Consider the following 144,179-nt stretch of genomic DNA (forward strand, 5'->3'; position numbering starts at 1 on the left):
AACATGTCAGGTAACAAACTGACATGTTGAGCCATACAACACAGTATGGCATCCCCCTATAGTACCCCCCCCCCCCCCCCCCCCCTTCACATTCTGTAGATCCTGTGATCTTTTGTGGCCAGATGTAATTTCCTGGGGTCTAGTAGGACTATAGTAAATAATAAATAAAATAAATCACTATAAAATTGTGTAAAAAAAATTAATACATATTATGTTCGAATGCCCCCGCCCCCCCTGTCAAGAATAGCTAAAACGCTAAAACGAAAGAAAGCAGCAAATGAGAAAAAAATAAATGGGTACTCTCTTCTGATTGGCTGAAATTGGCAAACTGCTTGAAAATGTGTTTAGTTTATTAAAGAGCTGCTAGAGAGTCCACTGTTACTGAACAAACTCTCTAGTCTATAGCAACGGTTACTATCAAAATACAGTGCTTTGATATTTTTTTATAATAATTACAAAGAAAAACAAAAAATTATGCATTTTCAGGTATCTTAATCTACAGGATAAACAAGGACACAGTGTGAAACTGGAACACTGTCAAATGTAATCTGATAAACGGGTACTCTCTCCCGATTGGCTATAATTGGCAACCTACCTGCCGATGTATTTTCTGTTAAAACCGATTCTAGGCCCAGGCCGTGGCGTAACGGTCTGGGCACCGGACTGGTAATCCAGTCGCAGTGTGCCGCGGGTTCGACTCCCGAGCCCGACACGGCCTTTACTGCATGTCTTCCCCCATCTCTCTCCCGTTTCCTGTCAGCCTACTGTCTGTCCCTTCAAAAATCAATAAAAAGGCGTAAGCCGCAAAAAAAAAAAAAAAAAAAAAAAAAAAAAAAAAAAAAAAACGATTCTGAACGGGAACCCATTTTGGTGTTAGCATCATGTCTTGCTTTAGCTATTGAAAAATAGCAGATCTACAAGCTCATAGCGCGCCACCGAGTGGCGCGCTACGAGCTTGTAGATCTGCTATTTTTGAAAAATCGAAGGGCGAGTGACATAGAAGACATTTTTAGAATCTGATCTCAGGTCAGAATGGGTTAAAGAGATGTAGTGACATCATGGAGACCCCTAGCTGTTACTCTATGTTAGGTATAGCAATGATTAGCCCGTTAAGTGCTGTGTTTTGGGCCACTGCTTTTGACAGCCCCTGCCATTAGAGGGCAGTGTTGCTGTGGCTATGATGATGTCCTGCCTAATTCCACAGAAGTGAACGGTGAACATCCTATAATACAGTGACTGGTTTTCAACCTTTTTTCCTATAAAGGTCCGTTATTGTCTCCACCAGGCCGAAGGCATGTGGGGAGACTATGTTTTGCACTCCGTCCGTCCGTGTGTCCGTCCGTCCGTCCGTCCGTGAGCAGCTAATCTCGGCCACCGTTAACCCGGTCGAGGCCAAATTTTGCACACACACTCCCTGGATGCCAACGATGAACCTCTGCCCCAAACTTTCCAGAACGGCCTGTTATAGCGCCACCAGGAGGCCGCTTTGTGCAAAACAAGTTTTTGCACAGTACACCTACAGATTTTGTCCAAACATCACGCAAATTGGTACACAGTCTCTCTAGAGCCATTCAACAATTTCTCACACTCCATCCTGATTGGTTAAGATTGCCTTCCAAAGTTCACAGGAGTGCTCAGTTTCAAACAAAATGCTGCAAATCATGAACACATCGCGTGATTTCCGTGAAATTGTGCACCCACATTCCCACTAGGCCGAGGACCAAATGCCACATGAACAATTTCAACTCAGACTCAAGGTGGCGCTATAACTGGCCGAAAAGTGTTTTTACCTCTAACTGCACGGATCTGTGGATAACTTTGTATGCCAACTCCCTAGAGGCCAAGGAAAAACCTTTGCCTGGAATTTTTCACATCTGCTCTTTATAGCGCCACCAGGAGGCCGACATATGTAAAACACATTTTCTATTATTACTCCTTCAGATTTTATCCAAATTTTACGCAAATCGGTATACACTATCTCCATAGTCATGTGATCAACACGGAGCGGCACCATTTCCCATCTTCCATCCTGATTGGCTAAGATTGGCTTCCAAAGCTCACACGATTCGTCCATTTCGAAAAAAGGCCACAAATCACAAACACAGTGTGCAATTTCCGTTAAATTATACACGCACATTTTCACTAGGCCGAGGACGACATGCCACAATTTTTTCCTCAAAATCAGCCTCACGGTGGCGCTATAACAGGCCAATTCCTGTTTTTAGCTATAACTGCATCGATCTGTATACAACTTATGTATGCACACATGGAAAAACATTGTACCTGCATCCCTCCAACACGAACCTCCGGCCCAAATCTTCCTCAACAGCCTGTTATAGCGCCACCATGAGGCCACAACCTGACCTGCCCTGGTGGAGACCTGTGCCGATTGGCACTTTGTCTAGTTTATTCTGCATTTGAGTCATGGACCACCATATGATGACATTTAGCCTCCCAGATTCTGCTTCAGATTCAGATACCTTTATTTCCCATTGTGTAAAACACATGTTTTGACATTGTGTGTGTGCATTTCTTATTCCTTTTTTCCCCACATATAACAAAAATAACAACAACACAAATACAACACCGTGCAGTAAGTATAAATATAAAGTGCAGAGTTTATGGAACATAGTACAAAACATGTCCGGTGACACTCCCTAGGGGGCGGGGTGTTGAGGGAAACCAGAGTCATTTAGCAGCCTGGCGGCTGAGGGGAAAAAAGCTCAGTCTGTGGCAGACTTTTGTAGCCTTCGGCAGCCGCAACCATCTCCCAGAGGGGAGCAGGGTGAGGAGGCCGAGGCCAGGGTGGGAGGGGTCGGCCATGATCTTTCTCCCTCTCCTCAATGCCCTTGCTTTGTTCTATAGATGTGTTATCCCGATTGATCCCAGGAGCACCTTTTTACTATTTTTACATTTTGTATACCTGCACACCTCATGAGCAGATATAAAGATATAAATAATGCATTATTGTGAGGTATAGGGAGGAAGAGTTGCATTGACAACTTATCATTTTTGACTCATTTGTATGCATATGTTTAATGTGTCAAATATATGTACTATATATATATATACATTATTTGATATAATATAATATAAAATACAGAATAGAATACATTATGTAGTATGATTGATGATTTTGTTCAACCCATTTTGGACGGGAACCACTTTTGGTGTTTGCAGCATTATGTTATACTTTAGCTATTGAAAAACAGCAGATCTACAAGCTCGTATAGCGCGGCACCGAGTGCCACGCTATACGAGCTTGTAGATCTGCTTGTAGGTGCCAGGAGCTGATAGGCTGAGGCTGCGGCACACAAACTGGGGGTTAACCCATTCTGACCTGAGATCAGATTCTATAAATGTCTTCTACATCCTGACGGTTTTCTGAAAAAGCTATGTTTCTATGTCAGTCATTTTTTGATTTTTTGAAAATAGCAGACCTACAAGCTCGTAGCGCGCCACTCGGTGGATAGCATAGCATAATGCTAACACCAAAAGGGGTTCCCGCCCAAAATGGGTTTTAAACACAAACATTGTTTTGCTACCGTTCCATATGACTATTTCTGAGTGTTTGTGCACTTTATGGACAATGGACAACTTTGAGTGTTTGTGTAAACACAAACATCGAAGACGAAGGTTAGGACGCAGATTTTGATTGGCCGCAATGCAATGACGTATTTGATTTGATTTGATTTGATTTGATTTGATTTATTTGATATATTCATGATACAATTCATAGAAGAGCAGTACAGAATTATCAGGATTGCACAAAAAGTCAGAGGACAAATAAATAAATAAATAGTTACAGCATATGATAAGAAGAACATGTGTACTAACATTACAATACTAATGACATTTACAACCGGCCATCATAGATCAATAAACAAAAGACAATAAATAGATATTATATTATGATAAGAGTGCCGCCCCTCACTTCACACGGGGTGTAATTGTCTTTCTTTTTTTTTGTTGCCATGCTAGGGTTTGACCTGGGCGGCCAGGTGGCCATCGGTATCTCCCACTGGAAGAGCCCGTTCCCCTCCTCGGGGGCCAACGGCGGCCAGACGCTGTCCACCCCGGACTGCGTCCAGTCGGAGGCCTCGTCGGCCATGTGTCTGGCCATCGGCGGCGATGGCAGGACACCGGAGCCTCCGGTGTCCTGCCCGGCCTCTCTGTCCATCACCCCGCTGCCCTCCTGCAACGCCAGCCAGGAGACCATCAACGACAACAGCACCAGTATGTACTATTATATGCTTTTTTTCTTTTTATCTTTTTTTTTATCCCACGATTTTGTAACCCATTTTTCACCCCTGTCAATTATCTATAATATTAATAATAATAAATACGATTTATATAGTGCTTTTCTAGGTACCCAGAGTCGATTTACAGAACAAAAGTAAAAACAATTTTATTGGGGGAAAGCCAGTCTGAAAAGGTGGGTTTTTACTTTCGAGTGTGCTTTTGAACATGTCAAAGGTGTGGGGCAGCTCTGATGTGAGTTCCACAGTGACCACTGCAAAGGCCCTGTCACCCCAGGTTCTCTTGTTCGACTTGTGGGGTTCCAGTAGGTTGGCAGTGCTTGAGGGAGCGGGTGGGGGCATGGCGATTGGATGAGTTCAGAGAGGTAGAGGGGGGCCTGGTTGTTGAGGGCTTTGTATGTGGTGGTGAGTATTTTGAAGTCTATTCTGAATTTGACTGTGAGCCAGTGCAGTTCACGGAGGACAGGTGTGATGTGGTCCCTGGATCTATAAGCATGTAGAGAATGAAGAGGAGGGGACCAAGTACTGAGCCTTGGGGGACGCCGTGGGTGACAGGTGATGTGAGTGCTTGGCAGTACGTTAATATAAATAAAATGTCTGTCAGTGAGGTATGATTGGAACCAGGAGAGGGCAGTGCCAGTGATTCCAAGGGTGGATTTGAGGCGTGAGATGAGTATGGAGGGGTGAATGATGTTAAGTGAACCGGTATCGGCAGATAACAGGAGGTCGTTTGTGACTCTGAGGAGGGCGGTTTCGGTGCTGTGTTTAGTTGCGAAAGCCGTATTGAAATTGTTCATAGAGGTGGTTTGTTTCCAGGTACTGTATGCAGTGATTTGGCTGACAATCTAATGTGACCCTGGGCTCTACACACCCTCTACTCCGCTAGCCTGGGGAGAGCAACGGACTTGAAGACTTGAGTGTCCAGGTTGCTCCTTTACACCTGACAGGGGGGAGTTTCCCTGGTTGGACGTAGCGCGTGGAAGGAACACGTTATTCCAACCAGTTCCTTTCCCCTCCATCAGGCGCCCCGGCTGGCCAGGGGGAGACCAGGCACTTCTGCTCGCCTGCAGCAACGCAGGCGTGCCATTAATGACTGTAAAGCGCACCCTCTTGTGTAATATTGCTTAATTTGAACATTTGCTTTTGCAGTGTAGGCCAAACGTTGTATAATTACCCCCCAAATAAATAATTAAATAAAGGTCACCACAACAGCACAATAACTTTATTTTCATTACTGAGCAGTTGAGACGAATAACCGTCTAAGTCCATAATTTATTCTGACCACTCCCTGAAACGAATCTGCCCTGACCCCTTATCCTGCATGATTTATACATTATAGATAATTATTATGGACATACAGTATATGGTTATTCGTCTCAACTGCTCACACAGATGAACTCCAGCTGAGGCAGACCCTGCTACCTTCCACACACTGTGCACACTGCTGTGGCCCCCTGCCTATTCTAGTCGAATACCCCTGCTCTACATGGTGGATATCAAGTGTTTCTGACGTTGTTGAAATTCAATATCTTGTAATGTGTAACTGCATACACTCTACAACGTATTTCTTTCTTTCTTTTACTCAGCGTTGGATCAAACGGGTCCATGTGTTTGGTCCGACGGAGCATTGGTCCGAACGACAACCTACCTCAAACCCTCACCCTAACCCTATCCTCCCCCGGGGCAGCACACCTAAACCTAACCCCAACCCTCCCCCGACCCCCAGCGCACCTCGGACCAATGCTCCTTCCAACCAATGCTCCGTCGGATCATAGGATGCCTCCCGGATCAAACGTCGCCGCAATGTTTGGCCAAAAAAGGAATGACGTGTCAACATTTTGACAGTTAAAATAGACATGGTCGTTTCTTCATCTTGTTAGAAGCACGGTTCCCACGGTCATGAAATTCCTGGAAATATTTTGAAATTAGAAAAGAAAACTATAACTAGAAAAGTCGCAATTTTTGAAAAATTGCAAAGTGTGGTTGCCGCAGTCGCTTACATAGACCCCTCCCTAATTTGAATATTTCTATAACACTTGAATAGTTTGGTCTTCTACCCCGCAATGGAATTTATGTCTTTATAAACGATTGTAAAACATAGATTGGTTACGTAACCAACAACAGCCATAGCTACTACAAACGTTATGCAAAGCTGCCAGCAGGTCTGCACAGAACTGCTGTCAGTGAAGTGCCAGTACTATACTCGTTTGTATTACAACAATTTCAGTGATGTACCATTAAAGTGTTACTGTAGCTTATGGTGGGAATGTTTGCCTTTATTGATGGATTCACAGTAAGTTGACAGAAAACGGGGAGAGAGATGGGTGGGGGGGGGGGGATACACACAGTTAAGTTCGTCGGTGTTGTAATCTGATCGCCCATGGCTGTGTACTTGTACGTGAGAGCACTTGTACGTGAGAGCACAGTGTACTTGTTATGTATTGTGTACTGCCTGAACTGTATCATACTTTATAGTTAGCTACGGTCGGAGACATCTCAGACAGCAAGGTCAGCTTGCTGCAGTTAGCGGTTGTTATGTCTCAAGTGTTGTTGTCACGTCCAGCTATATATTTATGCTATGTTGTTAGGATCCAGCTCTATATATTTCCTGTATGTGTGTAATAAACTTTGTGAACCTTTAGCGTGATACTGTCTCGTGCCGCGTTATTGTTCTCCCGGGCCCGTCGCCGCTGCCGCCGTACCAAGGTATACTTCAACCGGATTGTCACACACCACCCAGCCGGCACACACTACCTCGTCTGTCAAACCAGACGAGGGTTCAGTACTTGGAGTTTTAAAACAGTCGGGATCAGGACTCGAATCCGAGACATGCTTGGATTATAGATGCCTGGACCGTTAGGACGGCGGGAACGACCCTTAACAGGAGGGATGATTACGTGCATTTTGTTTATCCCCAAGTAAAGGTGTCGGCTCCACTGATAAATGAAACATGTGACGTCAGACCAGAGCTTGGTCTGCATATATAAGGTGTTGTAGACGGAAATATCCTCAGTTGTAGAAACACCAAGATAATTAGGAATTTGTGAATTCTCTCGACTGGAAATAGTCAACTATTGATAGATTTATTCTGATTCTGATCCTGATTCTGACCCTGAACAGAATGTCAGACGTGGAAACTCTAGCGGCCCATATGGCCAGAATGAACCTCAGGGGAATGACGGCCGAGGACGAATACCCAGATCTAAGCAAGCACAACAACCACATGGCCAAGGTCCTCACCAAGGACATGTACAAGACACTGCGGGAGCGCGTCACCCCCAGCGGATACACCGTCGACGATGTCATTCAAACGGGGGTTGACAATCCCGGCCATCCGTTCATTATGACGGTGGGCTGTGTGGCCGGAGACGAGGAGACGTACGAGGTCTTCAAGGAGCTGCTGGACCCCGTGATCGAGGACAGGCACGGAGGCTACAAAACCACGGACAAACACAAGACCGACATCAACCCTGACAACCTGAAGGGTGGAGATGACCTCGATCCGGCCTATGTCCTGAGCTCCCGTGTCCGAACTGGCAGGAGCATTCGTGGGCTCTCCCTGCCGCCACACTGCACCCGTGGAGAGAGGCGGAGTGTGGAGAAACTTTCCATTGAGGCTCTGGCGTCTCTGACAGGTGATCTGAAGGGGAAGTACTACGCACTGAAGGACATGACTGATGCCGAGCAACAGCAGCTCATTGACGACCACTTCCTTTTCGACAAGCCAGTCTCTCCTCTGCTGCTGTCCGCCGGGATGGGCCGCGACTGGCCCGACGCCAGGGGCATCTGGCATAACGACAACAAGACGTTCCTGGTGTGGGTCAACGAGGAGGACCACCTGCGCGTCATCTCCATGGAGAATGGAGGAAACATGAAGGTGGTCTTCAACCGCTTCTGCACCGGCCTCACCAAGATCGAAGAGCTGTTCAAAGCAAAAGGAAATGAATTCATGTGGAACGAGCATCTGGGCTACGTGTTGACCTGCCCCTCTAACCTGGGAACCGGCCTGCGTGCAGGAGTGCACGTCAAGCTGCCCAAAATGAGCGAACATTGCAAATTTGAGGAGGTTCTCACGAACCTGCGGCTACAGAAACGCGGAACCGGCGGTGTGGACACGGCTGCTACGGGCGGTGTGTTCGACATCTCCAATGCTGACAGACTGGGCTTCTCTGAGGTGGAGCTGGTGCAGACGGTGATAGACGGAGTCAAGATGCTGGTTGAAATGGAGAAGAAGCTGGAGGCAGGGGGGTGCATCGACGACATGATACCGGCCCCGAAATAAGTCCTCTGACTATTAGTCATATAGGGTGGGAGAGGTCATGCAAGTGCCCGAGGATGACGCAGAAGACAGAACCAGATAGAAACGGATGATCTGCTGATCCCCCGATTGGAATTTGCTGAGAAAGAAGAAAATAAATAAGTATTAAACATAGGGTGCTATATGGGACACAAGACTTTTGATTTACTGGATCTGTTGCAGAGTGTAACGAAGTGGTCCTCCGTTGCTGATATTTGGCTGCCTTTTACATCCTGACTGTGCTCATTTCCAGCTGCTTATCTGGCAAACACTACACAGAGTAGCATCAGTCTGAAGCCAAAGGCCTTCTATCCTCCCTGCCCTGGTCAAGGGGATTTCCTCTTGACCTAGTGGTAGACGTTTTCTTTCTCATGATGGGAGTCCAGGTTTGAATCTACATATCGAGTCATCAGAGGTCCGGAATGGCTTAATTTGATTGAGGTCACCCATGATTTGTAAAATGTGACCTCGGCTGTGTAATTTATTAATTTCTGCTTGTGTGCAATTTTTGTTTCGTTTTTTTTTATTTGTTAGAAGATAGCTTGAAATGCATTGTTATACGATTGTTCATCTACCAAGTAATTTTCTTCCTTAAATCTCTATTTTTTTCCAAGAACCAGTGGTTCCGCAGCTTTATTGTTCAGGACTTTTATTATACTGGAAACTAGGGGGTTGATTTACATAGAAGCACTAATACTCATTCTTTTTTTGAGGGGCGAAGGGGGGCTAGCCCCTCCAATGTTGTCATGTGTGTGTGGCCTAGTCAATGCACTTTTTAGGAACTTTCAGGCCAAGCCAAGCTCCTTGCTTTCATCGTGGAGCTGTATGGGATGTAATTAATACTAATTAGTACTGTAATTCCTAATTCCACAATAATATTTTGTCAACACAACATGGTGGTTTTGTTTGTTCATACCGCATGTGCATAATGTGTATGTGAACAAACACATTGTGTAAGAATTAAGAGGAAGAACAAGTTATTTTCCATGTCTTCTTCAACAGGATGTGGCCTTTATGCTGCAGATCTGCAGGGGGTTGGGGTTGTTTGGTATGTTTTCTGGCCTATGGATGAATTTTGGGGGTCAAGTATAGTAGACTTGAATGCATAGAATTAAGTCGAATGAATGAATTAATGAATGAATTAACCCATTCTGACCTGAGATCAGATTCTAAAAATGTCTTCTACATCCTGACAGTTTTCATTCTGACCCGAGATCAGATTAAAAAAAGATCTTCTATGTCAGTCGCTCTTTGATTTAAAAAAAAAATAGCAGACCTACAAGCTCGCAGTGCGCCACTCGGTGGCGCGCTATGAGCTTGTACATCTGCTATTTTTCAATAGCTAAAGCACAACATGATGCTAACACCAAAACGGGTTCCCGCCTAAAATGGGTTAATTAATTAATGAATGAATGAATGAACGGACAAAGGGACGGACATAATAGCCAGTCTGTTGTCTCCGTCCTAAAGGCTACAGTATAGCAATGCAATGCAAAGTGACGTGTTGTGAGCTTGTAGATCTTTTATTTTCACTAGTTTGGGTCTCGGGGCAAACATCTCATTTCTCTTTAATAACGTCACACAGGCTAAAAGGTTTGGGAACCCCTGCTCTAATAGTATACTGTTTGCAGCCTCAACCTCCACCCCATAATGGAGGAAGCATGCAGGCGTATTGCCGTGGATTGTCCACTGAAACAGAGTCATTCCCTTGATGCAAAAGCATGCGTACAGAACAGATTCAACATTGAATGTGGTGATACCATGGTGATACCATGAGTTGTACTGTATATTGTATGAGAATGTAATTAATTTAGTTGACATTGCAGTCAGTGGTATAGGCCAGGGGTTTTCAACTGATCATGAACCAGGGACCCCCTGACTGAGAATCAACCCGGGGACCACTGTTGTGTTGGGAGGAGGGGGATATGGGTGTGGGGGGAAATTAACCCATTCTGACCTGAGATCAGATTCTAAAAATGTCTTCTACATCCTGACAGTTTTCCATTCTGACCTGAGATCAGATTCTAAAAAATGTCTTCTATGTCAGTCGCTTTTCGATTTTTCAAAAATAGCAGACCTACAAGCTCGTAGCTCGTGAGCTTGTAGATCTGCTATTTTTCAATAGCTAAAGCATAACGTAATGCTACAGTAACACCAAAATGGGTTCCCGCCCAAAATGGGTTTACCATTTAGGCCTAAGGCCGATTCTAAAAACGCCTCTAAATCCTGACCTAAGGTTTCTGAAAAACGTCAAATATTTATATAGCAGAATAATAAAAAAATCATTTTTGAATACTGTACAGAACCCAAATATGGGTTCCCGGCCTGAGGGGGTAAGATACCAATATGGGTTCCCGCCCAGAATGGGTTAAACTCATGATGCTGTTCATTGCAACTTATGCATGACGAGCAGTGAGCAGACATCACATTGAGTATGGGCATATTTCTTTATAATGGTGACTCAACCTGCAGGCAATCCGGTATACCTATGTACTTTCCCTTGACATTCTAACTCCCTTTTCTGTGGAAGTAATTCTTGGCGTCCGACTTCCCAGTAACTGACAACATTGACGTGTCATCGTACACGTATGATTTTGTGTCCGTAAAGATGAATACAAAATGAATATCAACATCTTTATGTTGTCCAATAATTAGATAGGGAGGGGGGTGAAATTATGACAGGCAGTTGCTGCTGTCAAAAAACACTTGAAATAGACACTCGTGCTTTCTAAGGTGTGATTTGGGGCCCTAAAGATGAATACAAAATTAATATAAACATCTTAATATTGTCCAATACTTCAATACGGAGGGGGGTGAAATGATGATGACCTTATGACTAAGGTGTACTTTGGGGCCCTAAAGATGAATACAAATGTAGGTAACACTTGCTATGCATCCCAAATAAGCTTTATAATGTGTTTTGATAAAGTTCATGATTATTTATAAGTAACCTACTTATATTATTATATTATAAATGTGGGACCTGATCTAGATGGTCGGGTCCGAACCTATAGTTATATTTATAATTAACCAACAACATGCGATTGCGATATACAGTATATACCATATTCCCTGGTATAGTATGACTTTTCTATACATTGTTGCAACAGAGTATTTTGAAACGTTTATCTGATCAAATTAGAGGAAGAAGAGAGGCCCGTAGAGCGATAAAAGAACGGCCACTTCCCTTTTGTTCAGTGTGTTGAAGAGCCTAAGAGGTGATAGTAATATCAAACTAGTAATTACTAAAGTAATTAAAGTCATAAACGTATAAATGGCTGTGGCTTTTCATCCTGGACGAATTGAGGTCCTAGAGGAAGATATTTATGCTAAAGTTGAGACGAAGACTAGGCCTACAGCTGAGCAGAAACATCCTGCATGGAAGATTACCAAATTTACCAAATTTACCAAAAGTAAGTGTTCCGTTTCACAAATCATCATATATATATATATATATATATATATATATATATATATATATATATATATGATTTTGTGAAACGGGACACTTAAATTTGGTAATCTTCCAATTATCTTATCTTCCAATTATTTGATAGTAGTGTATGTATATATATATATATATATATATATACAGTATATATATATATATATATATATATATATACATATATACATACAAAACATACATACACTACTATCAAAAAATTGGTCTCTGAGCCTAGTGGAGCAGAAGCAAAAGTAGAGGAAATTGGAAATACTCCTCCCGTAAGGTAAAAAGAAGTAGTCAGAATAAATAATTAAGCAATAATGATAAAGTTGCAACCAAACTAATAATAATCCAGTCCTGGTTTGGAATATATCAAGGGTACTACAATTTATAAGTAAGTAAAATAAATAAATAAAATAATCCTGTCTTTGGGCATTGCATGCATACAGTAGTAAGAACAGATCTACAAGCTCACAACGTGCTGCAACATGATAATCCTGTCTGGGCAGTGCATGCATACAGTAGTAACTTAGTAAGAACAGATCTACAAGCTCACAACGTGCTGCAACATGATAATCCTGTCTGGGCAGTGCATGCATACAGTAGTAAGAACAGATCTACAAGCTCACAACGTGCTGCAACATGATAATCCTGTCTGGGCAGTGCATGCATACAGTAGTAAGAACAGATCTACAAGCTCACAACGTGCTGCAACATGATAATCCTGTCATTGGGCATTGACGTATTTATTTAAAGACCTTTTAAGCGTTGTATGAAGCCAACTCTTGTCGTGACAAATCATTCATCACACAATATTTTGGACCAAACAAATGATTACAAAGAAGAAAAACAACAAAAAACGTTTTTTTCTACTTTCCAATTCTTTGTTTGCCCCGAAAAATTGTGTTTGTTGTCATGATTTGTCACGACAAGAGTTGACGGCGTAAACGTCTTTAAATAAATACTTTCTGAAAAGTCTGAGGAAAATGAACGGGATTTCTTTTCCGGGTCTCTCAAGGGGGCGGGACTGCGACACTCTATTGGGTTATTTATTTTCTGCAGAATTCTGGAAACGTGTTTGAAATTCATTGGTAAAAATGTGTGGGCAGTCAACCCTGTGCGTTCTGGGGACCCCCAGGGGTCCTTGAGGGAGTCCCAGGAGTTACATGCTCTATTTAGTTAGTTCCAGGGGGTCCCCAGCTAAATTATAGTTTGGAACCCAATTGATCCTTATGGGTCTGTAACTCTGACCGTGTAGAAATGGTAACAGGTCCATTTGCATTTGGTTCCATTTTGTACACATTTGTTAAATTGACATTGGTTTTACAATATAAATTGGGGGTCCCAGAGATATAAATGTCATTAAATGGGGGGTCCGTAGACTCATGCATGTCAAACTGGGGGGTCCTTGAAATTAAACGGGTTGAGAATCACTATAGAGCCGTAAAAAGTCTTCTCTTATGAGGGTCCCTGGCATGTTTTCAAATGGGGGTGGGGGGGGGGGGTCCGCGGCCTAATTGGTGTCAATTTTGGGGGTCCTTGACATGAAAAAGTGTGGGAATCACTGCTGTAGGAGGCATGTGGAAAGCCATGTCTCTCCAAATGTCACCTTCTCTGGGGATGCTAAAGTTCCTGCTTTGAGTTCCGAGGGTGCAGTCAGACAGTACACACAAATACTGTTGCCAACCGTGTGGCAGTAATATGTGTACGTGCATGATTTAATTAATTTAATCAATGCATTTCAAATTCTTCTGAAGGTCATTTCATAATTGAACTAATTTGACATTCATTAATTATACCAATGTTCTTTGACCTAATGAATAGCAGGATTTCTCTAAAACAATTTCGCCAACCTTTCTGGGGAATATTTATCTGTGTGATTTGATTATATACCACTTATTTCATTAAACAGACGGATCGAGTCCTCGGTCCCAGTTGGATGGGAAAGTTCCCTAATAGAACAATTATAATCATAAGATAAGACTCTCCATAGCCTTAGATATAGATATGTCTCTCCATTTATATTTCGTAATATATATAAAACACAATACACACAACAAAACAAAAAAACAAAAAATCTTCCTCTGTCATCTTAGTTCTCATAAGGGAGCCTTAAATAGCCGTTTGCGACTATAATGTAATTGTGTTTATGTTATTCATACCTGGCACGTGTGTGTGCGTCTGTGCATGTGTGTGTGTGACTGCGTGTGTGTGTGTGTGTGTGTGTTCTGTGGATTTACTGCATCAAAGGCACATTGACTGTGGACTACACACTACAGCAACACCGATACAGCCAAGCTTTTTTCTCATTGGCCGTCGTAGGAGCCGCACAGCCTGCGATTGGCTGACAGGGAAGACAGCCTGAGAATGCTGATGAGTACCATCATGCAGCGCTCCTCACCCCCCCCCCTCTCTCCCTCTCTCTCTCTCTCTCTCTCTACCTCCGTATATTGCTCCCTCCCTCCCTCTCTTTCTCTCCCCCTCGCCCTCCCTCTCCCTCTCCCTCCCTCCCTCTCCCTCTCTCTCTCTCCCTCGCCCTCCCTCTCTCCCTCCCCCCTCTCTCCCTCCCCCCCCCTCCCCCCCCCTCTCCCTCTCCGTCTCCCTCTCCCTCTCCCTCTCCCCCTCTCTCTCCCTCTCTCTCTCTCTCTCTCTCTCTCTCTCTCTCTCTCTCTCTCTCCCCCTCTCACTGTAAACATTCAGCCCGTGCCAGCAGCCACCAGTCAGTGTGTTTTCTGTTTTCGTCTCCCCGTGTTGAACTGAAAAGATCCCTGTCAGTGTCAGTGTTTGCATATATTTCGGAGCAGCTCTCCCTCCTCCTGTTACTCCTGCAGCTCAGCAGCTTTTCTCTGAATGCATCCTCCGTATCTCTCCAAACATCCAGCAGACAGCGTGGTGGTCGACGTGGTTCTCATTATGACAGCCGTGGCTCCGTTGTTGTCGAGCAGCGTTGTGTCAACGGGAGGACGTCGGGAAGGGTCAACGTTGTCGCGGTGATCGTTATACGGAGGAGTAGAGCGAGGAGGAGGAGCGGGCATGCGGGTCCCCCCCCCGCCGGCCACCGCCGCTGCGGGAAAAGCGAACGCACGACCTCCTGCGGAGGTGAACTCTTCCAGCACGCTTTTTTAAGTGGGGAGGAAGAGGAAGGGGGAGGGAAGGTGTCCCGCTGACCTGGCCGTGCCGTCCTGTCCTGGTTTTGCCCCCTAGCTCGCTCCCTCCTTCCTCCCCCCCTCCACTCCCCACTTACCCCGGCTCCCCCCCACACCTCTCTCTCTCTCTCTCTTGCTCTCTGGGTGCTCGAGCTTCTGTCCCTTCTGCTGTCATCTGGGGAGGAAGAGGAGGAGGAGGAGGAGGAGAGAGGGGGGAGGGGGGAGGGCGAGCGCTGAAGTGCAGATCTCTGTCTCTCTCCACCTTCGCTTCGGTGAGTGTTGTCAAGTTGTCTTTAAAAGAAGCACAGGCAGACTCTGTGCTCTCTCTCCGTCCGTAGTGGGTTAGGATTCTTTTGCTGCAGTGATCTCTCTTTCTCTCTCTCATACCTTCGTCCTCTTTAGTTGCTCCGTGCCTCTCTCTCCTTTTGCTCTCTACTTTTTGGGGTTCTTTTTTCCACCCCTGTCTCGCCATATTGTCCAGCCATTCATCTGTGCATTCGGCGCAACGTGCACATGTAGTCTTCACCTCCTCACCTTACACCACCTCCTGTCGCAAATTATGACATTTAGCATGATCACCACAATCGTTTCCACGTTGAAAAATGTCCATACATTCCCCCCCCCCCCCCAAAACAATAGCAGAAATGGCCGATCTACAAACTTACAACACGTCACTTTTGTTACCAATCTCTGAGAGTCCCATCGGCAAATAACGTGAAAACAGCGACCCCTGTTGTTCTGACGTGAGTCAACAGTCGGTCTTGAGACTACTTTGTCACTGACGTGTTGTAGATCCAACGATTTCTGCTATTTTGCAAATTATTCGGAAAGAAAAATATGTATAAAACATTCTTCAATGTGTCAGTGATTTCTTTGTGTCGCCCAGTGGTTCCCAAACTGTGGTGCGTTCACCCCTTGTGGTGCGCGAGCGCCTTCTAGGGGGCGCGTGACATTTTAAATATGTTAACATATTATGCCAATATATGGCAAGTATATGCAGAATATAGCCTATGCTTCACATATATTCCATATTCAGGCTCATATGTGCATATATGTGGATATATAGAGAATATACTGTATGTCTCTATATAGCTTATGCAATTATTATTTCCTTGTGTGGGGGGGGGGGGGGGGTACGTCAGCTAGGTCTAGAGGTAACGGGGGGTGCATGGCAAATGTGCATTTCTGTCTGAAAGGCAGACAGAAATACAAATTGGTTAAAAAATAAATAAAACATTATAATCGTTAACCGCAATCATTTGCGTGACAATCGATCGTCAACTCAAATGTGTGATGGTGACAACACTACCTATACCTCAGTGTTTTCATGACCTTCACGCAACCCCATCCATAGCTGCGGTCACTTCCCGCGTTCGCGCGTCTTACTTGTGGTATATGGTGTCGCGCTGTAGCCTCTGTTGTGAATGTTATGGTATATGGTGCAGTGTTTTCATTTTGTCTAGTATTAGTCGACTGAATATCATAAGATTTTAGTCGACTAAATCTACAGTTGATTTAGTCGACAAATTATTTTTGGCGGGCCTTGATGCCGTCGTAATAACTGATTTTACACTTGCTGAAAATAGCAGATCTACAACCTCACGACGCGTCACAGCATGTTGTAGAGCTTGTAGATCTGCTATTTTCAGCATGCATAAAAGTGTAAAATGACTTGTACTGGATATCTTGTCCACTAGTCCCTTCCTAACGTTTTAGTCTAGTTTTTATTTGTTGACGAAATTGTCAGTATATTTAGTCTTAGTTTTAGTCATCATAGCTTAGTTTTCATGTAGTTTTCGTCAGTGAAAAAACGTAGTCGACGAAAAATAATTGTCTTCGTTTTAGTCGACGAAAACAACACTGATATGGTGTCGCCCTGTAGCCTCTGTTGTGAAGGTTATGGTGTCGCCCTGTAGCCTCTGTTGTGAAGGTTATGGTGTCGCCCTGTAGCCTCTGTTGTGAAGGTTATGGTGTCGCCCTGTAGCCTCTGTTGTGAAGGTTATGGTGTCGCCCTGTAGCCTTTGTTGTGAATGTTATGGTATTATGGTGTCGCCCTGTAGCCTCTGTTGTGAAGGTTATGGTGTCGCCCTGTAGCCTCTGTTGTGAAGGTTATGGTGTCGCCCTGTAGCCTTTGTTGTGAATGTTATGGTGTCGCCCTGTAGCCTCTGTTGTGAAGTTTATGGTGTCGCCCTGTAGCCTTTGTTGTGAATGTTATGGTATTATGGTGTCGCCCTGTAGCCTCTGTTGTGAAGGTTATGGTGTCGCCCTGTAGCCTCTGTTGTGAATGTTATGGTGTCGCCCTGTAGCCTCTGTTGTGAATGTTATGGTGTCCTGTAGCCTCTGTTGTGAATGTTATGGTGTCCTGTAGCCTCTGTTGTGAATGGTATGGTATTATGGTGTCCTGTAGCCTGTGTTATTTATGCATGCGTGGGTTCTGCGATAGAGAGATGCCTCACTAGGCCCATTACAGCCGGGTTGTCCAGCTACTTCTACAACCCGGCACGCACGCACGCAAAACATCTGCAGAGTTACAGTATGAACAACCCAACAAAAACCTTCAAGACGGCTGTCGACTGTTGCGTTCCACTCTGCCAAACCCTGGCCATAATGACTGGAGCAGACGTGAGTAAAGTGGTGTTTTATAGGTAAATTGTTGTTCACTCCCTGAATTTACAGTCAGTGGTTGCCTGAATTTATTGCACCCATTGTATAATTCAGTGGGTGTCAACTGTCAAGTTTATTATCCCCTTGTCCATCTGGCATTCATGTGAAGAGGGTAAATCCACCATTGAAAAGGTCTTAATGCAGTTGGTTTTCAACCCTTTTCATATCAAGGTCCATTATTTATTTGGCATTTTCAGGTGTGTGTGTGTGTGTGTGTGTGTGTGTGTGTGTGTGTGTGTGTGTGTGTGTGTGTGTGTGTGTGTGTGTGTGTGTGTGTGTGTGTGTGTGTGTGTGTGTGTGTGTGTGTGTGTGTGTGTGTGTGTGTGTGTGTGTGTGTGTGTGTGTGTGTGTGTGTGTGTGTGTGTGTACAACAACTGTAGCCCATTCGGCAGCTCAACAGTGCCACTTTAGGTCACCCAGCGGTATTGCAGCTGTCCCTATACTCCAACAGACGGACATACAGACAGACAGCGGTTAGTCACTGCTCAAACAAAGTGGTCAGATGGTTAGTCACTCAGCCGGCCATGCTAACATATTCCCATTGATATTGAGGTTTATGGCGTGAGACGTCGGTGTGATATCAATTATTCAAACTTTTAATCCTGAGCAATTTGTGGTTCCCAGCGTGGTCACGCCTTTGAGTGTTGCTTGCTGTTAAAGCATTTTCCTTCGCTCAGCGTGGAAAACAATTATTCGCGCTCGCAAAAAGTATGCCATTTTTGGCATATATATATATATATATATATATACATCATGATTTATAACCCATTCAGCACTTGAACCCCTTTTGGTGTTTTAAGCATTATGATATACTTCATAGCGATTGAAAAATAACAGATCCACAAGCTTATAGCGCGGAACCGAGTGCCGCACTACAAGCTTGTCTGCTATTTTTGAAAACTCGTGAAAATGTGGCGCAAATCTTGAATATAATATTCTTTCAGAACAAAAACTCAAATCTTAGCTTCTGGGGAACTACATATTTTCAGATGGGGGTCCACGGCCACATACAGATAATTCTGGGGGTCGTTGACATGAGAAAGGTTGAGCACCATTGACATATGGGGCTGTATTTTGCGTGTCTTAAGTACCAGGTCTTATTCCCTAACTTGAGTCAACTAAAGACCTGGAGGCGTGATCAATGCCATTTGGCTATTCTGAGTGGCCAAAGAGCATTGATCACGCCTCCAGGTCTTTAGTTTACTCAAGTTAGGGAATAAGACCTGGTACTTAAGACACACAAAATACAGCCCATAGAATCATAGGTTTTTTTCTTCAGAAAACTGTTTTTTGGATTTAGAAGCATTCTGTTTTAGAATCGACCTCGGGTCTAAATGGGTGAATTCGCACTGTGAAAATATGTAATTATTCACCTGACAGTTTGAATTATAGCCTCCTCTCTTTTCACTTTGTCCCTCTTTCTCTACAGCAACAATATTGCGAGTTTACTTCGTGTTTCCTCCCCTTCATCGGAGCCCTCGTTAGTTGTTGAAGGAGCGCTCCATTCGTCACGGCGGTGACCTGCTTTCGTTGTGCGGTTTACATACGAGCGACGCGATGAATCTTAGAAAGTCCAACTGGGGCACAGCGGTGGCTTTTTCAAACAACGTGGTGATCATTGAAAGTGCAACGCTAGTTAACTTTGAATTGAATGCCAGATTTATTTATCGCTGTGTTTATTAACTTCTGCCACGTTTTTCGTTTGTCTTACCTTTTTTTTTTTTTTTTCGCGTTTATTTTTATATATTTGTTTCCGCTCCCCCGGTTGATCGCCGACCGGTGTAGTTTTTTGGCAGCAAATTACAACAACTAATAAAGTAGATCAAAATTAGACCTTTATAGCATCCTCTCAGATTGAGAGGGGGGGAAACAAACAAAACAAGAAACATTTAGTTCTATCCACCATTTACTATTAGTAAATTAGTTCACTTCATTAAGTTTAAACATAATAATGTGTAGGCCGCGGCCTCCCTCATTAAACAGACAGAGAGGTTCTGACTGACTGGGGGCACCTGTAGACATTCCCCAGTTAATAGGAGTAAGTAGCCTATAGTGAGGATAGGGGATCCAAATTGATCTCTGTTGCACCTAGCCAAAAATAAAACAGAGATAACCAGACCAAAAAAGAAAAAAGGGGGGGGGGGGGGGGGGACACAAAAACAAAAGCAACAACAGATCACTGCAGTCTCATGATTCATGCGTGTTAGACGGACGTCGATTGACAGACAGCCACGCATCCGTGATATGCACATTATAGACATGAACACAGCCGTCTAGGCGTCTACGAACCAAACCCACTAACTCATGCTTGACATAGACATCTCAAGGTTAACATAATGATCAGGTAGACAAATCAGGAAAGGGCGCACACCAGTGTTGGTGAGGTGCTGGCCTAAGGCAGTAAATAAGTAAAAATTAGAAAAAACATAATGATCAGCATGTCTTGCCGCGATAAAAAACCCCAAAAGCAAACGGTAGACCTACATACTGTATAAAACAAACAGAAAGACATGTATAATCAAACAGAAGAGACACGCAATGTAGCCTATACCTATACATATTACACATCCTGGGTTAGTGGGTTTGGTTTGTAGACGGCTGTGTTCATGTCTATATGTGCATATCGCGGATGCGTGGCTGTCTGTCTGTCAATCAATGTCAGTTCTCCCGTCCGTGTGTGCATGTGTTTGACTGCGTGTGTTTTACGTGTGTGCGCGAAAGAAAAAGAGAGCAGAACACAAAACGGTCTCATTATAATTCATGTGCCAAACCTTTACGAGGTTGACACATTATCAAAGTCTTGCAAGCTGGTAAATTAAATGACGTGTAACCAAATCGAGCAGGCCTAGCCGCTGCATATAATACATACTGTGGGGAGATAACAACAGACAATACAATTAAAAAAAAAATATATATATATATATATATATATAATATATATATATGGTATGGTATTCCTGGTTTGACCACTGTAGTAGTTTATGTGCATGTCGTGGTTGCCTGTTTGTGCACGAATGTTCATGTCAGTCGGCAAACGTACACTGTGTGTGCGTGTGTGTGTGTGTGTGTGTGTGTGTGTGTGTGTGTGTGTGCTTGCGTGCGCGCATGTGTGTGTGCTCGGTGCAGCTTGGCTCTTAAGTCAATAAGCTTCTTTGACATACCTTATAGCTTGCGTGTAAAGTTCCGGAGTCCGGTAAAGGTATGCCGATGCTGCGCAGCCTGGCTTGAGTATAGAGTCCCAGTCCCGCCGTCCCCGCGCCCGGGACTTCTGTCCCAAATACAGAGAAGGTAAACGAGGGATCCGAAAGGGGCCAGATAGAGCTCGCTCCGTTAAACAAAATTCAGAGTGTGGAAAGGCAAGGCACACACCACACCACGCTGTGATCGTGTGTGTGCCGCTGTGCGCTCTGTGCGTAAAGGTGCATTCCAAGGTGGCCAAGGTTTAATCCGTATAGCCGATGGGTCCTCAGATTGATCCTCCGAGAAGTGTAGATCGTAGAATGACTGGGCCTCGTCAGGGGTATGGAAGACACTTCTCTGTCCGTCGAGGACCACCCCCGGATGGCTGCCGTCATCTTGTGTGATCATCTTGACTTTTTTTTTTCCAGAGGGAATGTTTCACATCCGCAAACGAGGCAATCGTTTTAGCAACGCTGGTTGGTACGTCGGGGAACAAGAGAATATTATGATCAACGGAACTTGTTTTGTTCTCTTCTGCGCTTCAGGGCACGCTCTTTATCCTGGGGGCCTCCAGGCCCTGGGGAAACAGAATCTATATAATATGTCTCCTCTCCTGATTGTCAAGCAGATCGGTTATTTATTTTTGGAGAGCAGCACATTATAGGCTTCAGAACGTTTGGGTGATGCTGTATGGCAATGAATATTGGTTTCATATGTTTTCTTTTTAGTTTTCTTAGTTTATTTTTTATTTTTAGGTCTATGCATTTTATTATATTCGTTTTTATTAGGTTTTTAAGTGGTGCAACCACTCTCTTACGGAGCTATGTGTGTGGGTGGGTGGCTGGGTGCGTCTGAGCACGAAAACAGCATTGTTTTTTTCACCACCTGTGCGCAACCTAACACACACACGCACATATTAACTGTATATATGGTGTTTTCGGGTGTGCCAGCACAGTACAGTACAGTAGAGGGACCCCCATGCGCGGTAACTCTGTCATTTCTCAACCGTTTCGGACGCGTGGCGTCGCGGGGCGACTTGTCTTGGCCGTTGCAACGCAGCCTCTTCAAGTGTATCAGCGACACACATTTGTTAAGTCATTTGTACACTCTCAGAGTTAAATTAACATTGATTTCGCAATTTAAATTGGGGTCTCAGAAATTGAAATGCCATTAACCCATTTTGACCTGGGAACGATTCTGCAAATGTCTTCTAAATCCTGACTGTTTTCTTGAAAAATGTATGTTTTTCTATGTCAGTTGTTCTCAAACACTTTCATGTCACTTTTCACGATTCTTCAAAAATAGCAGACCTACAAGCTCGTAGGGCGCCACTCGGTGGCGCTATGAGCTTGTAGATCTGCTATTTTTCAATAGCTAAAGCATGACATGATGCTAACACCAAATGCTAACACCAAAATTGGTTGAACTGGACAAGTTTGCAATCTGGCATTGACTGAACCAGTGAGTGGATCCTCCACCTCAACCCCTCGCTCCAGATCTCATCGGTACAGGTTTCATTTATGTTTACAGTGAAATTCAGTTCCCTCTCAGTTTTCGCCTCGCCTGACCTCATCGTCCAATGTAGCATGTACACTTGGGGCTATAGTGAAACAAGCCGCCTGCCACCAAAATAGTGCTATATCAGTTCACTGTCAAGGTCATCTGAGGGAAAGGCTGAGCGATCGATTTTTATAGAACTCATGGCGGTTGTTTTTTTTATTAGCGGTGGTGGTATGCTCCATTTGTACCGACACTTCACTGGCTGATTAAGGGCCGAGAAACACTCTCTCCTATCTCTGTCTCCAGTAGTAATGGTTCAGCAGAAAATGAATCTGCTGAGTCGCCTCTGCCTGTCACAAACGGGAATTCAGCATGCAGACCTGTCGTCCCCCCTCCCCTCCCCCCCAACGACAGTTCTCTGCCGTCTCTCAGGACTGATGGAAGATGGAGCAGTAGACCTATTTGTGTGTTCCCGGGAGTTGATTTAACACCATCAGCTATAAGCCTTGAATATTTTCCCTTTGTACAGCAAACTTAACTGCAGCTGCCAGACTTTTTTTGAAGGTCCTTTAAAGCTTGAGCAGTATGAACGAACGTGTACAGAATTGTGTCTCCCAATTAGCCCTTCACTAAGTCCCTCCCCAACCCATCCTTTTCCAATAGGCACGTTAGCAGCGAAGAAAGCTTGACCTGCATAGCAACCGTTGCTAAACTATTTGGATTGGCATTAATAATTATAATATCTGGGATTTATATAGCGCTTTTCTTAACACTCAAAGACGCTTTACATGTGTTGGGGCCAGGGGGGGAACAAGAAAAAGGACAACTTTATTAGAATAAAAAACAATTAAAATAATAAAACCAATAAAACAGTGCATATGACAAGTTTTAAAACACATCACGCATTGGACAATCGCTTTTTGGGGTGGGATTTAGGGCTAATTGGCCTGCCTGGGGTGCAGTCTCACGTTTAAATGCCTATGTACACACACGCAGTCGCCCCAAAAAAGAAGAAAAAAGACAAAAGTGGAATGAAATATTCATATTACTACAGGTAGTTCTTCTGACGAGGCAATTGGTTGAATATATACGCTATCCAGCCGTGCTGAAATGAGCATGATGGCACACCTAGCCGTTTAATAGAAGATTTGATAACGGATTAGAAATAGTATCACATTAGAAATAGTATCAGATGTGCTGATTAGTGATTAGACAGAGTTTTGTCAGAGCAGCAGCATTGTTGGCTTATAGGAATGGAACATAAAGGGCAGGTATACGTTCCTGTATTTTAACTAACTAAATAATACAGGTTATTATGGTGGTTGGGAACCAATGGGCTACTGTCAGGGGACACGAGTTGAAAGAAACGCTCTCGCATGAAGTCTCATGCATTGCATGCTTCGTCATAACGTCGCGTGGTGGCGGCGGCGCATGCTTAAAATAAACAGATCTACAAGCTTACATCGTGTACCATACTCCGTGTCGATAACTTGTACATCTGTTTTTTGTGCGCATGCATGTGAACCTCGTACGCTGCCATTACATTTGCGCTGTGCCTCCTTAGTCTACCATAGACTGTAAAAAATATGAACAAAGCGTTCCCCGGGTCTAACATGGAAGTAAAATGAAGCCTGTAATTCCTTGCACTGTAAGTCGCCATATTTCTAGATCCGTTTGGGCCCAGCTGGCCATTGGCTGGCTCAGTTTGGGCCCAGCTGGCCATTGGCTGGCCCAGACAACGAGGCGGGACTTCCCCCCCCTTACTCTTCGTTGGTTTTTATTTTGACTGAACGGGGGGTGGCTCCCGTTCATAGACTGTAACGGTAGCCACGCCCCTCAGAACATGACTTTATGGTCATTTTTTAAATAAATGGGACTATAATTTTCCAAAAAGAATATTATGACATGAGAAATGAGACTTTAAACTAGTGACTGGAAGCAGAAAGTATTCATGACCATGTTTATTAAGGTAATACAGTCTAGGTGAAGTTGGGCCCAAATACATGGATCTCTATGGGTTTTTTTGGGCCCAATGACAGCGCCACAACAGGAACTTTCAGGAAGTCCCGATTTCCTTAGTGGCTTCACAAAATATCTGTCTGACTGCCCACCTGGGGTCTACTCATAGACATATACAGTATGCGTCTACTATTAAAATCAGCTGACAGCTGTCATATCAATAGTGATCCCCGTGAAAAAGACATGCTTTTATAGAACTAATTATTAATGCAGGCTCACAACTGCCGACGCCCGACGGCTACTTTGCCTATCGTCCTGTATTTGGTCCTCTATAAAGTCCGAATGCGTTCACACCAGTAACGAATCGCACCGTGGTTACATCATTAGGCCTATATTTGCTGTATATATGCGTGTGTACGTACAGTACAATTCAAACTGTAAGATTGGTTATTGTCACAGACGTATGATTCTTTCCTTTTCCATGTCATGTCGTTGGGGAGTGCTGCAGTCAAAGGAGCCAAATTAGCAACTCTGTACAACCTTTGATGTGCACGGCCGGTTCGCTGATCACTCAGCTGCGTGCTATTGTCTCACTGATTGACTGGCTGAAGCGCAACCATTATCCCCAAATGATCCCCCCCCTGCCCCCACCCCCCACGTCCCCCGTCAATGCTGCAGAGAGAGAGAGAGAGAGAGAGAGAGAGAGAGACGCTCGCAGTTACTCTACTCCTTACTTACAACAGCGTTTCACCGGATTTTGCTGTTAAATAAATAAATAATTAACGTGTGACTGCGCACGTCTGTAGGAACCGATTAGTTAGAACCCAAATTTAATTATTATAATGGGTAGCCACTAGCCGGGAACCCTTCTCCCTTCTGGCTCGTAGTCTCTTGAATGGCTTCCATTTAGTTTTAGTCACATTTTAGTCATACCCCAAATGTTTTAGTATTAGTCTAGTTTCAGTCGACTAAATATCATAAGATTTTAGTCAACTAAATCTACAGTTGATTTAGTCGACTAAAATTTATTTTGGCGGGCCTTGATCCCGTCGTAATGGCTGATTTTATACACTTGCTGAAAATAGCCGTTCTACAAGCCCACAACACGTCGCAGCGCGACACGTTGTGGGCTTGTAGATCTGCTATTTTCAGCATGCAACCAAGTATAAAATAACTTATACTGAAACTCTTGTCCACTAGTCTCTTCCTAACATTTTGGCCTAGTTTTTATCTGTTGACGAAATTGTCAATATATTTACAGTAGTCTTAGTTTTAGTCATCATGGCTTAGTTTTTATTTTAGTTTTTATGTAGTTCTTGTCAGTGAAAAAAGGTAGTCGACGAACATTTTTAGTCATAGTTTCATAGTGTGGGTATTGGGTAATCTACAGTTATGCACAGACAGTATAAGAGCCTATTCAGGCAGACAGCCTATATGCAAATGACCATGAATACAGCATACCTAGAATGCTGAGAGGGGCAGCAGTGGAGCCGTGTGTGTCCTCACCTAACCCTCAGCAGTGCTGTTCTGTGCTGCTGGATATATACAAATCCACAGAGGGTTGCCTGGGTGCGGCCATTACTGAGGTGTACCATTAAGCACAGCGGCACTGATTAGCCACACCTGGCCTACGGAGCACCTGCTCCATGTATTACACCTCAGTAATGGCCGCGCCCAGGGCACCCTTCTGTGGATTTGTCTATATACAGAGAAACACATCCACGCGCTGCTGTCTGTCTGGCTGCAGCGTTCGTTGTCTGGCTCCGGTTCTGGTGGGTCAGGGTCTATTTAATTCACCTGGCTGGAATCGGACTCATGTTGTCTCGATACTGCTGGCTTAATTAACCCATTTTGACCTGGGATCAGATTCTAAAAATGTCTTCTACATCCTGACAGTTTTCTGAAAAAGCTATGTTTCTATGTCAGTCGTTCTTTTCAAAAATAGCAGACCTACAAGCTCGTAGCGCACCACTCGGTGGCGCGCTATGAGCTTGTAGATCTGCTATTTTTCAATAGCTAAAGCATGACATGATGCTAACACCAAAAGGGGTTCCCGCCAAAAATGGGCTGGCTTTTGCTAAGATATTTCTGGCTTTAATAAAAAACTTTTTTGATGATGATTTGAATTATACATACAGAACATAATTCATATGTACTATAGACCGGTGAGGGCACTAGCTAGCCGCACTCTCTGTGGGGGTGTGGAACGCGTGTGTCGAATTTAAAGTCGAAGGTGGGGCGAACGGTTCTCGAGTTGGAGTGCATTACCAGTTTACGCACGTACGTACGTACATACGTACGCACTGTACATACAGACAGACTTACAGAGACATGGTGAATTTATAGATAGATGTTCTGTCTGTCTGTCTGTCTATAATCCAGTATTTGTTGTAACATTGTTGTATTTTGTATTCTCGCAAAACACGTCACACCAATATTTCATTGCTGGTACCTGTATGCATTCTTGGCAGTCTGTATCGGCTCATAATAAGCCAGTCAATAAATGGAGACTGTCCAGACTGTCTCTTCCATTTTATGAAACGCCTTACAGAGCAGCTCTCAGCAGTATACTCTATAGCTAAGTGGTGCGCTTAAAACATTTTAGACCTGAGGACGATTCTACAAATGTCTTCTAAATCCTGAAAAGTTTTCTGAAAACCCCATGTTTCTATGTCGGTGGTTCCCAAACATTTTCATGCCAAGGACCCCCAAAAATGTATGTAATTGGCCGCCGACCCACGTCCGAAAAATATGTTTTTCCAGGGAAGCACATATATATATTTTTTTAAAAGATATTTTTTTGCGGCTTACGCCTTTTATTGATTTTTTAAGGGACAGATAGTAGGCTGACAGGAAACGGGAGAGAGATGGGGGGATGACATGCGGTAAAGGCCGTGTCGGGTTCGGGAGTCGAACCCGCGGCACACCGCGACTGGATCACCAGTCCGGTGCCCAGACCGTTACGCTACGGCCTGGGCCGGGAAGCACATATTTGAGTTAAAAATGTTCGCTCCGAAAGAATATGTACTGTATTCAAAGATCTGCGCCGCATTTTCACGATTTTTCAAAAAAAAAGCAGACCTACAAGCTCATAGCGCGGCACTCGGTGCCACGCTATGATCTGCTATTTTTCAATAGCTAAAGAAATTAAAGAATAACATAATGCTTAATACACCAAAAGGGGTTCGTGCCGAAAATGGGTTAAAACTATTTAAGCCTAAACATTCCCAAAACCGAGGAGATGCCAGGCTAGACTAGACTTCTGCATGAATAAGAATGACATCAACATGTCCGTACACGGACAAAATGTGTCCGTGGCAAAGACTTGGTCTTGTCCGTGTGGCAAATGTTTTTGTTTAGTTTTTCATGTTTTTTTTAAGATTCCCTCTTCAGATTTTCTGTTTTACACACCATTATAATGTTCTTATTTTGATCATAAGACCCAATTACTGAATGCCAGTCTCCAGGATTTGGTCAGAATATGTTTGACACTGATTTACTATGACACTATGGCGCATTATGAGTCCACTAGGACAGCGCTTCTCTAACTCACTCTCAGAGTTACAAATCTGTTAAGGTCATTTAAGGCTGCAGCTCTTCATGTGTTTCTGAGTTCTGAGCTTGTATATCTGCTATTTTTGCTACGATAGTATGCAATGTGGCCCTCTGGAGTGAGTGTGGAACTATAGTGGCCCTCTGGAGTGAGTGTGGAACTGTAGTGGCCCTCTGGAGTGAGTGTGGAACTATAGTGGCCCTCTGGAGTGAGTGTGGAACTATAGTGGCCCTCTGGAGTGAGTGTGGAACTATAGTGGCCCTCTGGAGTGAGTGCATGTGGAACTATAGTGGCCCTCTGGAGTGAGTGTGGAACTATAATGGCCCTCTGGAGTGAGTGTGGAACTATAGTGGCCCTCTGGAGTGAGTGTGGAACTATAGTGGCCCTCTGGAGTGAGTGTGGAACTATAGTGGCCCTCTGGAGTGAGTGTGGAACTATAGTGGCCCTCTGGAGTGAGTGTGGAACTATAGTGGCCCTCTCCATCTTCAAAGTTGCCCATCCCCGCTCTATGCAGGTGTGAGTTTATCTCTACATGGGTCTGAGCTCCAGTGGCACAGCAGCGCTCACCGACGACGCAGTGTTCCACCGGCCTCCGGCCGCCACCAGGGGGCAGACGCGGCGGTCAAGGTCCCGGCAGACAACATGGTGGAGTCCTCCGAAGGACCTCCGAACTCCACCAGCACTCAGGACAACACTCCTCCCCTCGGTGAGAGAGCCGTTACCTGGCCTCCAGGTAACCACATGATGCTGACAAAATCTGAATAGTATTCAACAAACTCAGTCTAATTCTGTAATAATAATACTAATAATAATAGTTCTTCTTTTCTGGTTGATGCTGTCCACTGTAGCTGTGAAGGATGTCAAGGTGCTCATGGAGAATGGGAGATCGGACGGTTTGAGCAGCCCTGACCAGGAGGACGACGACACCTTACTGCACCTGGGAACGCACAGTAGCATCCTGGACGACCACAGCCGCACCGACTCTGCACTGCCCGAGGTGAGTGACCACAGCCCTGTTGGTCAGGACAGGACAGGACAGGGGAGGGGAGGGGAGGTCAATCTGAAATTCTTCCCAGGAGAAGAATGATCTATGCATCGTGCATAGATTTGACACAGGGGGCCACTCGATGTATAATATTTCACGTGATGATAAACGGCTTCTGATGTCTAAAATAGTTCCTCTTAACACATTCCGTTCGTAAAACGCCTCAGGACGTCTTAAGGATTAAAACCGAGCTGAGCCTTAGACGTCGGTGGACGTCCTAGCGCTTCCTCAATGATACCGGGCGAGATAAGAATATTCAGATTTTTTCCTATTTTCTTTTTGGCCCGTTCGCCTTTCGGCTGCCTTATGCTACGCTCTGGGCTCATATTAGCTTACCGTTGACTTGCATGTTAGCGCGGCGGAAAGAATGACTCGTATCTCCTAATCCAGGGCGCTCTCCGTGGTTATGAACGGATCGATATGCTGCCGCTTCATTTCTGCTCCTTATCCGTCTCCCCCGCAAAATATGAACGCTTTTTGGATCATATATCGTATAAATTAAAATGATCGCAATGTAAGCTAGCAATGTAAAGTCAACTTTTTTTAGTAGATTGTTTCCGGGTCATGGCTTTCAGAGTAAAAGCGCTGAGACAATCCCGGCCACCCAGAGCTCCTATTTTGAAGCACTTCCGGCACTGATAGTGTTTAATAAGCTGAATGAACTGCTCTCTCAGGTAAGGAGTAAATCCTCTCCTTTACTTCTGTGAAATAAAGATGATTGTGATTGGTCCCTGGGCTCTCTCAGGTGAGGAGTATGTATTGTGATTGGTCCCTGGCCTCTCTCTCTCTCTCTCTCTCTCTCAGGTGAGGAGTAAATCCAGCGGCCTGTGCTTCAGCGACGGCAAGTGTCGCATCGACTACATCCTGGTGTACAGGAAGTCCAACAGCACGCAGGCGGAGAAGAGGGAGGTGTTCGAGAGGAACATCCGCGCCGAGGGCCTGCACCTGGAGAAGGAGGCAAGGAGAACGCACGCTGCTTAAATGACTTGCTCTTCCGGAGTACACACTAAACTCCAGTACTTGACACAATGTTTTAGGGCGCTTTCACACCCAAAGTTCGCTTAGAAGGTCCGGATCAAGGACCAAATATTTGCATTTTGATTTTGGTCCGTTTGGTGTTCACACTGGACTTTGTAAAGCGTACCAAATATGTAAACAAATGACACGTGGACATGTTAAGCGAACCAAATAGTGAGGGGGAAAAGAACATCTAGGGGAAATCACTGTCTACAATTTTTGGGGCAACCTTCAGTCACACAGAGAGAGAAGAGAACAGCAACATGACAGGCAGCAACAACTTGCTATTGCATTCATTCTTATTAATTATTTTATTAGCCAAATAAGAGCAACAGATGAACAGAGGAGCAGGTGTTTGAACAATAATGTGCTTGCTGCTGAATGCTGATGCATAAATTCACAGAGACGTATAGCCTACAACAAGGTATCCCCGATAAAAAGGACTTTTCTTCCATGTGTGCACCTTCACCCATGTTATTTCTGCGCATCAAATCGGCGCCGCGGCGGGCATTTCCATGTCATCTTATGGTTTGGTCAGTTGGTTATTGAGCTTCAAGTCAGAACAGCTCCGCTGCAGCTAATTGAGTTGACCTCGTTTTACGTCTTTTGCTATAGTGATGTAATCAATTAATCATTTGGGACCACCTGTGTATAGCTTATTTAACATTGGCTTTTTCTCGATACCTGCGGCCTGCGCGACATGGATGATTTTAAATATTTCTCTGTCTCTGCGTCTCTCCCATATAAATATATGGGTCTCTCCCCATGTGCGTGCGCGCCCACACACACACACACACAAAAAAAGGAGGGGACACGAGTTGAAAGAGAAACTCGCATGAAGACTCATGCATCGCAGATTCGCATGCTTTGTCATAACTTTGCGTGGCGGCGGCCGGCGCATGCTTAAAATAAACAGATCTACAAACTTACATCGTGTGCCATACCGTACACCATTCCATGTCGATAACTTGTACATTTTGCGCATGTGAACCTCGTATGCTGCGCTGCGCCTTGACATATACTGTATGCGTCTACTATTAAAATCAGACTGTCAGCTGTCATATGATCCCCGTAAAAAAATACATGCTTTTATAACTATAATTATTAATGCAGCCTCACAACTGCCGACGCCCGACGGCTATTTTGCCTATCGTCCTGTATTTGGTCCTCTATAAAGTCCGAATGCGTTCACACCAGTAACGAAGCGCACCGTGGTTCGTTTGGAAGCGAACCGAGTCCGGCCTTTTTTAGCGGACCATGGTTCGTTTCTTTGATCCGCACCAGAGTTCGTATGCACGTTCACACCAACCGAACCAAAGGGGTAAGCGGACCATGGTTCGTTTTAAACGAACCAAACATGTCCGGTGTGAAAGCGCCCTTAGTCTAGTTTTAGTGGACTAAATATCATCTGATTTTAGTCGACTAAAATCTACAGTTGATTTTGTCTACAAAAAAAGTATTTAATTTGGAGGGCCTTGATGGCGTCGTAATGCAGCGATTTTATACTTTGTTGCATGCTGAGAATAGCAGATCTACAAGCTCACAACTGTTAGTCGATCTAATGTTAGTCGACTACAAGTGAAATTTGCTCTGTCAAATGTGTGCTTGAGTTAGTATTCATTAGAAAAAAGAAATCACACCCGTGTGAAGTGAGGGGCACTCTTATCATTATACATCATCTCATGAACAACTGAATTTATGTGATTGGTTGGTTAAATTTATGTCACATTTGGTGGACATTTGACCTAATTTCTCCTTTCATTGTCAATGGCAAATATTGAGACATGTGAGGACAAAAGGTGTGTATATAGAGCGTCGCAAAACGTTTTTTTTTCTTCTTTCTATTTATTTGATCAGCCCAAAACATTGTGTTAATTGTCATGATTTGTCACAACTCGAGTTGTCTTTGTCCGCAGCGTAAACGTCTTTAAATAAATACTTTTTGAAAAGTCTATGAGGAAAAGGAATGGGGAATTATTTTCCGGGTGTCTCTCGAGGGGGCGGGACTGCGACGCTCTATTGGAGGGGCTAGCGTCCCTCAAAAACCACACCCGTGTGAAGTGAGGTGCGCTCTCACATTCCGTGCTCAGCCAATCAAATCATCACAAATGTCATTCCGGCCAATCACTTTTGGCGTCTTCACTTTTCTGCCCTCACTTTTATCATCGTGCAGCCACATCACAAGCCAATAATTGTATTTACACAAACCCAGAAAGCTGGGCATAGGAGGTGCTAACGCCCCTCAAAAATATCAATGCATTGCTTAACATTTTGACCAAAAACTAACAAAAAAAATATTTTCAAGGTTAAAACATATATATAAATAATAGTAAGAATCGACTGTCAGCCAATAATTTGTACACTGTAGTGCAGTGGTCCTCTAGGCGGACCGCGACACATCTCTCTGCGGACCCTGGAGAAATTATAGAAAAAAGAGAATAAAGTCACTGCGACCGCGAGTTGAATTATCTGTTGTAATAATAATTAGACTCGCGGTCGCAGTGACTTTCTTCTCTTTTTTGTTCGTTGTATTTGCTGAATGAGGAGCAACGCAACCTGTGTATTATGGGCCAGCATGTCCTGATGACAATGTTGTGCTGACTGGCTCACGTACTGGCTGTTAGCTGGGGTCGCAGTGACACAGTCACACCTCCGCATGCAGCACGCATCAGCCCAATACACAACCATTCAAACTAGGCATGTAACGATATATCGTATATCGATATCGTTTTTCAAAAATAAGGGGGGCTAGTGTGTGATGTGAAATGTGAGCTTTAGTCATATTCCATCATATTCAAGTGCTTTTGAAGAGAAATGATAGTCACTTTCAGTAGTAGAGCACTGTATAGGGGAGCTGTGTGTGTCTGTGACTGTGCCCAGGTGATGATGGTCGTTGATTCTCATCAAGGAAGGCAATTATGTTTCTGCACTGGTGCTAACCGTCAGGCTGGCCTAGGGGCCCAGACGGTTGAGCTAACCGTCAGGCTGACTCAGCAGCCTCTAGGGGCCCAGACGGTTGAGCTAACCGTCAGGCTGGCTCAGCAGCCTAGGGGCCCAGACGGTTGAGCTAACCGTAACCGTCTGGGCCCCCCAGTGCAATCTTGGCTCTCACTTTCCCTGTCCATGGAAGAGCGACACTGCCATGGAATTAAATTATATTTGATACACAGAAGGTACAAGAAACTTGAAATTACAAGTGGTTGTTAACAAAATTAATAACAAGTTGTTTCTAGTGTCTCAATCTCTCTCTGGAACAGATTTCACATGAACGAGACCTGTGAATTAATAAGGGGAAATTAGCTTAAGTTATGGCAAATCTGGAAAAAACATGCTTACCACTAGCTTTCTTCACAGATGCGGTCATAAAGGTGTCTACTATCACAGAAAAAAATCTTCTAACCCAACTCCCTTAGGAAACTTTGTGACAGCTGCTGAAAGTTGGGGTACCATCCAATATAAGGCAAAAAAATCCAAATTTCATTATACTTTAAGTAGCATGTGACATGTCAAACTAGGGGATTTTCATGATGCTGAATCAATTGCAAGCTTTAGTTTTGCACAAAAACACTCCTTTGCCTAAAAATGCCCATAGCCGTCATCACAAATGTGATGAGGTCAGCACATTTTGGGCAAGTGGCTATGGCCAAATTTATATAGTTTATTTATATAGCACATTTCACACGACAAGCGAGGACTCAATGTGCTTAAATGAAATACAATACATAAGAAACAAAAATCTATAATTATTTATATTTATTATTATTAAAATGCAACAATTAGTTATTTTAAATAAAAACATTTCACAATCTAGCTGAAAGTTAGTGAAGACAAGGTCTGCTAAAAGGATAAATCCAAGAGGAAAGCCTATTGTCTGCAGGCTGTTATAATATAATATGAAATTACAGTTGTGATCAGATCATCAGATCAGCTTTGCTTCGCTGTGTGAGCCTTTTGGATAACTGGCCAATGCCAAGGCTGATTTATATATGTGAGCATAATATTTCAGGATTTAGTACCGTCCGTGACACATGCCTATTTACAACCTAAGCTTACGTTGTAGTTTTGCAAGGTCTGACAATTTAATTTAGTTGTAGTGTAGTGTAGTCAGTGTGGCAGTACAGCTCCTGACTGGAGTGCTGTCATTCATTCATAAAACCAACGTGAATGTAATGACGACATGATGATCTTAAACCATCTGCCAAAGAGCGCTACCATGAATACTGAGTAATATAGCAGGCAGTTCAGTGCACTTGCTGTGTGTGTGTGTGTGTGTGTGTGTGTGTGTGTGTGTGTGTGTGTGTGTGTGTGTGTGTGTGTGTGTGTGTGTGTGTGTGTGTGTGTGTGTGTGTGTGTGTGTGTGTGTGTGTGTGTGTGTGTGTGTGTGTGTGTGTGTGTGTGTGTGTGTGTGTGTGTGTGTGTGTGTGTGCGTGCGTGCGTGCGTGTTAAGCAACTAGTCGACTATTCAACTAGTCGACTTTTTTTGTATTTTGTAGGCCTCAAGATCAGTTAGATTATAGTTATAGTCACCAATGTACACAGTTTTATAAATGTACAAATAATAGGTAGTTAAACAACCAGTCGACTAGGCAACTAGTCAACTATTAACAATGTGCAATGTGTACAATTAACAATGACTAGAAGTGAATGGGCCTAGTGTGTGTGTGTGTGTGTGTGTGTGTGAGCGAGCGTGTGTGCAGTAACATCAAGGTCATCGTTTTCTGGAACGTTCCAAAGGGAAGCCGACGCTCCTCCGTGCTCTCCTTGAAACAGTCCCACTTGTACCTGCATGGTTTTCTGTAGCATGGAGTTACTGTACACGGATATATTTTTAGGCTCTTTCTTTCTTTCTGCCATGGCAGCGTCTTCGTGTGCCATACAAGCGACTCTATCTGTTTAATCCATTTTGGGCGGGAACCCCTTTTGGTGTTAGCATTATGTCATGCTTTAGCTATTGAAAAATAGCAGATCTACAAGCTCATAGCGTGCCACTCTGTGGCGCACTATGAGCTTGTAGGTCTGCTATTTTTGAAAAATCGAAGAACGACTGACATAGAAACAGGACTGCAGGAGAGGAAGAAGTTTCACTGACATCAGGGATCTCCATATATGGGCTTAATTGCGACAGCAGCAGGTCGCATTTACTATGACATCATCAGGGATCTCCATCCCTGATGATGTCACGTGATGTCACGAGACCCATGGGCACCATATACGTATGGGGGCTTTCATGTACATGTAAAAAATTGCATTGTACTGTACATTGTACTGTTTATTGAAAATGTTTTAAAATTATACTAGGCCTAATTAAACAAAAAAAGTAAATAAAGGGACCCATAAAAATGTGTCCGTGACTCATAGATAGATAGATAGATAGAATTCTTTGGCAGTTTAAGACTTTCTTTTTTTAGAAATGTTTAAGAATCGCCAAATGGACTTAAGACACAAAAAAAAGTCATCGCCTGGGCCCCAACCCTGTGTTTGGGAACCAGTGCTCTAGACTTGGTAAATTGGACACGAGTTGTTGGCTCTGCTTATCAATGTCAAGGTCAAGGTAAACTTTATTGTCCACAAGGGAAATTTGTCTTGGGCTTTCACCCCACACATAAAACATCAAAGACAACAAAAATACATTACAGAGGAAGACACAACATTACACAATTGCACACATGATGTGGATCATCTAGCCTCACACAGTTACCGCTGTTTCAGAGCCTCGTTCAACATCTTGGTTGATGCTGGTGTACAAACGATTTTTTTTAATCTGATGTACTTCCACTTTGGTCTTTGTATCTTCTCCCAGAGGGCAGAAGTACAAACTCGCCATTTAAAACATGGGTAACATCACTGACGATGTTTTGAGCCTGTTTTAATGTAGCCTGCTCATAAATGGACATGTTTTACCGTCTGCACCAAATCACTTCCCCAGAAATAACTGTGACGTGTCATGATGAGCTTTTAAATCTGATAGTTTTTGGCTAATGTTCTCCCTGGATATTATGGGTGCACGTGTTTAAGTTAAGTGTTATTGAGCATTATATATCTGCTGTCGGGAGGAAAGCTCATAACTCCAAAATGTTTTTTTTCAGGAAATGAAAAATATGCATTTTTCAGGAAATTAAGAAAACCTTATATTTTTTTTTAATCAAAGCAATACAGCCTCATCAAAGTTGGTGTTGTAACTTTATATTATTGTTAATTTACTTCCATGGGAGGGGGAGAGGTGGTGGAGTTAGTTGCAGACATTTTGAGGGTCCAATGGAGTTAAGTGTACAAAAGTGCTTCAATAAAATAAATGGGTCATTTAAAACGTTCATGCATAAAAAAAAGATGTGACATCTTTATGTGACATTTTGTGTGTGTGCGTGTGTGTGCGTGTGTGCCTCTCCACAGTCGTCCTTAACGAACAGTGACGTGATCTTCGTGAAGCTCCACGCTCCGTGGGACGTGCTGTGTCGCTACGCAGAGCTCATGAACATACGCATGCCGTTCAGGTGAGTGGACACAACGCTGCCCCCTAGTGGACAGAGCTCATGAACATACGCATGCCGTTCAGGTGAGTGGACACAACGCTGCCCCCTAGTGGACAGAGCTCATGAACATACGCATGCCGTTCAGGTGAGTGGACACAACGCTGCCCCCTAGTGGACAGAGCTCATGAACATACGCATGCCGTTCAGGTGAGTGCACACAACGCTGCCCCCTAAGTTGTGAGCTTGTAGATCTGCTATTTTCAGTGTGAAATGACTTGTATCTATTTATTTGTTGACGAAGTTGTCAATATATTTAGTCTTTAAGTTTTAGTAATCATAGCTTTTTAATTTAGTTAAATTTAGTTTTTGTCAGTGAGCAAAGGTAGGCCGACGGACATTTTTCGCCATAGTTTTAGTCGACGAACTCAACACTGGTGGAGGAGGCGATGATGGAAGTTTATCTAATAGGACGTGTTTCTAGAGAGAGAGAACTATCAAGTGTCTGAATCATGGGTGAGTGGGTGCAGCGTTGTGACTCACTCAGCCCGTTGTCACCGTTACAAATCTCATCGCTGCATAATTATCTTGCCTCCTGAAAAGTCTTACTGTCTTGTCCTTCTCTGAAGTTTCACTGCAGTATACATAACTACATATATGGTTTCCTCTGGTGGTGTGAATGCCACAGAAAAGTAATGTAAACATTGGTCATAAACCACCCTTTCAATAACATTTTTAATTACTTGCGCAAGCAGAGCGTGCAAGTATTGCGATCGGCTCAGTATGTATGTCGGTGTTGTCCACCGGCCAATAAGGGACCGCCATTCTTGATGACGTAACACACGCACGTGCAGAAGAATGGTGGTCCCTTATTGGCTGTTGATGGTGACGTAACTAAGGTACATTTCAAGGTTTGTAGCAGTACTTGCGCACTCTGCTTGCGCACAATTAGGCCATGCATAGCCTACTTGTGTGCAGAGTGCATTCCTAGTTTATGATATATTCTCTCTATTATTAAAGTTATTGTAGCGGTCAATTTGTATTTGCAGGGTGGGGGTCGCGAGACATGGCAGACATGGCAGACAGACGCAGCAGCCATCTGAGGAGTTAGGCACCGCTCAAAAATGTTATAATTGCCTGTCCTGGTTCCAAGCTATAGGAAAGTGGTTCATGAATCAAACGAACAAAGCCCTCCAGTGTGTGTGTGTAGTGTTTGTCAGCTCAGCAGTTTCATGTTTTCCAGTGACAACAACCTCCTCCTATGGGCAGTGCTTTATGCTGCACATTGATTCCAGAGGAGCCACCAAAGGCTCTGCTGCTGTTTTATTATTTGGGATTTTATGTTGTGGTCTTCTGGGGGGACAGCTGAGGAGAGAAAATAATACTACTGCCCTACAAAGCCAACGTGCAGTAACTACAAAACAAAAAAATGGCTGATATTGGGTTTCAAATAAGTGATATTACACTAATTAGTGTCCGTTGGCTAATGGCTATATAGGCAAGCAGACCATTTTGTTATTGCACTCCAGTGCTTAAATCGTTGAAAACGGTTACATCTGTTACATTTTCCCGATGTTATCTGAACTTCTTGATTATGTTTGGTTTTATTGCTTGTTGTTGTACACCTTGCATCATTACATTGTCTTGTTTTAATTTGATTGATTATATTGTGTTCTCTGTACAGCACCTTGTAACCTTGTTTCGAAAAAGGTGCTTTATAAATAAAATTTACTTTCTTACTTACATTCCTTGTGCAAATCGACCCAGTCCACCCATGGTTGCCATACTGCGGCATACTATTGCAAATGTGGCTGGATCGGGGGCTGTAAATTAAGTTATTATTGGCTTAATCCATATTAATTGTATTTTATTATTATTATTAGTAGTGGTAATGATAGTAGTGGTGTTTCCATTGCCATTATTATCTTTACTAGACTATATAGATCTGTATACTGTGCATTTATTATTTATGAACTGCTCAATCCTATTTATGACCTGCTCAATATTTCAGGAGGAAAATCTATTATATGCATCGAAGGCACAGGTTTATGACTCGGTGAGTGGCAACCTCATACTTTATAGATTTTTTGATTTTCATGAAACAGAAAATTGCGTGTATAAATGTATTAAAAACGCCAACTATGCAACTATGCAGTGTTGATTTTGACAGCAAATTTAGATTTTTGTTTTAGTCTTTTGAATAGTTTTAATTTAGTTTTAGTCACATTTTAGTCACCCGGAATGTCGTAGTGATAGTCTAGTTTTAGTCGACTAAATATCATAAGGTTTTAGTCAAAAAATATAGTATTTTGGCGGGCCTTGATGCCGTCGTAATGGCTGATTTTACACTTGCTGAAAATAGCCGATCTACAAGCTCACAACGTGTCGTAGCGTGGCGCATTGTGAGCTTGTAGATCGGCTATATTCAGCAGGCAACTGCATGTAAAATGACTCACCGGTATGTCTTTTACTTATACTGGATCTCTTGTCCACTAGTCCCTTACTAACATTTTGTTGACGACATTGTCACTATATTTAGTCTTAGTTTTAGTCATCATAGCTTAGTTTTCATTTAGTTTTCATCAGTGGAAAAAAGGTAGTCGACGAGTCACGCTTTTAGTCGACAAAAATCAACACTGCAACTTTGCATAATAATATGCATTAATTTCTAATCTAAACGTTTGATCTCAGGATGGAGAAACGGATCAACAAGCTACGCGGCTGGCTTCCCCGCAAGCCCATGAAGTTTGACGAGAACCTGCCCGAGCTGGAGGAGAACGAGAGTTTCACCGCACCGTTCAGTCGCTCCAGAATACACCAGTGAGTTTTATTTATTTTTTCGTTGGTGAAAGGCCCTTTCACCAACCCCACCTAGGGTATGAGCAGTTTAAAAGGAACACTTATCTCTGTATTTGGGTCCTCACTAATGCTCGCTGTTTTTAGTGCCATTTTGGTCTTCTGGCACTGCATCTCAGAGGATAGATACATTCACAGGTGACGTCATCGGCAGGGACGTCTCTAGAGAGGCACGGAATTGTTTGCTCGTCATGTGGAGTATATACTGTATATATCTCTAAAAGAGAAAACCAGCACTCACGGATCTCTCGTTTTAAGGCACTTTTAATTCATTTAATGGGTGGCATCAAGGGTGGACTGGCCACAGGACCTACCGGTCATATTACCGATGGGCCGTGACTGTAGGGGGCCGCGCGCAAGTTATGATATGATTAGGCAGGCAAAGTGAGTGACAAATAAACCCTCTTCTGTCTTCAATCGTTTTGCCAGCATTCTTGTGAAAGCAACAAAGGGTTGCGTAGTTGTCTGTTGGTTTGTATCATTTATGTTGTTCTGTAAAAGTGGTGGTATTATTAGGGCTTGTTTGTTTGTGTGTGCCTCGACGGAGCGGGCGGTAGTGTTTTTATTATCTGCTCGCTGGTTGTGGTGGGCCGGTGTGGGCCAAATTCTCATGAAAATGACCAGCCCTGGTTGGCATGGTATGCTGCAGAGCAGCAGACAATGCTGATGAAGGCCGGAACACGTTTGTTGTGTCTTTTAGAGTTGTTTCTGTAAAGTTACTTAAAGGGACACTTCACCCTTTTTGCAAAAAAATACATGTTAATGACGTTTAGAAAATTTAGAACACTTTCCTGAGGTTCTTTATGTGTGTAATATGTGGTTTTACATATTTTAGATTTTAGCAGTGAGCCCAGTGTCTCTGATGTCATGGACACTGGGCTCACTTCCTTCCTGGACTACAATTCCCATAATGCTTTGATGCACTGCTCCTCCTTGTGGATAGGGGTAGGGCTGTCTTACTGAGACATGTAGTCCAGGATGTAAGTGAGCCCAGTGTTCATGACATCACTGTTATATCTAAAACCACATATTACACACATAAAGACCCCCAGGAAAGTGTTCTAAATATTCTAAACAACATTAACATGTATTTTTTTTTCAAAAAGGGTGAAGCTTCCCTTTAAAGAAATGCTCGTGTGGAGTATAACCTTTTTTGTACCTGTGTTACAGTTTCATTATCCACAACAAAGACACGTTCTTCAACAACGCCACCAGGAGTCGAATCGTCCACCACGTCTTGCAAAGGATTAAATATGAGGAGGGTAAAAATAAGTTGGGTGAGTTTTTCATTTTATCTTTTTAATATAATATATCATTTTATTATTATGGTTGTCTAACAAGTGCACAAGTACCACGCAGGAACCATTCACACTAGAGCCCGGGTTGGGGTGGCCACACTCACTTTTGACTTGAGAGCTACTTTCAGAATGACCTGCTCAAAGTCAAAGTCGTACGATTTGTCACACACGTTACTGCAGTGAAATTGGTTCTCTGCATTTGACCCATCTCATGGGAGCGGTGAGCCGCAGCCAAGGAGCGGTGAGCTGCAGCCGCACACGCGGGTGTGTGTGCGTGGGTAAGGCTCGGGAATCATTTGATTAGTAGATTTGACCCCCTAATTTCCAACCCTTTGATGCGACCCCCTAATTTCCAACCCTTTGATGCTGAGTGTCAAGCAGGGAGGCATTGGGTCCCATTTTTACAGTCTTTGGTATGACCCGGCCGCGGGGATCAAACCCCGACCTCCCAGTTTCAGGGCGGACACTCTAACCACAAGGCCACTGAGCTCAACAAGATCTACCCACCAGTGTTGTTTTTGGCAGCAAATTTTGATTTTAGTTTTAGTCGTAGTCTCTTCCATAGTTTTAATTTAGTTTCAGTCGCATTTTAGTCACCTGGAATGTTTTAGTGTTTAGTCTAGTTTTAGTCGACTAAATGTCATAAGATTTTAGTCGACTAAATCCACAGTTTTTTTAGTCGACTAAAATGTGTTTTGGCAGGCCTTGATGCCGTCATAATGATTGAAAAATAGCTGAAAATAGCTGATCTACAAGCTCACAACGTGTTGTGCTGCGACGTGTCGTGTGCTTGTAGATCTGCTATTTTCAGCATGCAAGTGTAAAATGACTTATACTGGATCTCTTGTCCACTAGTCCCTGTCTAACATTTTAGTCTAGTTTTTATTTGTTGACTATATTGTCAGTATATTTAGTCTTAGTTTTAGTCATCGTAGCTTAGTTTTCATGTAGTTTCCATTTAGTTTTCGTCAGTGAAAAAAGGTAGTCGACGAACATTTTTCCTCTTATTTTTTTGCCACAACAACACTGCTACCCTCCCAATAAAATATTATCCCATTGCTGAAAACAGTTAAAAAATGTACCTGCGGCGCTGTCGTTTACACACACACACACACACACACACACACACAGACAAACAGAGGGGGAAAATCTTTGTAAATGCTACCGACGTTGACCTTGAAAACAAAGTAGGCCTATTGCATTTTGGGTTTGAGATGACAGGCCCCTTTTGATGTCAATCAATCAAGTCACCTTAATTCAAGTGACAGCTGCCAAAAATAGTTGTATTTATATTTATATTATATGCGTGTGCATGTGTGTGCTCGTGCGCATGTGTGTGTGTGTGTGTGTGTGTGTGTGTGTGTGTGCGGGTAAGGCCTCTCCATATTACACTGAGGGCGCCCACATGGTCGGCGGGGGCCAAACTTTGCCCTTGACGTGTGTGTGTGATTGAAAAGCAAACTGCTTTGAAAGCTTGAAGAAAAGAGAATAGAGATCACGGTCGTTATTCTGGTAATGGCGGTGATCGCTGTGTTTGTGTGTGGTGCCGTACGTCCTGTAGCAGCTGTTGTTCGACTTGCTTTGATCTCGCTCCATCGTTCACGCTTCTCTGGTCTCACGCAGGGCTTAATCGTCTGCTGGGCAATAATTCCTATGAGGCAGCGTTTCCTCTCCATGAGGTAATTAATTTAAATTTTATTAATTGACTCACTTCTTTTCCTCTCAGACCGAAAGCTTGCAATTAATCTATTGATTGTGCAAAGATTTGAGTGCAGAGAGCCGAGCTGTGAGCTCTGTTGTTTTGTTGGTAGTTCTCTCCAACTTAAGTAGTAATCCATTCCTGGCTGATTGTTTTCATATCATATACAAGCCTACTGTACTGCCAACTGTACGTGTTTTTTTCTCCGTCACCGTCACTCGTATAGGTGCGGTGGGCGGCGGTGGCACTGACCACATTCAAGACAGATTTGCTTTGGGAAAAGCATGCCCCATAGCCATAGGCTCATATTATGCTCAATGGGGACAACTACAGTGTGTAAATACTATTACTATCGGTTACTATTTATTACTGTAGTTTGTTCAACAAGTTAGATTGCAGACGTCTCATCGCTTAAAGTAAAGTATAGAGAGTTCAAAAATATCAAAAATGTAACGTTTGATTAATGCCCTACCACCTGCACACAGGCAGGGCCATTGATGTGTTATTAACTTAACCCATTTTGGGCGGGAACCCCTTTTGGTGTTTTAAACATTATGTTATAATTTAGCTATTGAAAAATAGCAGACCTACAAGCTCGTAGCGCGCCACTTGGTGGCGAGCTACGAGCTTGTAGATCTGCTATTTTTGACTATCACTGACATAGAAACATGAGGTATTTCAGAAAACTGAAATATCTGCAACCAGATCTTATTTTAATGATCTTTTTGGGGAAATGTTTGGGCTGTCTTATACTGAGACAACATGTAGTCCAGGAAATAAGTGAGCCCAGTGTCCATGACATCATGAAGCCCATGGACACTTTGAAATACCGTACTAAAATATCTATTACCTACATAAAACCCCCCAGAAAAGTGTTTCTTGTCTCCCCAACATCATTAAAATAAGATCTGGTTGAAAAAAGGGGTGAAGTGGCCCTTTAACGTAGTACTGTGTGTATGCGTGTCCGTATGAATCCATACCTCTTTCCCCTCCTGTGTGTTTCGTACTGTATATCCATCTGTGGTACGTGGTGTGTGGTGTGTGGTGTGTGTGTGTGCGTGCGTGCGGTGTGCGTGGTGTGTGTGCGTTTGGACAGGGGAGCCACCAAAGCAGAAACTCAGTGCGGACACATGGAGCCGACAACACGCGCCATCTGCTCTACGAGTGCTGGGCCTGGTGGGGGGTGTGGTACAAGTACCAGCCACTGGACCAGATCAGGTACTTTAGAGTGCTTTTTCATTTTTCAAGGACTCCTAAATTGACATTCATTAGCCTGCGGACCCCCATTTGAAAATATTTGCCAGGGAGCCCCATTTGAAAATATAACCCATTCCGGGGCGGGAACCCCTTTTGGTGTTAGCATTATGTTGTGCTTTAGCTGTTGAAAAATAGCATATCTACAGATCTACAAGATCTACGAGCTATTTTTGAAAAATCGAAGAACGACTGACATAGAAACATAGGCTTTTTCAGAAAACTGTCAGGATGTAGAAGACATTTTTAGAATCTGATCTCAGGTCAGAATGCAGGTTAAATAACGAAAGCATGTATGTTGTCTGATGTTGAAGTCGACGATGCGCTCCTCTCTTATAGAAAGTACTTTGGGGAGAAGATCGGCCTGTATTTCGCCTGGCTGGGCTGGTACACGGGCATGCTGTTCCCTGCCGCGCTGGTGGGTCTGCTGGTGTTCCTCTACGGCGTCTTCACCCTGGAGCACTGCCAAGTCAGGTAACGAAAGCACGTATGTAACGAACACTGGTACACGGGCATGCTGTTCCCCGCGGCGCTGGTGGGTCTGGGCCAAGTCAGGTAACGAAAGCATGTATGTAACGAACACTGGTACACTGGTACCTGGTACACTGGTACCTGGTACACAGGCATGCTGTTCCCCGCGGCGCTGGTGGGTCTGCTGGTGTTCCTCTACGGCGTGTTCACCCTGGAGGACTGCCGAGTCAGGTAACGGGAGAGGAGGTGAGAGAGCTCCGCTGTGTTGTAATGCTCACCAGGCTTGACCCACATCTTGTCTACAATCGTCTTCATCTGTCTAACTATACTTAATCCGTTAAGACCTGACATCTCTACATCATCTTAAAACTATCACTCTTAACCACATTATAACCACTTGTCCTATACTGTACTGTATGTTGGGCAAAATATATTAAAAGTGTCAAAAACATTTAAAACTAATCTGAAATTGTGTTTTATTATATTTCTGTTTTTGCCTTCTTTTCTTAAAAAAACGAAAGAAAAAATATTGGCGATTCTTGTTGTACAACAAAATATAGGCTATGGTGCTTAAATCCTAAAGGACAACTTGTTTTTTCTTTTCAACCAATGTTCATGTTTTAGGTTGTTATTAGAGAAAGTGTTATTTATTTTTTTCATTTGCTGCTTTCTTTCGTTTTAGCAATGTTTGACAGGGTGGCGGGGCCATTCGAACATGGGGCTAAATATGTATTTTTGTACAAAATAACATGGTGATTTATTTCTTTATTATTTACTATAGTCCTACTAGACCCCAAGAAATGATATCTGGCCACAAAATCTCACGGGATCTATTGAATATAAAGAGGGACTAGACAAACTGACATATTGAGCCTACAGTATATGACATGCAGTTTGGCAGTCCCATAATACAGTACCTTCAGATACATTAGGGCCGTCAACCATATATTCCAAATTTGAACATGTTAAATCACATTGTAAAAAATATACGCAGATTTTCTATTGTGATTTGTCTGTGGGGAAAAAGAACAATACGAAAGCAGTGGTCTGGGTTGCTATAATCTTGTGAGATCACAGTTCTTCTCGATAGCTGCCCACATGCAATGAATCCTCGGACAGGAGTCACGTAACGTCACTTTAATTGATTAAACATTAACGCGTAGGCAAAAGGTGAAACGAGTGATCCGTGTGCTTAACGACAGAGTTCACAACCCAACGAGGCCGCAGCGCGCAGAGAGAGAGTTATTTGGCACTAGATTACACATGACTCACAGTTACATGGATTGATTATCGTTGCCTGTTTCGTGTCAAGGAAAAAAGACACTTATGGGTCATGCTTGTCACAACACAGCTCCAATCAAGTTGTTGATGCTTTTTTTGTCTGTTTCTCCCCAGTAAAGAAATCTGCCAAGCCACAGAGATCATAATGTGTCCCATTTGTGATGAATACTGCCCCTACCTGAGGCTGTCAGACAGCTGCATCTATGCCAAGGTAATCTTAAAGACTGGGGCCATTATTATTATTTGACTTTTTGGACGACATCTGTATGAACTTCTGCATGTGTCCTTATTTTAGCCACTTTCAACCTGGCATCCCATACCTTGGGCATATCATAGGCCCACATTAGATGGGTTAGATGTTAGATGTTTTGACCAAAATATTGGTCAAAACATCAGTCATGTGTGGGCTAAGAGACTCTTCAAAAATCTAGCATCACTCGGGCTATAATAAAGATAACTGCAAATACACAAAAACCACAAAACCTTAAAGGATTTCATAAGCAGCAGTTAAATCTTAAGTCAGGGGTTCTCAACCCGTGGGTCGCGACCCCTCGGGTCGCGACCCGAGGGGTCAATAATTTCAATAATTTGAAATTTATTTTCAAAGCATTTCCAGGGGTCCCCAGCCAAAAACGTTGAGAACCCCTGTCTTAAGTGACAGTTTGCTTTGTGCATTTTCCAATTCTACCCTGTGAAAAAGCACGAGCGTGTCTGTTTTCTCCAGTGTTATCTGATCGTGTAGGTCATTCTGTAATATTTTCCCTTATTCATTTGACCTTGTACTGCGTTTTGGACTAAATAAAGAAATGTAGACTACCCACAGAAACGGCTGGCCAACTATGATAGTATTCAGTCATTCAAAAAGCCATTGGGATTTCCTATAAACACACAGTTGCCAAGTTATCTGATATCAAGTGCGTAAGCCAAGGCTTGGTAAGGAAATCCTTGCATTGTATTGGACTGATCTTAGATTAAAGTATTTTATTAAGTTAACCCATTTTGGGGGCGAGAACCCTTTTTGGATCTACAAGCTCATAGTGCTGCACTACGAGCTTGTAGGTCTGCTATTTTAGAAAAATCACACCCGTGTGAACTGAGTAGTGCAGGCATTAGCAGGCAACATTGCAGCACTATACCTCTCTCTGTTTCTGGCGCCCCCTACTGGTACCCTATAGTCATACTGGTGCTCATGACCACATGGGTACATGACCACATAGGTGTACACGGACATTGCTGGTTGTAGGAGTGGTTGCACCACTCAAAAAAAATTGTGAAAATGTGGCCCAAATGTTTGAATATATTCTTTCAGAGCGAACGTTTTTAACTCAAATATTTGCTTCTGGGGGGTCCCTGGAACAACGTATTTTCAGATGGGAGGTCGGCTGCCAATTACATTGGGGGTCTTTGACATGATGATGTTTGAGAACCACTGATATAGAAACATAGGGTTTTTCAGAAAACTGTCAGGATTTAGAAGACATTTTGAAGAATCTGGTCTCAGATCTAAATGGGTTACATGTTTTATTATCACACGGTTATTGTGATTTCTTACACCACGGATGATGGACCTTGTTTTACAGGCTTTAATATTAACATTTAAATTGTTGTTTTTTGAGGGGCCCCTACTATAGAATATTCAGCTATTAGTGTAGATTTCCGTCTTACACAAACATTAAATTCCCATTGACAATGAATGGAGAATTTACGTCATAATATTAATATTATGTGTCTGAGCAAATCGACATGATGACGCCCGATGATAAGAGCGCCCCTCACTTCACACAGGTGTGATTTGTAGCATTCTAATGGAGCTAGACAAGTCGAAGCTTTCATGTTTAATACATTCTATATTTCTATTATATTCGTTTGTTTCTGTTCTGTTTTCAGCTCACTCATTTGTTTGACAACGGGGCTACCGTGTTCTTTGCTGTATTCATGGCTGTCTGGGGTAAGTTTGATATTGTTTCTTAACCCCTTTTGGTGTTAGCATTATGTTATGCTTTAGCTATTGAAAAATAGCAGATCTACAAGCTCATAGCGCACCACCGAGTGGCGCGCTACGAGCTTGTAGGTCTGCTATTTTTGAAAAACCGAAGAACCACTGAAAAAACCACTGAGAAAACTGTCGGGATGTAGAAGACATTTTTAGAATCTGATCTCAGGTCATAATGGGTTAAGTCCTCCTCCACCAAACTAAACATTGCACTCGGATGTCGTGATGCCCATTGAGTATAGCATGTGGTAACTTCTCAGAAAGATTTAAAGCATTGCATTTACTTTCATTCAGTTGTTTGTTTGCATGCTGTACAAAATAAGGGTAGATTTGGTTCATATAACTATCATTTAGCTGGGGACCCCCTGGAACTCCCTGAAGGACCCCTGGGGGTCTCCGGACCACACTTTGAGAACCACTGCTGTACAGTATATTGTACAGTATTATGACTGATATAAAAACAGGGTGTAATGTCTGCATGCCTTCTCAGTGAAGTCAGTCACTATTTTCAGCATGCAACCAAGTAGAATGTATTGTAGAATTATTGTGTGTGGGGGGCCGCACAGTGTGCGCGCGAAGTGCGGAAATTTGTGGGTTCTCAAAATGCTTTTTGTGCTCAAACACGAAGATTTATGTATATTTCCGCACAGTAATGAGCAGGATAATATGTCTATACAGGTATATGCTACCTTAGAATAGATGTAGGCCTAGACCTATTTGACAGTGCATAAACAGCATTGCTTTGACATTAACGACTGGACGGACACACACACACACACACACACACACACACACACACACACACACACACACACACACACACACACACACACACACACACACACACACACACACACACTCACTCTGCTGTGGGCAGTTCAGAAACCCGTCCACGACCACCAGTGACATCATCGTTAGGCAGATTATTTTTTAAACAAGATTTATTTACGTGAGAATAGTTTATCAGACTATAAAGATCAGATTAGATAGAGCAGTGATTCCCAAAGTGGGGTCCGGGGACCCCCAGGGTCCTGGAGGCAGTTCCAGGGGGTCCCCAGGGAAATGATGGTTTGAAACCAAATGGACCCTTATGGGTCTGTAACTCTGAGAGTGTACAAATGGAACCAAATGGACCCTAACAGGGTTTATTATTGTGAGAATGATGGCTTCCATTTTCGCATTGCAACTTTTCAGGACTACAAAGCCTGCAGTTTCTATTAGCTTGGATTCTCCATTGATGTCACTGTTGGGTGGGTTTCTGAACTGCCCACAGCCCTCCTATGTGACACAGACCGAGTAGAAAAAAACGTGTCATTTTATCATGATTATTAGTGAGGACCTATTATATGAAGATAGGTTGAAAAGTGGTCCTTTAATGATTACCGTCATTATGGTAATCAAACAATTAATATCGCACACACCATACCTGTAACTTTTATTATCCCTCTTATTATTCTAAAAAAAGAAAAAAAAAAGTCCGCCAATTGAATATCCCTGCCATATACCATATACACCGTCTGCCGAGCAGCACACAACACTCACTGCGGCATAATTCAGACTTTATATTTGACATATGTGACTAAATTTGACTGAGGGACTGCCATTGGATGTTTTTGAATTTTCATTTTTTCTTGTCATATGAAAGCAGGGAATCATAGCTTCAAATTGACATATTGGTTGTTCAGTTTGACCCACGGGTTTTGGAGATATGGCTTATAGAGTAATGTCTTGCAGAAAACAGCGAGTTGAGAAAACAGGCTTTAAAGGTTCACTTCTGTGGTCTCGAACATTACACCTATAGCTACATGTTTAAGCATGTATTTCATCGTCGATTTCAGCTCTGATATTTGTTTCAGACATGCTCTAGTATGTGAAGAGTCTGCCTGTGCTATAAACTCTTTTTTTTTAAGAAAAAAAAAACAGTTTTTCTCCTCTGGTGAAAAGCTGGAATTTGCGCGATGGCAGTCTCTCAGTCAAATCTGGTCACATATTTACATTTGGCATAGTGTCCCATAGGTGGAGTGGAGCAGGATCCTGTCAGCGTTGTAAAAGGTCCCAGTATTCCCTGTTATTATAGCATCTATATTCTCCAATATAAATTGAATGCAGAGTGGTAGACGACGCAGCCTCCTCGTCCCAGCTGTGCAGACGGGCTGGTTGCAGAGTTATAGACTGCGCAGCCGCAGCCTCCTCAGTGTCCCAGGGCAGACGGTGTGGTTGTTTGTCTGTGAGGTCGTACGTTTGAACGCCTGAAGGGACTTGATAGACACAAAGACGAAGTGGTATAACACCATAAGCGTTAGCTCACATGAAGAAGTAGCAATATTAATTTGCTTTGCTTCATGCCTGCATGTCAACATGGATAGAAAACACATATTAGCAGTCTTTATTAAAACCTTTGGGCGGGAACCCCTTTTGGTGTTAGCGTTACGTTATGCTTTAGCTATTGAAAAATAGCAGATCTACAAGCTCATAGCGCGCCACCGAGTGGCGCGCTACGAGCTTGTAGGTCTGCTATTTTTGAAAAATCGAAGAAAGACTGACATGGAAACATAGCTTTTTCAGAAAACTGTCAGGATGTAGAAGACATTTTTATAATCTGATCTCAGGTCAGAATGGGTTAAAACATATATTTGCAGCATATAGGGTTCATGTGGTTACTCTCCCTCACAGACTAAAATACTGCCGTTTGTGTCTGGGCACCTCAATGTAAAATTGTCTATTTAGTCCAAAATGTTTTTTTTTTAAAGAAGCCGTTCCATACTGCTTGTTCTGCTTTCAACTGTAAGACTTTACTGATTCTGACTGCCTGTGTACAGCATCGCTTCAGGGCAGGCTGGGTGTAAGCTCTGAGCTGAAAGCGTTTAGCCTCGGGCCATAATATGGCCCGAGGCTAAACGCTTTCTATAACTCTGCAAAAAAAATAAAGAATGCGAGCTCACACCCCTGCCTTGCCCATATTATGGGCAAGGCAGGGGTGTGAGCTCGCATTCTTTATTTTTTTTAGGGAACATCAACAGGTTTGGTCTGCCATGGCCAGGGGGTAATAACGGACAACTCCTTTGTCATGGGATGCATAACTGTGACGGAGAGGAGAGACGAAGGCTTTGGGGGAGAATCTTGATCTGACAGGGAGGGGGACTCTGACGAAGGGCCGAGGGCTGTCGGAGGCCGATATGGAGTCTGTGTGGCACCATGAGCTTAGAATAAACTTCTACGGTGTGCATTCAGCTTTCTGGCAAAAAGAGTCTGCACACCAATTTCTGCTCCCAGACATATCGTTTTACTTAAGCTTTGGCTGGAAAAGTTACCACTGTAAATGAAAATGTCTGGGAGCAGTCATTGGTGTGCAGACTCTTTTTATACTCCTTTTTTATTCTTGAACTATCACAGTTTTTTTTATCCGGCACCCAGCCTAAATAAACAACATACAGTATGTGGCCAAATTTGACTGAGGGTACATTGATTTTTCTTTTTTTTTTCTTTTTTTCATATGCACATGAAAGCAGGGAATCATAGCTTCAAATTGACATTGGTTGTTCAGTTTGACCCACCAGTTTTGGAGATATGGCTTATAGAGTGATGTCTTGCAGAAAACAGCGAGTTGAGAAAACAGGCTTGAAAGGTTCACTTCTGTGGTCTCAAACATTACACCTATAGCTACATGTTTAAGCATTTATTTCATATACATGTCGATTTCAGCTCTGACATTTATTTCAGACATGCTCTAGTATGTGATGAGTCTGCCTGTGCTATTAACTCATTTTGGATAATAAAAAGAAATATATATATATATAGAGAGAGAGAGTTTTTCTCCTCTGGTGAAAAGCTGGAGGTTGTGCGATGGCAGGCTCTCAGTCAAAACACAAAAAAGTTTATTTAAATACCGGTACACTAATAATCAAAGACAAACTAAGACCATTTAAGACAATTCGACTAATCAGGCAAAATGCTGTGAACGCTCACCTTTGCAGAGCTCCGTGGTGTCTTGCCGTATTTGTTTGTCGTAACGCCAACACTTCAGCAGGAGGTAGACCGCTGTGCCCAGCTGGAGGGCAAAGGTCAACACCGCTATCAGGACGATGGCTCTGTTAACTGTTTATGGTTCACAAATACAACAGTGGAGTGGTTAATATTTCTTTAGACTGATTTACTTTGTCTACCAGTTCCAGTGTTGTTTTTGGCAGCACATTTAGATATATATATATATATATTTTTTTTCTCTTGAATAGTTTTCATTTAGTTTTAGTCACATTTTAGTCACCTGGAATGTTTTAGTGTTAGTTGTAGTTGACTAAATATAAGATTATAGTCAACTAAATCTACAGTTGATTTAGTCTACTAAATCAACTTGCTGAAAATAGCCGATCACAAAAATTAGTTTTTAGCTGTCAACGAAATACATTTAGTCTTAGTTTTAGTCATCATAGCTTAGTTTTCATTTTGTTTCCATTTAGTTTTCGTCACTGAAAAAAGGTAGTCGACGAACATTTTTAATCGACATAAACAACACTGACCAGTCCCTTTGTGCATTTTTGAGGGGCTGCTAGTCCCTTCTATATCCAGCTTTTAGTTTCATGACCTGACGAAGATGTGACTGATGCATCGAAACGTTGTCGCTTTTGGAGTGCACTCCAAGGAACAGCAATACAGTCCCTATGTCCCTTTGTCCGTCCCTATGTTTAGAGCACCAACAGGGACAATGTCCCTTTGTCCGTCCCTATGTTTAGAGCACCAACAGGGACAATGTCCCTTTGTCCGTCCCTATGTTTAGAGCACCAACAGGGACAATGTCCCTTTGTCTGTCCCTATGTTTAGAGCACCAACAGGGACAATGTCCCTTTGTCCGTCCCTATGTTTAGAGCACCAACAGGGACAATGTCCCTTTGTCCGTCCCTATGTTTAGAGCACCAACAGGGACAATGTCCCTTTGTCTGTCCCTATGTTTAGAGCACCAACAGGGACAATGTCCCTTTGTCCGTCCCTATGTTTAGAGCACCAACAGGGGGTGCTGACTGTTGCACCACTCACTTCAGACTGGTCTGATTATTACTTGCACCATGATAATAAAATACCAGCTCAGTGGCCTTGTGGTTAGAGTGTCCGTCCTGAGACTGGGAGGTCGGGGTTCAATCCCCGGCCGGGTCATACCAAAGACGTAAAAAATGGGACCCAGTGCCTCCCTGCTTGACAATCAGCATCAAGGGTTGGATTGGGGGTAAGTCCCTGCGACATACTAGCGTCATGTCAAGGGGGTGTACTTGTACATCAAGCTGCCTCCCGCTACAGAAACAGGACATAGGCTCCTGCCCTATGGGCCTCATGGCTCGGCAAGGCTACTTCTATGATAATAAAATAAGGGCTTAAAATGTCTTTGCTCCAGTGCCTCCTTTCCGCTATTTGAACTATTCAAAACAGTAATTAGAGAGGTTCAAAGTATTTGGGGGTGGTTCTGTACAGCATTAGTTGAGGGGTGTTGTGTACAATTGGATGTCACTAAATCAGTCCTTGAGCGGGTGTCAGGTGGTCCCCAGCTAAATTATGGAGAGTTTGTAACCAAATGGACCCTTATTAGATCTTTAACTGGTTTCATGTTGAGCTCTCAAGAGTTAAATTATTGTTAAGCGTCTGCACTACTTCATTTACAAAAAGTCTACACAATTTAGAGAATGTGGAAGAATAGTTATTTTTTTATATCATTGTTTGCCGGTTATCCTTGATGGGTATTTTATTATCCCATCATGAGATGAAAATGCAAGGACTGTATTATAAAATAAAGACTAAGAATGATCAATGATAAGCTTCGATAGCAGAGAGCTAGTAGCTGAGAGCGCTCCGGAGCAGAGAGCCAAGATGCACCGGAGCTCTCAGAATACTTTTAGGAGTAATCCAATTACAATATAAACTTAACTTTAGCTTTTACCAGGATACTATAAGTAAATAGCCAAAATGAACAATGTTACATCAGGAGGATTACCCAATAAATGCCAAAATGTTACCTGAGTCCACCCAAGGAGAGACATCCATATCAAAGTGAGGCTTTAGTCATTTTTATATATTGTTTCAGAGAGACAGAACAAGATCCACATTCAGCATAATAATTTACAATCGAATTGACCCCGACCCCGTAGGGTCTGGTGGGTGGTTGGTTTCTCTCTACCGTCTCTCAAAATGAGAGACAGTATTTATACTTCCTCAATACAAAATGGAGAATGGTACCAAGCAGACGTGGCAAGACCGAGGAACATCCTACTCAATGCAAAGGGATATGCAGTTCTGGGCACGGGATGGAAAAACACAGACCCTAAACCAGAAGAGCACAGAGGTTGGCTCGGCTTTAAAGGATAAATTGTCTATGGCATACAGTCTCGGCGAGCTGATAAGAGAATGCCTGCATGGCCTTCAAGGTCAGATACATGTAGGGTTCTAGACAGACAGTGCAATAATAATTCTTACTAACTAAGACAGCGTGAAGTCACTACACAGGGCAACCAGATTAAAAGGTCAAAAGGTCAAAGGACCATTCACCCATAAAATAAACAAAATTATCTATCAATCCTCTCCTATAGTGTGGTACCACATCAATACAGCATTGAAGTGTGTGTGTCTTGGGTCCGAGAGGCTAAATGTCGTCAAATGGTGGTCCGTGGCTCAAAGTATATAAATAATGGACCTTGATATGGAAAGGATTGAAAACCACTGCAATAAATGATTACCGCTTTTACTCTGATATGCTGCTTTAAATTCGCAATCAAGCAATGCAAGACAGGCCTGTACATGTATACATTATATTATCAAGCAATGCAAGATAGGCCTTCGTGTATACATTATATTATCAAGCAATGCAAGTTAGGCCTTCGTGTATACATTATATTATCAAGCAATGCCCCAGATCCCCCAAGTAAACCAGGGTTTTGATTTTGGAGCTTTGTCGCCTTTTTCGTCGGGTCCAGGGGTCCTCTATGAGTTTGCAGGTCCGTCTAAGTAAAGTTTTTTATTATTTATGGATGAAGAAGAAGACAATATTATATTAAGCCAGCAGGCAAATAAAGATATCACATGAAACCTCTAGCCCATTTTGGGCGGGAACCCCTTTTGGTGTTAGCATTATGTTATGCTTTATCTATTGAAAAATAGCAGATCTACAAGCTCATAGCGCGCCACCGAGTGGCGCACTACGACCTTGTAGGTCTGCTATTTTTGAAAAGTCGAAGAACGACTGACATAGAAACATAGCTTTTTCAGAAAACTGTCAGGATGTAGAAGATATTTTTAGAATCTGATCTCAGGTCAAAATGGGCTAGAGCACCTTCATACTGAACTTAAAAGCGATCCTACCAGCTGTAACACCGCCCACTATTATAATATACTGTCCATTTAGATTCTGAAACGCATCCAAGCTGGAGAGCATCCTGGATGTGCTCTCTGGCACCGAGGCTGTATACGACGTGCTGCTTGTTATTGGCATCGTCGCCATCACTGTTGCTGCAGGTTATGAATAATTGATACAGCCTGGCATATTCAGACGTTGTCACACTGTGGAAACCCGATCTCTTGTAAATGTTTTATTGTGGTGATTTTGCACTTATGGAGCTATAGAGCTGTGACGACCCTCCGGGGTTACGGGATAGGTGAGGTGAGGTGAGATATTATGACGTAGTACTGTACTTGTGTGTGTGTGTGTGGGTTCATTCATTTCTGTCTGATCAATCATAATCGTATCATAATCGTAAATTATTAATACATTATCATCATCATTTGTGTGCTTTCACGGTTAAGAAACCTTGCATAATTCATCGGTCCCCCAAGGCCATGATACACAAGACATGAGAAATGAGACCAAATGACTGCAGGCTCTCCGACAACGGAAGGCCTGGTTCTGGTTCCCGAACTGACTAGCGTGATCCAGTCGAGGTCACGAAGTCCCCCGAAGTCACTGCAATGTTATTGTTCCCCCGTGTTAACGCTTCGTAGCCAGCATGGCTGGACTGGCCACCGGGCATACCGGGCATTTTCCCGGTGGGCCGCGACCGTAGGGGGCCGCCATGATTAAGGAAAAAAAATAAAATAGGCGGCAGGCCACCAGGAAAGGTCCGGGCGTGCTGCCATTCTGCTAGTGCCATCATGATAATTTCACTGTACCTGTGTGACTGAGTGACAAATAAACCCTCTACAAAGGGTTGTGTAGTTGTCTGTTGGTCTGTATCATTTATGTTGTTCTGTAAAAGTGGTGGTATTAGGGCTTGTTTGTTTGTGTGTGCCTCGACGGAGCGGGCGGTAGAGTTTCTGCTATCTGCGCGCTGGTTGTAGCGGGCCGGTCTGGGCCAAATTCACGCGAAAATCGGCCCGGGCCGAATTTTTGTCCCAGTCCTGCCCTGGTAGCCAGTCACTATGAGCTACAATATAACATGGACTATACCAAATTACTGTAATTAATTACACCAATAATTATTTGAATAACCTATTACCGGTAGTCATATTCATAAGATTTCACTATAGTTTATGGGTAGGCCCTATAGCACTATGATGCCCCTGATTTAGCTTTACCCGTATCGGCCAGTTCTAAACCCGATTGGAAAACTTGCAGAATGAGTCGATCCCATGCAGTCTTAACTGTGTGCTAATACTCACCACCAGTGGGTGACATCTGGGCTGTTGGGTCCCACTCGGTCACCTCTGGCCCAGAGGAACCCAGGGAAAGGCTCTGGTTCCGGGGAAGACTCATCGCTCCCCTCCCCTCTCCTCTTCACTGCTCCCGGAGACCTGCTGTGCAAACACATGGCTCTGCTTTAGCTCGTGTTGTGAACCATGCAAAATGGACCGTTTTGTGGATGGCGCGCGGGGTGTTGGAGGATATTGCACATTATTCACACCTCACTGGAAGGTGTGTTAAGAAGCGTGCGTAATGGTAAATCTGCAAGCTGAGAAATATAGTGAGAATATATGAATACAAGATACAGACTCCAGCCGACTCCTACATTACCATGCCGGCTTTACGCTTAACTATTGAGAATCATAAATTCATATTGAGAATCATAATGCAACTCCCCATATAGGCCATTTCAGTCTGAACATTTTACACCACGTTGGCATTTTCTTCATAACACAGTTTTTTGCTACTACTCCTACACATTTTGTCCAAAACTTGCACAAATTGTTACACATTACTTATATGTTCATTCAAATTTTGCAGAACCCATTCCGATTGGCTACGATTGCCTTCTGAAGTGTGCTTGCTCATTGCTTGGCCTATTTTACAAAAATCATGAACGATCTGCCCCAAATATGAGCCTAGAAGCAACACAGAGTCCATTTCACTTGAGCACCAAAAATACTACAAATGTGTGTTGCATGATTACATGTTTCGGTGCAAAATGAAGTTGTGGCGTTATATGTGACAGTGAGCGTCAAACAGGATTTTGATACTCATGCTGTTTGCCTGTAATTAGTGGGAGATTATATGGCTTACCAAAAATCATGTGAAAAGAGAAGGGAACCCGCACACTCATATGCTCCAAAAGATGAATTTATTGACGAAGTTTTGAGCCAAGGCTCTTCATCTGGTCAAACTCAAGATGTCAGTGATCCACCCACTTAAATAGACACCCACGGGTCACGTTACTAGTCAAAAATCATGAACACAACATCAACACAACAATCGCATGTTGAGGCCGGGCCTCTATCCCCAAAAGCACTTCACAAGTTCGATGCAATGTTTCTGTTAAAATATACTTTAAACACGTGTTTCCCATCCGAACAGTGTAAATGATAGTGAGTGATTATTTAATCATGCTGTGATGTGATTATGTTAATACTAGAGTCACTGTATGGTAATTGAACATTATAAGGAGGGAAAGGGGCAAAGTCAGTATGTCGACGGTATGCAGTCTCAAATCTTCCTTGTCAAAATCACGTATATCGGTATGACAGATAATAGCATTTCAATATCAACAATCCTCTCAGTATGTGGTAAAACATGTAAAACTTTGTGTAGAATTATGCAACCGATTAACCTAATTAGACCTGGGCACGATTCTACAAAATGTCTTCTAAATCCTGACAGTTTTCAGTCAGTTGGTGCTCAACCTTTTTCATATCAAGGACCCGCGGAATGATCTGTATTTGGCCGTGGACCCCCATCTGAAAATATGTTGTTCCAGAGACACCCACCCCCCCCCCCCCCCCAGAAGCTAAAATTTGAATTAAAAACGTTCACTATGAAAGAATATATATATAACTAATTACTGATACAATTATAAAGTATTGACAAGTCATGAACGTAACACATGAGTGTAACTAACACATGAACGTGACACTTTTAACTCACACAACACATGGAAATCTTTCTATGAAATGTAAGCCTATACTGTTATAACAGAAAGGTTGCTTTTACAGCTGCAGATGGCGAGCAGCCTACATCTACAGTACACTGCTCGGCAGCCCGCGCTCCCATTTCTTTAATGCAGCTTAAAATAAGGTTGAAAAAAAAGCAACTGAGTGACGACTGACCTTGCTTGTTGGCTCTAGGAATTATCATTGTCCAAATGGGTAACGTTGCAGCGAGATATCCACCCAAGTCACTTCATTAACATTCAACACAGGCGCTCGATCCCCTAGCTGCTCGCTTGACAAAATAAAAAACATGCCCTTTCTTCCAAGAATGTGACACTGACACAGCCAGGCCAGGACAGATGCACGAGGAGTTCCTCTGCTTCAAAGAGCCATTGGAATGAAAAGGCTAACCCTGAACCTTCGCTTTAATTATGGAAGCTCCATTGGAATAGAGAGACTGATAAACATGCAATAAGTAAACTATCCACAGGACTTTGCTCTGCAGCACCTATAGCCTCTGGTTACTACCCAGTGGGTAGACACTGAAAGGAGCATTTTTACTGAAGTTTTACTAAACAAAAATGTGCCAGACTTTACAAATGTATCTTATTAACTTAAAATATTGATAGTAATAGCCTGAGAACTCTGTCTGTCTTCTGGGGCCTCATTGGTAAAATGTTTTAAAGATGAAAAACATCAATCTTAACCCATTCTGGGCGGGAACCCCGTTTGGTGTTTTAACTAAGCATTATACTTTAGCTATTGAAAAATAGCAGATCTACAAGCTCGTAGCGTGCCACTCGAGCTTGTACGTGTAGGTCTGCTATTTTTTTTAATCGTGAAAATGCGGCACAAATCTTTGAATATATATATTCTTTCAGATGACTTTTTTTTATTTTGACGTCGGGCCTGAATGGGTTAAACACCCCATACTTTAATCCAGTCCTTTTTTGAGGGGCGCTAGCCCCTCTTATGTCCAGCTTTTGGTGTGTGTAAACACAAACTTTGTCCTGACATAAACATTAAATGCCATTGATAATGAATGGCCATTTTTACGTCATTAGTGTAAACACAAACATTAAAAGCTGTATTATAAGTGTACTGAAAGTGTTAAAATTAAGTTTTTATGTGGCCACACCCACCAATTAATTTAGTATGCCTGGTTTGCCTGGTGGGTGGGGATGTGTGGTGATCCACCTGAACTGAAGCCACACCCACACATCTTGTTTTGTGATAAAGGGGGAGGGGTTAGGGGCGGGGATGCTGTTGTGATGTCACTATATCACTGTCATTTCGATTGGGCCTTTAGACCTGGGCTTTCATTAAGCCTTTTGAGAAACCAAAAATACACAGGGAAGACATTATTTGAATATTCTTTCTAACCACACCTGGGGGTCTATTAGAGTAATGTTAACTACATAGACGCATACAAAACAGAAAAAGGTTTCACAGGGATCATCAGCTGAAACCACATGGTTTCTATGTGGATCTCCGTCATGTTGATGATGTCATATTGATGATTACTCATTGCAGTGTTTAAAAGTAACATTTATCTAAAGATACAATCTTAAATGCTGCTGTACAAAATTCTGCAACCGAATAGATACAGATCTCATGCAAAGTTGGGTTCCTTTTGATGCAAACTTTGTGCAATCACATGCCCTAAGATCCTCTAATAATGTATCTGTTGCAGCTACCGTTTTCTAAGATCCTCTAATTGATTCGTTTCAGCTAACTGCTTCCTAAGATCCTCTAATTGATTCGTTTCAGCTAACTGCTTCCTAAGATCCTCTAATTGATTTGTTTCAGCTAACTGCTTCCTAAGATCCTCTAATTGATTCGTTTCAGCTAACTGCTTCCTAAGATCCTCTAATTGATTCGTTTCAGTTAACTGCTTCCTAAGATCCTCTACTTGATTTGTTTCAGCTAACTGCTTCCTAAGATCCTCTAATTGATTAGTTTCAGCTAACTGCTTCCTAAGATCCTCTAATTGATTCGTTTCAGTTAACTGCTTCCTAAGATCCTCTAATTGATTTGTTTCAGCTAACTGCTTCCTAAGATCCTCTAATTGATTCATTTCAGCTAACTGCTTCCTAAGATCCTCTAATTGATTCGTTTCAGCTAACTGCTTCCTAAGATCCTCTAATTGATTCGTTTCAGCTAACTGCTTCCTAAGATCCTCTAATTGATTCGTTTCAGTTAACTGCTTCCTAAGATCCTCTAATTGATTTGTTTCAGCTAACTGCTTCCTAAGATCCTCTAATTGATTTGTTTCAGCTAACTGCTTCCTAAGATCCTCTAATTGATTTGTTTCAGCTAACTGCTTCCTAAGATCCTCTAATTGATTCGTTTCAGCTAACTGCTTCCTAAGATCCTCTAATTGATTCGTTTCAGCTAACTGCTTCCTAAGATCCTCTAATTGATTCGTTTCAGCTAACTGCTTCCTAAGATCCTCTAATTGATTCGTTTCAGCTAACTGCTTCCTAAGATCCTCTAATTGATTCATTTCAGCTAACTGCTTCCTAAGATCCTCTAATTGACTCGTTTCAGCTAACTGCTTCCTAAGATCCTCTAATTGATTCGTTTCAGCTAACTGCTTCCTAAGATCCTCTAATGGATTTGTTTCAGCGAACTGCTTCCTAAGATCCTCAACTTCATCTGTTTCAGCTACCGTTTTCTTGGAGTTTTGGAAGAGACGGCGCGCTGTCCTCGCCTACGACTGGGACCTAATCGACTGGGAAGAAGAGGAGGTAAAGGTCCATTGAATTCGTGTAGGTCTTTGTGGGCCAGCGTTGACGTTAACTGTACAGGACGAGGTAGTGCTGCTGGCACACGGTAACACCTACGTACTGTACGTACATTAACCACAACTACGTAGAAGTACTATTATTTCCAGTGTTGTTTTCGTCGACTAAAACCAAGACGAAAAATGTTCACCGACTACCTTTTTTTCACTGACCAAAACTACATGGAAAATAATGACAATTTTGTCAACAAATAAAAACTAGACTAACATGTTAGGAAGGGACTATAGTGGACAAGAGATCCAGTATAAGTAATTTTACACTTGGTGGTTGCGTGCTATTTTCAGCAAGTGTAAAATCAGCCATTACAACGGCATCAAGGCCCGCCAAAACACATTTTAGTCGACTAAATCACTTGTAGATTTAGTCGACTAAAATCTTATGACATTTAGTCGACTAAAACTAGACTAACACTAATACATTCCAGGTGACTAAAATGTGACTAAAACTAACTGAAAACTGAGACTATGACTAAAACTAAAATAGAAATTTGCTGCCAAAAAACAACACTGATTACCTACAGTACAGCTGTGTTTATATGAAACAATGTCTGCGGTGAAAAGGGCCTGTGTATCCCTCGTCATACGGTTGTTTGTGACACTCAATGAATATAATTTACAGTAATTTCTGGTAAGCGACAGGGCCGTGTGAAAGAAGTACATTATGGTGTATTCAGTAAAGTATATATATATATATACATGTATACACCCACAGTATACACAGGCAATCCACATAACTGGGAGAGGCGGTTGCAAGAGTTGCTTGCACCTAAAATGTTAAAGATGGAGTGCCGTGCTTTTTGTATTTCTAATAGTTTTTCACAGGTTTACTTGTGTGACAGTACTTACATTAGACCCCTTGGTGTGGTTGTCATGTGTAATGATCTCTTCCCTTTGTACTATTTAGGGTTTCTTCCTGGAGGCTGAAACCTTGACAGTCAGGGCTGGACTGGCCACAGGGCATACCGGGCATTTTCCCGGTTTTTATTTTGACTCGAACGGGGGCACCCTGGGCAAGACCTAAGCTGAAAAGACTATCAGGGAAGTTGCGGGATTTTAGCGGAAGTGAAATCGTTGATGCTTTACAAATCAGTTTACATTCTCCGCGAATGAAACAAGTGTTGTGATTGGTCGGGAAAATATCGTATCCGGGGGAAATACATTTGACGGATGTTCCGGAGGATACAACCGCCGATAGCTTCTCTGCCTTAGGTTGTGACCAGGCTTTTCTTTTCGCAGATAAGTAAGCCTGGGACCGAGGCTAAACGGGGGGTGGCTCCCGATCATAGACTGTAATGGTAGCCACGCCCCTCAGAACATATGCAACTTTATGGTATTCTTTTTTATAAATGGGACCATAATTTTCCAAAAATAATATTATGACATGAGAAATGAGACTTTAAACTAGTGACTGGAAGCAGAAAGTATTCATGACCATGTTTTTTAAGGTAATACAGTCTAGGTGAAGTTGGGCCCAAATACATGGACCTCTATGGAGATATGGGTTTTTTTGGGCCCAATGACAGCGCCACAACAGGAAGTCCCAATTGTCTTAGTGGCTTCACAAAATATCTGTCTGACTGCCCCCCTGGGGCCGCCATGATTTGTTTTCACTGTACCTGTATCAGGTACTGTACCTGTATCAGTGAGTGACAATTAAACCCTCTACAAAGGGTTGTGTAGTTGTCTGTTGGTTTGTATCATTTATGTTTTTCTGTAAAAGTGGTGGTATTAGGGCTTGTTTGTTTGTGTGTGCCTCGACGGAGCGGGCAGTAGAGTTTCTGCTATCTGCGCGCTGGTTGTGGTGGGCCGGTCTGGGCCAAATTCACGCGAAAATGACCGGGCCGAATTTTTGTCCCAGTCCAGCCCTGTTGACAGTCAAACGTGCCAATGAAAAAAGAAAAACACAGTAATATAGTGACATCACAATATCATCCCCTCCACTAACCCCTCCCCCTCTCCATCATACAACAACAGCTGTGGGTGCGGCTTCAGTTCAGGTGGATCACCACCCACCAGGAAAACGGGGCATACATAATGAACTGGTGGGCGTGTCCATGTAAAAACGACATTTTAACAAATACTGTACACACAGAAATCTTCCTCCTTATATAATATGATGTTTTAGGGTGGAAAAAATCACGGCACTCCATCTTTAATTCAATGTTAATCAATTCATAACTTAGAGACTTGGATGACAGACTTTGTTGTTTACTTTTATTTTTTACCCTCTTTCTTGACGATGAAAACTCTAAGAGCTTTGTGTGTGTGTGTGTGTGTGTGTGTGTGTGTGTGTGTGTGTGTGTGTGTGTGTGTGTGTGTGTGTGTGTGTGTGTGTGTGTGTGTGTGTGTGTGTGTGTGTGTGTGTGCGTGCGTGCGTGCGCTTGTGAGGTCATGCATGTTGGAGACTGGATGCATGCGTGAGTGTGCCTGCCATGCGCATGAATCCATATTGATAAAAGAGAGAACGGAGTTTGCCAACAGCAAACAAATATATTTAAAATTTATATTTTTCTTGTGTTTACAACCCCCTATCTCTTTGAGTTTGACTTTATAGTTAGTTAGTTGCTGTGAGAGTTGAAGTCTAGCCAACACCAACTCACGATTCCTGGATCGCTGCCCTCCACAATTTCCTATCCAACATCAGGTTCTTGAGCTCTGCAGTGTTGTCAGCCAAGCTGTCGCGCCGCAGCACGTCTATATAGGTGGAATACGCTTCTTTCCCCTCCTGGCTCTGCCCTGGGTTAGTTCCCAGAGTCAATTTACTTGCCTCTAGTTCTGGGTGCCTGACGCAGTGCCCTGCCAGCCTCATCCTTCTCTCTCTGACTTTGTCCGTGACCCGTGGTAGGTCCCCAATAAAGGTCCACATTTCTGATGTGGTCCGTCCATGTGACACCTGTAGTGCCATTCGTAGCATTATTGTGTAGACTCCATCCAGGGCTTTTTCCTGTTGTTTTGACTTCATAAGCACTATGAAAATGTCAATAAAACGACTCCCACACAGTGTCAGTATAATATGTGGCTCTAGCTGCACTATAGGGTTGCGTTTTCCATCGTTTCCTACCTTCTTGGTTTGGTGACCTCCCCCCTCGTCCCCCTCGGCAATCATGAACTCCTCCAGTTGGTAAACAAGTACCGGTTCAATGTGAAGGAGCTCCTAATTGTTGTCGTGGGTGTTGGAGTGACTCAGAAATAACTATAGGCCTGTACACTTTAGTCCAGTATAGTCAACACAGTGAGATAATCAACTATGCTGTCATGTTGTTTTGTCCTTGCCTATACACCCAATCATTATACCTGCATGAGGCAGGTTATATAGAGTGTCGCAGTCCCGCCCCCTCGAGAGACCCGGAAAATAAATCCCTGTTCATTTTCCTCAGACTTTTCAGAAAGTATTTATTTAATTAAAGACGTTTACGCCGCGGACAAAGCCAACTCTTGTCGTGACAAAGCCAACTCTTGTCGTGACAAATCATGACAACAAGGGCCAAACAAAGAATTAGAAAGTAGAAAAAAACGGCAGGTTACAACACTTTTCTGTTGTTTTTCTTCTTTGTAATTATTTGTTTGGTCCAAAATATTGTGTGTGTTGTCATGATTTGTCACGACAAGAGTTTGCTTCGTACGACGCTTAAAAGGTCTTTAAATAAATTATACGTTTTGAAAAGCCTATGGAGAAAATGAAAGGAGAATCATTTCCTGGGCCACTCGTCGTTCTGAAAGGGGGAGGGACTATGACACTCTATAGAGCAGTGGTTTTCAACCCTTATTGTATCAAGGTCCATTACATATTCAGCATTTGAGCCACGAACCACCATTTGATGACATTTAGGGCTCCATTTTCGTCACCACTAAACCCCTTATCCCTAAACTTTTTTTTTTTTTACTATTTTGCAAAACATATTTTTAAATAGTTAAAATGGCCAGTCTACAAGCTCACAGAGTGTCAATGTAGATTGGCTAGTTGAACTATTTAAAAATGTTTTTCAAAATAGTAAAAAAAAAGAAAAGGCAAAGAAGTTTAGGGAAAAAGGGTTTAGCGTGACGAAAATGGAGCCCTTAGACTCTCAGACCCAAAATGAATGTCGTTGGATAGGATGTTGTCCACAATTCCATGCTTTATTGATGTTGGTATACGATTGGAGAGATAACAGGCAAACATTGATCAAAATAACAATTATTATACAGTCTCTAATTGTACATTGTACACTTCTTGTAAGTTAAGTAATGCATGTTTAACAATAATTTAACTCTTGAGAGTTAAATTATTAACTCTTTAGCTCTCAAGAGTTAAAGATCTAGAAGGGTCCATTTGGTTAGCGGTATATATTTATAGTTCTATACTAGTGTTTGTTTAAATCAGTTTTATACGTAATTGAGAATTGTTGTATGTTATTTCATTGTTTTATATATATATAGGCCCACAAAAGGCGTCGTTTGCATTCAAAGTATAGTCAAATAAAAGCAAATAAAAGCAGGCAGATACAAGCACTAAATAACTTCGCAGAGCACGGCAAAAACAATTGAACTTTTAATTCGTTTAGTGACCCCGTGGGAACATTAATTTTAATTCCCGCAGGGTACATCTAGGCAAAAAAAAAAAAAAAACGTTGATTGTATTTATCTTTATCTCTCTCTCTCTCTCTCTCTCTCTCTCTCTCTCTCTCTCTCTCTCTCTCTCAACCCAATCGGTCAAGGCAGGGTCAGAGCCCGGTTCTGCTCGAGGTTTCTTCCCGTTAAAGGGGAGTTTTTCCTTGCCACCACCGTCGCCCAGTGCTTGCTAATAATGGGGGGGAATTGTTGGGGTCTCTGTAAATTATAGAGTGTGGTATTTGACCTGTTCTATTTATGTAAAAGTGTCGTGATGAGATAACCGTCGATGTGATGTGGCGCTTTGTATCGCATCACAGCAGACAGACAGACGACAGCGCAGGCTTTCCAAAGACTTTATTTCCGGCGCAAAACAAGATAACTAAAACTCCACTGCTTTGCCACGCTCAAGGAATGTCAAAGCAGTTGACATTCACCACATGGAAATAAAGAGAAATAACCGGAGCGGATTAAACGAGCTGTCATGAAAGAGACTCTCCCTGGGGGTGTGTGTGGGGGAGGGGGAGGGCTGTTTTAGGGCACACGGTCACACACGGAAGCCAACTGTTTGCCATACTGTTGCCATATGGCACCGTCCATATGGCAAAAACGGCCAAGAGAAGGCAGACCTTCAAGCTCTCAGCCAAGGACTATTAAAAGAGGACCGGAAGCGTGGACTCCATTTTGCTCCCTGGAAGGAAAGAAGACCGTACGGTGGACTCCATGTTGCTCCCTGGAAGGACAGAAACATGCCCAATGGGCTATATGCAGCCAACACTTCCACGTTCAGCTTCCTTGTTATGTTTCTTTCCTTCCAGGAAGCAACATGGAGTCCACCGCTGGAGTCTTCGCCTTAGTCTAACCTGCACTGTGGTTGACCGCCATAGTGTATTAAAAGGATAGAGACTGAACCGGAGAATAACGTGATAAGGTGATAAGAAGCGAGCCTGCTCACTCCCTCATTGAAGGAAGGAAGCATATGAGGTCAGTTTGGGGCTCTTCCCAGGTTGGCAGAGGGAGAGTATAGCGCACAAGGACTACAACTGCCTGTAAAACGTAACAGGATTTGTTTGCAACGTTTTCCTCACCCCATCCCCATCCCCCTCTTTTCTTTTCCCAAACGTCCCTGCACTGTCCTTCCTTCCTTCCTTCCTTCCTTCCTTCCTTGGGCTGAACCGTGTGTCTCACATTCCCATGTCTCGTCCGTTGCTTCCTTTCCTTGCAGGAGGAAATCCGTCCCCAGTTTGAGGCCAAGTACTCCAAGAAGGAGAGAATGAACACCATCACCGGGAAGCCAGAACCTTACCAGGAATTCACGGACAAATACAGTCGCCTCGTCATCTCGGCGTCTGGGATCTTCTTCATGGTAATAATATTAATGCACAGACTTATAGCCTGGCAAGGCTGGCATGGGCCAGGCTAATATCACTGTGTAGACATTAGTCTGGAAGTGTGGAAGATTAATTGCCGAGGGCTGGTTACCAACATTACAAAACGTCACAGCAAACAAACAAATAGCATAGTGGGCCAAAGACCAATCTGCCCAGGGCTATTTCTTTTCAGCTGTGGCAGATGGTGGGGGGGGGGGGGGTGTGTGTGTGTGTGTGTGTGTGTGTGTGTGTGTGTGTGTGTGTGTGTGTGTGTGAGTGCACGTGCGTGCGTGCGACCTTGGTTTAGAAACAATGTATGTACATGCATAGCATGTGTTACTAATGCAATAATCCACAACAGTGTGTTCCCCAGGTTGATTCTTAGTTAGGATGGTGGTCCCCAGGTTGACTCTAAGTCAGGGTGGTGGTCCCCAGGTTGACTAAGTCAGGGTGGTGGTCCCCAGGTTGACTCTAAGTCAGGGTGGTGGTCCCCAGGTTGATTCTAAGTCAGGGTGGTGGTCCCCAGGTTGACTCTAAGTCAGGGTGGTGGTCCCCAGGTTGATTCTAAGTCAGGGTGGTGGTCCCCAGGTTGATTCTTAGTCAGGGTGGTGGTCCCTGGTTGATTCTCAGTCAGGGTGGTGGTCCCCAGGTTGATTCTCAGTCAGGGTGGTGGTCCCCAGGTTGATTCTCAGTCAGGGTGGTGGTCCCCAGGTTGACTCTAAGTCAGGGTGGTGGTCCCCAGGTTGATTCTAAGTCAGGGTGGTGGTCCCCAGGTTGATTCTTAGTCAGGGTGGTGGTCCCTGGTTGATTCTAAGTCAGGGTGGTGGTCCCTGGTTGATTCTTAGTCAGGGTGGTGGTCCCCAGGTTGATTCTAAGTCAGGGTGGTGGTCCCCAGTTTGACTCTAAGTCAGGGTGGTGCATGGTCCCCAGGTTGACTCTAAGTCAGGGTGGTGGTCCCCAGGTTGATTCTAAGTCAGGGTGGTGGTCCCCAGGTTGATTCTAAGTCAGGGTGGTGGTCCCCAGGTTGATTCTTAGTCAGGGTGGTGGTCCCCAGGTTGATTCTTAGTCAGGGTGGTGGTCCCCAGGTTGATTCTTAGTCAGGATGGTGGTCCCCAGGTTGATTCTTAGTCAGGGTGGTGGTCCCCAGGTTGATTCTTAGTCAGGATGGTGGTCCCCAGGTTGACTCTAAGTCAGGGTGGTGGTCCCCAGGTTGACTCTAAGTCAGGGTGGTGGTCCCCAGGTTGATTCTAAGTCAGGGTGGTGGTCCCCAGGTTGATTCTTAGTCAGGATGGTGGTCCCCAGGTTGACTCTAAGTCAGGGTGGTGGTCCCCAGGTTGATTCTTAGTCAGGGTGGTGGTCCCCAGGTTGATTCTTAGTCAGGGTGGTGGTCCCCAGGTTGATTCTTAGTCAGGGTGGTGGTCCCCAGGTTGATTCTTAGTCAGGGTGGTGGTCCCCAGGTTGATTCTTAGTCAGGATGGTGGTCCCCAGGTTGACTCTAAGTCAGGGTGGTGGTCCCCAGTTTGACTCTAAGTCAGGGTGGTGGTCCCCAGGTTGATTCTCTGTCAGGGTGGTGGTCCCCAGGTTGATTCTAAGTCAGGGTGGTGGTCCCTGGTTTTTCAGTGTCTCCATTAACTGGAACATTGGGATAGATGTCATTAGGAGGAGAGGGAACAGTGCCACCTACTGGTCCACTTGCATCACTTCCAGCAGCAGATCTTCAAAAAACCTTGAATCATGTTCCATTTCTACTACCTGTGCAGTGGTGGAAAGTAATTTACTTAATTACGTACTTAAGTAATTCACTTAAGTACTGCACTTAAGTAAAATGGTGAGGTATTTGTACTTGAGTGAAAATGTGTGCAAATCTTTGAATATGTATTCTTTCACAGCAAACGTTTTTGACTCATTACTTTGCTTCTTGCGGGGGGGGGGGGGGGGGGGGGAACTGGACTACTACATATTTTCAGATGGGGGTCAGCGGCCAATTACATATCATTTGGGGGGGGTCCTTCGTCCTTGACATGACGTATAGCTTGAACACAACTGAAATAGAAACTTAGGTTTTTTTCAGAAATGATTTAGAAGACATTTTGTAGAATCTGGTCTCAGGTCTAAATGGGTAAAGTAAATAATATGTGAGTGCTTTTTCCCTGCACGGCTGTGCGTGTGTGTGTGCGTGTGTGTGTGGGTGTGTGTGTGCGTGTGTGGGTGTGTGTGTGTGTGTGTGGGTGTGTGTGTGCGTGTGTGGGTGTGTGTGTGCGTGTGTGCGTGGCTTGCAGATCCTAGTGGTGATCGCCGCCGTGTTCGGCATCGTCATCTACCGTGTCATCACGGTCAGCACCTTCGCCGCCTTCGGCTGGGCTCTCATCAGGAACAACTCTCAGGTGGCGACCACCGGCACCGCCGTCTGCATCAACTTCTGCATCATCATGCTCCTTAACGTGGTGAGAGACGAGAACGCATTCTCTCTGTGTAGTTGTCAGTTCTCTCTGTGTAGTTGTCAGTTCTCTCTGTGTAGTTGTCAGTTCTCTCTGTGTAGTTGTCAGTTCTCTCTGTATAGTTGTCAGTTCTCTCTGTGTAGTTGTCAGTTCTCTCTGTATAGTTGTCAGTTCTCTCTGTGTAGTTGTCAGTTCTCTCTGTATAGTTGTCAGTTCTCTCTGTGTAGTTGTCAGTTCTCTCTGTGTAGTTGTCAGTTCTCTCTGTATAGTTGTCAGTTCTCTCTGTATAGTTGTCAGTTCTCTCTGTGTAGTTGTCAGTTCTCTCTGTATAGTTGTCAGTTCTCTCTGTATAGTTGTCACTTCTCTCTGTGTAGTTGTCAGTTCTCTCTGTGTAGTTGTCAGTTCTCTCTGTGTAGTTGTCACTTCTCTCTGTGTAGTTGTCAGTTCTCTCTGTATAGTTGTCAGTTCTCTCTGTATAGTTGTCAGTTCTCTCTGTGTAGTTGTCAGTTCTCTCTGTATAGTTGTCAGTTCTCTCTGTATAGTTGTCAGTTCTCTCTGTGTAGTTGTCAGTTCTCTCTGTGTAGTTGTCAGTTCTCTCTGTGTAGTTGTCAGTTCTCTCTGTATAGTTGTCAGTTCTCTCTGTGTAGTTGTCAGTTCTCTCTGTGTAGTTGTCAGTTCTCTCTGTGTAGTTGTCAGTTCTCTCTGTGTAGTTGTCAGTTCTCTCTGTATAGTTAGTTGTCAGTTCTCTCTGTGTAGTTGTCAGTTCTCTCTGTATAGTTAGTTGTCAGTTCTCTCTGTATAGTTAGTTGTCAGTTCTCTCTGTATAGTTAGTTGTCAGTTCTCTCTGTGTAGTTGTCACTTCTCTCTGTGTAGTTGTCAGTTCTCTGTGTAGTTGTCACTTCTCTCTGTGTAGTTGTCAGTTCTCTCTGTGTAGTTGTCACTTCTCTCTGTGTAGTTGTCAGTTCTCTCTGTGTAGTTGTCACTTCTCTCTGTGTAGTTGTCAGTTCTCTCTGTGTAGTTGTCAGTTCTCTCTGTGTAGTTGTCAGTTCTCTCTGTGTAGTTGTCAGTTCTCTCTGTGTAGTTGTCAGTTCTCTCTGTGTAGTTGTCAGTTCTCTCTGTATAGTTAGTTGTCAGTTCTCTCTGTGTAGTTGTCAGTTCTCTCTGTGTAGTTGTCAGTTCTCTCTGTGTAGTTGTCAGTTCTCTCTGTGTAGTTGTCAGTTCTCTCTGTATAGTTAGTTGTCAGTTCTCTCTGTGTAGTTGTCAGTTCTCTCTGTGTAGTTGTCAGTTCTCTCTGTATAGTTGTCAGTTCTCTCTGTATAGTTGTCAGTTCTCTCTGTATAGTTGTCAGTTCTCTCTGTGTAGTTGTCAGTTCTCTCTGTATAGTTGTCAGTTCTCTCTGTGTAGTTGTCAGTTCTCTCTGTGTAGTTGTCAGTTCTCTCTGTGTAGTTGTCAGTTCTCTCTGTGTAGTTGTCAGTTCTCTCTGTGTAGTTGTCAGTTCTCTCTGTGTAGTTGTCAGTTCTCTCTGTATAGTTGTCAGTTCTCTCTGTATAGTTGTCAGTTCTCTCTGTGTAGTTGTCAGTTCTCTCTGTATAGTTGTCAGTTCTCTCTGTGTAGTTGTCAGTTCTCTCAGTATAGTTAGTTGTCAGTTCTCTCTGTGTAGTTGTCAGTTCTCTCTGTGTAGTTGTCAGTTCTCTCTGTATAGTTGTCAGTTCTCTCTGTGTAGTTGTCAGTTCTCTCTGTGTAGTTGTCAGTTCTCTCTGTGTAGTTGTCAGTTCTCTCTGTGTAGTTGTCAGTTCTCTCTGTATAGTTAGTTGTCAGTTCTCTCTGTATAGTTAGTTGTCAGTTCTCTCTGTATAGTTGTCAGAGATTTTTATAGTATGCTGAAATGTTTAGCATGCATTTAACCCATTCTGACCTGGGAACGATTCTATAAATGTCTTCTAAATCCTGACAGTTTTCTGAAAAAGCTATGTTTCTATGTCAGTGGTTCTTCGATTTTTCAAAAATAGCAGACCTACAAGCTCGTAGCGCGCCACTCGGTGGCGCACTATGAGCTTGTAGATCTGCTATTTTTCAATAGCTAAAGCATAACGTAATGCTAACACCAAAAGGGGTTCCCGCCCAGAATGGATTAAGCATTAATAAAAACTAGGCTAAAATGTCTGACAGAGACTAGTGGACAAGAGATCAAGTAGAACTAAAAGACAAGTCATTGCATGCTTGGTTGCATGCTGAAAATAGTAATAGCTGATTAGCTTAATCTCTTGTCCACTAGTCTCTGTCGGACATTTTTAGTCTAGTTTGGATTTGTTTGACGAAATCTTCGGTATATCAATCTTAGTTTGAGTCATCGTAATAACCGCCATACCGGCGGTATGGGGGCCGGCAATAACCGCGGTAATAAAAATCCCATACCGCCCCAGCCCTAATGGATTCACGTCGTCAGCTAGGCCAGGCTAGCCTAGATCAGTGATTCTGAACCGTTTCAGTTCAAGAACGCGTATAGTTTGATAGGAATTAGACCGCAGGCCCCCATTTGATACGATCGTTATCTCTCGGACACCATGCCATTCAACACTGTACACAATACAGTACATGTTTTTTTCACTAAGACTGTCCTGACGTACCTCGAGCGACAACGCTTCCATGCAGCAACGTCGCCCACCGCTCCTATATTCACTCGCAGAGTCTCTATTTGAGCGAGCAGTGGTTACCATATTTAGTTGGTTTTTAATTTTTGGTTATTGGTTATTGGCATATTTAGTGGCAGTGGATTGTCTGTGACTATACTAGGCTACCCCTAGTTAATTGAGACCTACAGTAGAAAAACTAGTTTGCGTCAGATACTGAGTTACAATAGTTTTGCAAAAGCAGCTCCACTAGTAAAATAATGGATGTTGGCTCTGCTGTGCGACAGGACTGCAATTTCAAAGGGCTTTATTGGCATGAGAAAACATACGTTTACATTGCCAAAGCAGAAAGAACAATACAGCAATACAATCAAAACAAAAATTATGTACTTTGAAGGTCAGAATCTATGCACTACAAGGTGTAACATGTAGTCATATTTACTGGGTTCAGTGTTGATTTTGACAGCAAATTTGGATTTAGTTTTAGTAATATTTTAGTCAACCCAAAATGTTTTAGTGTTAGTCTAGTTTTAGTCTAGATGTATTTTGGCGGGCCTTGATGGCGTCATAATGCCTGGTTTTACAATTGGCTGCATGCTGAAGATGGCAAAATCTACAAGCTCACAACTGTTGAGCTTGTAGATTTTAGCTTGTAGATCTGCTATTTTCAGGGTTACACCCGAGTGCAACCAAACAGAAAATAACTTCTACTCTCTACTGGATCTCCCTCCCTAACATTTGTGACCAGATTTGACTGAGAGACTGCCATCGCGCACATTCCAGCTTTTCACCATTTTTCAAAATGAGTTAATAGCACAGGCAGACTCTTCACATACTAGAGCATGTCTGGAATAAGTGTCAAAGCTGAAATTGACATGTAAATATGAAATAAATGCTTAAACATGTAGCTAGGTGTAATGTTAGAGACCACAGAAGTGAACCTTTCAAGCCTGTTTTCTCAACTCGCTGTTTCTCTGCAAGACATTACTCTATAAGCCTTATCTCCAAAACTGGTGGGTCAAACTGAACAACCAATATGTCAATTTGAAGCTATGATTCCCTGCTTTGATATGAAATGAAAAAACAAAAATTCAAAAAAATCCAATGGCAGTCTCCCAGTCAAATTTGGTCACATTTTAGTCTCGTTTTTATTTGTTGACTATATTGTCAGTATATTTGTGACCAGATTTGACTGAGAGCCTGCCATCGCGCAAACTCCAGTTTTTCACCAGAGGAGAAAAAAACATTTTTTTCTTTTTTCAAAATGAGTTAATAGCACAGGCAGACTCTTCACATACTAGAGCATGTCTGAAATAAGTGTAAATATGAAATAAATGCTTAAACATGTAGCTATAGGTGTAATGTTACAGAGAAGTGAACCTTTCAAGCCTTTTTTCTCAACTCGCTGTTTCTCTGCAAGACATTACACTATAAGCCATATCTCCAAAACCGAACTGAACAACCAATATGTCAATTTGAAGCTATGATTCCCTGCTTTCATATGACATGAAAATACAATGGCAGTCCCTCAGTCAAATGTAGTCACATTTAGTCATGGTTTTAGTCATCATAGGTTAGTTTTTAGTTTCGTTACGTGACTAAATCAACACTGACCGGGGTTAAACCTTCCTCCCCTGATCGTAACCTCTAACCCTGTCTCTTTTCTAGCTCTATGAAAAAGTTGCTTTTCTACTTACCAATTTAGGTAAGTTGGATGGATATCTGTTGCCTTTCGTGGCATGGTGGGATTTTTCTTTCATCTGTTTTTCATTGAACGGATGAAAACTGACTGCATATTGCTTTGAACAATGCTTAATAATTTATGCTCCAACGTACGTGACAATGTCATGTGCCAAAAAATAAACCATCTACGAGCTTTCAACGCATTACGAATGTGACGCATTGTGAGCTTGAAACGGCTATTTTTCGGCTCGGGACATTGTCGTACAACATGCGAGTATAAATATGGCTTTTAAAGCCAGGTTTGTTTGTTTTTTTCGACCAATGACAAAGCTTCTAGGAACATCTTTGAATGCAGATTGTGGCCCCTAGATGTGTCACAGAGACTAAATTCTTTTTGGGAGTGTTTTACTCATTAAAGTCATTAAAATTTGGACATAATATTGCTTATAGCAGCTTTAAGTTTCGCCCTCTAGTTTGAGAGTAGTAAACTGCCACTGCACTCCCAGCAAAGTAAGGCTGCAAGGTATCGAAAATGTACCTTCATCAGGGTATCATCACGCAAAGTATACATATCGTGAGAGACAGCATTTATCGAGGTAAATACATTTTACATTGAACCAATCCCATTGGAAAAGCACCGTGGAGGAGTGGAGACGGAAGTATGAATCTGCTCCTCCCCTCCCCTCTCAACGAGCGTTTTCTGTTCATATCAAGTACTTCCCTTCCCAGTAGCCTCTGGTGAAACTACTGCTCCCTGAAAGGCAAAGTTCGGAGGCATTATTGCCTTTTGTTATTTTGTTTTACATATTTGAATTAATAGGTCTTTAGTTTGCTAAACTTAGCCTGAAGCGAAAACGACATTAATCTACATACACTGCATTTTGTTTTTCTTTATCGTAAGTCATATCGTTATCGAGGTGTTTTCAACAACATTATGGGATATCCCATGCTTTTCTAATATCGTGCAGCCCTTACAGCAACGTGTGTTCTCCTAGATAGTTCCGTGAGGGTGTTAACGAAATCCCAGGCAGAGATTCTTCCCAAGTACTGTGAGCCGAAACCTTCACCGTCAATGTGTTGTTCATGATGTCATTGTGACAGTTCACAATTTAGACATTTGGCAGATGCTTGGTCGTGGAATGATCTACAGTCCAGACTAAAATTGGCTTTGAAAGTTCCCTTGAGAAGTTTCAAAAGGATCATCTTTGATGTACAATCCAACACCTGCACATGTTTGGATATGTACTAGCCTATGTTCATGCCTATATTATTATATCGGCTCAGATCGTGTAGATTGTGTATATGGTGTATTTTGCCCTGCTACTAAAAAGTAGGACTAGTGACTTGTTGTATTTATGCATACTGTAGGTACTTTAATTTAAGGTGTATTATGGATGTTGTATTTGCTGGTTCAAAATGTAACATTGACGATGTGGTATTGAAGTGTAATTTTTATTTCTGCCTCTTGGCCAGTTCCCACTTGTAAAAGAGACGCAGTCAGCTCAATGTGATTTTACTGGTTAAATAAAGGTAAAAAAAAAGAAAAAGCTCATATCCAGAGTGAGATCAGTGTTAACACACTTGCGGTAGATCTACCTCAATTAATAAATGCTCCCCGCCATTGCCGTATAGATGTACAGCAATTGATTTGTTGTGTGTTTGCAGATCTGCCATTTTGCTATTTTTTGAGAGGCGCCAGCATGGCTTTTGAAAATCACGTCATATGGCAGCCCAGTCTATGGACTTTTTATGTTTGTTTAGGGCAGCAGTTAAACAAAAATGTACGACGTGAGACGTCATGTGGCCGATATAAATACGGGGGAAAACAAAAACGAAAATGTTTTAAACAGAAAGAATTTGCCAAAACATCAGAACAGGCCAGGGTTAATGTGGTTAACACCCTCAATCTAGAGGCTCTTTTAAATGAGTATGAAGATTAAGATTACACAATGCACATGGCACAATACATGCTGTGCATGTATTGTGTTGTAGTCGAACAACCGTTAAAAATATAAAATGAAGGAATTCATTTTACCGTTACATTTGAACGACAGCGCTGTGGCTTCTTTCCGTTCTCAGTTAATTTGCGTTTCCACTTTTGTCCCCCCCGCCCGCCCCGCCCCACCCACCCCACCAACACTACCACAGAACAGCCCAGAACGGAGTCGGAGTGGGAGAACAGTTTCACACTCAAGATGTTCCTCTTTCAGTTCGTCAATCTCAACAGCTCCACGTTCTACATCGCTTTCTTCTTGGGAAGGTGATGTTTTACTTTGTACCACACCATGTTTTGTGAAATTTATATATTTCGGTGAAATATGACGATGAAAGTGTTTTGAACTTTTCAAATGTGAACTTGTTAAAGGTATATTCAGTGATTTCACTCAAAAAACCTTAGGTTTCGTTTTTGGCTGGGACCTAAGCCTTTCGTCCAATCAGGATAGAGAGTCAAAAACGAAACCTAAGGTTTTTTGACCCCCAGGGGTTAACTGGGGACAGGGAGGAACTCCTTATATGGTCAGCACACACTATAGTAGAGAGGATTATCACAACAAAACAAAAAAATAAGTGATATTTGAATTAAGTGAAATCACTGAATATACCTTTAACAGGAGGTGCACGTACGCCCATTATGTTTACTTTGGGCCCACACTTGTTCCTGCTGCTACAGTACTAAAATGCCTGTTTAATATAGTCTTAATAATGGCATGTTTACATATTAAAGCTGCAATCGTTAACTTTAATGGCTTACCTTGAGATTTGGCCGCACTCATAGCCAAAGTGATGATTTTTTTATAAATTTAGGACGCAGAGAATAACAGACCAATGTTTCGACAGACTGTCTTCTTAATAATTACTACTGTATAATTATGTAAAATTTTTAGATTTGTTCTTTACTTGAGTATTTCCAATCATTTTACTGCTACTCCACTACATCTCAGAGCCAAAATTTGTACTTTTACTCCACTACATTTATTTGGAAACTTTAGTTACTACTTACATGGATTACTACTTTTATTTGTGGATTTTAATTTTGAGTAGAATTTAGAAAACATACATTAACCACTTCAATGCTATACCTACATTTAGGCCCTTTGAAAATAGCAGATCTACAAGGTGAGCTTGTAGATCAGCTATTTTCAAAAGATTTTGTAGGCTACACATTTTGAACTTGTGAAGTAGGACAATTCTGCAATAATAGTGTACTATATAGATATAGAGTACTTTTTCCACCACTGGATACCCTGAAGTTGGCAGTTGTCTGCCATAACGTTGGTCTGTTATTAATAATATTAACCTATAATTAACCTATATTAATAATAAAAACGTCTTTTTAAGACTCTACATCAGTGTTGTTTTTGGCAGACTAATTCTGCAGTTGATTTAGTAGAACAAAATGTATTTTGGTGCCGTCGTAATGGCAGATTTTACACTTGGTGAAAATAGCCGATCTACACGCTGCAACGAGTTGTGGGCTTGTAGATCTGCTATTTTCACCAAGTGTAAAATGACTTATACTGGATCTCTTGTCCACTAGTCCCTTCCTAACATTTTAGTCTAGTTTTTATTTGTTGACTAAATCGGCAGTAGGCTATATATTTAGTCTTAGTTTTCATGTAGTTTCCATTTAGTTTTCGTCGGTGAAAAAAGGCAGTCGACGAACATTTTTCGTCCTAGTTTTAAGTCCACGAAAACGACACTGCTCTACATTTAGATTGTTTTGCCGTGGGCCGACGTCACTACAGAGACTGGTGTGCGTAGCATCCTCCTACACACTACCTGATGAATTGAACACAATGGTTTTTACTTTGATCTTCAGTCAGTACCACTTATCAACCAGTAGTGGTCACTGCCCGACCACAGAATCTCAATTTCTCAATCGAAGAACAGGTTTTTGTTTCATTGATTGAAATATTTATTAACAGTTTGCAGAATTACAGTACATTTCAAGCACAAACTCAATACAAAGACTGTTAACTGTGAGTGGACGACCCAATAAAGCATTACACTTGTTTACAAGAGGGTCCACCATGTTCAATTCATCAAAACATTTAGAGACGTACAAATAGACACTTCTATAGTCAAAGGACAGAACAGGATTTCATCATAAAGGAGGTAAAACCAAATATAACCGCCACAGTTGTGTTAGTTATGCTGTATCAACATACATTTGACATTTGTATCAACATACATTTTGACCATACATATAGCGTTTTAATCACCAAAAAACTATGGATTGCAGTTTTAAGCAGGTGTAATTCCTGCTGCTATGAGATGTTTAAAAACAAATATATATATATTGATAAGCATCATTGTGCTTGTTTTCTATGAAAAAAAAAAGATTTACAGGGAGACCTGGTGCATACATACGCCTCATCAACCGCTGGAAACTCGAAGAAGTGAGTACCGTAAGCACTTGACTTTCCCATGTGGGAATAACAGCGAAGCATTTATGGAGCCTGGGAATTCTAAATGGTAAATTATTCTGTTAGTGTTCACTAACAGAAAATCTGCTGCCAAGCGTTCAACCAACATCATGATTAAGCATTATTTTTGCCAGCAGTATACTCGTGGGAACATCGGATAAGTCTAAGGGTTGAAGGGGGGGCGTATTAAGAGAGCTTATCCCTTTTAGGGGCTCGGGTAATTACTCCCCAGCGGTTGAGCTGGGGAAATACAGGAAAGAAAAACTCTGTGTAATGTGAAATGCACAATACAAGCTGCAGGCACAGTCAGTGGGTTGTGACCAATGCAAACTCATACTGTATGCTTCTCTTAGCAATGTTTACAGCTGTTGAGAACTATTTCAGATGCACAAACCTGCCAGAAATGCAGTGTTTCCAGTGTTTTTGCTATGCCCGTAGGTGCCAAATCCTCCAAAATCATTCAGTACATAAAATCCTGTTAATCCATGTTAATGGCATGGCATTTTTAATAGGCCTATACTATAGTATTCATTGCAAATGTGCTTCCTTTCAAAAGTGCCCCCTGTGTAAAGTACCTCTCCTGTGCATGTGGAAGTCATCTTGCATCAGTGAAATGAAAGACATATTTGGGCATGCGACAACACTGTTGAACGCAAACGTATTATGTGGTTGCATCTGAGCTTTGATTGATTTATTAATTGATTGATGAAGCTGCTACGCAGCAGAATAAGAGTAATTCATTTTGTTGTTACACAATACGCACACAGACCACACACACACACGCGCACACACACACACACACACACACACACACACACACACTATCTTTATTTGCGTTCACATTTAACAAGAAATTAAATTAAACATAGAGGGTATGCACATCCATAACTCGAACTTAAATCGAGTGGCAAAGTGAGTTTAACCTTGTTTAACGTCACGTTTTAATCATATAGGACTTTTTTCTGTTTGGCTGTTAATTAAGGCCAGAAAGTGGTTTGTTGCCAATGCCACTCAGTATAGGCGTTCCCGCATAACTTCCGCGTATGATGATGATTACCACTCACTTTATGCATGTGCATACCCTCTATTGTGCACATACAGTAATACCCAATGCAACATTCTGTGTGTGTGTGTGTGTGTGTGTGTGTGTGTGTGTGTGTGTGTGTGTGTGTGTGTGTGTGTGTGCGTGTGTGCGTGTGTGCGTGTGTGCGTGTGTGCGTGTGTGCGTGCGTGCGTGCGTGCGTGCGTGCGCGCTGCGCGTGTCCAGTGCCACCCCAGTGGTTGTCTCATAGACCTGTGCCTGCAGATGGGGATCATCATGGTACTGAAACAGACCTGGAACAACTTCATGGAGCTGGGCTACCCGTAAGTTACGTTGGGTGGGCCTTCTCGTCTGCGTTGTACTGGGCTACCCGTAAGTTACGTTGGGTGGGCCTTCTCTTCTGCGTTGTACTGGGCTATCCGTAAGTTACGTTGGGTGGGCCTTCTCGTCTGCGTTGTACTGGGCTATCCGTAAGTTACACTGGGTGGGCCTTCTCGTCTGCGTTGTACTGAAGTGTATAGTTAGTTGCTGTGAGAGTGAGGTCTATAGCCAACACCAACCTCGGGATTCCTTGATCGCTGCCCTCCACAATTTCCTATCCAACATCAGGTTCTTGAGCTCTACATAGGTGGTACGCTTCTTTCCCCTCCAGGCTTTGCCCTGTGGTTGGCTCCCGTAGGGTCAATTTACTTGCCTCTAGTTCTGGGTGCCTGACGCAGTGCCCTGCCAGCCTCATCCTTCTCTCTCTGACTTTGTCCGTATATGCAGGTATATGTCTCACCTGCGTTGATAGCCTCGGGTGAGATGACGCATTTACTGTAGGACTCTATAACTAACAATTTGTTTCTTGTATCGATGACTTTTTTATGTTAATATTGCCGAATTAATCATTCCTAAAAAACCCTACACTGCCGTTGTTTTTCACTAACCTTTGAAGAATCACCCGATAGTGTACGTCGCTCCATTGCATGAACGTGTGCCTTAAAAATAGTGCGACCACATGTCCTAATGTCGGAAAATATTCCATGATGGCCGAGTGACAACAAGGAAGAAAACAAAACAGCCGCGGGTTGCACGGCACGCCGCCATTGTCCATAGCGTTCCATCGGTGAGAGATTACCCAGCGACCCAGCAGAAGCTAGTGAGACTAGCTTTTTTTATCCAAAAGTGTGGCGTGTCACAAAGTAGCTGCGGAAAACCTCATAGGTATCGCCCAAAGAAACAAATTAAACATAACCCAGTTTACTCTGATTCGGCAGGCAAAGACAAAATCAATGAACTCAGGAACTCAGAAAAACTGTACATCGAATAATCAAGAAGGGTGTCATGAAACGCCATAAAAGTCTAGGCTGATCCAGAACTGGTATTGCTTTGTGCTGTACACTAGTAGGCTGATCCAGAACTGGTATTGCTTTGTTCTGTATTGTGTAGGCTGATCGCGAACTGGTGGACACGGCGGAAGCTGAGACAGGAGCATGGACAGACGGCCAAGGACAGCTTCCCTCAGTGGGAGAAGGACTACTGCCTGCAGCCCATGAACGTCTACGGACTCTTTGATGAGTACCTGGAGATGAGTATGTTCACACTCTCTGTGGTGTCTTTCAGTTCTACAGTTTGGGTTCACTACTATCTCTGTGGTGTCTTTCAGTTCTACAGTTTGAATTCACTACTATCTCTGTGGTGTCTTTCAGTTCTACAGTTTGGGTTCACTACTATCTCTGTGGTGTCTTTCAGTTCTACAGTTTGGGTTCACTACTATATTCGTGGCAGCGTTCCCCCTCGCACCTCTTCTGGCGCTGCTCAACAACGTCATCGAGATACGCCTGGACGCCTATAAGTTTGTCACACAGTGGCGGCGGCCGTTGCCTTCTCAAGCCAAAGACATAGGTAGTATTCGATTACTGTACACACTGTAGGGCTGTCAAGATTATAAATTTAAGTTGGCGATTAATTGTAACACAAATTGTATTGTGCTTTTGGCATTGAGCATTGGAAACATAAAACTAAATTTCTGTTTGTTTGTTTGTTTGTTTGTTATCACAAATTGCATGGGGCAAATGCAACAAATAACTATACAAATAATTTACTGAGAAATGTTACGATTTTATGCTTTCAAAATAATGAATTGCGGAAATAGCTGAACTACAAGCTTACAACTTGTCACAAAGTCTTGAAGTGCCATGTTATAGTTCAACTATTTCTGCTGATTATGACGAACATTTTATGGCAAATTAAATAAGGTTTATCACAGGCATCTGGTATGGCTTTCTTACTGAGTATTGTTTGATCAGGGTGCATGTGTTTGGTCCGACGGGCTAACAGTCCGCCGGCCATTAGTCCAACACCCTATCCTGGCCTGAACCTAACCTCCCACAAGGAAGCTTACAGAAGGAAACGTCATGGTCATGTGACGCTCTCTGTGACACTCGGTGGCAAATCTCACACCGGAAGTTCGATGGAATACAATGCAGTGGATGGGAGCTGCCTGGACCAGCTCGTGAACAAACACTATTTATGAAACATTGAGACCTTTGTCCTATAATTGGTTCAGGAATATAAAAGAAGACATAACACATTATTGTCTGCTGGGTTGCTTTTCGATGTGTACACTGTGTAGTTTTATAGAGGCAAACTAGTTTCTGAACTGCCAAGTATATCGCGAGACTGTTCACTGTTTCCTGTCTGGCAACCAAATCTTGCGATACCTCAGAGACAGAAACGACATGCACCTGCCACTGTTTAGATGCCTCAATAAAATGATGTGCTGTGCACATCGAAAAGCAAGTTATTGGAAAACAACCTGTGATATATGTCTTCTTTAATATTCCTGAACCGATTATATGACAAAGGTCTCAATGTTTCATAAAATAGTGTTTGTTAACGAGTTGGTCCAGCTGGCTCCGTCCACTGCCATGTATTTCATTGAACTTCCGGTGCGAGATTTGCCACCGACAGTGTCCTGGCACAGCCCAGTCATGTGACTTTTCCTCTCCGTAAGCTTCCTTGACCTCAGGGCAAGCCTCAAAGGAAGTTTTACAGGGATCTGGTATGGCATTCTGACTCAGTGTGTTTATCCCAGGGATCTGGTATGGCATTCTGGAGGGCATCGGGATCCTTTCCGTCATCACCAATGCCTTTGTGATCGCCGTCACGTCGGACTTCATCCCTCGCCTCGTGTACGCCTACAAGTATGGCCCGTGTGCGGGGCAGGGCCGCGCCGGCGAGAGGTGAGAGGGAAGTGTTTCTCTGTGTGCTGTTTTTATTGGTACCTGTGTGTGTATATATACCGGTTACTGCTATAGTATTCCTCTTTTATTGGTATATCTATACCGGTTACTGCTATTACTCTTTGTGTCTTTGTTGTTGTTTATTGATTTTCTTTTCAGCACAATAAGTAATTTCAAAACAATTATTGACATATATTTGCCCCCCCCCCCCACATCCCCATGGCAGCACAAATACAAACAAAATCTTATCAGGAAATGTTTTGACAACAATAAATACAGAACAAAAGAATTATAATAAAATAAAATAAAATAACACATTACATACAGTTAAACAAACAAATGCACAATGTCCGTCACAGTACCCCCACCACACAGCTGAATACTCCAATTAACCACTTCTTTGTGTCTCTTTGCTCCTCCTAAAGCATTGGCTTCGGATGTTATCAGACAATTTACTCTAATGGCCGTCATCAGCCCTATATCATGACCATGCAATGGAGCCAGTATGGACATTTCCTACATGCTGACGTTATCAGCCATTGTTGACGTTGGTCCGACTACTAACCCTATATTACTAACCCCTGTCCCTAACCATATAACCTTAGTCTTAACCGCCTTCTTCAGCTTCTTCTACACAACGGTGGAGTCTGTTCTTCTATACGGCAGTGGATGCTGGACCCTGGCCTGAAGCCAACCCTGCAGTAGTAGTCTAGACGGGTGCTACACCAGAATTCTGCGTGCAGTATACTTAACATCAGCAAGAGTGTAACATGTTACCAACAAGTTTCTGTTTGAGGGAATACCAAGGGTGAGCAGCCAGGAGAATGAGACTAGCGGGACACTGCCAAAGACACCAAGCACTGCCAGCCAGCAAATTTGTGCTGTGGGAACTGGGAACCAACACACGGGCATCGATCACGAGGACGCCCCCACACTAACATACACGGATGTACTCGAGAAGTTGTACAGCGCAGTTTGACTTTGGTTTCCCTTCGGTGGTAGTAGTTTCACTTCCGCGTTTCCTAGTCGCCTACTCGCAGTACAGTAGTACAGTAGGCAGTACAGTATGTAGGGCAGGTACTGGCTCCATTGCATGGTATAAGGAGCACACTGACTTGAATCGGTTGATAACATCCGAAGCGGGTGCCCTAATGATCCTAAAAACATGTTAATTGCAGTTAAACTGGTTTTCCTGCGACTCTGTGCCTGACAGCGCTACCATACGACCACCACTGTGTGCTTGTGTTCCGTCTCCTGCCCAGGTGCATGATGGGATACGTGAACGCCAGTCTGTCGATATTCCGGGTGTCTGACTTCGAGGAGAAATCGGAGCCCAGGACCAACGGATCAGAGCTGTTTGGGCAGGCTGTGAAATACTGCAGGTAAACGGTAGCAGTTTTTCCCTCAGCTACTGCAACAGCGATTATTATTATTATCTTTATTTTATTTTAAGAATTTCATCCCGTGGACAGTAAGTTGTCTATTGAGCATCTACTGTATTCCAGTGTTGATTTGGACAGCAGATTTTGATGTTTTAGTCATATTTTAGTCATCTGAATAAGCTGCGACGTGTTGTGAGCTTGTAGATTTGCTATTTTCACATGCGAGCGTGACCAAACGCCAAAATGACAAAATGCCTTGTCTTTAGTTGCACTGGATCTCTTCTCCACTAATCCCTCCCTAACATTTTAGTCTAGTTTTATTGGTTGTCAGTGAAAAAAGGTAGTTGACAATGTTTTTTGAGGGGCGCTCGCCACTAGCCCCTCCCATGCCCAGCTTTGTGTGTTTTTGCAGTGCGACGCGTTGTGAGCTTGTAGATCTGCTATTTTCAGCATGCAACCAAGTGTAAAATGTCTTATACTGGATCTCTTTTCCACTATAGTCCCTTCCTAACATTTTAGTCTATTTTTTATTATATTTAGTCTTAGTTTTAGTCATCGTAGCTTATAGTTTTAATTTAGTTACCATTTAGTTTTCGCCAATGAATAAAGGTTTTGAGTCGATGAAAATCAATGTATGTATTTGTTCTTGTCTTGGCTCTTTGTGAGAAAATTTTTCGTCTTAGTTTTAGTCGACGAAAATCAACACTGTCCAATATGTGTTCGTTCTTGTCTTCTGGCTCTTTGTGAGAAAAATCTTCGTCTCAGTTTCAGTCGACGAAAATCAACACTGTCCAATATGTGTTTGTTCTTGTCTTCTGGCTCTTGTGAGTGATGATCTCGGTACCAATGTGATTGGCTCATAGGTACCGTGACTACAGGGAACCTCCGGACTCCCCCGAGCCCTATGCATACCCGCTGCAGTTCTGGCACGTGTTGGCAGCTCGCCTGGCCTTCATCATCGTGTTCGAGGTCAGTTTATAATAATAATAATAATAATTAGTGATGCACCGAATATTCGGCCGCAGAAAATGGCTAAAAATGCATTTTCGGCCTATTCGGTTTTGGCCCGAATAGGCAGAAAATATATCTCCGAATATAGTGTATGAAATTAATGCATTCAAAAGAGCTGAATAAATGTTTTATGGACCCATAATAGTGATTATTATTTAAGTTAAGTTTTGCCATAACCATTTATTTTGCCATAAATCAGGTAGCTTTAAGGTACGGCCATGACAGCAATGGTAGGAAAAAAGATCCTTGTATTTCACTAACCAATAATAATAATGGAAGTGAGTGGCACTTCCATTTGAACACTCTCAGAGAAGTCAGACGGATGAGCCCTGGTCTCGCCCATTAGTTGTTGTGATATTTGGTGTGCTAGAAGCAAATCTGACCTAAGGTTGATGCTAGAGGAAAGGGAAGAGACACATTATATAACAACGTTAAAATATTGACAACCAACAATGTCCACCACAAGCCCAGCATGGCGATGACCCCCATGCATGCACTGTGTTATTCACAGCACCTGGTGTTCGCCATCAAAAACCTGATCGCGTACCTGATCCCAGACCTGCCCAAGGACCTGCGCGACCGCATGCGCCGCGAGAAGTACCTGATCCAGGAGATGATGTACGAGGCCGAGCTGGAGAGACTGCAGAAGGAGAAGAAGGAGAAGAACGAGAGGAGGAAGAGAGAGCGGGTCCATCACAACAAGGAGTGGCCCTGAGGCAAACAAAGATGGTGGGTTGGTCGCCGCCTTGTTTTGTTTTTTATTAATATATTTTTTAGGCTTTTTTTTGCCTTTATTGATAGACACAGTAAGTTGACAGCAAAGTTTGTCGCGATCGGGACTCGAACCCACGACACGCTGGCAGGCTGGACTGCTAGGCCAGCCCAGACGCCTTCTTGTTTATCATTGGAATTTTGTGCATATATTCATAGCTAGTCTCGCGTAGCCAGACAGCTATTCCACAATCTCCGAATGTATATAGAGTCTGGAACTACATCTCCTGAATGTATAGAGTCTGGAACTACACCTCCTGAATGTATATAGAGTCTGGAACTACACCTCTTGAATGTATATAGAGTCTGGAACTACACCTCCTGAATGTATATAGAGTCTGGAACTACACCTCATGAATGTATATAGAGTCTGGAACTACACCTCCCGAAATACAAGCAAGGAAGCCAATGAAAAAATATATACTGCATGGTTCCGTTCAGAATTCATTGACGTCTCCCGTATTTCCAGAAAATAATAAATACTCGACAGTGGGCTCGATTAGAACCTGGCTCGATAAGCCTAATCGATAAGGTGCTCGTTATCAATATAATATATGAACTAGCTCCATCCCTTTTGGAGCTATTTAAACAATTTCTTATTTAAAATGTCCACTGCAGTTAATTGGCACCATAGATATTAAAAAAATTGATGCCTCATTGGCTGCTGCAGGTCGTTGTAGCCATGTGTTTTGACGGGAGGGGCGGAATAATTTACACTGGTACGCCGGAATAGTCACGTTGCCACTCAAGTGACTACTGGCCAATCACATCGCATCTTTTCCGGGACTTATCAGACCCGAACATGCGCTCTGTGACGCACGCTCATGCTTCCGCGGGGCTTCGCAAGGAATCTCTGGATTTTTTTTTGCCCTCCCTTGAGCACAGAGCCGAAAGGGGCGTCTACCTTTATATGTCTATGGTTGGCACAAACAGCGTCTTGTAACCCTTCTTTATTGTCTGCAGAACAGGGTCTGTTAGACCCACCCTCCACCAAACTAAAAACTAAAGGTGACAAATCATTTCAGGCCGTAGCGGCCAAACTTTGGAATGCTCTTCCACTAGCGCTGAGATTTTTAAATGACCTCAAAACATTTATTTTTAAACAAGCATTTGTGGATGGTTAATAACCTTTTTTATGATGTATTTATGATACTCATATTTTCGTCTTGTTTGAGCTGAATTGTACAGCACATGTTTTATCTGCATTGTTTGCTTGTTTGTTCTGTATTTTTATTGTATGTAAAGCACTTTGTGAGTCCTCTCTGTGAAAGGTGCTACATGAATAAAATGTACTTACTTACTTACTTGCTAATGGCACTCTAAAGGCAAGTTCATACTCCAGTTTTAGGGGATAAGGTGACCATTGAAAAGTACAACATGACATCACGCTGCAGTGATAAGCGAGTCTCACCGCTCACCCCAACACATCTCTCTGTTTTCACTAACCACTGTTTCGGTGGTCACCTTATCGGTATGAATAGGCCTTAAAGGAGAATTCCATGCTAGAAGGCTTTCTTACTTTTATTTGTAGTTGTTACATCCCCACCAAAAGGTCCAGGTGTTATTTTGTGCAAAAGCGCATTATTGGCTATTTCCCCTACCATAAGCCCTCAATTAATTTAATTGAATTGCATTGAAATGAATGGGGCAATGGGATGTTGTGCTAATTTGCGGCACACTTTACTACTTATTTTGATGGAAATAAGCAAATTAGCACAAAAATCCAACCCCCATTGAGGGTTTATATTAGGGGAAATAGCCAATAATGCACTTTTGCACAAAATAACACCTGGACCTCTTTGGTGGGGACGTAACAACTACAAATAAAGGTAAGAAAGCCTTCTAGACTCCCTGTGTCCCCTAGGGTAGGTACCCTCACAAAAAACATGCAGTAATCCTGGTCACTAAACTGCCTCCCCCTGGCCAGCCGGGGCGCCTGATGGAGGGGAAAGGAACTGGTTGGAATAACGTGTTCCTTACACGCGCTACGTCCAACCAGGGAAAGTCACCTTGTCAGGTGTAAAGGAGCAACTTGGACACTCAGGCATGAAGGAAGCATGAGTTCAAGTCCGTTGCTCTCCCCTTGTCCCCCATATATGGGGACTAGGTTGGTGGAGGGTGTGTAGAGCCCAGGATCACATTAGATGATTGACACAGGGGTGAAAAATGGGTTACAAAATCGTGGGATAATTATTTTTTTTATATATATATAAGAAAGCCTTCTAGCATGGAATTATCCTTTAAGCATCCTGCCTGATGGTAAGAGGTCACATTCAGGGCGAAGAGGGTGGGTAGAGTCATTGTAAATCTGAAATCTTGCCTTTTTGCTTATGGAGCGGTTGTATAATTACTGTATGTCCCCAAGTTGCTATTGTTAGCAATAGCAGGGCAGCAGGAGGTAGAGGATTCTTTGTCTCAGTGTGCCCTTGAGCAAGACACTGAACCCCTAGTATGCATTAGTCTTGCGTGGCCAGGCGGTTGCCTCTAGAATTTTCAAATGTTTCGGTCGTACAGACACGGAAGCTCTGATAAAGCAAGAGATAAAGCCTCCTCCCCACTGCTGTATCGTCTTTACAGTCGTGCAAATGTATTCTAATATAAATCAAATCATCTAAGCATGTACAGCTTACTGACATTGCTGTAGGCCTAATCAAGTCTAAAGGAAATCAAAGCTTGAACTTTCAGCTTTTCAGAATCTGTGTGACTGTGCACGTTGCAGATATCATACAGGTGTGCATTCTGTGTCGTTGCTTTACAGAGGCGTCACTTGTCGTGTCGGCCCAAGTTGCGTACGACGACACTCGGCGAGGCAGAAGGAAAGGAAAAAGAGCCAGGTCCATGCATGACTGTTCGGCCTCCATAACTTTCTCTTTGTTTTTTTCTGTGCTGTGGACCAACAGCACCACTAAGTGGACAGTTGGGAGAACTTCATCCAGCATGCGTCTGTCCTAATTCTGCCAAGCTTTTTTTTACAGTGAACTGTAACTATCCTGCAATCTGGATATAAAACATGAACATTCAGCAAAGAGTCATTTTGCTATTTATTTTAATTTTTTAATTATTTCGTGAGCAGGATTGTTCCTTTCAAACGGTAAAATTCCTTCGGAACTTGAATGTAAATGTCAGACGATGACGACGAGAAAAATGAGAACTTTTACAGGCTTATTGTTATTAAAAAAAAGAAAGGAATCTCTTTCTGTGCTTACTGAATGACAAACCCTGTTTACACTTCTTTGTTTCTTCAAAGGAAAACCTCCATGCAACAACGGCGTAATATTTGCTTTATTGTAAATACAGAGATATTTAAGCGAATGACAAATAGGCCACACGCTCTGCTATATTAGTGTTGCGCAATAAATGAATAAAACTTATTTAGAGTTATGCTCCATCAAACCTGTGGCCCGAGGTCATAGTTTGGTCAAATTGAAATTGCTTTCCATTAAAAAAATAAATAAAATAGATTGATAATTGCGTAATAAATATTATTTATTGCAAATAAAGGTGATTATTTCACTGTCTGTTTTTTGTTTGTTTTTTTTACCTTTTTCTTCATATAAAAGAGTGTACAGACGGGTAACTAAAGAGAAACACAATGATATAACATAGGAGCACGATACAGACTCAGCTATAATTATACTAATCGATTGAATCAATTGATCAGTGGAAAAAAGGACATTTGAATAGTGATGGACATGGATCACTTTTCCACCGGGACACGGGTCAACAGGGCTGGACTGGGACAAAAATTCGGCCCGGTCATTTTCGCGTGAATTTGGCCCAGACCGGCCCACCACAACCAGCGCGCAGATAGCAGAAACTCTACCGCCCGCTCCGTCGAGGCACACACAAACAAACAAGCCCTAATAATACCACCACTTTTACAGAACAACATAAATGATACAAACCAACAGACAACTATACACAATCCTTTGTAGAGGATTTATTTGTCACTCACTGATACAGGTACAGTGAAATTATCATGATGGCACTAGCAGAATGGCAGCACGCCCAGAACTTTCCTGGTGGCCTGCCGCCTATTGGCCTGCCTGCCTGTCCAAAAACAATCATGGCGGCCCCCTACGGTCGCCATGATTATATTATGCCCGGTATGACCTGTGGCCAGTCCAGCCCTGCCCCTCATCTAGACTGAGTGGCAAAACGTTGAGCAGCAGCATCTGGAGTGTTGGGAGTTTGGAAGCGCTCGTTGGAAAATCACTCAACGGTCCTGTCCGTTTCTAAATCGCACATAATGCAGGAGACGTTATTATTGAAAACGAGCGCTTCCAAACTCTGACGCTTAAAATAAAAATGCATGAAATGTATTGACAGAAAGTAGCTCATAACATTATGTCTATAATGATGGATTTTTAGGAAACAAAAGAAGAGGATAATTCAAGCTTTCCGTAGGCTACAGCTGCAATGTTGTGTGAGTTTAACGTTGTTTTAATACAATCAGACTTTTCTGTTTGGATGTATATGCGCTGTCGAGGCCAGAACGTAGTTTCTTTGCCACTCAGTAGGCGTTCCCGCATAACTTCCTTTTACGATGATGTCATGTGCATAGCCTCTGTACAATTACAAATTATAGTTTGGCTTAAATCTGAAGAAATTAGTAAGAAAATCTGAATTAAAGAAGACCTTTCATTTAAAAGAGCTGAGAGTTGTAGCAGACCCTGGGAGTTTGTTCCAGTATTATGTGGTGTATATAAAAAAAACTGCTGCATTTACTTCTGACTCTAGGCTCAGAAGAGAGTGCTGTCCTGTCCCTGATGTCAAAGAAGTCTGGATGGCTCAAGATGTGCAATAGTTTTAGTCCACTAAGTGCCATGCAATTTTAGTCGACTAAATTTACAGTTGTGTAGTACAGTTGTGTTAAATGTATTTTGGTGGGCCTTGATGCCGTCGTAATGACTGTTTTTTCACTTGCTGAAAATAGCCGATCTACAAGCTCACAATGCGTCGCAGATCTGCTATTTTCAGCATGCAACCAAGTGTAAAATGACTTATACTGGATCTCTTGTCCACTATAGGCCTAGTTTTTATTTGTTGATGAAATTGTCAATATATTTAGTCTCAGATTTAGTCACCATAGCTTACGTTTTTATTTAGTTTCCATTTAGTTTTCGTCAGTGAAAAAAAGGTAGTCGACGAACATTTTTCGTCTTAGTTTTAGTCGACGAAATCAACACTGCTATTTAGGCCCTAAACCAACAGTCACACGGTTAATGTACAATGGTTGGAAATGTACTCATGTTTTTTTTTTTACATAAGTAAAAGTATCAATACTGCCATGCAGAAATACTCTCTTGCAGGTAAACGTATAGTTGAAGAAAATATTGGGGTCTTCATCTATTGACCTTCGGCTGTCTGCCAACGGGTGAGTACACATTCTAGTGCTGTCAGTAAGGTGCCTTGTGTACACTTGAGTTTAAAATGCCTGCTTTAAAACTTAACGTATGCAGGACTTAAAGTTCTCAGTCCTGAGGATCTCATAGGGGTCATTTAATGAGATCAGCTGCAGATTTGCAAAAAGAAGATTTTCAGTCTTGGGATTGTTTTTGGCTTTAACCCATTTTGACCTGAGATCAGATTCTAAAAATGTCTTCTACATCCTGACAGTTTTCTGAAAAAGCTATGTTTCTATGTCAATCCTACAAGCAAAAATAGCAGACCTACAAGCTCGTAGCGCGCCACTCGGTGGCACGCTATGAGCTTGTAGATCTGCTGTTTTTCAATAGCTAAAGCATAACATAATGCTAACACCAAAAGGGGTCCCTGCCCAAAATGGGTTTTAAGCCCTGCGTATGTAACTGTGACAACTAATGTCGTGGAGGTAAATACCATCAGGTTGCCGCCTTCAGACTGAGACCGCTGAATGTGGCTCAAGTCACATTGTAAAGAATCTGATTCCATGTGACGTTGTGTTTCTGTGTTTAGACTAATTTAAACAAATCTGATTCTAATCTGGATGTGGCACAGATCTGGTTCAGGCTGGATTTGGCTGCCAGTGTAAATGGGGCCTTAAATAGAGTCACTTTTCACCTGATGCAGTGATGATGTCATAATGTCCCGCCCCACCTCGTTAATCTCGCAGCTGATCCATTGCAAACAACTTGAGACAAACGTGCACTTGGCGAGCTTGGTGAGTTAACTTTAACGTGTTGTGCAGATCGTCATGCATGAGCTTTTGTTAGCTAGGTTTGTACTTTGTAGTACAGAGTCAGACTAATTGTTTTCTCTCTTTCCACTCTTTTATGTAAGTTTGTATACTTTGTAGTACAGAGTCATGCTAATTGTTTTCTCTCTTTCCACTCTTTCTTTAACCGCAGTTTAGGGTGGATTTGGGTCATTAAAATATATTATAAATTAATATTGGATAAACCGCGGGTGAAAGAATGCAGGAAATAATATGGCATCTATCTATAGGCTTATTATAGCTTTTAAAACGCACACAATCTTGGCAAAATCTCGCAATCTTTATTTATAAATTAATTAATTAATACATTGGAATAATTAATTAATGCGGTCGGATAAAGGGTGGATTATAAATAAATGTATGGTGCCGTGTCATCGGGTCCACAGGTCAAGTGTTTAACCTCAACAATCAATCAGCTTTATTGTCACACAACACAATTACAGGTAACGGTGAGGTGAACCTGGTTCATGCAGGCTTTCACGTTATCAGGAAATAATATAGAAAACAAAATGACTGAAAAAGAAGCATCCATTTTGTACCTTGCATGGTTTCCTCCGCCATCGGTGTATGATAAGTGTGTGTGTGTGTGAATGGGTGAATGTAATGCACCAAATAAGGTCCATCCAGACAGACAAACTGACATTGCCATCCTTACAAGCATACGCACCTACCAGTAGCAGGGCAAAATAAGAGATTAAGCACTCCACAATTAATGTGTAGAATGAATTGCAATAAAATAACTTATTTCTAACGTAGGCCTAAAAATCTGTAAGATTAATAAAACTGATGATGGTTTCACACTAGAGGAATTCACACAACACAACACATGCAGGGTGAGGTGAGAAGAAGTCATCTGTGTGCTGGAGAAATGATGAATCCATGACCTTTTAGGTTCTACTAGGTACTATACTCTTGGCTGACAGATGTTATTCTCAAGAACGCCAATTTCCTCAATAAAGGTTATCTTAAACCTGATTAAGTAAATAATGACCACAGTTTGAACAAAAAGGAATAACGGAAACAGCCGCACTACGAGCTCTTATTTGTGCGCGTGTGTGTGTGTGTGTGTGTGTGTGTGTGTGTGTGCGCGTGCACAATCCTGTTTAACCCATTTTGGGCGGGAACCCCTGTTGGTGTTTTAAGCATTATGTTATACTTTAGCTATTGAAAGATAGCAGATCTACAAGCGCGTAGGTCTGCTATTTTTTAGCTATTTTAATCGTTAAAATGTGTCACAAATCATTGAATATATATTTCAGAGCGAACATTTTTAACTAAATTATTTGCTTCTGGAACTAGGCCTATACATATTTTGAGTTGGGGGGTTCGTGGCCCAATAGAGATAATTCTGTGGGTGCTTGACATGAAAAAGGTTGAGGACCACTGACACAGAAACATGGGTTTTTCAGAATTTTTTTAGGATTTAGAAGCCTTTTTTAAATCAAACTCATTCCAAAATGGGTTAAGACTTGCCTTATGTTTTGTTTATCTGTTATTCAGCCACTGACATGAATAAGGCGCATCTGAAAGAGTGCCTGTCGTATAAAGGGCATGCACAAAAGTGAGTGTCAAAGTGAGTTTAACGTTGTTTAATGCAATCAGACAGGACTTTTCTGTTTGGATGTATGCGCTAGTGTCAAGGCCAGAAAGTATCGCTTTTTTGCCACCTGATGACGGTTTTGACAGTTGTCAAGTTGCAAAAGATGCTGTTGAGAGATTTTGGGCCAGTTGGTTACACAACAATGTGCCCTTCTTCATGTAGGCTATAGTTCTCTCTCTGTCTCTGTCTCTGTCTCTCTGTCTCTCTGTCTCTCTGTCTCTCTGTCTGTCTGTCTGTCTGTCTGTCTGTCTGTCTGTCTGTCTGTCTGTCTGTCTGTCTGTCTGTCTGTCTGTCTGTCTGTCTGTCTGTCTGTCTCTCTCTCTCTCGTTTTGTTCCTACCTGCCTATGGATCGAGGGACCAAGGTTGTGTGAACAGATTAACAATAGGTTGCATTGTATCCATTGGAAGCCATATGTACATATGTAGGCTATACTGTAAGCATTTCAGAATTGAGATTGTACAAGATGGATCATGGAAGCACATTTTGTCTTAAATGATGACCCATGCAATGCCTCATTTATCCACCAAGGGGCGCCAGTGTTTATTTTATTTTCGTATTCTCACACAGCAGCAGTAGAATCCAGCATGAACAGACATTATACAGTCATGGCAATATATATATATAGGCCTATACTTTTCAAAGACTGCATATATTCTGTTTCGGTCTCTGCCTTAATAGGCCTAAATATGTATAAGCCTAGAAGCCTCTGGAGATATACCCAGGCAGTCAGTGACAGCAGAGAAGGCGATAGTCTCAAAAGACGGTTCCTCCAAGGAGAAAGCTTTTTGCATTGTTAAAGCCACAATGTTCCCAGGCTTAAATTCGGGGCAGCGGTGGCCTAAGGGCTAGAGGATCGCCCTTGTTTGTCAAAAGGTTGCCGGCTCGATTCCCCGGACAGGCAGGACAAATCTGGGTGTCATCACTCGCCCAACACCGCTGAAGTACCCTTGAGCAAGGCACTGAACCCCCAACTGCTCCCCATGGAGCTGCTTAGTGGCCAACAGTATGAGACTGTGGTTGTACTGGTCAGCTCCTAGGTTTTAATGTGTGTGTCTGTCTGTGCTCTCTGTATGTGCAGGGCGTTGCTGATTAAAATAAGAATAAGGGCGTTGCGGAAAATGAGCACTTGTTCTCAGCTACTACCATGGGTAAATATTGGATAAAAACAAAAAAGAGTAGATCCCCAATTGTGGACCCCAGTGGAAAGAAACCATAGGCTTTCTTGGATCTTAAATCCTCTTATTAGACCTTGTATTGAACCGTAGCCTACTTTCCTGTGCTTTTTTTCTACTTCTGTTAAAGTATTCAATCAATCAATCAATCAGTTGATTACTTGCCGTTTCTCTGATGTTTGTTTTGATCACTGTGATCATGTTTTGGGTTTACTGTGTATTATTATCACTGTGTGAATATACACTGTTTTCCCAATATTTAGATATTTTGAATTGCTTGTTTGGCGTGGTCACTCTCTGTTGCCTTGCATCCTTTTTTGATTATAGGCCCTATGCGCTTCCTTTTTATTGAGGGGCGCTATATACAGGTTTAATGTTTGTTTTTAGTTCAATATTTGTTTTAAAAACGCCATTGTTAATGAAGAGAAATTAATGTTTGTTTTGACACCGTTTGTTTTACATCATCATTACATCACCTAAGATGTTGTAAGATGATAAGAGCGCCCCTCACTTCACACGGGTGTGATTTTTCTTTGTCTTCATAAACTTTTCAGGCCTAAATGTGTATTTCAAAAATGTACATATTTAAAATGTATGAGAAACGTGGTGGGGAGGCGTGGACTATTGGATAACTATAAGCAACAGATGGAGCAGTTGAGACGCTGTCATCTCAATGCCAGTCTTTTGCATATCATGCAGTAGGTATTGAATATTAGATTGAATATTCGATACACCTGCCCCACCACAATCCCAATTATCCCATGAAATGTAATTGCAATTACAGTATGTGTATGTGACATCCGGAAAACTGGGCACTTATTTATTTATTTCAAAAAATATTTATTTCAAAAATTGAGAACTGGGCAAAATAATGTCTGGGGGCTGGGTAGGCCTACTGCTTGATATAGTGGGCACTATCGTATTTTTGTATACATACATTTTGGGGGAAGAAAAAACTGAAATCAATCATGTATCACAAAATGTTTATCCACAGTCAAGTTGATTGATGATGATTTAATTATTCTACATGCAAAATGGTGTACTGTAGATTAGACTATAGGCTAGCAATGACGTACCAGGACCACTTAGTGCCATGTCCCTCAGTATGGATTTGACATTGGAATTCTGACCACAAGCTCTTCATTTTGATTATTAAAAGCAGAAGCAGAGACCCTTTGTTCTCCCTGTAAGAGGATTAGGTTTTACACATGCTTGGCATATCAGATGTGTCGGCGGATGACATTTTCTGATATGCCACATTTTGACAGCTCGGCTCTCAGTCGTCACGTTTCATACTTTTATTACGTTACTTAATTTACAAGATAAGGCTACACAATTAGAGCAAGAATTATTGTTGATCAACGTTTTGCCTGTTATCTCTCCTAGTCCTATGGTAGCCTACCATATAAATACAGCATACTGTACATGGAATTGTGGACAAAAGCTTATACGAGAATGCGACCGAGAGGCTAAATCTCATCAGATGGTGGTCCGTGGCTCAAATGCCGAATAAATAATGGACCTTGATATAAAAAAAATTGGAAACTTCTAAATCATGGACAGAATGTGGAATTGGTTTTGAGTAGGATGCCCCCACCATGTGACCTTATATACACGGTATATAGCGTCTCCTTTAAATGTCAAGGCTCTGCCAGTATAGTGCAGATTTCTGGCCCCAGGTTTCAGATAAAGGATTCTCCTCGTCGTACAATATTATGCCAAGCGGATCGTTGGCACACGGAGAGATTAGACGGTGAAGCCCCCGATGCCACATCCTCGCCTCTCCCCTGCAGAACACAATCCTGCACTTGTGGAAAGCAACCACTCCAAGGAACAGCAATGTGCGTGTACACCCCCGCCTATGTGTTGGTTCACCCACCCACCCACGCACCTATGTGACTGTGAGCACCATTAGTACACTATTAGTACCAGTAGGGGCACTGTTGTGCCAGAAACAGAGTGAGATAGTGCTGCACTGTTGCCTGCTAATGAGACCACTCAGTTCACACGGGTGTGATTTTCTTTTATACCAGCAGTGTTGTTTTTGGCAGCAAATTTCTATTTTAGTTTTAGTCATAGTCTCTTGAAATGTTTTAGTGTTTAGTCTAGTTTTAGTCGACTAAAAATGTTGACTAAATCTACAGGTGATTTAGTCGACTAAAATGTATTTTGGCGGGCCTTGATGCCATCGTAATGACAGATTTTTACAGTTGCTGAAAATAGCCGATCAACAAGCTGTGGTCCCATACCACCTGAGAAGCTGTTCCCATTCCGCCTTAACAGGCAGTATGACACTGAGAAGCTGTTCCCATTCCGCCTTAACAGGCAGCATGACAGCTTTGCCCTTAAAAATACATCTGTCTGAGTCTTCCAGCAGACACATCGAGGTCAGCTCGACATGAGGACGGGACCAGAGCACATTCATGTTGCTCTCGACACGTCACTAGGCCTCGTTATCTGTACGCCACGAGTGGCTGTGTTTGGCAGCGACAAAGTGTACTCTAAAAGTGTACTCTAAAAATGTCTTCTACATCCTGACAGTTTTCTGAAAAAGCTGTTTCTATGTCAGTCGTTCTTCTTTGATTTTTCAAAAATAGCAGACCTACAAGCTCATAGCGCGCCACCGAGTGGCGCGCTATGAGCTTGTAGATCTGCTATTTTTCAATAGCTAAATCATAACATAATGCTAACACCAAAAGGTGTTCCCTTTAAGTACTGTACTCAAGTAAAATGTTGAGGCATTTGTACTTTACGTGCGTATTTCCAATTTCTAATACCATAGTTTTACTTCTATACTTCACTACATGTCGGATCTAAATATTCTACTTCCAGGATGAAATGATGAGGGGCAGACAATGGGTTTTATTATTGGCTTAGACCGTAGGGGCAGCCTAGAGGCAGCCAATCAGGAACAAGTGTCCACTGCGGTCGTCTTTACGATCTACAAGCTCACGATGCGTCATGATGTGATCATGCATTGTGAGCTTGTAGATCTGCTATTTTCACGATGTGATCATGCATTGTTTTTAGTTTTTAATACATCTGATAACTTGAAAGGGGACATTCTGCATCATAATGAGTGCTTTTACTTTTACTCAAGCACATTTTGAATTCCAGACTGTTTCTTGTAATGGAGCATTTCTATTCCAGTAGGCCTATAATGATACTTTTCTTAAGTAAGAAATGTGCATACTTTTTCCACCACTGATCTCGGATCCATCGTTCAGGAGTGACGTCGTCAAAACGTTATGCTTTCATGGGGTTCGCTAAATGTGATGGCAAGATGTCAGCAAGATATCATTTCCATTTCCATTTTCCTAGCGGTGTGACAGGAGCCCTTCCTCTGTGGAGAAGCAGCTGATGGAGTCCTGCTGTTATTTGCAATTGGTTACAGTAGGTGGGATTGGGAACATATACTCTGAACTTTTTCTGCACTCTTTCTTTTAATATTTCTGTCATTCACTCTTTCTGTCTGTTTTTAACCCTGGACCAATCTGTCCACACTACCAGACTGTCCTTTTTGATCTGAAACAAATAGCAGGCAGGCTATATACAATCACCATCAAAACAGCCCCGGTGTTTGCATATCCCCGCCTTTCGTATTAACATCTCTTGGCAGTAGCACTGCTTATATCTGCCTCAGTTCAAATCACATTCTGACTAGCGGTGTGACAGGAGCCCTTCCTCTGTGGAGAAGCAGCTGATAGCATCCTGATATCTGCTGTTATTTGCAATTGGTTACAGTAGGTGGGAACATACTCCGAACCTTTTTCTGCACCGTCTTTCTTCTAATAACATCTACATCTGTTTATGGTCCACTCTTTCTGTCTGTCTTTCTCTTTAAAACTTCTCTGAGCTTTCTTAGTTCCTCTCCTTCCTCCCGTCTGTCTACCCTGTGCCCCCACACTAGACTCTGGCTCACGACTGGTTAAATCTCCATCCTTATCGAACACGGGGAACGCAGGGAAGCTGGAAGTGCTCTCACTAAAAACGCTGGGACAATTCGCTCCACACGTCCCAAACTCTTCTTCCTTCTGGCTCCAGAACTGTGGAATGCACTTCCCGACCCGTTGCAGTCAGAACTGCAGCATCACTCCCCAATCTTCCGCTGTAGTCTGAAAACCCACCTTTTCAGAATCCATCATGGCCTGTAGCACTTACCCTACCCATAGCACTTTTTGTAGACTTTGATAGCATTTGATACAGGCTTATAGCATGTTATGTAGACAGCACTAGAATTGCATTGTATGTAGTCATAGCACTTCATAGTACAGCATAGTATAGTTTATATGTATAGTTTCATTATATAGATATTCCACTGTTACGTTCTTAGCCTACACATGTTTCATGATAAATACTTTTTATGTATGTGATGTATAGCCATGCTTTTTGTTCTTGCTTAATGTAAATCGCTCTGGATTAAGAGCGTCTGCTAAATGCCTAAATTGTAATTATATTTTCGAGGGGCGCTAGCCCCTCCTATATTCAGCTATTAGTGTTGATTACACAAACATAACATTCCCATTGAATGGAGAATTTACATCGCATGTGGACGAGCAAATCGACATGACGATGGTGATTCTTTTTAATGAATTAACAGTGCCTGTGATTGGTTTCCCATTCTGTGAAGATTCGCCAACATAATCAAAATTATATAATAAAAAATAATAATAATGAAAAAGAACAACAGGAGCATGCACTGAGTGGACATCTGATCCAGAATGTGCTCACAGCATTGTTCGTGTTTCAGTAGAACAACCCACACATCCATTACACTCCCACGGCTTTTGAATTAATAACTAAATTTATACTGGCCTGCCATGTATGGGCCTTTAGGGAGCCTGAAATACCTCGTGGAGGCATCCTAGTGCATCCGTGTCCCACTTTTATGATCTACTCCTTCTCCTGCAATTGCAACAACAAACATACAAAATAATCGTGAGAATAGTGAGGTGTTTTTTTGTCACAAGTTTATTGGTTCAGTGCGTAGTCCGCGTACTAATGCACTTCAAATCGAGCCTCTTCTTAACCCATTAAGACCGGGAACGCGTCTGTGTCACCTTATAGCTTTTAACCACTTTAACCGTTATTTTAAACTTAGCTGTTGAAAAATGGCATATCTACAAGCTTGTAGCGCGGCACCGAGTGCTGAGCTTGTACATCTGCATTTTGAAAAATCGTGAACATGTGATGCAATCTTTGAATATATATTCTTTCACAGTAAACATTTTTGACTCAAATATTAGCTTCTGGGGGGTCCCTGGAACAACATATTTTGAGATGGGGGTCGGCGGCCAATTACATTTCAATAAAACTTTATTATAGTGTCAAATCACAACAAGTTGTCTCAAGACACTTTACAACCAACAAAGAGCCACCCAGAGCAAGCAATATTGCGACAATGGTAACGAAAAACTCCCCTTTAGGAAGAAACGCCAGGCAGAACCCGACTCTAGGGTGGGCGGCCATCTGCCATCTGTGTCGGGGGGGGGGGGGGGGGGTAGAGGGAGAGAGAGAGAGATAGACAGGTGGGCTACACCAGTACGGAGAGGAGGTTGTCTGCTGCAGTCAGGAGGTCATTTGTAACTCTCAGCAGTGCCGTCTCAGTGCTATGGTTAGCTCTGAAGCCTGACTGAAAGCCTTCTAATAAATTGTTGTTATGTAGAAAGTCACATAACTGTTTGGCGACTGCTTTCTCGAAAATTTTGGAGAGAAATGGAAGGTTCGATATAGGTCTATAATTAGCTAGAATGCCTGCATCAAGAGTAGGCTTTTTGAGTAGAGGTTTGATTACCGCTACCTTAAAAGATTGTGGCACGTAGCTTGTCACCAAGGACATATTGATCATATTGAGTAGGCATGTACCAACCGGGGGCAGGACCTCTTTGAGTAATCTAGTCGGAACTGGATCCAGATTTTGAGGAAGATATCATTTAAGTGAAATCAGAGAGCTCGATTGGAGAGAAACTATCCATATATATATTATTATATATTATATATATTTGGGTGAGACCACCATATTTGGGGGCAGTCCAGTGGGAGCCGAGAGTAGTTGTAGATCAATTTGATCTCTGATAGTTTCTATTTTGCCATTGAAGAACCTCATGAAATCGTTACTATTGAGAGTTGTAGGAATACGTGGATCAGTGGAATCGTGGCTTTTTGTCAGTTTTGCCAAAGTATCAAAACATTTCATTTTTGGGGTCCTTGACGGTTAGGATTTAGAAGACATTTGTAGAATCAGGTCCTAATCAGGTCTTAATGCTTAATTGCTCCCGATGTGCTAGTTGGTGCCTTGCATGGTTTCCACTGCCATCGGTGTATGAATGTGTGTGTGAATGGGTGAATGTAATGCACAATCTCTGTAAAGCGCCTTGGATAAAGGCGCTATATATAAATGCACCATTTAATGGGTTTAAATTTGACCAACTGTGGACGGTGTGTGCGTACGTAATGTACACCATTGACCTGTGAAGAGCGCCAGTGTCGCGGGGAATGGCGGCGGTTAGTTAAATTAGACTCGAGGGATTTCATTAATATACCTGGGCGAGACAGTTTATATATTATGAAATGGCCCATATTTGTAACCACAGCCACGAAATGTAGAATTATTATGCAGCATGTCTCTGTTTCACATACTGGATAGGCTTTTGTTAATAACCAAAAGCTAAGAAAAGAAAAAAAAGTAGATCAAAAGCATCAGATGACTGCATCACTTAAGTTGCAGTCAAACATAAGATTAAACTAGAAATTCAAACATTTTCAATAATAACACCAATAATTTGCTGACCGACAGAGACTACACGAATCTGCTGCGTCTGCTATTGACCGATGACCCGGTCATCAAATTGTTGGCTCAAGAATGCTACAAAAACAAACAAATGTCCTTGAATTCAAGGCTTCATATGGGGTGTGTAATTGATAGAAAATGTAATTTTTTTGGGTGAATTACTCCAAGTCATTGCAATAGAGCGTACGTGTACTGAGTGGCAAAAAACTACTTTCTGGCCTTTACAGCCCATACATCCAAACAGAAAGGTTCTACCTGATTGCATTAAACGACGTTAAAGTCACTTTAGCCACTAACTTTTCCACGTGATCTGCCACTCACTTTATGGACGTGCATAGTTGCTCAGTTATTGCAGTCTGTGAACAATAATATCCTGACCTCACGGCTATCTTATCTCTGTTTTATACCCTGCAAATGAATACAAGGAAACCAACAACAATGTTTATTTTTTTATTTATTTTTTTACATTCTATCAAAATATGTACCAATAGATGAAACAGGAAATTATCCACAAGAGCACAAACACCTTGAATATCACTCTCGCACACACAGAGGGAAGGACATCCAGAAATGGGTCACGCTGTGCTCTGGGCTAGCTGACAATAGACTGGCTAACAATAATCTTCAGTGAATCTTTTTTATCATAGATGTTTGCCCACAAATCCGCATGGACCCTATTATAGAGTAACCCCTATATTCTGGGTGGCGAACAATTGGCAAAAACAGCATATTTACAAGCTCACACAGCATGTTGTGGCCGTTAATGAAGTGCATACAGTACTGCAGTAGGACATAGTCTGCAATGTTTTTCAGTAGGGAATAGGGATGCAATGATGTATCGGCCGGTCAACTTTTGTGATATGAAATGTAAGCTTACCATAATGACAGTAAACATAATCATGTCATATTTAAGGGCTTCTGTGAATTTATTTATTTATTTTTCAATGTGTTCATGAGGTGACAGTACTTCATTAGACCCCCTGGTGTGGTTGTTATGTGCAATGATGTCTTCCCTTTTATGTAGGGTTTCTTCCTGCAGGCTGAAACCTTGACAGTCAAACATGCCAATGAAAAAAAAACAGTGACATCATAATATCATCCCCTCCCCTAACCCCTCCCCCTTATCATACATACAACAACAGCTGTGTGGGTGCGGCTTCAGTTCAGGTGGATCACCACCCACCAGGCAAACCAGGCATATTTAATGAACCGTTGGGCGTGTCCACATAAAAGCGGCATTTTAACAAATACTGTACACTTTTTTTGAGTACTTCCTCATATAATAATAATACCTGATCATGTTTTAGGGTGGAAAACAATCACGGCACACCATCTTTAACAAACTACAGTCACTTTCAGTTCATCACAGCTGAGGTGTGTGTCAATGTCCAGTAGTGTTATTACACACAGATGGAGAGGTACGCGGTGCATTTATAAATGTAGAATCTGTAGATACTAGACCGGCTGTAGAGAACCGAGTCGGTAACGAAGTTGGACATCTATGCCCCACCCGGCTATCGGGCTATGCAATACCCGTTGTACCCGTGTCAGAATACAGATGTTGTACAGACATTGAGACATGGTGCATTTATATTGATACCGGTAGATAAATACAGGCTGGCCAGTTCAATTTATGCCGGGCCTACTAAGACAGCTGTCTATAAGCCTAGACCCTCCAAGACAAACGCAGGCAAACATCATTGATTATGACTGTTTTTACTATTTGGGGGAGTTTTACTCCTCTGCATTTCAAAGACATATTATTGTACTTTTGACTCCCCCACAGAACAGAGGTTGATGTATACTGAAGTCAGCTGTTGATACTCAAAAATGTACTTAAGTGCAGTACTTGTGTACTTGAGTACTGTCCACTCACTGCAAGTATAAGTATGTCGAATAATTAGTCTTATAATTCTCACCTGTCATTTGAAATACCTATCAGTCTGTCACAGTCACAGTGAGCGTCCAGACTAATTGAGAATCTTGTGAACATTCAGGTAGAGCATATAGGATCACACTTTTTTGCTTGCCTGCGAGTTTAGTCTTTCTTCCTGCTTCCTGCAGATGGTGAAACATGTCTGCTCCACATCATCACAGTGTGATGCCCAATTTACTTACATAAGTCCTCTCCTCAACCCTGCGAGTTCCCTCTGTCTATAGTGAAGGTGTAAGAGCAGACATCTTCATTTGAAATCGTTAAAGCTGATCTGCCAACACCAGAGATGACTGTACGTCACAGGAAGAAAGAAACGCAGAGCTTTCTCGAGAAGTCATAGTGTGATCTTCTGACGTGGGAATGTTCACAGGTTTCTCAATTAGTCTGAACAATGTTGTGACTCTGACAGGCTCCTGAGATGACATACTGTATGGACACAATATATAGCAATACCCTTTTCATATCAAGGTCCTATTTATTCGGCATTAATTGAGCCACAGACCACCATTTGATGAGATTTAGCGCCTCTACCCAAAACTAACGAATATTTTGTTGTCGTTGGATAAGGTTTTGTCCCATTTCCATGCTGTATTGATGTGGATATAGGAGAGACAACAGGCAAACCAACATAAAGGAAAAAAAATCTTTCTACATTCTCCAATTGTTCTTGTAAATGATGTAATGCAGGTGTTTAACAATAATTTAACTTGGGAGCGTAAAATTAAACCAAATTTGGTTTCATTTTACACTCTCATATGAAGATCTATAATGGTCCATTTGATTACCAACTCCATAACTTTAATAACTTTGGGGTGGGCCCGTTTAAATGGAGGGGTATCAGTCAAAAGGGAGACATCGGAGAGGAAGGACGGGTGGGGATGGATCAACATATGAAATGTCAGAACAGGTCAGCTCCATATATGGAGATCTAGGTGATGCAGTCTTCTCCATGTATGGTTATTTAGAAGACATCTGTGACATTTGACCTACTGTTGATTAGGTGGTACAGTGCATTATGTTGCATGCACACGGGCAGATGCAAAAGATGCAAAGTTTTCACAGCATATTTGTCGCTTTGTATCTGAAGTTGAAGCCAGTTCATCTTTTTTGTATCTTTTGTAGCAGAAAATGTCGGGTTTGCATCTTCATGTCGCTGGCTTATACATTGACAATGAATGGTAGACTGTATGTTTGCATCTTCTGCCCGTGTGAGCGGTAGTATTAGTGTACTACTGTTATGTTGGAACAGCATGTTGTGGACTGATTACATTCATTTAAATGACCTTTATAAAACGTAGAACAACTTTGCACAATATTTTGATATTAAAACATGAATACAATCATTACAAAAATACGGAGGAAAAACAACGGATCGACAGAATTTTGCCTACAATGCGTTTGCCAGTATAAATAATTAATCTACAGGGCAGGCTCTACTACGTCAGGGAAATCAAAACAGAAACGCAGAGAAAACATGACACTGAAACTTCACAACAAATATTATTTGCCACAAAAGATTGCTGAAATTGACCTGGTGTGAACACCTATGCAAAATGTTTTTCTACCTTTGATCTATTCTTACATTTGAGGGAAACAAAATAAAAACCAAGCTACGATGATTACTAAAATGTTATAGGAAGGGACTAGTGGACAAGAGATCCAGTATAAGTCATTTTATGCTTGGTTGCATGCTGAAAATAGCCGATCTACAAGAACGGCTATTTTCAGCAAGTGTAAAATCAGCTATTACTACGGCATCAAGGCCCGCCAAAATACTTTTAGTCGACTAAATCAACGGTAGATTTAGTCGACTAAAGTCGTATGATATTTAAAGTGTTTTTGTATCGGCATTGAACATTGATTGAAAGTTGTATTTCACATTATGCAGAATGGGTAATTATATACATTTCAAACGAAGGCACAGGTCAATACAAAAACTGTTACTTGAGGATAGATCCAGAAAAAGCACAAAGACTTGTTTACATAATAGCGTCCTCCGTTTTCAATTCATCAGAACATTTGTGACTACATTTGACTGAGGGACTGCCATTGGATTTTTTTTTTAATCAGGGAAACATCAACATCAAATTGACATTGGTTGTTCAGTTTGACCCACCAGTTTTGGAGATATGGCTTATAGAGTAATTAAATGTCTTGCAGAGAAACAGCGAGTTGAGAAAACGGGCTTGAAAGGTTCACTTCTGTGGACTCTAACATTACACCTATAGTTACATGCTTAAGCCGTGGCCGAACGTTTTGCAGAGCGGTCTTGATATTGGAAGGTCGCTAGTTCGTATCCCCGGACCGGCACGTTAAAATTACCACCGCTGAAGTTCCCTTGGACAAGGCATTGAACCCCTACCATGAAATGTTCTATGAGCAGGGCCTGGCTGTAAACAAGTTCTTGAGCTTAGTCCAGTTACCCTGGGTAAACATAGTACCTTTCCTTTCCAATCATTTATTTCATATTTACATGTCTTCTGTGGACTCTAACATTACACCTAGCTAGTCTTCTGTGGACTCTAACATTACACCTAGTTATGTTTAAGCATGAATTTCATATTTACATCATGTCGATTTCAGCTCTGACACTTATTTCAGAAATGCTCTAGTATGTGAAGAGTCTGCTTGTGCTATTAACTCTTTTTGGATAAAAAGAAAATATATATATCGTTTTTCTCCTCTGGTGAAAAGCTTTGCGCGATGACAGGCCTCGGTCAAATCTGGTCACATTTAATGACGTACAAATATAATACACTTCTATGAAAAAGGAAATCGTCACACAGTTTAAAGGGAAAGGTACCCAGCTGTGTGTGTGTGTGTGTGTGTGTGTGTGTGTGTGTGTGTGTGTGTGTGTGTGTGTGTGTGTGTGTGTGTGTGTGTGTGTGTGTGTGTGTGTGTGTGTGTGTGTGTGTGTGTGTGTGTGTGTGTGTGTGTGTGTGTGTGTGTGTGTGTGTGTGTGTGTGTGTGTGTGTGTGTGTGTGTGTGTGTGTGTGTGTGTGTGTGTGTGTGTGTGTGTGTGTGTGTGTGTGTGTGTGCGTGCGCGTGCGCGTGCGCGTGCGCGTGCGCGTGCGCGTGCGCGTGCGCGTGCGCGTGCGCGTGCGCGTGCGCGTGCGCGTGCGCGTGCGCGTGCGCGTGCGCGTGCGTGTGCGTGTGCGTGTGCGTGCGTGTGTGTGTGTGTGTGTGTGTGTGCGCGTGTGCGTGCGTGCGCACGGTTCTAGTTTTTTAAATGCACAGCAATGTGTGTCCCTATGTAATGTCTGTCTGTCTGTTTAGGCCCTAAATATTTGCCAAAAATATTTTTATAATTTTTTGTATTATATATTTAGGCGCATGTCATGTGGTCTACTGGTAGATCGCGATCTACCTTTTGGGCACCCCTGGTTTAAGGTATACCAACAGGTGACAAAGTGGCGCTGTTGAGCTTCACACTGTGCACAGGTGCATGATGGGAAGCTGAGTTTTTAGCAGCCGTTACGTCTCTCTCACTCACACACGCACACACATAGTGGCGAGGGAAGGAGGGCTTGTACAGTACAGTTACACCGCGTGAGCAGGATCTGCGAGTGCCCCTCCCACTGTCCTAATGCCGTTCTTTAAGATTCCCTCGGTGCCACCGCGAGGCGGCGACGTTTTGGGTTCGTATTTCTCGCCGTCTGTCGTGGCCGCGCGGCGGTCGTGCTGGTGGTGGGGGGGTTCCAGAAAAGCCACCCGCTTCCCGTTGTTGGAGGACGTTCTCTGGTCCTTGGTGTTGGCGCAGGCCTGCCTGGGGTCCGCGCAGAGGAGGAGGGCTCTCCCTCCGCCGCCCAGGCGCCTCCTCCCCCCGCCACCGGGGGCGCCCTCTCCCCCCCCCCGGCGCCCACAACGGCAGGGCGTGAGGTAGAGGTAGAGCAGCACCAGGACGATGCTGACCACGCACGACGCCAGCGTGGTGAAGGCCGTGTTGAAGTGTTCGCCGCCCCCGCCGGAGCCCCCCCCTCGCCCACCCCCCGGGACGCTGGCGTTCCCCACCAGCAGCGTGACCTCGCCGGGGGAGTCGCCGCCCCCGCCGGGGTGGGGGCGGGGCCGGCCGCGGGCCGCCACGCACGTGTACACGCCGGTGTCCTCCGCCACGGCGCCCCGGATCTCCAGGCTGCCGTCGGGGAGGATCGTCAGGCGGCCGCCGCCGTCGTGGTGGCTCGCGGGGTCGCGGCGGGAAGGTCCGCGCAGCACTTCGCCGGGCGTTATCCAGAAGACGACCGGCTCCCCTCCTCTGCCCCCACTCGGCTGGACGGGGGGGGGGAGAAGGCCCAGCCCCGGGCAGGGAACCTGCAGCCAGTCGCCCGGCTCTATCTGGTGAGTCCCTCCGGCAAGCAAGGCGTTGGACGTCTTACCCGACGGGCTCGCTCCGCAGTCCAAGCCCAGTCGGCCTCCGGCGCCGGTCGTTCTGCAGGGATAGTCGTCGCTGAAGTCCACCAGGGGGCGGTACTCCCTCAGGGTCCAGAACTCCAGCATGGCGAGCAGAGCGCAGTCGCAGACCAGCGGGTTCCCCTGGAGGTAGACGCCGGACTGCTGGCGGTCCGGCAGGGCCAGCAGGCTCTGGATGGGCACCTCGGAGAGCATGTTGGACGACACGTCCAGGAAGGACAGGTTGCTGCTGCCCCGGTAGAGCTCCAGGGGGAAGCTCCTGAGGCGGTTCCCGGAGAGGTAGACCTTCCGGAGCCTGCGGAGGCCGCCGAAGGCCCCCGGGTCGGCCCGGGCGATCCTGTTGCCGAACAGCAGCAGCACCTGTTTTCACCAGATCAACAGTTTAATCAAATTAGCATTTTTATTCACAAGCTTAAATATCCCCCCACCCCCCCCCCCCCATTAGCCATGGCCCATGGTAAATTTTCTATTTAATTCAGAGGGACTATATATTCAATATATTCAACTGGTTTACAACTTTCCTCTCTGAACTCATATGATTGACAAGATCTCTTAATTATCATGTTTTGTATTCTCTTAGATTGCCAAGTATTTTGAATCATGTTGTAGATTTTAATTTCTTTAATACTGCAATCATGCATGTCTTTTGGAAATTCTTTATATCTTGTTCTAAATGTAGAGGCCTCGTATATAAGCCCCCTGGGATTCTTGCCTCCTCCAATGGCACTGCATGTCCCTTTTTGAGGGGTGCTAGCCCCTCCTATATTCAGCTATGAGTGTAGATTTTCAGCTTAGACAAACATTAAATTCCCACTGACAATGAATGGAGAATTTACATCATATGTGGACGAGCAAATCGACATATTGGGTCATGATGATGTACGAGAATAAGAGTGCGTGTCTGTTATTGTATTGATTTATACTGTGCCATACTGTGCCAAATCAAATCAATTCACCTCCAGCTCGACGAGGCCGTGGAAGGCGGACGCGTTGAGGGCGTCCAGCTGGTTGAAGGACAGGTCCAGGTGGCGGAGGCGGGGCGTGGCGGCGAAGACGTCCGGCGCTATTCGGCCGATGGCGTTCCAGCCGAGGACCAGCGTGGCGAGCCGCGCGAACGGCCGGCCGCCGCTCCAGTCCGCCATCGGCATCGCCGTCAGGCCGTTGTGGCCGAGGTCCAGCCACGAGGCGTACTCGGGGATGTCGGAGGGCGCCGCCGTCAGGTTTCGGCCGCAGCAGGAGACGATGTCGCTGGCGCAGAGGCAGTTGGGCGGGCACGATGACGTCGCCAGGGCGGCGACGTCGCCGTGGCCGCCGTGACACAACAAGAAGGAGACGAGCAGCGCCAAGATGGCGGCAGGGCCAGCTCGGGCCCCGCCCCCGTGGGGGGCCCAAAGGGACAGACGTTCTGACAGGACCAGACGGAACAGTGGATGCATTGTTTTGATCTTCTCCCCCCCCCCCCCCGCCTCCCCCCAAGGCTCTCAGGGTCTCAGCTTACCGTCTCGCAGGCCGGACACATGACAGGTCAGCCGTCCAGAAATATATACCTGTAGTAAAATAAGTGAGAGAGGGGGGAGGGAGAGGGAGAGAGAGGGGGAGCATGGAGCATCAAAATACTAATGTTTGTCACCTGCCACACATGTGATCTGTGGATACAATTCAAAGAAAATGTAATGCCTCAACTCCTACAATTACAACAAGTGCCTGGGGGGGGGGGGGGGGTGTGTCTCCAGTTCAAACATGAATATTTGAACTGGAGACAGTTCAAATATTGGGGGGGCTGATGACCAGCTCAGTGGCCTTGTGGTTAGAGTGTCCGCCCTGAAACTGGGAGGTCGGGGGTTCGATCCCTGGCCGGGTCATACCAAAGACTGTAAAAATGGGACCCAGTGCCTCCCTGCTTGACACTCAGCATCAAAGGGTTGGATTGCGGGGGGTCAAATCTACTAATCAAATGATTCCTGAGCGCGGCGCACGCTGCAGCTCGCCGCTCCTTGGCTGCGGCTCACCGCTCCAAGAGATGGGTCAAATGCGGAAAACTAATTTCACTGCGGTAACGTGTGTGACAAATCGTATGACTTTGACTTTGGGACTTGAGACCCACTGCTATAGAGGCAAGTCTTGTGTTCTGTTGACACTTCTTCCCTGTTTTCAAGGTCCAATCATTTGATACCTAATTTAAGTGACACAGGTGGAATTCTTCCAGATTTAATGACTAGTAATTGGTCTTTAATCAGATTTGCATAATGCAAAAGGACAGACAGGTCACGGGAGCCTGCTGATGCATGGCTCAGAATCAGTCAATCTTTATATTGTCCTAATAAAAGAGAGTGGGGAGCGGGGAGGCATAAAGTGCATAATATATGACTAATCGTGCGTCATTTATAATTGGTAATGCCTCCTATTGTGACTGAATGATAAATGAGAGTGATGGAAATAAAAGGAGAACATTTCAGTTTAGTGTGTGCAGTGGCGCAGACTTGTTCGGCTCTGTGTAATAATAATAATGTCCCTGAGACGAATGGAGAAAACTCTGGCAGGTCTCGTTAGGTCAAGGATGTTTTGGAGGCCGTCTCACCAAGCCTGCAGAATCACTTCTCGAATGACTTGAACGGAGGCTTGAAAAGACAAATTGTTTTGGTTCGTGGTAGACGCATGTTAACCCATTCTGACCTGAGATCAGATTCTTAAAAATGTCTTCTGCATCCTGACAGTTTTCTGAAAAAGCTATGTTTCTATATGTCAGTCGTTCTTCGATTTTTTTCAAAAATAGACCTACAACCTACAAAATAGACCTACAAACTCTTGTAGATCTGCTATTTTTCAATAGCTAAAGCATAACATAATGCTAACACCTGCCCAAAATGGGTTTTAATCTGTCAGCCACCATGTGATGTTCATGGCTTTCAAATCCAACTTAAGACCTGGAACACATGCTGTGTCACTCACCTACAGTATAGCTTTTAACCACTTTAACCAATATTTAAAACTTTAGCTCCACTCACAGTTAACAGTCCTTGTATTGAGTTGTGCTTGAAATGTACTGTAATACTGCAGACTGTTAATCAATATTTCAATCAATCAATCAAAGCTGTTGAAAAATAGATATACAAGCATATGAGCTTGTACAGTAGATCTGCTATTTTCTGAAAAATCGTGTGCAAATCTTTGAATATATATTTTTTTCACAGCAAACGTTCTTAACTCATATCTTTGCTTCTGGGGGGGGGGGGGGGGTCGTCCCTGGAACAATATGTTTTCAGATGGGGTCGGTGCCATTTACATATAACTTTTGGGGACTGTCTGGGGTCCTTGACATGGAAAAGTTTGAGAACCACTAATATTAGTGGTTCTCAAACCTATATGTTTCTATATTATAGAAACATAGGTTTCTTTCTGCCTTTCAAATAGTCTCCTATAGAAATGTGTTCGAACTTCGAGGGCCATCCTATGCAGCATTATCAAAATACATGCAGTAGGCTACAACGTGCATTTTAATATCTCATGAAAACGTATACCGATTTGTGCCACTAGTATTTCTAGTATGTAACATTATTCATGTCACATCACTTGCAATACATGCAAGAAAATCATGTTGGTATTGAGTGCACTTCAGTTAATTGCTATGTAATTGCTTTAGATTGCTTTAGATGCTTTAATCTCACTTAAGTTAATTGCATATCTATCTATCTATCTATCTATCTATCTATCTATCTATCTATCTATCTATCTATCTATCTATCTATCTGGAGTACTATTTGGTCTCACTAACTTGCCATAAAGATTGATTTATAATTGATCAACAGTTTGTAGAATAAGCTCGTATACAGTTCGAGGAAAGCGCTACAATAGCCTACAAAAGGTCTGCTAGACTCAGGACTGAAATACCCACAAAAGCAATAACGTTTTGAGGAATACATTAAGTTACAATACACTTTCTGTGCACATTATATATTCTCTTCTATATTCTATTCTCACATTGACATTGCTGACATTTTTAAGGTATATGGTGAAAGATTCTGACTGAAACTTGCAGGCAAAAAAAAAGTATATCCCATTATATATTAGCCCGAACATAAAACACAATCTACAAACTGAAATAATGCACCGAAAACTCACCTGTAGGTCGCAGCAGTAGGCACACTGCGTGCATTTCAAAATGCGCACTTTTCAGAATTCAGACGGAGTCGGAGCGTGAAGTGCGTGCATTCATTGTGATCCTGCCGCGATTCAATCCCATGGTAACAACTTGACTTCTCTGAAGTGTGCAGCATGCAGCTGGCTACGTAACGTCTGCGTTCAGTCTTCAAGATGTTCTCCTGAAAAGCTGCGGAACAACTGTTGTTACAACTGTTCACCTTGAGGTCGATGTGGAAATAAATAGGCTACTGTCTGTCTGTTGTAGGTATAGGCCTGCGGAGGAGCAGTATAGACTAGAGTATAGCCAATAGAATATGCGACCCTACGGGTCCGCTGCTGTTTACAGAGCCGTTGCCAGGATTATAGCCATGGTCCACATAAATATGACGCTCGTCCTCTTACGAGCGTCGACTCGACAAGGCGGACCTTCACCCTGTTTTGCGCAACTTAAACTTGCTCACATTCACAACCGTTAACGCGTCGTGTTAGGCTACGTTCAGATATAAAGTGCTCACTCCCGGAGCCACGGATGTTGCAATTCTCCTCGAACAGCTAATAGCACGCGTGCATTACGTATTGTTTAATAAAAAAAACATTTTAATCTGATCCGTTCGGTCAACCTTATGATGTATCAGAGTGCAATACAGCTTCTAACCAATAGGGTCGCGTATCTGAAAGCACAATGGGAAAAAACTGAGAAAATGGCCCCCGATCGGACAAAAATGCCTTTTTATTGAACAATACGGAATGCACGGGTGATAATGCCCACTCGAGGAGAGTCCTAACATCCGTGGCTCTGGGGGTGAGCACTTTATATTAGGATTATGGTCGTTTATGTAGACGTTAGCGTTGTTAATGTAGCAAGGTGCGCAAATCAGGGTGAAGTTCCGTAATGACTGTCATGATTATGACTGTAATGTTTCAGGGCTACATGTTAGAAGTGTGTGCGCAGTGCTCTCTGGAGGTAGGCCTACACGCACGCCACGCATACAGCAGCAGCAGCACTCTCTCATTAATTAATGGTACAAATTACAATCAAATAAATGAACAAATGCTGCATGGATTATGGATAGAGCGTTTTGTACCTATTCCATATATCTAGGCTATCAACGTCAAGATAATGGGAATTGGAAAGATGAATGGTGACTTTATAATGTTCAGCTCCATTCTTGCAATTAGTCTAGCCTATTTATAGGGTCAGGGTCAGGCATGTTAAATGAATATGTTTCTAATATTAATGGACGCTCGTAAAGGCAGACCCAGTCCTGCCATGATCATGTCTTGGTAATTTTCTGCAAATAGTAGACTTCAAATAGACTAGCCCATAGGCTACTATCCCTTTACACTTGAGCTTATAGACTTTTTATTTTTTTATTTGTGCCATATAACTCCATAAAATTGAATTTCAAGTAGGCAGCCTATATAGTTTGATTTACATGAATGCCAAATCAACATGTAATTATTATTATTTATATATTTTTTGACCTATATAATTTCCGCTGTAGGCTACAGTAAAATTGCATGTTCCCCAAAATAAATTCATGAAGTTTGCAATGCCATAATATCTAACTAATGTATTAATATCATTCATTTATTAATGTAATGTATTGATATCCCCAATTTAAGTGAAACCATGAAAAACTATAGTGGTTAGTGTGGTTGCAACTAATAATTGAATGGATTTCTTCGTATAACTTTGCCATTTTGATAATCAGCAATATTTTTAGTATGCACAGTTGCATACGCTTGCACGCACACAGGCCGCTGCCAAAGAGGACTATTTCTGTCCTTTCTGTGTCTCATAGGCTTGCAGTACCATTCCATGTTGTTAGTATAGGCATACTTATCTCTAAGTTGAGTGGGTGACAATGTTATCACGCGTAAAGATGAAATTACCTACCTATAGGTTCCATCCTGGAGGCAAATCTTTCCGGTGATAAAATGGCCACCAACATAATCAAGAAAGTCAACCAAAGAACAAGATTCCTTTACAGGATCTCCTTACTGGTCAACAAAAACACCTTGAAGACCTTAACAGGAGCCCTCGTACAAGGTTTCTTTGACTATATATGCTTGCACCTCCTGGTACCACAGCACCTCAAAGGCCCTTAAAACTAGGCTCCAGACTTCCCAAAACAAACTGGTCAGGCTCCTACTTGGCTTCACCCCCAGAACCTATAATACTTTATTGGGTCGTCCACTCACAGTGCAGTCTTTGTATTGAGTTTGTGCTTGAAATGTATACTGTAAATCTGCAAACTGTTAATAAATATTTCAATCAATCAAAAAAAGCTCTACAATTTAGCAAATACCCATAATTGCATATGGTTTCATGACATAAATTTTCATTTATTTTTCGTTTTTCTTTTAGGTTTTATGACTCAATTACACCCTAAAAACCTGAACTTTGAACATTCAGTGGGTTTTCTGTTGTCTCTGGGGTTTGGAAGCCTTTAGAGCAGGTGAAAACAGTCACAGTGACAGTGAAAACAGTGACATCGGCTGGCAAATTGACATAATTATGTGGGATTTTCTGGCTCTTACATCACAAACAGCAGTTCAGTCAGAGCACTTGTTTGAGCCAGAAAACCCTACAAATGCCTTCCAAATCCTGACAGTTTTCTGAAAAACCCATGTCAGTCGTTCTCAAACATTTTCATGTCAAGGACCCCCAAAAAATATCTGTATTTGGCTGCCGACCCCCATCTGAAAATATGTTGTTCCAGGGACCCCCCTCTAAAAGCAAAGATTTTAGTTAAAAACGTTCGCCCTGAAATAATCTATATTCAAAGATTTGCGCCACATTTTCACGATTTAAAAAGAATAGCAGATCTACAAGCTCATAGCGTGGCACTCAGTGCCGCGCTATGAGCTGGGAGATCTGTTTTCATTAGTTAAAGTATAACATTCCCGTTCAGAATAAATATTTCAATCAATCAAAAAAAGCTCTACAATTTAGCAAATACCCATAATTGCATATGGTTTCATGACATCAATTTTTCATTTATTTTTATTTTAGGTTTTATGACTCAATTACACCCTAAAAACCTGAACTTTGAACATTCAGTGGGTTTTCTGTTGTCTCTGGGGTTTGGAAGCCTAACAGTACAGTAAAGAACATGGGGGTTATTATTGATTCTGAATTGAACTTTAATTCACACATTAATCATGTCACCAAGATTGCCTTTTTCACCTTAGAAATATTGCACGAATCAGAGCCTATTTGTCCTTGGACGATGCAAAAACGCTAATCCACGCCTTTGTTTTTTCTCGGCTTGATTACTGCAATGCACTTTTTTCAGGACTGCCTAAGAAAACAACTGACAGATTACAACTTGTCCAAAATGCAGCAGCCAGAGTTTTAACTAGAACTAAGATGAGAGAACATATTACTCCAGTTTTGGCATCACTGCACTGGCTTCCGGTTGTTTTTAGGATTGATTTTAAAATTCTTTTACTTGTCTATAAAGCTCTCAATGGTCTCGCACATTCCTACCTACATGACTGCCTGCCTAAATATGTCCCAAACCGCCCCTAAGGTCTTCCACCGCCGGCCTGCTCGCTTTGCCCAAATAAATGGCAACTAAAAAATACGGGGAAGCAGCTTTTTGCTTCTACGGGCTGTCGGCATGGAACAAGCTCCCACTGTACCTTCGTCAGGCAGCCTCTGTAGACATTTTTAAAGCTCAGCTCAAGACCCACTTCTACAACATTGCCTTTAATTGATCTTTTATTTTTAATTTTTCATGTCCTCACCGTACTGCATTACTGCTTGTTTTTTAATGTCGTTGCCTTGCTTTTCTTTTATTCTCCATTGTTCTGTAAAGCACTTTGAGCTGCATTTCATGTCATGAAAGGTGCTATACAAATAAAGTTTTATTATTATTATTATTATTATTTAGAGCAGGTGAAAACAGTCACAGTGACAGTGAAAACAGTGACATCGGCTGGCAAATTGACATAATTATGTGGGATTTTCTGGCTCTTACATCACAAACAGCAGTTCAGTCAGAGCACTTGTTTGAGCCAGGGAGTGGAGAAAAAGGAGTGGAGAAAAAAACTGTCGAGAAATATATAAAAAAAGCAAATCAGCGGTCAGCTGCATGGAGCCAGAAATCGATATCCTCCCACATGCTCCAAGCAGCATTGTGATGATTGCTGCTCAGCATGCACTCATGGAGCAAAGTGTTGTCAGCAAAGGTCATGAGATGTTGCTCTTATTCAGTCAGTGCTGGAAAGGAATACTAACGAAGTACCAACTGCCAACTTTGAAGTTGATTATCTTTCATCTTTTCATTCATCGTTTGCTTTCGGTCAAAATAACCCCTGTCTCCCTTCAGACCTCCAGTCTTTTAAATTGAACAAAGGGCTGTCTGGAGGCTCCAGGACAGCCCATTGTTCAATTTAAAAGACAAAGGCTCTCCCCAATTTCCAATACTTAATAAATTGGCATACATCTCAGAGGCAAATTGTACTTTTACTCCACTACTATAGTTACTAGTTGCGACCAAAGGTCGCAACTAGTAACTATGCGTATGGTGTGTCGGGCACCATACAGTATGGTGCCCAGGTCTTGTGACATCATGTGACATCATCAGGGATGGAGATGTGGAGACCCGGATGTCATAGTAAATGTGACCTCCTGTCACAGTTAAATTGGCATACATCTCATTGGCCCCAGCATCCACCTACCTGTAGGCACTGTTTCTATAGGTCCCCCTGCATGGGGGGGGGGGGGGGGGGGTCTTAATTCATTCCCTGTAACGTAATTCTATTTGTCTATTTTGTCTTATATCTCATCAAAATGTATATTCATATTCAGGGAATGAATGGGGACAGCGCCTGACGCCAATATATGCTTCATGCTCAACTTTGCTCAATAAATATAATATGCTAAATTCATTCTAAGAGTTGTCTGACTGAACTAAAATAGCTGATCCTACAAGCTTTTGGAGAATGGCGTGCCCCCCCCCCCTGCCTAACACTCTCTTCGAGTCCCTTTGGAACTGTTGACAGAAAATGTAAAAAAAAATAAAAATAGTGAAATGTAGTGCGTTGGATTGGATTACCTATCTGCAGCATAGTAGTGAAATGTAGCGTGTTGGATTACCTATCTGCAGCATTTCTACTGAAATTAATGAAAAACATGGCCTCCTCCAAGACCAAACAGACCATGCTATGTTTGTACTGTCTGGTTGGCAGTAATGTCAAGTGCATGGTTGGTGAGTCATATTCAATGCAAGTTATGCACGCCAGATCACACTGGCATGCTTCTTATGAATATAATTTCATCTAACTGTCAGCCTCTCTCTGAATTGATTGTACATTCACAAGGTCAGACTGCTTTAGAGAGAGAGAGAGAGAGTGTGTGTGTGTGTGTGTGTGTGTGTGTGTGTGTGTGTGTGTGTGTGTGTGTGTGTGTGTGTGTGTGTGTGTGTGTGTGTGTGTGTGTGTGTGTGTGTGTGTGTGTGTGTGTGTGTGTGTGTGTGTGTGTGTGTGTGTGTGTGTGTGTGTGTGTGTGTGTGTGTGTGTGTGTGTGTGTGTGTGTCATTCTGAAATGTAAAACACAAGTCCCCTTCAAAACAATCAGGGATTGTGCTGCCAGTCATCACATGCACCTGTCCAATTCCCAGGCTCTGCCCTGGCACTGGGCCAATTGATTACCATGGCAACCCCAGCCGTATTGCCACATGATTACTTGATCCACCTTTGCACTCTTCAGACATTCTCTCTACAGATGTTTATTCCACTGCACAAGGACTTACTGTACACAGACAGGTGAGGTATGTATTCCCGATTTCCATTAATTGTTCCCAACTTGCTGTCTGTCCAGTCAAGTGGTCAGATGGGTGGGCCCGATCCAGAGGTTGGAGAACCACTGACTTGTCCACCTATTACGATGACATGCCCAAAAATAGAGATGCTAGGGTCCATGTGGTTAAGTCAAGACGACCAACATCCTACTATAAATGCGGCACGTCTCTGTGTGTGTGTGTGCGATCGTGTGTGTGTGTACGGTTGTAATGCACGCAACTCGAGAACGGTTTTCCCCACCGACTTCAAATTCGAAACACGCGTTCCACACCCCCGCAGGGAGTGCAGTGCCCGGTATCGAGTCCGTGTCATACACCGTTGTCCAGAAACACCACAGAAGGCTCTGGTCAGGCTCTGCCAGTGGGCCTAATGAGGCCAACTCCTCTCACCTGTGCAATTTCCAGCCTCTGCCTCAGCCTATAGAGCACCGAAGTCCTGACGTAACTAGCTCATCCCGACGATTCCCCTGGTTCGCGGAAGTAATTTCTCTATGGAGAATAACATGGGGTGATCTTAATATCGTCTACTATAAGCGTTGTGGTCCAAAAATAAACAAGCTGTCTCTGCGTTATTGTCAGGGAGGTGTCTCTGTATCGTTTGCAACAGTCAGTCATATATGTCAGTCTGCTTCTTGTGAAAATGCAACTAATTCAGCAGCAGTAACATTAGCGTTTTCTCTCAGTCAGTTGATTCTTCATATCCATATGAGTGAAGCGGCCGGGGTAACATGTTTATTTTTCAAACACAGTTGTTATATGAGGCGATCTAAAATCGCCTCAATGGGGATTTCAATGCAACTAAACAAATACATGAACCTGGGGACTGACGCCCTCTACTGAAAGTGACGTCAGACTTCGGTGCTAGCGTCGCAGTCCCGCCCTCTCCAGAGACCCGGAAAATAAATCCCCGTTCATTTTCCTCATAGACGTTTCAGAAAGTATTTATTTAAAGACGTTTACGCCACGGACAAAGACAACTCTTGTCGTGACAAATCATGACAACAAACACAATTTTTCGGGCTGAACAAATAATTAGAAAGAAGAAGAAACCAGCAGGTTACAACACTTTTTTTGTTGTTTTTCTTCTTTGTAATTATTTGTTTGGTCCAAAATATCGTGTTTGTTGTCATGATTTGTCACGACAAGAGTTGGCTTTGTTCGCTTATAAGGTCTTTAAATAAATATGTTTTGAAATGTCTATGAGAAAAATGCATTGGAAACTATTTCCTGGGCCTGGCGTCGTCATGAAAGGTGGTGGGACTGTGACGCTCTATTGTTTGCCATGGCAAGCCTGCACACCCACGGCTGCCAATTGATTACTTAACCTTTTCACAGTCAGTTTGCATGCACTCTTCAGGCACAAGCAGACGGACACAGAGATCTCCATATGCAGTATGGGCACAAAAGTGACACGGACAGATAGTTCAAACTGGTGCTGTAAGTTGACATCGGGTATTATTAGGTTCTCAAGTGGCCGGCGGGCACGTACTGGTCTAGTCTAGTAGTGTAGCAAATATACGTACCAACAGAACGTAATATTCTAATATTTGTTTCAATAATTCATAATTTCATCCAACTGGACACTATTTCAATGTCAATATTCATAGTTATGAAATTATTAATATAATACGTCCTGTTGGTATATTTGCAACAAACACGTTGCAACCCACTGTTACCCACATACAGTAGGCTACTGTAGGTTAATGTCATCTCACGAGTTATTTTTTCAAATATTTTTCTGGAGGTACTCGACTTTGCCATAAATTATACCCTGTGGTGAATCGACTCCCGGACGGCAACATTGGAGAAGATCAAAATAATGTAATCCTCACTCCTGAAGAGAAATCAATTCCATTATAGCTGGTGAGGGGAAAGTGAAAACGAGGCCCCGCGTGCTCCCCTGTAATCCCAACCTCAATTTAATCACAAATGCACTCGTCTAATTCATTTTGAGACCCCCCCCCCCCCCCTGCACGCGCGTCGCCATGACGGACAAATGGCCTCGTGGGATGATTCCATGGCGCCCGTCATGAAAGGGGACATCATGTCTCCGTACATATTTTGAGTTCAGTTATAGGTTCCCAAACCTTTTTTTTAGCTCAAGACCCAAAAGAGAAATTAGACGTCCCCTGGCACCCAAATTCTTAAACATTTTTCTTTGATTTTCTGTTTTTAATTTTTTTAATTTTCAGCTTTTATAAGTAAATATTATTATTATTATTATTATAAAGTAAATGTAGGAAACAAAAAAATAAAGGGAGTACAGGGACCCATAAAAATGTGGCCGGGACCCACTAACGGGTCCCGACCCAGTGTTTGGGAACCAGTGAGTCTTACTTGCCTGTTCTTCACACTTCATTGCACAGGCCGCTGGACGGACGGGAACCCAATCCTTGCTTGACTTGTGTTCACAGAGTTGTGGTCAACTGAGTTGACACATAAGTCAACTCAGTTGACTTATGCGCTCACACATAAGAGACGCATGTCTTCTCTGTGTATCGTGTCTCCTCTGTGTGTCGGGACAGCTTAAAATTATTTTTCAATGGGAGTCACGTGGTTTTGACGACAAAACCTTGTTCGTTAGCTGTGTTCTGCCCCTCCCTCCGACACACACAGAGGAGACACGAGACAGACACCCTGTGTGACACCCTGTGTGAGCACAGCCTTACAGGTGTTGCAGTGTGACGCGTTGTGAGTGAGCTGGTTTTTGATTTGTGATTTTTTGGATCAGGCTCGTTTGAAGCACGGGTAGAGAGCTATTTCAACCAATCAGATTGCTTCCTCGAACATTCTGTATAGATCTCGCCATGTTTTCCCAAACCTGAAATGCTTCACTCAGCCCAGTCGTCGTCATCATCATCATCACGCATGCACATTGTTGCACACAAAATGCAATTAGCCATTATTATCAGCATGTTCAATTTCAATTCAATTTAGACATTTAGCAGACGCTCTTGATCCAGAGCGACTTACATTTAAACAAAAACAAAATCGTAGCATACATTTAAGCAAAAACAAAAAGCATGGCATACATCATATATCAAAAGTAGTTATCATGAATCATGTATAAACTACGTAACAGTGGAGTATCTATGTTGACTATACATACTATACTATATTATATATTATACAATATACATGTGTACTATAAAGTGCTATGACTACATAAAATGCAATTCTAGTGCTGTCTACGTAACGAGCTATAAGTCTGTCTAAAATAACAATGCTAACCTAAGTCTACTATCTGAGTCTACATAAAGTGCTATCTAAGGGGCTAGGCTAGGGCAAGTGCTATGGGCCATGGTGGAGTCTGAAGAGGTGGGTTTTCAGACTACGGCGGAAGATTGGTATTGGTATGTTGGTATTCGTATGACCGATGACCCCCCTTTTAGGTTCACGAGGGTCAGCGAGTCTCTACGTACTCAGAGAGCAACATGAGACCCTTGTGTTAAAAAATTCAAACCCACCCGAGGCGTTAGGGTTAATTGCTCTGACTGACACCACCACCGGACAGACCGGACCAGTGTTGTTTTCGTTGACTAAAACTAAGACGAAAAATGTTCGTCGACTACCTATTTTCACTGACAAAAACAATTGGAAACTAAATGAAAACTAAGCTACGATGACTAAAACTAAGACTAAATATACAAGCTCAAATCAAGCTCACAATGCGTCGCAACGCGACGCGTTGTGAGCTTGTAGATCGGCTATTTTCAGCAAGTGTAAAAACCCTCATTACCACGGCATCAAGACCCGCCAAAATACATTTTAGTCGACTAAATCAACTGTAGATTTAGTCGACTAAAATCTTATGACATTATACAGTAGTCGACTAAAACTAGACTAACACTAAGACATTTCAGGTGACTAAAATGTGACTAAAACTAAATGAAGTTTCAGTCCAAAGACTATGACTAAACTAAAATAGAAATTTGCTGCCAAAAATAACACTGCCGGACAAACACTGAAGATGCATTTATTGTTAGTCCAGCGTACGTACCCAGACAAGAGTCTGAAACTACACCTCCCGATATCTGTGCAAGTAAGTGGTCATTTCACGAAAATATCTTCACATCTTATTTTGCTTTGGCATGTAATCAACATATGGAATGAATTTTGTAGTGGCCATATATGGAGCGTGTCTTGAGTGTACAGGGTTTGAGGTAGGGCCGGGCCTTAATTTTCGGGAGACATCGAATCAATACAAATTAAGTGAAAAAAAGAAAAGAAAAAGGAGACATCGAAGAGGAAGGATGGGTGGGGATGGATCAACATATGGAATGTCACAACAGGTCAGCTTCATATATGGAGATCTATGAAATTTGAGGTCAGATCAGTTGGACAGGTCCATTTGGTTAAAGCCCTAAAGTTCAGGAACTAAAGGGTTCACTCAAGGATTGTATGTTGTGTGCAGCATGAGACTGGAAAACCTTCTAGAGAAGATGAGCAGGTTTCAGATTCCACTGGTGGGGGTTGGGTGGTGGTGAAACTAAACCCTGCACGTCCATCCAAACCTGAGTTACAAATAATGTCCCATCAGGGAGCACAGCAGTGTTGATTTCGTCGACTAAAACTATGACAAAAAAAACATCTGTCGACGACCTTTTTACGCTGACGTAAATGTAATGGGGAGATTGGTCTGACACTCAGTTTTAATGACAGTTCACTCACCCCAGAGTTGTGGGTTACCAATCTGAGCCCACTTAAGGGAGACTTTTTGAGGGACGCTATAAAGCCCCTCCTATGCCCAGCTTTCTGGGTGTACATAGCCCGGGCAGCATTCCATTTCGCGTTTATGATCCGGTTGGGAGCGGATGGTAACTTTTATCATGTTGTAGTCAATGATTTGTAGTCATTTGGCAGGAAACCATGAAGGCGGAATCATACTATGAATGGGTACTTTCTTATTCCGCCTTGTGGTTTCCTGCCTGATGACTATGTGACACTTACAAGTGTATGTGCACAATTGTTGTTTTGTTTTTATTTAATGTTATGTATTTGTATTGAGAGAGGCCAATTCCAGTTGTGTTTTCTGTTCAAACTATACTAATAGTAGTTACTGAGTCACGCCACCAGGGGGAGATCACCCTATGGTGAGCATGGTTTGTGTTAATATGGACCACACAGACAGATTTGCAGCCTGCTTTGATGAACGAAACATAAATCTCCTGTCTATATTTTCCCTGTACAACAGGTTAGTAAAGTGTGCAAAAGCATCATAACTTATATCAAAAGCATCATAAGCCTTTCTTCTTTTGTTTGGTCTAAAACTGATGCATAAATGTTTGGTTTAGTTTGAGACTTGGGAAATGTACAAGTGAATGGAGGCCTTGTTTATTTTCTGTAAAAAACGGAGCTCACTGACATGTGTCTTAACACCACAGTTTAGCATAGGGTTGGGTGTGATAATGTATAAATGTTTATTCAATGTTTTGTGATATTTTGTGAACAAGTGTGTTGATTAATTCAGTGCATTGTGTTCTTTATAAAAAACGTTCTGTATGTAAGACTGACTAAAAAATGTAAACAAAGCCAGGTTTAAACAGTATTACAGTATTAACTGAAAAAGTAAAGTACAGAGACTGATTAAAGTAACAGTATTATAAATGTGAGTTTTGGAGCACATACCGTACAAATTTATTTTCTATACAGTATTTTGGTGAAATGTGACAACAGAAAAGACCAAATGTGTAAAGTTGTATTATTCTACAGTAACAGTTTATTGTGAATTGTGAACTATGAATATGTGATTATTGAATGTGATGAATATGATTGAATTTAAAGAGAGAAAAAGAGAAAGAATATGAAAATAAGATTCTGTGAATAAAGACAGATTTGCAGCCTGCTTTGATGAACGCAACATAAATCTCCCGACTATATTTTATTTTCCCTGTACAACAGGACTTATCTTCTGCCATCAGGCAACTCAATCGTGAGGCCTGTAACAGAATTTTGGAGGCACTGCTGGAGATCAGCACCAGAACAGAGGGAATGCTGATCTAACCTACAAACCCAGGGGCCAGGACAGACATCACAGTACCAGCGTGGTGAAGTGACGGGTGACGAGATGGGCAGTATTTGAAATACATGTATTTGAAATACGTATTTGAAATACTTTTTTGTATTTTGTAATTTGTATTTCGCTGGGATGGAAGAAATTAGATGTATTTTGTATCTAAATACTTTCAGATTGAGTATTTTCTGTATTTCAAATACATAAAATACTTAGGGGCAAAACCAGGGGGGCAGTCAGACAGATATTTCGTGAAGCCACTAAGGAAATCGGGACTTCCTGAAAGTTCATATAATGGCCTGTTGTGGCGCTGTCATTGGGCCCAAAAAAACCCATAGCTCCATAGAGGCCCATGTATTTGGGCCCAACTTCACCTAGACTGGATTACCTTAATAAACATGGTCATGAATACTTTCTGCTTCCAGTCACTAGTTTAAAGTCTCATTTATCATGTCATAATATTCATTTTGGAAAATGATGGTCCCATTTATTAAAGAAATTACCATAAAGTCGCTCTGTCGTTCTGAGGGGCGTGGCTACCGTTACAGTCTATGAACGGGAGCCACCCCCCGTTCAGTCAAAATAAAAACCAACGAAGAGTAAGGGGGGAAGTCCCGCCTCATTGTCTGGGCCAGCCAATGGCCAGCTGGGCCAAAACGGAGCCAGCCAATGGCCAGCTGGGCCAAAACGGATCTAGAAATATGGCGACTTACAGTGCAAGGAATTACAGGCTTCATTTTATGTCCATGTTAGACCTGGGGAACGCTTTGTCCATATTTTTTACAGTCTATGGGCAAAACACACCCATACCATAGACTGTACATGGACAAAGCATTCCCCAGGTCTAACATGGACGTAAAATGAAGCCTGTAATTCCTTGCACTGTAAGTCACCATATTTCTAGATCCGTTTTGGCCCAGCTGGCCATTGGCTGGCCCAGACAACGAGGCGGGACTTCCCCCCTTACTCTTTGTTGGTTTTTATTTTGACTGAACGGGGGGTGGCTCCCGTTCATAGACTGTAACGGTAGCCACGCCCCTCAGAACATACGCGACTTTATGGTCATTATATGAACTTTCAGGAAGTCCCGATTTCCTTAGTGGCTTCACAAAATATCTGTCTGACTGCCCCCCTGACCCATACACACAACACAACACAATGTGTGATGTCACTTCTATTCCGCCTTCTGATTGGCTTACACACTCAAATTGAACCACAAATGAGAGGCAGAGTAGGGCGGGCCTTCAGTTGTTCTGAGTTACCATTCCTTTGTGGGTCCTGTTTTATTTGCTTAAAATATAAAGTGTATCATTCTTAATAATCTTCAATGTATTAGACATTCTGACATGTCATTAATTTAATATTTGGCAATCAATTATGAATTTACTTATCATTATACATGAAAATTTATTTTCATGTATTTTCAAAATACAAAATACGTATTTGTATCTCAAATACATTTCTCAGACCAGTATTTGTATTTTGTATTTAGATACATTTTTCGACCCAGTATTTGTATCAAAATACATTTTCAATGTATTGGAACTGTAAGGAACTGAAGACAGACTAACTAAGAAACAGAATAGCAAAGCAAACAAAAGGAAAAGGCAACATGGGTGGAGGACAAGAGGGATGGAGTCTCCGCTGCAGAATTAGCTGTCGTCCTCACAACAGTCAGGACAGACTGAGCACATTTATAGACAGCAGGGCCATTACCCAGCTGCTGGGAACCAATGAGGAATAAGGGGTAGGTCCAGGTAGGACCTGTCATGATTGCAGCCACCTGCTTTCAATTGACCAGTCAAGTCATCAGCACCACACCCATTCTCTACATTCTCCATTCACCTCCATTCATGACCTTAGAGAACACAAAAGGGAAACAATATATCAAAGGCCACCAACATTTACAACTCATCACAATTATTCCCAAATTAACTAAACACAATAATAACTAGAACTGCACTCTGTCGAGTGCATACTTGCTTGTTGCACACTAGTAGGCCATAAATGGCCAACTAGTGCGCAAGCAGAGCGCGCAAGTCCTTTCGACCGCTGTAAACTGTCAAATCTCAGTATCTCTGTGAAGGAACGTTTGAAATGATTAATGTTTAGATGTAACTATTTGCTACCTACCTACTTTATGCATATAAACACCTAGTATTATTAAGTATGGTTCAAGTTTCTATCTATATAAGAAATACTGTTTTATCGTTGTAGATATATTCTGGATCCCTTTTTAGTTTTTCAGAGACAAATAAATCATTGATATGTGTTGAAAAAAAAGGTATATAAACTGAATTAAAATATGTTATACAGTATAATTTTTCTGTAAACGGTGGAATCTCAATATCTCTGTGAAGGAACGTTTGAAATGTCTAATTATTAGGTGTAACTATGTGCTACCTATCTACTTTATGCATGTAAACACCTAGAAAAAAAAAGTATATAAGCAAATCTGTGCCTGGTTTGCTGGGACCAAATGACCACAAATGACCATATTTCTTACGTCATCATTAAGAGCTAGTCATACATATACACACCACGTACTCTGGTCCCAGCAGATCAGGCACAATTTGCTATTTTATTTTTACTGATTATGTATATAGTATACGTATGACTAGCTCTAAATGATGACGTAAGAAATATATATAGTATATAGGCATATACTATATACGTATACATATATACTCTATACTCTATACTGTATAAAGTGTGTAGTTGTAAGTTGATTAGCGGTATACTGTGGTTACTTTGCGCCAAAAACCGTGACAGCTGTCCCGCCATTTGATGTTTATGCAAGAAAACAGCAAATCTGTGCCTGGTTTGCTGGGACCAAATGACCACAAATGACCATATTTCTTACGTCATCATTAAGAGCTAGTCATACATATACACACCACGTACTCTGGTCCCAGCAGATCAGGCACAATTTGCTATTTTATTTTTTACTGATTATGTATATAGTATACGTATGACTAGCTCTAAATGATGACGTAAGACATATATATAGTATATATATATAGTATATAGGCATATACTATATACGTATACATATATACTCTATACTCTATACTGTATAAAGTGTGTAGTTGTAAGTTGATTAGCGGTATACTGTGGTTACTTTGCCCCAAAAACCGTGACAGCTGTTCTGCCATTTGATGCTTACGCAGAAAAACATCAAATCTGTGCCTGTGTTGCTGGACCAAATGACCACAAATGACCATATTTCTTACGTCATCATTAAGAGCTAGTCATACACATACACACCACGTACTCTGGTCCCAGCAGATCAGGCACAATTAGCTATTTTATTTTTACTGATTATGTATATAGTATACGTATGACTAGCTCTAAATGATGACGTAAGAAATATATATAGTATATATATAGTATATAGGCATATACTATATACGTATACATATATACTCTATACTCTATACTGTATAAAGTGTGTAGTTGTAAGTTGATTAGCGGTATACTGTGGTTACTTTGCGCCAAAAACCGTGACAGCTGTTCCGCCATTTGATGCTTACGCAGAAAAACATCAAATCTGTGCCTGTGTTGCTGGACCAAATGACCACAAATGACCATCATTCTTACGTCATCATTAAGACACACCACATACTCTGGTCCCAGCAGATCAGGCACAATTTGCTATTTTATTTTTTACTGATTATACGTATGACTAGCTCTAAATGATGACGTAAGAGATATGGTCATTTGTGGTCATTTGGTCCAGCAACACAGGCACAGATTTGATGTTTTTCTGCGTAAGCATCGAATGGTGGAACAGCTGTCACGACGAAGGAGACCGGGCGAAAACATTACTTGCGCGCTCTGCTTGCGCAAGTAACAATACTAATCATAAGGACAGCGGTCCGTAACAGGGACCCTAGCAGGAAGAGTGCAGCACAGCTCGTCCAACATCACAGAACCAGAATGCTGGAGCGGCAGACATGCGACTGAGGCAGCCACGGGACCACTGCGTGTGAGAGGGATCCCAGCTGGAGGAGTGCAGCGTGCCTCGCCCTGCACTACTGAACTGTGTAACGTGCCGGAGAGCTGGACGAAGACTACTGAACTGTGTAACGTGCCGCCTGGACGAAGACTACTGTGAACTGTGTAATATGCCGGAGAGCTGGACGAAGACTACTGAACTGTGTAACTGAAAAAAAAACGATGGGTTTATTATAGCCCAGGGGTACTCAACTGGCGGACCGCGGTCCACGACCGGACCGTGGACCACCTCTCTGCGGACCCTAGGCAAATAAAAAATCAGGTCAGGCCAGCAAAAAAAAATCTCTCCTAAGCTCAGGCAGGCCAGCCACAGTCAATTTCAATTCAATTCAGGCAGTGTTGCTGCAGCACAACTACATTGTGTGTCTTATGTTAATGGAGGGAAGAAGTTAATAATATAAATAACATCAGATGGTACATTTCTCATGTGAAATTGCTGCAAAGGCCCCCAAAATGTCCCCCAAGGGCCCCCAAAATTCTGGCGCGCGCAGTGTGATTTGGATTTGGAGTTCCACTCCGGGCTTGCACTCTGCACCCCATTATTGGTTGGTTGGAATGGGATCTGATTTGTATAAGCTTGGCTTGACCATACTAAACGGGCATAGAGCCCCACTCTCCGATGGACGCCGCGCATGGGACCGGACCTCTGTCTTATTCAAAAAAATATTTGTGGACCTTCATCATTTCTACTTGAGGACCCCTGTTATAGCCCATCGTTTTTATCCTTGTTTTTCATCATTTTTGACCATGGGCTATGCAGCTTATGGTGTCTATGAGTGGCATGAGGCGTTGGAGTAGCAGCCTCTTTTGTAGGTGATGCAGAGGAGGGAAATGGGTCGGTAGCTCTTTGGGGATGATGGGTCTTTGCCAGGTTTGGGGATTGCAACCACTTTGGCCTTTCTCCAGACAGAAGGGATGGTTTTCTGTGCCATGCATGTATTCAGCATCCCCACGAGCCAGGTCTTTGCGTTAGGTTCCAGGTGCTGTATAATTTCTGCCAGTATGTCATCAATCCCTTTTCCGGGTTTCAACTTTCCCATTGCAGTTTCGAGTTCTTCTAGGTCGAAGGGTTTGGTTTGAGGGCTGGCTGATTGTGGTACTCTGCTGCACGCAGCCAGCCAGCTCCGCCAGTCAGCCAGTGTAGAAAGTCAGGCTGCTAAGCCAGCGCACATCAGCCCTTGCAGTCAGCCATTGCAGCCATACCAGTCTTGCTCAGTCTTCCTGTTTGTCTCCCTGGCCTGCCTGTCCGAAACTGGTTTTGACTAACTGCGTGCTTGCCAGCTGCGCTGGCTTGCTGAGCTCGTATTCTGAGCTGGCTGGTTATTTTGCTGCAAGGCAGGGCGGGGCAGACCGGGCCAGGCAGACAGAGAGCCAGGCCTCGAGAGAGGCCTGGCTGAGCTGACTGAGCAAGGCTGGTATGGCTGCAATGGTTGACTGCAAGGGCTGATGTGCTCTGGCTTGGCAGCCTGACTTTCTGTAACTCTGAGAGTGTAACACGTGTAACCAAATGGACCCTTACAGGTCTAACTCTGAGAGTATATATGGTGGCCGACGGGCACGTACAGTTCTAGTGTAACCATATGGACCATTTTGTCCAGGTCTGTAAGTCTGAGAGTGTAACACATGTAACCAAATGGACCCTTACAGGTCGAACACTGGTTATCGAAGCGTGCACACACACACACACGCACGTGCAACCAAATGGATCCTTACAGATCCAACACTGTTTTTTGTTAATCATCTAATGAAATGTGGGAGGTCGGCAAGAGAAAGTTTAAAAAATCAAAGAAAATACCGGTAATTCGAAAATGTTATTTTTGTGCTTTTGTGTTTCTCTTCTTTATACATTACTTTACTGTTTGAAATGTAAAATTTACATTTCAACGAAAGGACCTGTAAAGGACCACACAAAAACTAAGGCACTGGTGTCGTACTTCTGGTTTACCGGAACGGGGTTCAACTCCCTGCAGTGCCCTGCTCAATTTGTTGTATTTACATGGTTCATTTGTCCATGGTCTCAGAGGTCATCGCTATTGTTGAGGATTAAAAAAAAGGTGAAAATCACGGAAAAGCGAAAGGCTATAATCCATGGTCACGGTCTGCATACTGGTCAAGGTCATTTATACTGGTGGAGGTCATTTATACTGGTCAAGGTCAGTTATACTGGTCAAGGTCATTTACTAGTCTTATGAAGGTCATAAGGGATAGACGTCTAAAACACGTCTATTTTTAGACGTTGTTACATAATCGGGGATTATATATAGTTAGGAGATGATAACCTGATGATTGTATTTATATATATATATTATATGATAAAGTGGTTATGCTTATATATGAATATATATATAAATACAATATATCATGAATAGGTTACATTATACAGAGTGCTGATCAGTTCTTTCAGTCACAGGTCTGATCTGCTGTGGTGCGTGGAGGCGGAGACCAATCAACCTGTCTGCCCACCCCCTCGTCACCAGGAACCAATCCGCTCTCAGAGGACCAGCCTGGGAGCCCTACTTAACAGCACCTGTGACATGCACTCGTTGGCATTGTCTCTCAGTCGTTCATACTGTGAAGTACTCTGTCCATGTAGGAGCTTAAAGCTCGAGGTTAAAAACATTGTTTAAAGCATATAGGCCAGGGGCTAAACCTGTGTGGAGTCCCCTGAGCCATATACTGTGTTCTGTGTGATTCTGAGCTAGAAATTCCACTGATATTATAATTATATATATATATATATATAGAGAGAGAGATATATATATAGTATATAATATAATAGTGATCTGTGATTTCTGAGCTAAAGTTAGACAACTGATATTATAGTTATATATATATATATAGAGATATATATAGTATATAATATAATCTATATAAATAACGGCATATGGGTGCTTACTTTTTGTAAACCTTTGTTAGGGCAGTTGTTAGTGTAGACAGTTTAGGTAGATTGAATTTGTGTAACCCTTTTCATTTCATTTATTGGTTAGAGTTAGGTCAGAGTATTGTGTGATCCTTTAGAGTAGGGCTAGATAGTTTTGATGGTTTATTTGAGTTGCCCCATATAGCCTGTCTTTGTGTTGATATCGTAATCTTGATTGTTTATTATTATGTACTTTTCACAATAACGTTCAATAAATCACAACTCTTATGTCAGCCGTGTTGCATCTCCTTGATATACCCCTAGACATTCAAAGGGGAATGTAACAGACGTGTTTTAGACGTCTATTTTTAGACGTTTTTTATCCCATTTTTAGACGCTCGTCTAATACCGTACGCCCATACCGTACGGCATACTATAGCACGCCGTTCTTCATCATTTTTGAGGATTAAAAAAAAAACAAAAAACAAAACATGGGTTATAGCCCATCGTTTTTTGAATTTTTGAATTTTTTTTAACCTCGTTTTTCATCATTTTTGAACATGGGCTATAGCCCATACCGTACGGCATACTATAGCATGCCGTTTTTCATCATTTTTGAGGATTTGAAAAAAATGAAAAAAACATGGGTTATAGCCCATCGTTTTTTGAATTTTTGAAATTTTTTTTAATCCTCGTTTTTCATCATTTTTGACCATCCCACTGAGCAATAGCCGGCTATTAGACGTGCGTCTAAAAATGGGATAAAAAACGTCTAAAAATAGACGTCTAAAAAGCGTCTAAAAATAGAAGTCTATTTTTTGACGTTTTTTATCCCATTTTTAGACGCTCGTCTAATAGCCCATACCGTACGGCATACTATAGCACGCCGTTTTTCATCATTTTTGAGGATTTGAAAAAAATGAAAAACAAAAACAAAACATGGGTTATAGGCCATCGTTTTTTGAATTTTTGAAAAATACTATAGCACGCCGTTTTTCAACATTTTTGAGGAATTGGAAAAAAAGGGGAAAAAAAGACATGGGTTATAGCCCATCGTTTTTTGAAATTTTGAAAAAAAGAATAACCTCGTTTTTCATCATTTTTGAACATGGGCTATAGCCCATACCGTACGGCATACTATAGCACGCCGTTTTTCATCATTTTTGAGCATTTGAAAAAAATGGAAAAAGAAAACATGGGTTATAGCCCATCGTTTTTTGAATATTTTTTTTAACCTCGTTTTTCATCATTTTTGAACATGGGCTATATCCCCTACCGTACGTCATACTATAGCACGCCGTTTTTCATCATTTTTTACCATGGGCTATAGCCCCTACCGTACGGCATACTATAGCATGCCGTTTTTCATCATTTTTGAGGATTTGAAAAAAATTCAAAAATTCAAAAAACATGGGTTATAGCCCATCGTTTTTTGAATTTAAAAAAAAAAAAGTTTACCTTGTTTATCATCATTTTTGAACATGGGCTATATCCCCTACCGTACGTCATACTATAGCACGCCGTTTTTCATCATTTTTGAGGATTTGAAAAAAAAAAAAAAAACATGGGTTATAGCCCATCGTTTTTTTTTTTTTATCCTCGTATTTCATCATTTTTGACCATGGGCTATAGCCCCTACCGTACGGCATACTATAGCACGCCGTTTTTCATCATTTTTGAGGATTTGAAAAAAAAAAATAATCAAAAAACATGGGTTATAGCCCATCGTTTTTGGAATTTTTGATTTTTTTTTTATCCTCGTTTTTCCACATTTTTGACCATGGGCTATAGCTCCTACCGTACGGCATACTATAGCATGCCATTTTTCATCATTTTTGAGGATTTGAAAAAATTTCAAAAAACATGGGTTATAGCCCATCGTTTTTTGATTTTTTTTTATTTATTTTTTATCCTCGTATTTCATCATTTTTGACCATGGGCTATAGCCCCTACCGTACGGCATACTATAGCACGCCGTTTTTCATCATTTTTGAGGATTTGAAAAAAATTCAAAATTTAAAAAAACATGGGTTATAGCCCATCGTTTTTTGAATTTTGAAAAAATTTTACCTCGTTTTTCATCATTTTCGAACATGGGCTATAGCCCATACCGTACGGCATACTATAGCACGCCGTTTTTCATCATTTTTGAGGATTTGAAAAAAAATTAAAAATAAAAAAAAACATGGGTTATAGCCCATGTTTTTTTTTTTTTTTTTTTTTTCATTTTAACCTCGTTTGAACATGGGCTATATCCCCTACCGTACGTCATACTATAGCACGCCGTTTTTCATCATTTTTGAGGATTTGAAAAAATATCAAAAATTCAAAAAACATGGGTTATAGCCCATCGTTTTTTAATTTGTTTATTTTATTTTAACCTCGTTTGAACATGGGCTATATCCCCTACCGTACGTCATACTATAGCACGCCGTTTTTCATCATCTTTGAGGATTTGAAAAAAGAAAAAAAAAAGAAAAAAACATGGGTTATAGTCCATCGTTTTTTGAATTTTTATCGTCGTATTTCATCATTTTTGACCATGGGCTATAGCCCCTACCGTACGGCATACTATAGCACGCCGTTTTTCATCATTTTTGAGGATTTGAAAAAAAAAAAAATCAAAAAACATGGGTTATAGCCCATCGTTTTTGGAATTTTTGATTTTTTTTTTATCCTCGTTTTTCCACATTTTTGACCATGGGCTATAGCTCCTACCGTACGGCATACTATAGCATGCCATTTTTCATCATTTTTGAGGATTTGAAAAAAATTCAAAAAACATGGGTTATAGCCCATCGTTTTTTGATTTTTTTTTATTTATTTTTTATCCTCGTATTTCATCATTTTTGACCATGGGCTATAGCCCCTACCGTACGGCATACTATAGCACGCCGTTTTTCATCATTTTTGAGGATTTGAAAAAAATTCAAAATTTCAAAAAACATGGGTTATAGCCCATCGTTTTTTGAATTTTGAAAAATTTTTACCTCGTTTTTCATCATTTTCGAACATGGGCTATAGCCCATACCGTACGGCATACTATAGCACGCCGTTTTTCATCATTTTTGAGGATTTGAAAAAAAAAAAAAAAAAAAAAAAAACATGGGTTATAGCCCATGGTTTTTTTTTTTTTTTTTTTTTCATTTTAACCTCGTTTGAACATGGGCTATATCCCCTACCGTACGTCATACTATAGCACGCCGTTTTTCATCATTTTTGAGGATTTGAAAAAATATCAAAAATTCAAAAAACATGGGTTATAGCCCATCGTTTTTTAATTTGTTTATTTTATTTTAACCTCGTTTGAACATGGGCTATATCCCCTACCGTACGTCATACTATAGCACGCCGTTTTTCATCATCTTTGAGGATTTGAAAAAAGAAAAAAAAAAGAAAAAAACATGGGTTATAGTCCATCGTTTTTTGAATTTTTGGAAAAAAAATTAACGTTGTTTTTCATCATTTTTGAACATGGGCTATATCCCCTACCGTAGGTCATACTATAGCACGCCGTTTTTCATCATTTTTGAGGATTTGAAAAAATATCAAAAATTCAAAAAACATGGGTTATAGCCCATCGTTTTTTTTTTTTTTTTTTTTTTTTTAACCTCGTTTGAACATGGGCTATATCCCCTACCGTACGTCATACTATAGCACGCCGTTTTTCATAATTTTTGAGGATTTGAAAAAAACAAAACAAAAAAAAACATGGGTTATAGCCCATCGTTTTTTGAATTTTTGAATTTTTTTAATCCTCGTTTTTCATCATTTTTGACCATGGGCTATAGCCCCTACCGTACGGCATACTATAGCACGCCGTTTTTCATAATTTTTTAGGATTTGAAAAAAAAATCAAAATTTCAAAAAACATGGGTTATAGCCCATCGTTTTTTTGAATTTTTGAAAAAGAAAATTACCTCGTTTTTCATCATTTTTGAACATGGGCTATATCCCCTACCGTACGGCATACTATAGCAAGCCGTTTTTCATCATTTTTGAGGATTTGAAAAAAATGAAAAATGAAAGAAACGATGGGTTATAGCCCATGTTTTTTGAAATTTTGAAAAAAAAAAGTTATCCTCGTTTCTCATCATTTTGGACCATGGGCTATAGCCCATATCGTACGGCATACTATAGCACGCCGTTTTTCATCATTTTTGAGGATTTGAAAAAAAATGAAAAAAACGATGGGTTATAGCCCATGTTTTTTTTAATTTTGAAAAAAAAGTTATCCTCGTTTCTCATCATTTTGGACCATGGGCTATAGCCCATATCGTACGGCATACTATAGCATGCCGTTTTTCATCATTTTTGAGGATTCGAAAAAAATTAAAAAATTAAAAAAACGATGGGTTATAGCCCATGTCTTTTTGAAATTTTGAAAAAAAAAGTTATCCTCGTTTCTCATCATTTTGGACCATGGGCTATAGCCCATATCGTACGGCATGCTATAGCACTCCGTTTTTCATCATTTTTGAGGATTTGAAAAAAATGAAAAAATGAAAAAAAACGATGGGTTATAGCCCATGTTTTTTGAAATTTTGAAAAAAAAAGTTATCCTCGTTTCTCATCATTTTGGACCATGGGCTATAGCCCATATCGTGCGGCATAATATAGCACGCCATTTTTCATCATTTTTGAGGATTTGAATAAAAATGAAAAAATGAAAAAAAAAACGATGGGTTATAGCCCATGTTTTTTGAAATTTTGAAAAAAAAAGTTATCCTCGTTTCTCATCATTTTGGACCATGGGCTATAGCCCATATCGTGCGGCATAATATAGCACGCCGTTTTTCATCATTTTTGAGGATTTGAAAAAAATGAAAAAATGAAAAAAACGATGGGTTATAGCCCATGATTTTTGAAATTTTGAAAAAAAAAGTTATCCTCGTTTCTCATCATTTTGGACCATGGGCTATAGCCCATATCGTACGGCATACTATAGCACGCCGTTTTTCATCATTTTTGAGGATTTGAAAAAAATGAAAAAAACGATGGGTTATAGCCCATGTTTTTTTTTATTTTGAAAAAGAAGTTATCCTCGTTTCTCATCATTTTGGACCATGGGCTATAGCCCATATCGTACGGCATACTATAGCACGCCGTTTTTCATCATTTTTGAGGATTTGAAAAAAATGAAAAAATGAAAAAAACGATGGGTTATAGCCCATGTTTTTTGAAATTTTGAAAATAAAAAGTTATCCTCGTTTCTCATCATTTTGGACCATGGGCTATAGCCCATATCGTACGGCATACTATAGCACGCCGTTTTTCATCATTTTTGAGGATTTGAATTTTTTTTTTAAATTATAAAAACGATGGGTTATAGCCCATGTTTTTTCTTATTTTGAAAAAAAGTTATCCTCGTTTCTCATCATTTTGGACCATGGGCTATAGCCCATATCGTACCGCATACTATAGCACGCCGTTTTTCATCATTTTTGAGGATTCGAAAAAAATGAAAACATGAAAAAAACGATGGGTTATAGCCCATGTTTTTTGAAATTTTGAAAAAAAAAGTTATCCTCGTTTCTCATCATTTTGGACCATGGGCTATAGCCCATATCGTACGGCATACTATAGCACGCCGTTTTCATCATTTTTGAGGATTTGAAAAAAATTAAAAAATTAAAAAAACGATGGGTTATAGCCCATGTTTTTTGAAATTTTGAAAAAAAAAGTTATCCTCGTTTCTCATCATTTTGGACCATGGGCTATAGCCCATATCGTACGGCATACTATAGCACGCTGTTTTTCATCATTTTTGAGGATTTGAAAAAAATGAAAAAATAAAAAAAACGATGGGTTATAGCCCATGTTTTTTGAAATTTTGAAAAAAAAAGTTATCCTCGTTTCTCATCATTTTGGACCATGGGCTATAGCCCATATCGTACGGCATACTATAGCACGCCGTTTTTCATCATTTTTGAGGATTTAAAAAAAATGAAAAAATGAAAAAAACGATGGGTTATAGCCCATGTTTTTTTTTTTTTTGAAAAAAATAGTTATCCTCGTTTCTCATCATTTTGGACCATGGGCTATAGCCCATATCGTACGGCATACTATAGAACGCTGTTTTTCATCATTTTTGAGGATTTGAAAAAAATGAAAAAATGAAAAAAACGATGGGTTATAGCCCATGTTTTTTCTTATTTTGAAAAAAAAGTTATCCTCGTTTCTCATCATTTTGGACCATGGGCTATAGCCCATATCGTACCGCATACTATAGCACGCCGTTTTTCATCATTTTTGAGGATTCGAAAAAAATGAAAACATGAAAAAAACGATGGGTTATAGCCCATGTTTTTTGAAATTTTGAAAAAAAAAGTTATCCTCGTTTCTCATCATTTTGGACCATGGGCTATAGCCCATATCGTACGGCATGCTATAGCACTCCGTTTTTCATCATTTTTGAGGATTTGAAAAAAATGAAAAAATGAAAAAAAACGATGGGTTATAGCCCATGTTTTTTGAAATTTTGAAAAAAAAAGTTATCCTCGTTTCTCATCATTTTGGACCATGGGCTATAGCCCATATCGTGCGGCATAATATAGCACGCCATTTTTCATCATTTTTGAGGATTTGAATAAAAATGAAAAAATGAAAAAAAAAACGATGGGTTATAGCCCATGTTTTTTGAAATTTTGAAAAAAAAAGTTATCCTCGTTTCTCATCATTTTGGACCATGGGCTATAGCCCATATCGTGCGGCATAATATAGCACGCCGTTTTTCATCATTTTTGAGGATTTGAAAAAAATGAAAAAATGAAAAAAACGATGGGTTATAGCCCATGATTTTTGAAATTTTGAAAAAAAAAGTTATCCTCGTTTCTCATCATTTTGGACCATGGGCTATAGCCCATATCGTACGGCATACTATAGCACGCCGTTTTTCATCATTTTTGAGGATTTGAAAAAAATGAAAAAAACGATGGGTTATAGCCCATGTTTTTTTTTATTTTGAAAAAGAAGTTATCCTCGTTTCTCATCATTTTGGACCATGGGCTATAGCCCATATCGTACGGCATACTATAGCACGCCGTTTTTCATCATTTTTGAGGATTTGAAAAAAATGAAAAAATGAAAAAAACGATGGGTTATAGCCCATGTTTTTTGAAATTTTGAAAATAAAAAGTTATCCTCGTTTCTCATCATTTTGGACCATGGGCTATAGCCCATATCGTACGGCATACTATAGCACGCCGTTTTTCATCATTTTTGAGGATTTGAATTTTTTTTTTTAATTATAAAAACGATGGGTTATAGCCCATGTTTTTTCTTATTTTGAAAAAAAGTTATCCTCGTTTCTCATCATTTTGGACCATGGGCTATAGCCCATATCGTACCGCATACTATAGCACGCCGTTTTTCATCATTTTTGAGGATTCGAAAAAAATGAAAACATGAAAAAAACGATGGGTTATAGCCCATGTTTTTTGAAATTTTGAAAAAAAAAGTTATCCTCGTTTCTCATCATTTTGGACCATGGGCTATAGCCCATATCGTACGGCATACTATAGCACGCCGTTTTCATCATTTTTGAGGATTTGAAAAAAATTAAAAAATTAAAAAAACGATGGGTTATAGCCCATGTTTTTTGAAATTTTGAAAAAAAAAGTTATCCTCGTTTCTCATCATTTTGGACCATGGGCTATAGCCCATATCGTACGGCATACTATAGCACGCTGTTTTTCATCATTTTTGAGGATTTGAAAAAAATGAAAAAATAAAAAAAACGATGGGTTATAGCCCATGTTTTTTGAAATTTTGAAAAAAAAAGTTATCCTCGTTTCTCATCATTTTGGACCATGGGCTATAGCCCATATCGTACGGCATACTATAGCACGCCGTTTTTCATCATTTTTGAGGATTTAAAAAAAATGAAAAAATGAAAAAAACGATGGGTTATAGCCCATGTTTTTTTTTTTTTTGAAAAAAATAGTTATCCTCGTTTCTCATCATTTTGGACCATGGGCTATAGCCCATATCGTACGGCATACTATAGAACGCTGTTTTTCATCATTTTTGAGGATTTGAAAAAAATGAAAAAATGAAAAAAACGATGGGTTATAGCCCATGTTTTTTCTTATTTTGAAAAAAAAGTTATCCTCGTTTCTCATCATTTTGGACCATGGGCTATAGCCCATATCGTACCGCATACTATAGCACGCCGTTTTTCATCATTTTTGAGGATTCGAAAAAAATGAAAACATGAAAAAAACGATGGGTTATAGCCCATGTTTTTTGAAATTTTGAAAAAAAAAGTTATCCTCGTTTCTCATCATTTTGGACCATGGGCTATAGCCCATATCGTACGGCATACTATAGCACGCCGTTTTCATCATTTTTGAGGATTTGAAAAAAATTAAAAAATTAAAAAAACGATGGGTTATAGCCCATGTTTTTTGAAATTTTGAAAAAAAAAGTTATCCTCGTTTCTCATCATTTTGGACCATGGGCTATAGCCCATATCGTACGGCATACTATAGCACGCTGTTTTTCATCATTTTTGAGGATTTGAAAAAAATGAAAAAATAAAAAAAACGATGGGTTATAGCCCATGTTTTTTGAAATTTTGAAAAAAAAAGTTATCCTCGTTTCTCATCATTTTGGACCATGGGCTATAGCCCATATCGTACGGCATACTATAGCACGCCGTTTTTCATCATTTTTGAGGATTTAAAAAAAATGAAAAAATGAAAAAAACGATGGGTTATAGCCCATGTTTTTTTTTTTTTTGAAAAAAATAGTTATCCTCGTTTCTCATCATTTTGGACCATGGGCTATAGCCCATATCGTACGGCATACTATAGAACGCTGTTTTTCATCATTTTTGAGGATTTGAAAAAAATGAAAAAATGAAAAAAACGATGGGTTATAGCCCATGTTTTTTGAAATTTTGAAAAAAAAAGTTATCCTCGTTTCTCATCATTTTGGACCATGGGCTATAGCCCATATCGTACGGCATGCTATAGCACGCCGTTTTTCATCATTTTTGAGGATTTGAAAAAAATGAAAAAATGAAAAAAACGATGGGTTATAGCCCATGTTTTTTGAAATTTTGAAAAAAAAAGTTATCCTCGTTTCTCATCATTTTGGACCATGGGCTATAGCCCATATCGTACGGCATACTATAGCACGCTGTTTTTCATCATTTTTGAGGATTTGAAAAAAATGAAAAAATGAAAAAAACGATGGGTTATAGCCCATGTTTTTTTTTATTTTGAAAAAAAAAGTTATCCTCGTTTCTCATCATTTTGGACCATGGGCTATAGCCCATATCGTACGGCATACTATAGCACGCCGTTTTTCATCATTTTTGAGGATTTGAAAAAAATTAAAAAATGAAAAAAACGATGGGTTATAGCCCATGTTTTTTTTTTTTTTTTTTTTTAAGTTATCCTCGTTTCTCATCATTTTGGACCATGGGCTATAGCCCATATCGTACGGCATACTATAGAACGCTGTTTTTCATCATTTTTGAGGATTTGAAAAAAATGAAAAAATGAAAAAAACGATGGGTTATAGCCCATGTTTTTTGAAATTTTGAAAAAAAAAGTTATCCTCGTTTCTCATCATTTTGGACCATGGGCTATAGCCCATATCGTACGGCATGCTATAGCACGCCGTTTTTCATCATTTTTGAGGATTTGAAAAAAATGAAAAAATTAAAAAAACGATGGGTTATAGCCCATGTTTTTTGAAATTTTGAAAAAAAAGTTATCCTCGTTTCTCATCATTTTGGACCATGGGCTATAGCCCATATCGTACGGCATACTATAGCACGCTGTTTTTCATCATTTTTGAGGATTTGAAAAAAATGAAAAAATGAAAAAAACGATGGGTTATAGCCCATGTTTTTTTTTTTTTTGAAAAAAAAGTTATCCTCGTTTCTCATCATTTTGGACCATGGGCTATAGCCCATATCGTACGGCATACTATAGCACGCCGTTTTTCATCATTTTTGAGGATTTGAAAAAAATGAAAAAATGAAAAAAACGATGGGTTATAGCCCATGTTTTTTGAAATTTTGAAAAAAAAAGTTATCCTCGTTTCTCATCATTTTGGACCATGGGCTATAGCCCATATCGTACGGCATACTATAGCACGCTGTTTTTCATCATTTTTGAGGATTTGAAAAAAATGAAAAAATGAAAAAAACGATGGGTTATAGCCCATGTTTTTTTTTATTTTGAAAAAAAAAGTTATCCTCGTTTCTCATCATTTTGGACCATGGGCTATAGCCCATATCGTACGGCATACTATAGCACGCCGTTTTTCATCATTTTTGAGGATTTGAAAAAAATGAAAACATGAAAAAAACGATGGGTTATAGCCCATGTTTTTTTAAATTTTGAAAAAAAAAGTTATCCTCGTTTCTCATCATTTTGGACCATGGGCTCTAGCCCATATCGTACGGCATACTATAGCACGCCGTTTTTCATCATTTTTGAGGATTTGAAAAAAATGAAAAAATGAAAAAAACGATGGGTTATAGCCCATGTTTTGTTTTTTTTTGAAAAAAAAGTTATCCTCGTTTCTCATCATTTTGGACCATGGGCTATAGCCCATATCGTACGGCATACTATAGAACGCTGTTTTTCATCATTTTTGAGGATTTGAAAAAAATTAAAAAATGAAAAAAACGATGGGTTATAGCCCATGTTTTTTGAAATTTTGAAAAAAAAAGTTATCCTCGTTTCTCATCATTTTGGACCATGGGCTATAGCCCATATCGTACGGCATGCTATAGCACGCCGTTTTTCATCATTTTTGAGGATTTGAAAAAAATGAAAAAATGAAAAAAACGATGGGTTATAGCCCATGTTTTTTGAAATTTTGAAAAAAAAAGTTATCCTCGTTTCTCATCATTTTGGACCATGGGCTATAGCCCATATCGTACGGCATACTATAGCACGCTGTTTTTCATCATTTTTGAGGATTTGAAAAAAATGAAAAAATGAAAAAAACGATGGGTTATAGCCCATGTTTTTTTTTATTTTGAAAAAAAAAGTTATCCTCGTTTCTCATCATTTTGGACCATGGGCTATAGCCCATATCGTACGGCATACTATAGCACGCCGTTTTTCATCATTTTTGAGGATTTGAAAAAAATGAAAAAATGAAAAAAACGATGGGTTATAGCCCATGTTTTTTTTTTTTTTTTTTTATAAGTTATCCTCGTTTCTCATCATTTTGGACCATGGGCTATAGCCCATATCGTACGGCATACTATAGAACGCTGTTTTTCATCATTTTTGAGGATTTGAAAAAAATTAAAAAATTAAAAAAACGATGGGTTATAGCCCATGTTTTTTGAAATTTTGAAAAAAAAAGTTATCCTCGTTTCTCATCATTTTGGACCATGGGCTATAGCCCATATCGTACGGCATACTATAGCACGCTGTTTTTCATCATTTTTGAGGATTTGAAAAAAATGAAAAAATGAAAAAAACGATGGGTTATAGCCCATGTTTTTTGAAATTTTGAAAAAAAAAGTTATCCTCGTTTCTCATCCTTTTGGACCATGGGCTATAGCCCATATCGTACGGCATACTATAGCACGCCGTTTTTCATCATTTTTGAGGATTTGAAAAAAATGAAAAAATGAAAAAAACGATGGGTTATAGCCCATGTTTTTTTTTTTTTTGAAAAAAAAGTTATCCTCGTTTCTCATCATTTTGGACCATGGGCTATAGCCCATATCGTACGGCATACTATAGAACGCTGTTTTTCATCATTTTTGAGGATTTGAAAAAAATGAAAAAATGAAAAAAACGATGGGTTATAGCCCATGTTTTTTGAAATTTTGAAAAAAAAAGTTATCCTCGTTTCTCATCATTTTGGACCATGGGCTATAGCCCATATCGTACGGCATGCTATAGCACGCCGTTTTTCATCATTTTTGAGGATTTGAAAAAAATGAAAAAATGAAAAAAACGATGGGTTATAGCCCATGTTTTTTTAAATTTTGAAAAAAAAAGTTATCCTCGTTTCTCATCATTTTGGACCATGGGCTATAGCCCATATCGTACGGCATACTATAGCACGCTGTTTTTCATCATTTTTGAGGATTTGAAAAAAATGAAAAAATGAAAAAAACGATGGGTTATAGCCCATGTTTTTTTTTATTTTGAAAAAAAAAGTTATCCTCGTTTCTCATCATTTTGGACCATGGGCTATAGCCCATATCGTACGGCATACTATAGCACGCCGTTTTTCATCATTTTTGAGGATTTGAAAAAAATGAAAAAATGAAAAAAACGATGGGTTATAGCCCATGTTTTTTGAAATTTTGAAAAAAAAAGTTATCCTCGTTTCTCATCCTTTTGGACCATGGGCTATAGCCCATATCGTACGGCATGCTATAGCACGCCGTTTTTCATCATTTTTGAGGATTTGAAAAAAATGAAAAAATGAAAAAAACGATGGGTTATAGCCCATGTTTTTTTTTTTTTTGAAAAAAAAGTTATCCTCGTTTCTCATCATTTTGGACCATGGGCTATAGCCCATATCGTACGGCATACTATAGCACGCTGTTTTTCATCATTTTTGAGGATTTGAAAAAAATGAAAAAATGAAAAAAACGATGGGTTATAGCCCATGTTTTTTTTTATTTTGAAAAAAAAAGTTATCCTCGTTTCTCATCATTTTGGACCATGGGCTATAGCCCATATCGTACGGCATACTATAGCACGCCGTTTTTCATCATTTTTGAGGATTTGAAAAAAATGAAAAAATGAAAAAAACGATGGGTTATAGCCCATGTTTTTTTTTTTTTTTTTTTTTAAGTTATCCTCGTTTCTCATCATTTTGGACCATGGGCTATAGCCCATATCGTACGGCATGCTATCGCACGCCGTTTTTCATCATTTTTGAGGATTTGAAAAAAATGAAAAAATGAAAAAAACGATGGGTTATAGCCCATGTTTTTTTTTTTTTTGAAAAAAAAGTTATCCTCGTTTCTCATCATTTTGGACCATGGGCTATAGCCCATATCGTACGGCATACTATAGCACGCTGTTTTTCATCATTTTTGAGGATTTGAAAAAAATGAAAAAAACGATGGGTTATAGCCCATGTTTTTTTTTATTTTGAAAAAAAAAGTTATCCTCGTTTCTCATCATTTTGGACCATGGGCTATAGCCCATATCGTACGGCATACTATAGCACGCCGTTTTTCATCATTTTTGAGGATTTGAAAAAAATGAAAAAATGAAAAAAACGATGGGTTATAGCCCATGTTTTTTTTTTTTTTTTTTTTAAGTTATCCTCGTTTCTCATCATTTTGGACCATGGGCTATAGCCCATATCGTACGGCATACTATAGAACGCTGTTTTTCATCATTTTTGAGGATTTGAAAAAAATGAAAAAATGAAAAAAACGATGGGTTATAGCCCATGTTTTTTGAAATTTTGAAAAAAAAAGTTATCCTCGTTTCTCATCATTTTGGACCATGGGCTATAGCCCATATCGTACGGCATGCTATCGCACGCCGTTTTTCATCATTTTTGAGGATTTGAAAAAAATGAAAAAATGAAAAAAACGATGGGTTATAGCCCATGTTTTTTGAAATTTTGAAAAAAAAAGTTATCCTCGTTTCTCATCATTTTGGACCATGGGCTATAGCCCATATCGTACGGCATGCTATAGCACGCCGTTTTTCATCATTTTTGAGGATTTGAAAAAAATGAAAAAATGAAAAAAACGATGGGTTATAGCCCATGTTTTTTGAAATTTTGAAAAAAAAAGTTATCCTCGTTTCTCATCATTTTGGACCATGGGCTATAGCCCATATCGTACGGCATGCTATAGCACGCCGTTTTTCATCATTTTTGAGGATTTGAAAAAAATGAAAAAATGAAAAAAACGATGGGTTATAGCCCATGTTTTTTGAAATTTTGAAAAAAAAGTTATCCTCGTTTCTCATCATTTTGGACCATGGGCTATAGCCCATATCGTACGGCATACTATAGCACGCTGTTTTTCATCATTTTTGAGGATTTGAAAAAAATGAAAAAATGAAAAAAACGATGGGTTATAGCCCATGTTTTTTGAAATTTTGAAAAAAAAAGTTATCCTCGTTTCTCATCATTTTGGACCATGGGCTATAGCCCATATCGTACGGCATACTAT

General features: G+C 41.7%; 4 protein-coding genes across 4 annotated transcripts; 3 read left to right on the top strand and 1 right to left on the bottom strand.

Moving 5' to 3' along the window:
• Positions 1-4,045: 4,045 nt before the first annotated feature.
• LOC310879754 (uncharacterized protein) lies at positions 4,046-28,771 on the top strand (the record flags this gene model as incomplete). Its single annotated transcript, XM_083794584.1, has 2 exons — positions 4,046-4,236; positions 28,521-28,771. Exons 1-2 carry the CDS (start codon positions 4,110-4,112, stop codon positions 28,769-28,771), a joined length of 378 nt encoding a protein of 125 aa, XP_083650710.1. The 5' UTR covers positions 4,046-4,109.
• Positions 7,411-8,541, top strand: LOC310853801 (creatine kinase, testis isozyme-like; the record flags this gene model as incomplete). The annotated part of the gene is made up of 1 exon (XM_083758263.1): positions 7,411-8,541. The coding sequence occupies one exon, from the start codon at positions 7,411-7,413 to the stop codon at positions 8,539-8,541; it is 1,131 nt and encodes a 376-aa protein (XP_083614389.1).
• Positions 28,718-88,028, top strand: LOC310853802 (anoctamin-4-like). The gene is made up of 26 exons (XM_083758264.1): positions 28,718-28,739; positions 28,855-29,003; positions 29,856-30,008; positions 36,459-36,559; positions 38,547-38,591; positions 39,227-39,355; positions 40,562-40,668; positions 42,313-42,368; positions 43,485-43,606; positions 43,982-44,116; positions 45,509-45,605; positions 47,282-47,342; positions 60,387-60,469; positions 66,338-66,478; positions 68,762-68,926; positions 73,219-73,255; positions 75,382-75,493; positions 77,576-77,633; positions 78,928-79,025; positions 80,134-80,276; positions 80,437-80,589; positions 81,782-81,929; positions 83,192-83,311; positions 84,175-84,280; positions 84,834-85,051; positions 87,852-88,028. The coding sequence occupies exons 2-25, from the start codon at positions 28,878-28,880 to the stop codon at positions 85,035-85,037; spliced, it is 2,700 nt and encodes an 899-aa protein (XP_083614390.1). The 5' UTR covers positions 28,718-28,739; positions 28,855-28,877; the 3' UTR covers positions 85,038-85,051; positions 87,852-88,028.
• An 18,301-nt stretch (positions 88,029-106,329) lies between these two features.
• Positions 106,330-108,632, bottom strand: LOC310879755 (amphoterin-induced protein 1-like; the record flags this gene model as incomplete). The annotated part of the gene is made up of 2 exons (XM_083794585.1): positions 106,330-107,556; positions 108,153-108,632. 2 exons carry the CDS (start codon positions 108,630-108,632, stop codon positions 106,330-106,332), a joined length of 1,707 nt encoding a protein of 568 aa, XP_083650711.1.
• Positions 108,633-144,179: the final 35,547 nt, after the last annotated feature.

Source organism: Protomyctophum parallelum, assembly GCF_964188405.1.
Source record: "Protomyctophum parallelum genome assembly, chromosome: 22".
In the NCBI taxonomy this organism is placed as follows: Eukaryota; Metazoa; Chordata; class Actinopteri; order Myctophiformes; family Myctophidae; genus Protomyctophum; species Protomyctophum parallelum.

Excerpts from the sequence above, each read along its gene's own strand:
- LOC310853802 (XM_083758264.1), top strand. The coding sequence starts at position 28,878 with ATGGAGAATGGGAGATCGGACGGTTTGAGCAGCCCTGACCAGGAGGAC. Across the intron at positions 68,927-73,218 it reads TCATCATGCTCCTTAACGTG|CTCTATGAAAAAGTTGCTTT; the intron begins GTGAGAGACGAG and ends TCTCTTTTCTAG. Across the intron at positions 79,026-80,133 it reads TTCATGGAGCTGGGCTACCC|GCTGATCGCGAACTGGTGGA; the intron begins GTAAGTTACGTT and ends TGTATTGTGTAG.